The 144179-nt window shown below is 45.8% G+C and overlaps 3 protein-coding genes, 1 long non-coding RNA gene, 1 other non-coding gene and 1 pseudogene across 9 annotated transcripts in view; 2 read left to right on the top strand and 4 right to left on the bottom strand.

The window, feature by feature from the left end:
• Positions 1-2503: 2503 nt before the first annotated feature.
• Positions 2504-52160, bottom strand: AP3B2 (adaptor related protein complex 3 subunit beta 2). Of its 2 annotated transcripts, XM_033190958.1 has the most exons (26): positions 51708-52102; positions 32643-32718; positions 32423-32497; positions 32003-32098; positions 24650-24810; positions 24357-24423; positions 24083-24265; positions 23718-24001; positions 23391-23445; positions 22938-23009; positions 21337-21399; positions 20905-21037; positions 20513-20622; positions 19714-19890; positions 9902-10088; positions 8619-8737; positions 8040-8148; positions 7577-7700; positions 7011-7182; positions 6770-6830; positions 6335-6441; positions 5901-6129; positions 5375-5459; positions 5033-5130; positions 3066-3204; positions 2504-2931 (listed from the first exon to the last, which is right to left on the bottom strand). In XM_033190958.1, exons 1-26 carry the CDS (start codon positions 51818-51820, stop codon positions 2781-2783), a joined length of 3246 nt encoding a protein of 1081 aa, XP_033046849.1. In that variant the 5' UTR covers positions 51821-52102; the 3' UTR covers positions 2504-2780. The 2 variants fall into 2 exon arrangements, with proteins under 2 accessions (XP_033046849.1, XP_033046848.1); XM_033190957.1 differs by having other exon boundaries at positions 23718-24265; positions 51708-52160.
• On the bottom strand, positions 32820-34516 carry LOC117069546 (annotated as a pseudogene).
• A 10210-nt stretch (positions 52161-62370) lies between the features above and the next one.
• LOC117070264 (actin, cytoplasmic 2-like) lies at positions 62371-86657 on the bottom strand. The gene is made up of 3 exons (XM_033189139.1): positions 86641-86657; positions 79024-79124; positions 62371-63897 (listed from the first exon to the last, which is right to left on the bottom strand). Exon 3 carries the CDS (start codon positions 63478-63480, stop codon positions 62965-62967), a length of 516 nt encoding a protein of 171 aa, XP_033045030.1. The 5' UTR covers positions 63481-63897; positions 79024-79124; positions 86641-86657; the 3' UTR covers positions 62371-62964.
• Positions 86658-98670: 12013 nt separating this feature from the next.
• Positions 98671-106588, top strand: LOC117070266. Of its 3 annotated transcripts, XR_004431850.1 has the most exons (5): positions 98671-98978; positions 103685-103840; positions 106094-106150; positions 106268-106303; positions 106412-106588. It is a non-coding gene; the product is annotated as an uncharacterized LOC117070266 (long non-coding RNA). The 3 variants fall into 3 exon arrangements; XR_004431848.1 differs by having other exon boundaries at positions 106268-106588; XR_004431849.1 differs by lacking the exon at positions 106094-106150 and having other exon boundaries at positions 106268-106588.
• LOC117071891 lies at positions 105309-105435 on the top strand. Its single transcript, XR_004432617.1, has one exon.
• A 1125-nt stretch (positions 106589-107713) lies between the features above and the next one.
• The window catches only part of FSD2 (fibronectin type III and SPRY domain containing 2), a 63794-nt gene continuing 27328 nt past the window's right edge, over positions 107714-144179 (bottom strand). For both annotated transcript variants that reach the window (XM_033189141.1, XM_033189140.1), the window contains exons 4-13: positions 140272-140502; positions 138415-138437; positions 136896-137017; positions 129997-130152; positions 127703-127837; positions 125669-125819; positions 116581-116714; positions 115500-115632; positions 111027-111203; positions 107714-108662 (exon numbers count right to left, since the gene is read on the bottom strand). In XM_033189141.1, the coding sequence (XP_033045032.1) occupies positions 108410-108662; positions 111027-111203; positions 115500-115632; positions 116581-116714; positions 125669-125819; positions 127703-127837; positions 129997-130152; positions 136896-137017; positions 138415-138437; positions 140272-140502 (1515 nt within the window). In that variant the 3' untranslated portion in view covers positions 107714-108409. The remainder of the gene's footprint in view (positions 108663-111026; positions 111204-115499; positions 115633-116580; positions 116715-125668; positions 125820-127702; positions 127838-129996; positions 130153-136895; positions 137018-138414; positions 138438-140271; positions 140503-144179) is intronic.

Genomic DNA, 144179 nt, shown 5'->3' on the forward strand with positions numbered 1-144179 from the left:
CAGCCCCCATCTTATCCCTGCACACCCGCTCAGGGATGCTCATGTGGTAGGGTTGTGGGAGGTATGGCCTTGGAAGAGATGGGCTGGGCTGGGATGAGAGCTGGGGCAGCCGCTCCCCCTTCCTCTGTGACTAAGATTCTCTCACTTCAGACCATTCCCTCAGCACAGAACAGACCCTGTGCTCCCCTTGGGTGGGAAATTGCCGCCCCACCAATCTCCCAGCCCAGCCTCCACCAGCAGCACAGCACTCCCCGCTGGGCTCTTTCTGCAGTCATACTCGCCCCTGCCCACACCTTGCTCTCCTGCTTCCTGCCTCTCTCTTCCATCAAGCACCAGAACCATTTCCTTATGAAGAGTTGCTACTGCTAACGCCAAAGCCTGGGACACATTCCAGAGACACCAACACAGAGCCGTGAAGGTTCCAACTATCTGGACTCTCAGAGTTGGAAATCCCAGTGCCCTTTACAAGAGGTTCTGGGAACCTGGGCTGTACTTGAGGAATGTTAAAGGACTTGCCTTTTACACTTCTGGTTCCTACAGAATCCCATTTTTTTTAAAAGGGGACTTTTTTTTTTTTAAGGGATGGGGTCTTGCTAGGTTGTCCAGGATGGAGTGCTATTCACAGGTGTAATAATAGTGCAATACAACCCTGAACTCCTGGCCTCAAGCAGTTCTCCAGTCTCAGCCTTCTGAGTAGCTGGGACTACAGACACATGCCCAGCTCTACTCTGGGGCTTTTGATATAGAATAAAGGTGGATAAGAGATTCTCTGATGGTTCTTGTTCAAATTTCTTAGAAAATCACCCTCACCCTCTCTCAGGGCTGTGGGTAGTGCTGATTCAGAGGCAAAAGTAAGACTGAATCTTAATTTTGACTGGAGGATCATCTCAGAATCTGCAGTGACAAAAACAGTGATCCCAGGGAGACTTTGGGGCCCCAGGCTCTCAGGGGAGCAGCAGTTCCAGCAGCTCTCCAGTGTCACAGTGCCCAGCAAGTCGGGCTGTCCCCTGGCACTGCCTTTGTTCTCCTTCCGTGAGAGGACAGCCACACCTGCTTCACCCCGTCTTACCCGTGAACAGATGTGCTCAGGGATGTCTAAGTGGCAGGGCTGTGGGACAGTATGGCCAAGGGCCTAAAGTCTTGGTCACAGAGGATCAGAGGCTGAGGTACAACACCTCAAACTATCACTGGAGTGTGTTCCTTGTAACCCAGTCAATCAAGATGATGTGAGCAAAGTGTTCCAAGATCAAAACCAAGTTTGAGTAACACTGCAGGCTGAGAGGTGGTCACAGTGTACATTAGCATAGTAAAGGTTCTGAGAAGACCTGTGGGAAATGAACTTATTTCACTTAAATCTAAGATTCCTAAACTTATTTGATCATAGACTTTGCAGGGGAAGGGAAGGTACAGAACACATCCTAATAGAACACCTTTTATACCTTTTAGAACCACTGCTCACTCAGCCTCTTTCTTCACCAGAAAAGGTGTCAGGGAGAGCCCTGACCCCCACTGCACCCACCAGGTTTGTTCCAGGTGTGACCAGATGCTGGTGTCTTGTCACAAGTACAGAATCTGCTGCTCTGCCTATGGAGTCGCCATTCTTCTGTTTCTTTACTTCCTTAATAAACTTGCTTTCACATTATTATTATTATTATTATTTGAGACGGAGTTTCACCTTATTGCCCAGGCTGGAGTGCAATGGCACGATCTCAGCTCACTGCAACCTCTGCCTCCTGGGTTCAAGCGATTCTCCTGCCTCAGTCTCCCAGGTAGCTGGAATTACAGGCACATGCCACCGTGCCAGCTAATTTTTTGTATCTTTAGTAGAGACGGGATTTCACCATGTTGGCCAGGCTGGTCTTGACCTCGTGATTCGCCCACCTCAGCCTCCCAAAGTGCTGGCATTACAGGCGTGAACCACCATGCCTGGCTGCTTTCACTTAAAAAAAAAAAAAAGCAATTTGAGGCCTCATCCTAGACCTATTAATAGAATCTGCGTGTGACAGGATCACCAGGTGACTTGCCACAAACTGACTTGAGAAGTACAGTTATACATCGTCTATTATTCCACTAAGATGACTAGTGGGTCAGTACCCCAGTCAGGTGGGGCCTCCAGGCTGCCTAACTGGAAGTAGTTGACATATGTTGAACTGAGCGCCTGTGTTTGGGGAAATCCCCATGTTATGAGTCCTTCCTTCCCAAGGGACCATAAGAAGAACTAAGGGGGTCTGCCAGCCATTGAAGAGGACTTGTTTTTGCAGAGGCTATAAAAAAGAACCGAGGTGCTCTTCCAGCTTTGCTTTCCCAGCCCAGCCCAGATGTCTCTTCCAGAGATGCCTGCAGACTCCCAGGCATCCTGATCCAGAGATGGTCACCTTGGGGATTCAACCAGAGTTGTTCCTGAGAAGCAGTCATAGCCTCCCCTACAAGGTCACAAGGGCGAAACACAGTCACCCTTAGCAGCTCTCCCCCAAACCCCCAGAAGGAAAAGCAAGCCAGCAGCTAGAGAGAAGACATTTTATTGAGAGTGTTACATAAATAGCTACAGAAAGCTGGGAGGACTGAAGGGAGTGACTGCCATCTCCCTCTGCACAGATCACTAGGGAACACATGGAGAGGGGATTAGGGGAAGGCCTGGTCCTCCCAAGGGAGAGAGGACACCCTGAATGCTATCTGGCATGAGGATGATGATGAGAGAGAGAGAAAGGTGAGAGGGACTGACAGCACAGATGTCACGGGGAGGTATAGATAGGAGCCAAAGAGGTCATAGCATTTGGAAGTCACTGGGTCAGAGCCTGTATCACATCCTTTACCAGCATGGTGCCAATCACCATTTTCTCACTGTTGACAGTCAGCTGGGCAGCTCCAGCTGGCCGGGCATCCAGGGTCAGCAGAATGAGGCTTCCACTGGTTAGTGTCCTCCCTGCAAACCTGAGGTGGGAGTAGAAGGGGTGGGGAAGAGCTGCTAAGGGTGACTGTGTTTGGAAGGGGATCAGCGCTTGGGGCTCCTCCTTCAAACCAGGGCCCCCATGCTCATCCTTTCCCCTCTACTGGTGGCCTAGTACCTGTATTCATCAGATGTCCCACAAGGAACACGACCCAGGTTGGCAGTGGCAGTCACTTTCTGCACCACAGTGTGGTCACTCCGACAGGTGTCTGGCAGCATGAGCTTCTCTGTGATCTCATTCATGCCCATCAGCTTTCCTGGGGGCAGAGGTCGTGATGAGGGCAGAGGCTGTGGTGGGTACAGAGGCCAGCACCTGGGTCTGCTTACTAAGCATCAAGTTCTCCCAGGCTGGGAAGGTATCATGCAAAGGGCAGGTCAGAATCTAAATCATCAGTCGTGGGGAGAGGGTACTTCGCTCTCAGACTGGGCCCTCCATCAGGAAGCCTTCGTTAGCCTCTGTACCCCTCCCACCCAGGCCTTTATCCACGTTGTTACCAAAGACTGATTTGGCGCTTCCTCCATCAGACATCTGGGCTACCAGCCCCTTGAGAGTGGCCAGTCAGTTCTTAAGAGGTTCCCCAATCCTGAACCTCATACCCTTTGATCTTTCCTGGGGGGCCCTCCAACCCACATTCAACTCCCACTCAGCTCCTGGAGGCTAAGCCCTCACAAAAAGATGACAGGTGGCTGCTGTGATCTCTCAGCCAGAATCCAGTAGTCACATGCAGCATTCACAGGTACATTTTTAATTGTACCTCTGCAGCAGCAGCTCCAGACCTAGCCAGGGCTCCTGAAGCCCCCAAACCTTCCCAGCATCACCAGAACTCCTCATTCTGCAGGGCTGACTTCTCTCCACTCACATGCTCTAGGTCCCTAGTGGGAGCCCCTCCATCTGCCCTCCTGCACACCAACAGGAGGCCTCTTTCCTCCTTCCGCTGCTTCCCCCATTCTTCACCTCCTTTTAGAAACCAACATCCCTCTCCTGTTTCTTCCATCCCCTTCATTCCTGACTAATAACATTTTCTTATATTTGTTCCTTTAATCTGTTCATGTTCAAGTGTTCCCGTCTCCAAAAAATCCTTTCCAGAAGCGAGATCCTTCATCGTGCCAATGCCCTGTCTCCCTCCTCATTCATGGCTAAAGTCCTCCAAAGAGGACTCCATTTACTTGAGCCCTGGTCTCCCTCAACCCACTGCAATTGGCCTCTGTCCCTCCTTTAGCAATGACCCTTTCTCCCTCAGGTTGGCAGTAGCCTTTTATATGCTGACTCTGAAGGTGTTCGGTAACTGTGGTTTGCAGACACCTTCTGCCTTGTTGTCTCTCCTGGTTCTCCTCCCACCTCTCTCTGTGCTCCTTCTCTTATCCCTCTCCTCCTCTTTCTTCTGCAGAATTCAGGTTTTCCCCCAAGGTTCTGTCCTTGGCATTCCTATTTTCTCCCACCTCCCAGAGTGATCTCATTCATATTCACAGCTTCCATTACAACCTCTATGCTCATGACTCCAGCTTCAAAGTGTTTCCTGGGCATAGACCCATATTTTCAATTGCATACTAAATAGCTCCTCCTGAATTTCCCAAATGCATTTCAAAATCAGCTTATCCAAAACTAACCATGATCTTCCCTCCTCCCTTGCCCAAGCCACTCTTCTTTCTTGTAGGCCAGAGGTTTTGCAAATTACAGCCTCCAGGCCAAATCCAGCCCACCACCTGTATGGCCCACAATGTTTTAAATTATTTTTAAGTGTTGGGGGAGCAATCAAAAGAAGATTAATATTTCATGACACATGAAAATTATATGAAATTTAAACTTCAGTATCTATAAATATAAATGGAAATTTCTTGGAACATAGCCATGCTCATTCAGTCTGTGGATGTTTATATGTTTCAACAGCCACAGTCGTGTTGTAACTGCAACAGATACCACATGATTCTCAAAGCCTAAAACATTTATCTTTGGCCCGTTATAGAAAAAGTTTGCTGACCCCTGGTCTAGATGAAGGACACCACCATTCTCCCTACCATTCAAGCTAGATATTCTGGAGTCAGCTTCTATACTCCACTCTTTGCCCACTCCCAGGGAGCACTCACCCTGTTCCTTCTTAAACTCATTTTCACTCATGAACACAGGGGCCATCAGCTCCCCAACAGGTGGCTGAATGGAGACATAGAACTGTCGGGTCTGGGTGCTGGAAGGGTGGGAGAAAACGGAGAAGAATTAAGGCCGTCATCTCTCCCCTCACCTCCCACCCTGTGTAGAGGCACAGCCTGGAGGCAGTGAGAGAGTGAGGTGAGGAATGAGGGCCTAAGATGGCTTCCAAACCCACCCAATCATGATGTATCCCCACTAAGCACCACCTCCATTTCTGGTTCATTGTTACCCTGACCCTTTCCAGCCCATCCTCTCACCCCCACCTTGAGTTGGGCACATACCACAGCTGGAAGTTGGCTGCCTGGGTTGAGTCACAGAAATTAATGCCCATTATAGCAGTGGCAGATTCTCCAGGGGCCAGGGACTCTGAAGTGGTATAAGGCAGTGAAGGGGAGAGGGAGGACCACTATCACCTGATAGGTCTAGAACCCAGCCTAGCCCTACTCTCCCCTCCACTGTTACAGCTGACCAGCCCTCTACAGAATCTTGGCTTTTTTGGCCCCTGGAGACTGTTTCTGGTTTCCTTCTGAACTCTAAGGGTGCTTTCTCCCACTCACCCTCACCACATTTAAGTTAGTCCTGAAACAACCAAGGCTCAAATCTGCTGCTGCAAGCACCTCTTGCCCTGATGTGAACTTGCTTATTTCATAATCTGTCTTGTTCACCAGAGTGTTGATGACGTTAGATGCTATCTCTGTGTCCCTATAGCTTGGCCCCTGGCCTGGCACAAAAAGGGTATCAACAACCACAGAAAGACTGACTCTGCCCAGGAGCCTCCTCCTCCACCCCATCCAAAGCCCTTCGCACCAATTTCGGGAAATTCTTGGATGCTGATGCCAGCAGGCAGTTTGGGAGTGCCCACATGCAGGCCCTTGATGGGGGTATCAGAGCTGTTGGAGAAGTGGATGTGCACAGACACCATGTGGGGGTCCCCGGAGAAAGGTTGGCGGCTGAAGGTGTAGTCCACAACCAGCCCCTCGCCAGCTACCCGGTGCAGCAGCTCCTGCCGCCCAACACGCGACACTGGACTCAGAAGCTAGAGTGGAGGGGTAAGGAAGGACAGAACTGAGCAAGACGGAGAGAGCCTGTCCCAGCATTATCCCCTAGGGCCATCCAGCAACTGGGACTCAAAGCTATCACATCCTCCATCACACCCACCCCCCCACACACAACCACACCATAGGATGCAGCACAGGGATGTGTCCCTGCCCCAGCCCAGTCCCCTCCTCCATCCCACTCACCGACGGTACCAGGGTGGAATCTGTGAGTGTCAGGCCCTCCAGGTCAGCAGCCAGACTGGTAGACACAATTGCTGGGGGAGACACAGGCTGGACACTGGGAGGGGTGACTGTGGGAGTAGATAAAGACTATGATGAGGCAAAGTGAAGGTGACTTGGTTTAAGCAGGGAGCCCAGGGATCAAGGAGTACGCGTTTCAGCACCATGGACAGCGGGAGCACATGCCTGCCTGGAGGCTCTTGCAAAATACCCATCCCTAGACCTCAACCCCAGACCTGGAGAGGTCAGCCCTGCTGCCCTCTCAGGCCTGAAGATATGTTCTGTCTGCTCCCCTGCTCCCGCAAGACCTGAGGAACCTGATCCAGAATCCCTGTGGGCCGTTCTAATTCATGCTCCCCAGGCCTCCTTTCCCCTGTGACTTTTACCACCCAAACTCACAGTCCTCTAGATCAAGCAGGGAGATCTCCTTGGTTGCAGGGGCCCTTTTGCTGCTGGGAGGCTGAAAGAGAAAAATGGGATATGGGTGTGGGTAAGGGGAGCACCTTGGCATGTTCTGGGTTGGGTAGAAGATGTCATGGTCTGTTCTGGATGGTAGGGAGATAGATGTCTGAGTCTGGCCCAGAGGGTGGGGAGGGCCCCGGCCCATGAGCACACCCTGACTCTGCCCTAAGGCTCTCACTGTTTTCCTCCTCCAGGAGGCAGGTTCCAACTGCTCCTCCTCGGACTCCGATGTCATCTCGGACTCTGATGTGCTACTGCTGGAATCGCTGTCCTCATCAGAGGATGACGCTTCTTTTCCCTCTGGCACCTTCTTCTTCGTCTTCCTCTTACCATCCTCCTCACTCTGTTCACTGAAGGAGAGTGGGAAAGGTGGGCTCAGGCCTGGCCTGGACACCCCCTCCTTGCTTCACAGAAGCAGGAGACATGCTGAAAAGCTGGAGTGGAGTGGGGAGCCTGTGCCAGGAAGGTTCACACCTGAAGTCCTATAGTAGGGACCTCATGAGAGCTTGAAGCCAGCTTGTGCCAGCTCAGGCTCCAGGCTCCTGGTTGCTTCTCCACACCTCCCCACGAGGCCTCAGAGATCTCCTGCAGCCAGCGAAAGCAGTTGTCATGTGAGCTGACAACCCCAGCCAGCTCATGAGGGACTCAGGGGCTCTTAGGAGACTGGCTAAAGCTCAGTGCTAGCCCTTCTTTCCAAGAAAGCCCCCGGAACCCCACCCGCCATCTGGCTAGCTCCCTTCTCACCTCTCACTGCCTCTGCCTTTCTCCTCATCCTCATCCTGGTCTTCATTGTCGGACTCACTGCTGGACTCCCCAGAGCCGCTCTCGCTGCTGCTCTTACTGTCCGATTCACTCTCAGACTCAGGGTCTGTGGAGGAATAATATGAGGCCTCCTCCCTCATATGCAGGCCTCCTTGGGTCTGGAGCAGGCACCTGGGTTCCACCTTCAGATTCAGTACTGAACCCTCTCTGACCTGCCCCAGCCCTACATGCCAGCTGGAACTGACAGAAACACAGATGGACTCCATGGATAGAAACCTGCACAAGCACACACACCTGGAACATGAATCCCTCAGGTGCACAAACAGAACTCACAAGCAGGTGCACACCCCTAGACACATGACCATATACATACACCCCTCATAGGGCCAGTCACGCAGACACATGGGCGGGAGCACAGAGGACCCCAGCTCTGCCATCTGCTCACCACTGTCTGCGGACTCCGTGGGGCCTGACTCCCCCTCAGAGTCCGAGTAGAAGGGTTTTTCCTTCTCCTTTCTCTTCTCCCGATTTGAGCACTTGGTCCATTCAGGTACCTGGAGATGGGAGTAGGGTGCAGGGTCATTTCATAATGGTTGGGGAGAAGGAAGGCAGGCACAAGCCCTTACCCTTTATTCCACCTTTTCATGAGGCCCTACCTGGTCTGTCCTACAAAGGGAAGAACAGAGGAGGAAGAAAGGGGCACTGTCCATGGAGGGGAGGGGATGCTGCTCACAGAGGGGCACTGCCAAACCAAGGTGGAAACAGAACATGGGAAGGCCCAGGAGCACAGCACACAGGGGAAGCAGAGGGACACGGCATGGGAGAGAGCACACGGCACACGGAGGTGGGACCTCAGTGTATTCGCCCAACAGGCCCACGTGAGTCTCAATAAGGGAGAGATCTTCTTCCTGTGTGTGTGGGGAAGGTGTTAGGAGGGCTGGGCCGGCACTGCCAGAGCTCCCTACTGTCTGCCCCCACCAACACACACACACACACACACACTTCAACCCTCCACCCCGCTGACCTCCACGTTGCGCACAGATGGGTCTGGGGCTTCCTCCGGCCAATCTGGGAGCTCCTGGTAGCCTGTGGCCTTGGCATTGAGCAGGTGGGACAGTGAGCCCAGCTGGAAGTGGTCCCGGTCTAGGGATAGGTTTAGAGGTCAGGCAGGTAGCAGCAGTAAGGGAGAGCTCTGGGAGCTGTTTCCCAGGTGGGGCTGGGTCGTGATTCTGGTCGGGACTTCCCAGGTGGGTAGGAGGAGATGGATGTGTGCCCTAATGGCTCTTCCACCCTGACTGCACCTTTAGGCCCACATGCTGGAAGAAAAGGCTGTTTGGCCAGGCCAGAGCAGGGACTGAGGGCCAGGGAGAGGCGGCCTACAGAGGTGGGCAGGAGGAGACTCTGGGCCCACAGATGCTGCCAGCCCATCTGCTTGGGAAGCATGTCTAGTCAGGCTCTGGACTCAGCCGGGAGAGATGAGCATCAGAGCATGAGTGTGTGGGAGTCCAGGTCAGAGGTGAGGCACCGCTGGAGGAGGGCAGCACAGGCCTGTGAATAGGGATGGTGCCGGGGAGAAAGGGACTGTTGCCTTCTTCCTGGGAGAATTTCAAAGCTACACCCACCCTCAGAATCTCCCCATTCCTGAGGTCCAGGGAAGAGAAAAAGAACGAAAAGATACCCAGAAGAACTGAGCTTTGTGAAGGAGGATCTCTTCTGTGTAGGTTCCTGGCTTCCGCTCCTGGGGTCCAGAGAGCCAGCGGGAGAACCCTTCCCTCCCAGCCCCCTCTCAGGGCCCTTGTCTTCGGAAAAGAGGCCTTAAGGGCCAAGCCCAAGAACAGAGCAAGGCTGAAGCCCTGGAGCCTGGGATTTGGACTGACTGTAGTGACTAATCCCACAGAGTACAGGCAACTACTTTCTCAGGACCTTTATAAAAATATACACCTCTCCTCTGTGTGTTGTTTTGCTTTCTGTCTTCCTGGGTCCTTGGTATTTAAGATCTTGGTATGTATTCCAAAGCCTACTGTCTGCTCAGGGAGGGAGATTAAAAAGGGAGCCTGAGAGGAGAGGAGGCAGGAGCCCATCCTGGCTGGGAAGGCAGACCCTCAAGTGAGATGATGCTGGCAATGGTTGTGGGCAGGTGAAAGAGTAATTCCTGGTGCCACAGCAGGGGCAAAAGGAGTGAGCCAGGGAGTAGGACTGCCCACAGAAGCATGGTGCCTGGCTAGGGGCTTCAGGAAGGTCTGGGGCAGAGACTGGCCAGTTCCCTCCCATTCCCCTAGGAATGTTACCCTTGATTTCATCTCCCACCTTTGAAGGATGACTCCAAGACTGGAGCTGGTTTGGGTGCCAGGAAGAGCTTCTTGGCATGGCGGCTAAGGGCCCCACCCTGCTCGGAAGGGACGATGAGCTGCCGGGTGAAGCGTGCCCGGTCGCGAATATCATAGTTCTGGTCATATTTGGCCAGACTCAGCACATACTGGGTCAGCAGCTTGGTCTGGAGGAACAGGAAGAGGTGGGTCAGCTGACAGAGGGGGTGGGGACACAGGAGGCTCAGAACCAGATTCTTTAAGCCGACACTTACTTGCAGACAGAACATCTCCTCTCCCTGCTTAGGACCGGCTGCTTCCACCCAGCTCTCCCTCCTCACCTGCCCTTGTTCTGGGCTCAGAATTTTCTCTCATCTCTCTGACCATGCCTCCTGATGACCCCAACTTTGACAACTGCCTTGGGCCAGCAAAAGAGGTTTTCCTTTTGGACTTTCCCCACTCCTGGCTCTGGACTCCATTCTTCCCCAGGTTTCTGGTTCCTACCTCTCCAGGCCTGTCCAGCCTCTTTACTCCAGGGTGGCAGGGTATGTGGAAGTCTCTAGGAATGCTCTACTGGACCTCACAGTTTCCAGGCTCCACCACCCAGGAGGGAATTAGACAACAAAAAGACAGGGCAGATAAACAGGGGTCCCTTTGGCAGGGGCCACCCTCATGTCCTATCTACCCACTTAGTAGATTCTGAGCAGCCCAGGGGTCTCAGAGGTCTTGATCCTTCCCTGGAAGGTTCTAATGAGACATTAAGGCAAACTGCAGCTACCGATGCATTTGCCAAGGTCATGTAGGGTTCACAGTCTGCAGTCAGGGAAGCTACAACTGCAGACCTGAAATCTCTCCATTTCTGCCATGATCTTGGCCTAATCTAACCTGCCTTAACATGGCAACAGTGGTAGCAGCCATCACTTATCAAGTGCCTTCTGGCACCAAGGACTGCTAGGTGCTCCACACTAGCTCATCTAATCTCCCCAAGCCTTCTGAGAGGTAGGCATTATTGCCCCCATTTTACAGAAAAGAAGCAGAATCATTAAGGGGCTTTTCCCAGGCCAAGGAGCCCATCAGTACTGCACCGAGGCCTGCATCTGCTGGAGCTGCACCCCATCTGCTTCCCTTCACTGCCTACCTGCTGACATAAGGAGCCTGCCCTGGTCCAGGTCTCCATGTTTCCATCACTTGTGACCAAGATCAAAACCACCAAGTAATCAACAACCAGAATGCCCAGGGGCATCAGGGGCCAGCAGGAGGGAGCCTGGAACTGACTCTGTTCTTCCTGAGGTTTATGGTGACATACTGTTACATGCAGCCTTGGACATGGTTAATCCAGCTAATCTGGCAGGAACATCAGGCAGATGTCCATGAGGGGCAAAGCCCCTCAGATGCTGACCCAGAGTCGGAGCAGCTGCTGTGGCAGAATTGCCCCACACCACTCTAGAGAGCCACTATGATTCCACATTCCTACCTCCAGTCTGGCCCACAGGACCTCTTCAGCTCAGTCCCTTCCAGCAAAGCAGCACCTCTGATACTGTTCTAGTCACAGATAAGCAATCCCAACCGCATGCACCCCTAATAGAATAGACTTAAAAATATGAAAATAAGATGCCATCACAACAGATTTCATCACCAACCTGCCCCTCTCTTGGCCAGACACCATCTAAATGGCCAGGGCTAGTGGATGCCCTTACCAACGTGGTCCATTATCAAGAGGCTGCTGATCCCTCTTTTGATTTGAACAATGTCTTCCTCCACAGATTTCCCAGCTGGCTGATCACAGCCTCCCTCCTTTAAGACCTTGCCTAGTTCTAGACCGAACTGTTTGGTATTTGGATCCATCTGTCCACAGCCTTACCTGCATGTTAACAACCAACACAAGAAGGGCTGGCCCACTACCTCGACACTGCAGGATTTGCCTATAATAATTCATTACCCTTCTCCACCCCAAGGAGCCACTCCCTGTAGATTGTGGCATACTGTGTGTACCACCAAGACCCCCACCTCATCTAGCCAGGATATGCAGGAATTACAGGCTACTCAAGAAGGCCTATGAGATACACTCCCGTATGCCAAGAACAGAACAAGGCTCCCCCTCACCAACAGGCTCCAGTAGTCAGGGAGGAATTTTAAGTGGGAAACACTATCTTTCCATAACCTATGCCAATGTACATGCTACCTTGCAGCTGCCTGCTAATCATGCTTAGAAAACTGGCTATAAAAAAAAAATTGAAATACATCCTCAATTCACACATTACACATGAGTAAGTTTAAGCTCTAGATGGATGTGGCAGACAGATTTTAAGGTCTTCCCCACTAGTAGCTGCCTCCTGGTGTTCATGTCTTTGTGCAATCCCTCACCTTGGGTATGGGCAAAACCTGAGACTTGCTTCTAACCAACAGGATATAGCAAAGTTGGTATGTGATTATATATGATCCTATGATTATGTTTGATTAAGAAGACTCTGTATTGGAAGTCCTAGCTAGAGCAATCAGACAGGAGAAAGAAATAAAGCATATCCAAATTGGAAAAGAATTCAAATTATCCTTGTTTGCAGATGATATGATCTTATAGTTAAAAAAATCTAAGAACTCCACCAAAAAACTATTAGAACTGATAAACAAATTCAGTAAAGTTGCAGGATACAAAATCCACATAAATGTCAGTAGCATTGGCCGGGTGCAGTGGCTGACGCCTGTAATCCCAGCACTTTGGGAGTCCGAGGCAGGCGGATCACAAGATCAAGAGATTGAGACCATCCTGGCCAACATAGTGAAATCCTGTCTCTACTAAAAATACAAAAATTAGCTGGATGTGGTGGTGCACACCTGTAGTCCCAGCTACTCAGGAGGCTGAGGCAGGAGAATCGCTTGAACCCAGGAGGTAAAGGTTGCAGTGAGCCAAGATGGTGCCACTGCACTCCAGCGTGGCGACAGAGTGAGAGTCCGTCTCAAAAAAAAAAAAAAAAATCAGTAGCATTGGCCAGGCATGGTGGCTCACACCTGTAATCACTTTGGGAGGCTGAGGCAGGCAGAATACCTGAGGTCAGGAGTTCGAGACCAGTCTGACCAACATAGAGAAACCCTTCTCTACTAAAAATACAAAATTAGCTGGGCATGGTGGCACATACCTGTAATCCCAGCTACTTGGGAGTCTGAGGCAGGAGAATGCTTGAACCCAGGAGACGGAGGTTGCAGTGAGCTGAGATCGTGCCACTGCACTCCAGAGCCTGGGCAACGGAGCGAGAACTCCATCTCAAAGAAAAAAAAAATTAGCCATTGCCCTCCAGCCTGGGCAACAAGAGCAAAACTCTGTCTCCAAAAAAACAAACAAACAAAAAATCAGTAGCGTTTACTTTTTTTTTTGAGATGAAGACAAAGTCTTGCTCTTGTACCCCAGGCTGGAGTGCAATGACGCGATCTTGACTCACTGCAACCTCCGCCTCCCGGGTTCAAGCAATTATCCTGCCTCAGCCTCCTGAGTAGCTGGGATTACAGGCACCCGCCACCACAACCAGCTAATTTTTGTGTTTTTAGTAGAGACAGGGTTTCACCATGTTAGCCAGGCTGGTCTTGAACTCCTGACCTCAGGTGATCCACCAGCCTTGGCCTCCCAAAGTGCTGGGATTACAAGCGTGAGCCACCACGCCTGGCCGTGAATTCATTTTTGACAAAGGTATCAAGAACATACATTAGGGAAAGGAGAGTCTCTTCAATAAACGGTGCTGGGAAAACGGGATATCCATATGCAGAAGAATTAAACCAGACTCCTATCTCTGACCATATGCAAAAATCAAATCATAATGTATTAAAAACTTAAATCTAACACTTCAAACTATGAAACTACTAAAAGAAAACATTAGAGAAATTCTCCAGGACATTGTACTGGGCAAAGATTTCTTGTGTAATACCCCACATGCACAGGCAACCAAAGCAAAAGTAGAAAAATGGGATCACGGCCGGGCGCGGTGGCTCAAGCCTGTAATCCCAGCACTTTGGGAGGCCGAGACGGGCGGATCACAAGGTCAGGAGATCGAGACCATCCTGGCTAACACGGTGAAACCCCGTCTCTACTAAAAATACAAAAAAAAAACCTAGCCGGGCGAGGTGGCGGGCCCCTGTAGTCCCAGCTACTCCGGAGGCTGAGGCAGGAGAATGGCGTAAAACCCGGGAGGCAGAGCTTGCAGTGAGCTGAGATCCGGCCACTGCACTCCAGCCCAGGCGACAGAGCAAGACTCCGTCTCAAAAAAAAAAAAAAAAGAAAGAAAGAAAAATGGGATCACATCAAGTTACAAAGCTTCTGCACACTAAAGGAATCAACAAAGAGACAAGCCACAGAATAGGAGAAAAAAAATTGCAAACTAAAGGAATCAACAAACAAGCCACAGGAGAAAAAATATTGCAAACTACCCATCTGACAAGGGATTAATAACCAGCATATGTAAGGAGATCAAACAACTCAATAAGAAAAAAAAATTCAATCCAATTTAAAAATGGGCAAAAGATCTGAATAGACATTTCTCAAAAGAAGACATACAGATAGCAAACAGGTATATGAAAAGGTGATCAACATCATTGAGCATCAGAGAAAGCAAATCAAAACTACAATGAAAGGCCAGGCATGGTGGCTTATGCCTGTAATCCCAGCACTTTGGGAGGCTGAGGCAGGCGGATCACCTGAGGTCAGGAGTTGAGACCAGCCTGTCCAACATGGCGAAACCCCATCTATACTAAAAGTACAGAAATTAACTGGGCGTGGTGGCATACGCCTCTAGTCCCAGCTACTCATGAGGCTGAGGCAGGAGAATCACTTGAACCACAGAGGCAGAGGTTGCAGTGAGCCGAGATCGCACCACTGCACACTCCATCCTGGGTGACAGCAAGACTCCGTCTCAAAAAACAAAACAAAACAAAAAAATGATATATCATCTCGCCCCAAGTAGGCTTATATCCAAAAGATAGGCAATAACAAATGCTGACAAGAACATGGAGAAAAGGCAACCCTTGTACACTGTTAGTTGGAATGTCTATGGAGAACAGTTTGGAGGTTCCTTAAAACACTAAAAATAGGCTGGGTGCGGTGGCTCACACCTGTAATCCCAGCACTTTGGAGGCCGAGGTGGGTGGATCACGAGGTCAAGAGATGGAGACCATCCTGGCCAACATGGTGAAACCCCATCTCTACTAAAAACACAAAAAATTAGCCAGGAGTGGTGGTAGGCACCTGTAATCCCAGTTACTTGGAAGGCTGAAGCAGGAGAATCACTTGAACCCGGGAGGTTGCAGTGAGCTGAGATCACGCCATTGCACTCCAGCCTGGGCGACAGGGCAAGACTCCATCTCAAAAAAAAAAAACAAAACTAAAAATTTCGCTACCGTATGATCCAGCAATCCCAATGCTATGTATATACCCAAAAGTAAGGAAATCAACATATTGAAGTGATAGCTGCACTCCTACGTTTAGTGCAGCACTGTTCACCATAGCCAAGATTTGAAAGCAACTTAAGTGTCCATCAACAGACAAATGGATAAAGAAAATATGGTACATATACACAATGCGAGACTATAAAAAAAGAATTAAAAAAAAGAATGAGATTCTGTCATTTGCAACAACATGGATAGAACTAGAGGTCATTATTTTAAGTGAAATAAGCCAAGCACAGAAAAACAAACTTCACATATTCTCATTTATTTATGGGGGCTAAAAATTAAAAGAACTGAGCTCATGGAGTTGGAGAGTAGAATAATGGTTACCAGAGGCTGAGAAGGGTAGTGGGTAGGGGGAAGTAGGGATGGTTAATGGGTACAAAATTATAGTTATATAGAATGCTAAGATCTAGTATTTGATAGCACAACAGGGTGACTACAGTCAACAATAATTTATTATACATTTAAAAATAACTAAAAGAGTATAATTTGATTGTAACACAAAAGATAAATGCTTGAGAGGATGGATACCCCATTCCCTGATGTGATTGTTATGCATTGTATGCCTGTATCAAAATATATCACGTATACCATAAATGTATACACCTACTATGTACCCATAAAAATTAAAAAATAAAAAGAAGACTGTCTTGCTAGCAGACTGACTCTAGAGACTTTCTCCCTTGTTGCTTTGGAGAAATAAGCATCCGTGTTGGGAGGCCCATATGGCAATGAGCTAAGGACAGCCTCTAGAAGGCAAGGGCAGTCCCCAGCTGACAGCCAGCAAGATGCCAGGGCCACAATCCTACAACTGCAAGGAAGTGGATCCTGGCACCATGTGACTTGGAAGTGGACCTTTCCCCAGTACAGCCTCCAGATAAAAACTCAGCCTTGGCTGACACCTCAATTGTATTGCATAAGATCCAACTAAGCCATACCTGAATTCTCGACCCATAGACGTTGAAAAAATATACGTGTGTTGTTTGAAGCCCCTAAATTTACAGTAATTTATTATGTAGCAGAAAATTAATGCAATTGATTTTAAAATGTGAAAGTAGAAAAAAATCTGGAGAAAATTTTTTTATTTTTATTTTATTTATTTATTTATTTATTTTTGAGACGGAGTCTTGCTGTGTCGCCCAGGCTGGAGTGCGGTGGCCGGATCTCAGCTCACTGCAAGCTCCGCCTCCCAGGTTCACGTCATTCTCCTGCCTCAGCCTCCCGAGTAGCTGGGACTATAGGCGCCTGCCACCTCGCCTGGCTAGTTTTTTGTATTTTTAGTAGAGACGGGGTTTCACTGTGTTAGCCAGGATGGTCTCGATCTCCTGACCTCGTGATCCGCCCGTCTCGGCCTCCCAAAGTGCTGGGATTACAGGCTTGAGCCACCGCGCCCAGCCATTTTTATTTATTTTTGAGATGGATCTTGCTCTGTGGCCCAGGCTGAAGTGCAGTGGTGCCATCTCAGCTCACTAAAACCTCCAGCTCCCAGGTTCAAGCAATTCTCCTGCCTTAGCCTCCCAAGTAGCTGAGATTTAAGTGCACCACCACACCCAGCTAATTTTTTTGTACTTTTAGTAGGGACAGGGTTTCGCCATGTTGGTCAGGCTGGTCTTGAATTCATGACCTCAAATGGTCCACCCACCTTGGGCTCCCAAAGTGGGATTGCAGGTGTGAGCCACTGAACCCAGTCTGGCGAAAATTCTAAGTGAAAATTTTAATTGAAATGTGACTGGGAAAAAAAGTATTAAATATGAAAGCATTGAAAAGAAGCAGAAAAGTTTAAAATATTGGACAACAGACAAATGTACAACTTCTGAATGACTACATATAGGAATAAAAAATAAGGAAATATAAAGTTAATGGTGGTCTTCTAAGTGGTGGACTTATTAATAGTTTAAACTATTAACTTTCTGAGTTTTCCAGATGTTCTACAATGAGCATGTATTACCTTTAGAATATTTAAAGAGTTTTAAGTTTTTAAAAGCAATTCTGCAAAATTTGTCACAATCCTCCATTCACTGTAAAGACGGTCACATGGGAGGGTTGCAGATCTCACTGTGCCCCTGGCAGACCCTCCTGCCACACATCTTACCTGACATATAAAAGCAAACTCACCTGCTAGGCAGTTTCCCCAGGTTCTATATCCATGTGGATGTAATAACCACTTTCACTACCAACCCCCCCTCCCCCGCTGCCTGCTTAAGCCTGCAAATTATGTGTTTGTGGTCTCTGGTCTAGAATCTGATTATCTGATGATCAATAGCAGGGCAGAGGCCTCATCTTGGTCATTCCCTTGGCCTCAGCCTATGCCAGGATCTGGCATGCAGTGGGGCCATATCCAAATTGGAGAGAATGACTGAGATTACTGTGACCTTTTAGCTGGGCAGATTGCCACCCATGGTCCCAGGATGGGAAGCATCACTACGTTTTGCAATCATGGTCATGTGCGCATCCAAACCACCTCCCTCCTAGTACGCCAAGGACTCCCCCTTCTTTACCACTCCCAGAAGAGGCTGGGAAGAAAGGAGAAAGAAAGAGAGGACAAAAATCTTTATTGAATCAAATAACCATTCTAGGGGTCTGCAAAAACTCACTTTCAGGTGAAGGGCACCCTGGAGGTGTATCCATTTGCCTGAACAGCCTACTCTGGGTGCCCTGACAGGGGTCCTTCCTAGGGGAGGGTTAAGCTGTATATACCCAGCTCTCTGTGCCAACCCTGATGACAGCTCTTCCTGCTATGTTTAAAGTGTTTATTTTTCTCCTATTTCTCCTACTTGGCTGTGAGTATCTGGAGACCTGTAAATGCGTCTCACTTATTGTCATATCCCCAGGACGTAGCACATTACCAGGTAAATAGTAGGCCTATATGTTAAATAAATGAAAAAATGCACATGTAGCTCACAGTGACAAGTTGGAGAAATGCCATGTGGACAGGCCCAAGCTTATGAAAACATGCCAACCTCACCATCCTGGGGTTTAGGACCCTGGCTCAGTGCTGAGCATGTCAGACTCCCACCTACCTGGGTGGGTCCCCACCCAGGCTGCTTCATCTTTTCAAACATTCCTCCCACTTGCTCCTTCCTCCCGCCTGAACAAAGAAAGTATACAAATATTCGTTCAATGATTGAACGCTTCTCCATGGTGCTCCCTCTCCCTCTAACTTCTCTCTCTCCAATCTGCTTTGCCCACAACACTGATACCCACAGACTCAGTTGCCTCCACATGTAGCTGCTGTCCTTTCTGACTCCTGATTAGAGTCCCAGCACTTGGTGGCCCTGCCTACCTCAGCTTGAGCCTCTGGGGCTCACTCTGGCCACCATGGATCAAAGAAGCCACTGAAAAAGACAAATGCCACCATCCAAAGACTCCCATGCAGAGTGGGCATGGCAGGGAGGCTACAGTCTCCAGGGGATATCCCTGCTATAAATCTGTAGACCCCAGCCACCTACCCAGATGTTTTGCTTCAAGTATTGGCAGAGTCTTTCTATAAAAGGGCCAGAGAATAACTATTCTAGGCTTTGTGGGCAATACAGTCTGTTGCAACTGGTCAACCCTGCTGTTGTAGCACAAAAGCAGCCACAGGTAATTCATAAATGAACGAGCAGGGCTGTGTTCCAACAAAACTTTATTTACAAGAACAGGCATAGGCCAGATTCAGCCTATGGGCAGTAGTTTGCCAATCCCTGTCCTGCTTAACTGAGTAGGAGAGTGTGGAAATTGTCATGGTGTTTGATGTCCCTGACACCTTGAAAAGCTCAGCACATTATGCTTTATTTTAGAAGAATCTCCTGGAACCATCTCAGGAGATGCCAGACAGCTAGGAGGCTCTGAATGCCCTGATACTACAACTTAGTTGAGCCTCATCCTTGGCTATGTATCTCTTATAACCTTTCACCTTGGGAATGACAGTGGCCACCAGCACTACCCAAGTCCAAGCAGAGACTCACTCCCTTATCTTTGGCACAGACTGGCCAAGCATTGTCAAGCTTTGGGAAGAAGCACAGACCACATCTGGGATGCATGTTCTCCCATCAGTACCTGCCACTGTTGGCCCCTTCCCTTATTTCAATCAACTGTGGTTCTTCGCAGCCCCAGAGTTCCAAGGTGGCAGACAGGACTCCTGTACTAGCCAACTGGAGGTCACAGCTTCATAGGAGAGTCTCTTCAACAGTGACTACCAGCACTACAAGGTCTTTGAGTCCCCAGAATAGCTGTGGGCACTGGGGTAGCATTGGTTACATGGGCAGACCAGCCACCTTCCCTGATTCTTCTTTTCCAAAATAGGAGCTAGAGTTCAGCCCTGCCTAGGGAGGGCCAAAAGAATACTGTCTAGGGAGTTTCTGGGAACCAGAGTATTTGGGGGGGTCATCTCTCAATCTTTACCTGTTTAGAGTTGGTCAGGTAGAGCTTGGCTGCTAAGTTGATGACCTGCAGCTTGACAATATCCTCCTCTGCTGTGAATGACTTGGCCATTTTTCTTAAGACATCAGGTGCAATCCTGGGGACATGCTCACAGTACTCTCCGATGAGCCACAGGATGCTGGCTCTGGCCATGGGCACCTGTGGTTGTGGGAGAGGAGTGAAGATGGGTAAATATGGGAAAGTGGGTGGGTAGGAATGTGGACTTCCAGGGAAACAGCACTCTTCATCTGTGCTGGCCTATTATGGGTTCTCTGGAAATGGGAGTTGGGGGAAGAGAGAGGTTAAAAGGTAGACATTTCCTGGACAGCATTTCCCCTCTTCCCCAGGGCTTCATTAGCATAGAGCTTTCAAGACCCTAAGTCAATCATGATGTAAAAGACTGACTTTCTGGATTCATTGTACCCTCAGTGCTTTATTTCCATGTTACTCTCCTGAATCTTTGGGAATGCCTTGTTTAGATGTTTCAGCTTAGCAGTGCAACAGAAAAATACAAGATTTGTCACTTAACCATGGTTGGCTAGAGCTTTAGAGAGAAAGCAAGAGTAGCAGTAAAGTCCATGGCGCTCAGTGAAGGTCTCCAAAGGGAAGGCAAATCTTGGGTAACAAGGTCAGGATCACATGGTCCAGTGTCTCTCTCCTCCCACCTGAAGACCTAAGGTGTGGAAGCTACTTTTGATAAGGCTAGCATATTTAATTATACAGTCTTGAAATCATGGGGAAGACCTTGAAGTGGAGAGTGAAAATGTGGCTACTCCCTCACCTGGATGTTGTCTGTAAGCTTTGCCAAGTGTTTGATGATCTCTCCATGTTGTGCTGGCTGCATCTGTAGCAATTTCTTAATGACGACCACTGACTCTGCAACCACAAGCTCTACAGAAGAAAAATGAGTGTATGGACCCCAAGACAGTCAGATAGCCATGCTCAGGTGGACAGACACACCTGCAGTGCCCCAGGCCCTTGGTTCTTTCAACCCCTTCACTTCTCTAGCAGCCCTCAGAGGTGTAGGAACACTTGGGCCCTGATCAAGACAGACAGACCAATGGACACACATCATATCTAGGCAGACTGGTGGATATCCACTGGCCAGCAGAGTCAGACCTGCAGGCAGGCATCTTCTGATCATCACGATTAGACATTCAGGCAAACACTGACCATCACGGTTGGACAGCAGCTGCACCAGGCCATTAAGGCAGGTGTCACGGACTCGGCCAATGTTAGTTGCACAGCGTCCAATGGCCTGGATTGTGGCTGCCACAAAGTCCTTGTCCATGCTGCGAATATAGGTCTGTGAGATATGACAAAGAAATCCCTCAGTGACTCTGCAGGCTTAAGGGTGACCTTCAAGAAGGCTGTGGCCCTTCATTTTATGGCTCATCATGCCAGTGACTAAGACTTGGGAAAGGGGGCGACACCTCCACCCCCAATCCAGTGATTCCTTCGCCCAAAGCTAGCCAAACGCATTGGAAGGGGAATGTAAGATAATAGCTTCTCCAGCTTTGGGCTCATAAGAGGTTTGACCCACCAGGGCACAAGGATCTGATGGGTACCTCTCCCAGGCCCTTCTGGCTGGGAGCTGGCCTGTACCTGGAATTCCCGTAGGACAGTAGGAATGTTGGTCTCATTGGCCAGGTTGGTCAGCACTTCCAGCTGCAGGGAGGGGTGGAGAGGCAGAGAGGGGTGGCCAGTGGGCTTTCTGTACTTCCGTTCCAAGTACACTTCACAGACCAGAAAACAATCCTCATGACAGACCTGCATCATCCTCAGACTGATGAGGGAATTGACAGGTTATGAAACTTGTCTAAAAATCAAGAGGACCAGTTTGCCTCTGAAAGGGATTCCCTACAGAGTATGCTTACAGTATGACCATGTCACCTCCCTACTCCATTGAAAACGTAAAGGTTCCTATTGCTTTCAGGATGGAGACCATTGTATTCACCATGGTCTGTAAGTCCCTGAATGATCTGCTTGCTGTCTACCTCCCATCTCCTATCACTCTCCATCTCAATCCCACTCCACTTCCTAACCCAGGGTCTTCGCAGATGCTGTTTCCTCTGTGTGGAGCAGTTCTTCCCATTTCTGTCCCCACATAATTCATGTTCATCTTTCTGTCTTCAGCTCAAGTCTCATATCCTCCAGAAAACTTTCCCTGGCACCAGACTAGATTAGTTCTCCCTATTTTATGCCCTTATAGCTCTCCACACTTTCTTCCATATTTTGTAAATGGGCTTTTACATTTGCCTTGTGATTAGCTGCTTAATGTATCCTCCTCCCTGCATCTGTAAGCTCCACAAAGGCAAGGTCCCTGATTAGTTTGCTCCATCATGTACCCCTAGAACATAGTGGATGTTCACAAGGGTTAGGAGAATTAACTGTTGCTGAAGGAAATCACTCAATAATGAGGCAGCAGAGCAGGAATCAAATGGAGGTATGGGCTCCTGCCACTTTCCTTGTCTGTGAACGTTTGCAGGAAAGCATGAGGGGGCAGGTGTGTGGGGGCCATAACACTGTGGGTGGAGAGAAAAGCATGAACCTTGGAGTCAGCAGAATTGTGTGACCTGGGGCAGTTACCTCCCAGAGTCTATTTTTTTTTTCTTTTGAGATGGCGTTTCACTCATCACCCAGGTTGGACTGCAATGGCGCGATCTCAGCTCACTGCAACCTCTGCCTTCCAAGTTCAAGCAATTCTCCAGCCTCAGCCTCCCGAGTAGCTGGGATTACAGGCGCCTGCCACCACGCCTGGCTAATTTTTGTATTTTTAGTAGAGACGAGGTTTTGCCATGTTGGCCAGGCTGGTCTTGAACTCCCGACCTCAGGCAATCTGCCTGCCTCAGCCTCCCAAAGTGCAGGGATTAGGCGTGAGCCATTGTGCCCGGCCAGAGTCTATATTTTTAAAAAAGGAATGTAATGTACACATCCTGGGATTATTAAGAGGTGGTATCAGGTTACTTCATTTATGAAGAGTAGCAGATGTATACCAGATATGAGGCAAAAAGCAGTTAGTTCCCTTCTCCCCCGACCCTCCTTAGCCCAGCTCCCTGAACAAACAGCTCTAGCTGGGGCAGTCATGGGCTCCTGGGCTCAGCCTTAGAAATAGGCAGGCACCAGGGGGGCCACTGTGAGTTATTTGAGTGGGTACATGGGGTGGGGAGGGCTGGGAGCCACATGCACTTCTGTCCCTCACTCACCTTCAGGATCTTGATCTGGGTGGGGTCGGTGGACCTGATGTAGAAGCTCTTCAGGTAGGGCTCAAACATACCCTGGCACAAGAGAGGCAGCCAGGGAGCTCCACCGAAGCCCCAGGCCTGCCTCACTGCCCAGAGGCACCCCTCCTATCCTGACCTAGTACCCAGGATCCTTCCCTCCTCACCACTGCCCTCCACTCCTCAAGTCTTCCCTCGTCCACCTCAGATTTGACCAGCTCTTTCTCCAAGGTGCATCCCCTCTCAGCGGCCCCTCAGGATTCAGGCCCTGCTCCCCATCTGTGTTTGGAGCCTCCCCTGCCCCATCCTCTGCACAGCCAGGGTATTCCTCCATCTTCCCGTTCCCCAGCCCCGGTCCCAGTCCCAGCCCCGAAAGCGCCTCCGTGCCTGCAGAAGCGGCCCTCGGACAGCGAGGACAGGCTGCGGTCGCAGGCTCACCCGGCGCTTGATGGACATGGTGGCCACGTTCTGGAGCACAACGTACTGCACCTCACTGCGGAGAGGATGGGTCAGAGCACCCCGGGCCCCTCGGCTGGGGCAAGGGGCAGCGGATGAGGGGAAAAGGTGGGGCAAGTCGTTGCGGGGAGAGGACCAGTGCGGAGGGCAGGCCTGCGGTCAGTGTGGAGCGGCTGGGCAGAGGGGGAAGCGGTTGGTGGGCATGAGGGGGCGGAGCCGGGCAGCCCGTGGGGCGGGGCGTGGGACAGGGCGTGAGGCGAGGGCGGGGGCGGGGGCGGGGGCGGGGCCGGGGCCGGGGCCGCAGCGCACCTGTGGCTGCGCAGCAGGCGCACTAGCGCCTTGGCGATGACGCCCACTTCCGCCTTGGGCGCCAGGTGGAAGTAGAGCTGCGCCACCGCCATGACCACCGCGGCGCTGCGGCTCTGCAGCAGGGGTTTGGTGTTGCGCAGCAGCAGCCGGTGGTCGGGGTCCATGATATAGGGCTTTCGAGCGGGGAGCGACGCGGCGGCCGTCTCCTCAGATCCCGCGCCCTTGGCCTCGTCCTCCTCTGAGCCGTAGAAGGCTTTCTCCGCGTTCTCCTCTAGCAGGGATTCCTGGACAGGGAGACCGACGGGCCTGTGGGCGCCTCCCTGGGACACCCTTCCGCCCGCTCTGCCGGGGCGGGGCCCACTCACGTTTTGGGTGGGGCTCAGGAACTGCGTGCGGGCGTAGCGGGTGAGCATGCTGATGATGACCACCTGGCCCCACTCCTCCACGTCGATCAGCAGGTTACAGAGTTTCCGGTAGTTTTTGTGAATCAGGTCGATGCGCTCCGGGCAGACCTCCTCAAAGGCCATCACCACGCTGCCCGCCACCAGCTGGGGAAAGAACAAAGGCGAGGGGGTGAGCGCGAAGGGTGGAAGGCCGGCTGTCAGTCACCACCCCTCCCGGAGTGCCCCGATACCGCACCGTGGTCTTGTCAGCCAGAAGCTTCTCAATGACTTCTATCAGCTGATCCTTCTGGTCAGAGTCCAAACTGAGGGAGAAATCGGTAGGGGAATTTGCCACTCTCAGCCCCAGCCTTCCCAATATCCAAGCCATGCTCACCTCAGGCACCCCAACATTATTGTTCTCTTCAGTCCCCCAAACTGCCCTCCTCAAGCCCTCTGAGAAGCAGCGGGCAAGACTTAGGAAAGGCCAGGGGTCCGTTGGGAACTTAGGAGCCAGCCTTCTGGGGAGCGTGGGACAGGGCTGGGGCATACCTGTAAAGTTTAGGGATGGCGTGGGCAGCTGTTTTCCGCACATAGGGTGACATGTCCGAGGCGGCTTCCTTGATAGCTAGCATCATGATGGGCACTATGATGGGCACACGGATGCTAGAGAGGACACGGAGGGCACTGGCACGAATCAGTTGGTTGGGGTCCTAAAGGCAGAGGTGGAGGCAGAGCTATAAAAGAGCACCGGGTGGCCGGGCACGGTGGCTCAAGCCTGTAATCCCAGCAATTTGGGAGGCCGAGACGGGCGGATCATGAGGTCAGGAGATCAAAACCATCCTGGCTAACAAGGTGAAACCCCGTCTCTACTAAAAAATACAAAAAAACTAGCTGGGCGAGGTGGTGGGCGCCTGTAGTCCCAGCTACTCAGGAGGCTGAGGCAGGAGAATGGCATAAACCCGGGAGGCGGAGCTTGCAGTGAGCTGAGATCCGGCCACTGCACTCCAGCCTGGGCGACAGAGGGAGACTCCGTCTCAAAAAAAAAAAAAAAGAAAGAAAGAGCACCACGTGACCTGATGGAGGGGTACCACACCTTTGGAAATCACTGTCCCCAGCGACCACCAGTTCTTGCTTCCCTGCCCCCTGACTGGAGCCTGGATGGTGTGCCATTGCTGGGTACCTGGGGGACACTTAATTCTGGCTCTGGTTGCAGAAATCTGACACCTGAACAGGTGTTGCAATGGGTAGCTTCACTTCCAGAAAGATTGAAAAACGTTCAGAACGCCTAAAGTTGCTGAAACACCTGAAACATTTTCTGTTCCTTGTAAGGGTTTTTCGGGGGGGTATCTGTTTTAATGCCTGAGGTGACTGCCCAGCAGATGCAGGCTGGTATCCCTTCTGGAGTTCAACCTTACACTCCTTTCTCCCAGAAATCATTGCAAAAGCTGCTGTTCTTCCACAGTGTTTAAAACAGAATAGGGGTGTAAGTCCTTCCTTTTTTTTTTTTTTTTTTTTTTTGAGATGGAGTCTCACTCTGTGGCCAGGCTGGAGTGCAGTGGCACAATCTTGGCTCACTGCAACCTCCGCCTCCTGGTTTCAAGCGATTCTCCTGCCTCAGCCTCCCAAGTAGTTGGGACTACAGGCATGCACCACCACACCCAGCTAATTTTTTGTATTTTTAGTAGAGATGGGGTTTCGCCATGTTGGCCAGGCTGGTCTCGAACGCCTGGCCACAAGTGATCCGCCCACCTCGGCCTCCCAAAGTACTGGGATTACAGACGTGAGCCACCACGCCTGGCCCCAAGCCCTTCCTCTTTATTCCTATTGCATCCTATACAGAATGTATAAAAGCGTTAGTTACACTGTATTGTGATCATGGGGCTTAGGACTTCTTCCCACTATCAGCAGCAGCAGCCATATATTACAGGCATACCTCGGAGATATTGTGGGTTTGATTCTAGACCTCAACAATAAAGCAAATATCGCACTAAAATGAGTTACATAAATTTTTTGTTCCCTGGTGCATACAAGTTATGCTTATAGTTACAGCTGCTTGGGAAGCTGAGGTCGGAGAATCACTTGAGCTCAGGAAGTTGGAAGCTGAAGTGAGCTATGTATGTTCACACCACTGCACTCCAGACTGAGCAACAGAGTGAGATCCTATCTCCAAAAAAAAAAAAAGAAAAAAAAAAGTTACATTTACAATATACTGTAGTCTACTAAGCATGCAATAGCATTATGTCTTAAAAACCAATGTAGGCTGCGTGTGATGGCTTGTGCCTGTAATCCCAACTTTTGGTAGGAGGATTGCTTGAGCCTAGGAGTTCAAGACCAGCCCAGGCAACATAGGGAGACCCCAGTCTCTACAAAAAAAAAAAAAAAAAATTTGAAGTCAATCCTCTTAAACTCTGCCTCTGCTTTATCAACTAGGTTTATGTAGTATTCTAAATCCTTTGTTGTCATTTCAACAATGTTCACAGCATCTGCACCAGGAGTAGATTCCATTTTAAGAAAGGACTTTCTGTGTTCATTCATAAGAAACAAGTCCTCATCCATTCAAGTTTTATCATGAGATTGCAGCAATTCAGTCACATCTTCAGGCTCCACTTTTAATTCTACTTCTCTTGTTATTTCCATCACATATGTAGTTACTTCCTCCACTGAAGTAGTGAACCCCTCAAAGTCATCCATGGAGTTTAGAATCAACTTCTTCCAAACTCCTGTTCATGTTAATATTTTGACCTCCTCCCATGAATCATGAATGTTCCTAATGGCACCTAGAATGGTGAATCCTTTCCAGAAGGTTTTCAATTTACTTTGTCCAGATCCATGAGAGGAATCACTATCTATGGCAGCTCTAGCTTTATGAGATGTATTTCTTAAATAATAAGACTTGAAAGTCAAAATTACTCATTGATCCATAGGCTGCAGAACTGATCTTGTGTTAGCAGGCACGAAATCATTAATCTCCTTGTACCTCCATCAGAGCTCTTGAGTGAACAAATGCGTTGTCATAGAGCAGTAATACTATGAAAGGAACCTTTAAGCGGTAGGTATCAACAATGGGCTTAAAAAATTCAGTAAACCGTAACTGCAAACAGATATGTTGTCATGGCATTGTTGTTCCGTTTATAGAGCACAGGCAGAGGAGATCTGCCATAATTCTTAAGGACCCCAGGATATTCAGAATGGTCAGTGAGCACTGGCCTCAACTTAAAGTCACTAGCTGCATTAGCCCCTAACAAGAGCCAGCCTGTTTTTTTAAAGCCAGGCATTGACTTCTCCTCTCTAGGTAGGAAAGTGCTAGATGGTATCTTCTTCCAGTAAGAGGCTATTTCATTTACACTGAGCATCTCTTGTTGAACATAGTCACTTTCATCAGTGATCTTAGCTAGACCTTCTGGACAACTTGCTGCAGCTTCTCCATCAGCACTTTTGCTTCACCTTGCATTTTTTTGTTATGGAGATGGCTTCTGTACTTAAACTTCATGAACCAACCTCCACTAGCTTCCGTCTTTTCTTCTGTAGCTTCCTCACCTCTCTTAGCCATCACAGAATTGGAGAGATTTAAGACCTGCCTATGAATTAGGCTTTGGCTTAAGGGAATGTGGTAGCTGGTTTGATCTTCTATCCAGGCCACTTAAATTTTCCTATATCAGCAATAAGCCTGTCTTGCTTTCTTTATCATGTGTTTTCTGGAGTAGCACCTCAAACTTCTGGGTTCAAGTGATCCTCCCACCTCAGCCTTCCAAGTAGCTAAGACTACAGGTGCGTACCACCACACCAGGCTAATTTTTTTAACATTTTTGTAGGAAAAAAAAAAATTTTTTTTGTAGAGATGCTCTTGCTCTGTTGCCCAGGATGGTCTTGAACCCCTGGTCTCAAGTGATCCTCCTGCCTCGGCCTCCCAAAGTGCTGGGATTACAGGTGTGAGCCACCACGCCCAGCCTGGAGTAGCAATTTTAATTTCCTTCAAGGACTTTTACTTCGCATTCACAACTTGGCTAAATGTTTGAAGAAAGAGGCATAGCTTTCAGCCTATCACGGCTTTCAACATGCCTTCCTCAGTAAGCCTAACCATTTCTAGCTTTTGATTTAAAGTGAGAGATGTGTGGTTCTTCCTTTCACTTGAACACTTAGAGGCCATTGTAGGGTTATTAATTGGTCTAATTTCAATATTGTTGTGTCTCAGGGAATAAAGAGGCCCACGGTGAAGGAGATGGGGGAACAGTCAGAACACACACAACATTTATTGGTTACTTTCACTTTCATCTCTGGGCATGGTTTGTGGCACCCCAAAACAATTACAATAGTAACATCAAAGATCACTGATCACCATAACATATAATAATCATTTAAAAGTTTGGAATATTGTGAGAATATTGTGAGAATTACCAGAATGTGACAGAGGCACAATGTGAGGACATACTGTTGGAAAAATGGCACTAATAGACTTGATTGAGGTAGGGTCGCCAGAAACCTTCAATTTGTAAAACGTGCAATATCTGCAAAGTGCAATATCTGCAAAGTGCAATAAAATGAGATGTGCCTGTACTATTAATCTTAGAGAATGATGGGAATAGGAACACTAAAGAAGGATAGATGTTACCGTGACTTTCTGAAATGGAGAAAGAAAAGATCCTCACAATTGCGGGCAAAATTGATGCTAATTCCTGACACAATTCTGGAATTGACTTTTAAACAGATGGGTTAGAAGCATTTATTAAAAAGGAAGGAGTCTCTGTTTTCTTAGAGACAAATAGTCACATCAACTGCTAAAACCCGTTTTCCTTTTTTGTGTGTGAATATTTTATTTGGGAAATGATTATAGATTCACAGAAAGTTATCAAAAAAAATCTGTGTTCCTTTTTGATGGGGTAACTAGGCCAGTGGATATTAGTACTTTGTATCTTGATTTCAGTGATATGTTTGTGGAAGTCTCACAGCATTTCCTGCATTGCCATTTTTTAGGTAGGCCTTTTGTTTCACCTAATAGGCATTTTTAAGAAAAGAATTCACATCTGTTTTACCTCTGTGTCACCCACAACCCTTTGCACATGAAAGGTGTAATTTATTTATTTATTTATTGCTATTGAATAAGATCTTTCCTAACAAGATAGAAAAATGCCAGCTGTCTGTACAGTCAGATGGGTCTACAACTTGGTGAAATGTATTTGGGGAAGGTTTATTAACAGATCAATGTCAACCTGGAAACACGCTATGTCTCAGTCTTTTGCCCTGGTCCAAATAGCTTATCAGTATCTTGAAAGAAGACACAAAATCAGGAGGAACATAATTAAGATTCAGAATTACCCTGGCTTGGACCCTGTGCTAAACCGATAAAATGAAATAGAGTAGGGTTTCACAGGGGGTTCAAGGGACCAACTGCACAAAGACAGGATGTAGGGAGACCTAGATTATCTGCTTGCCAGTCAGAGGTTTGATTCCATGAGGGATCTCCTAAGAAAGTGAACACGGCCCTAGCCTGGGCTGATAAAAAGAAGGGAGAAGGCTGGATTAAAATGATTGGTTCCAACATGCAGGAGAGACCAAAAGCCAGTGACAACAACAACAAAAAAATAAGTTTTAAAGGAATACATATATAGTATGATGACACCATTTACAAAACATTTTATATTGCTTAACAGTATGCAAATTACTAGCTCAGGAATAAATACATATGTATGAATGATAAACAAGAGAAGATATACAGGAGGCTTTGAGAAATGTGTCATTTCTTATGCTGGATATATGGATATTCATTATATTATTCTTTATGCCTTTTGTGAACCTGTAGTAAATTTTATTTTATTTTTTAGATACAGGGTCTCCCTGTGTTGCCCAGGCTGGAGTACAGTGACTATTCACAGGCGCAGTCATAATGCAGTACAGCCTGAAATCAATTTCTTTTTCTTTTTTTTTTTTTTGAGATGGAGTCTCACACTGTCACCTGGGCTGGATGGCAGTGGCACGATCTCAGCTCACTGCAACCTCTGCCTCCCAGGTTCAAGCAATTCTCCTGCCTCAGCCTCCTGAGTAGCTAGGATTATGGACACCTGCCACCATGCCCAGCTAATTTTTTGTATTTTTAGTAGAGATGGGGTTTCACCATGTTGGCCAGGCTGGTCTCAAACTCCTGGACCTCATGATTCGCCCACCTTGGCCTCCCAAAGTGCTGGAATTACAGGCATGAGCCACCGTGCCCGGCCTAAAATCAATTTTTAAAAATTATAGTTGTGGAGGTTTCAACAAAATATAATGGTTTAAAAAACACCCCAAATAGTAGTAGTTGTCTTTGAGATGGAGCAAGTTGCCCTATGAAGGAGTGAGGTCCCTAACAGAAAAGATACCTGTTAGAGATGTTCTAGAGCAAAGGTTGGCATGCTACAGCCCTTGGATAAAATCTATCTATTGCCTGTTTTTATATAGATTTATTGGAACACGGCCACACCCACTTGTTAATGGCTGCATTTGCACCATAAGGGCAAAATTAAGTAGTTGCATAGTTGAGACTATAAGGCCTACAAAACCTAAAATACTATTTGGCACTTTGCAGAAAGAAATTATCACATTCAGTTGGACTAAATGAGCTCTGATTTTCTAAAAGGGGGAAAGGGGCAGTTGGTAGAGACTACAGGTGAAAATCTGTGCAACGATTTCAGATTAGTTTTTATACTTAACCCTTAACTGAAACCGAAAGATTACTTGCCAATCTAAGATGGATTCCATGGTTTTGACTTATAAAAAGAACCCTAGCACAATGTGTGGCATAGAGACCCCCAAGCATTTGCTAAATGAATGAACTGTATATGCAAGTGACCATGCTTTCTACCGTCACCCCAAAGAAGCCGACTGTCAACCCCTCTTGCTGGCCATAGCAGATTGGACAAGGGGTGGGCCCTGAATTTGAGCAGTCAATCCTATGTACCCAGTAACCTACAGAACTTCTGGATATGAAAAGATGAGCTGGACCTCTCACAATCTCTCTCACAGAAATTTGAACTAAAAGTATCCAGGCCAGGAGTAGTGGCCATGCCTGTAATCCCAGCATTTTGGGAAGCTGAGGCCACTTGAGCCCAGGAGTCCGAGACCAGCCTGGGCAACATGGTAAAACCCGGTCTCTACAAAAACTACAAAAAAATTAGGTGGGCATGGGTGGTGCATGCCTGTGGTCGCCGCTACTCGGGAGACAGAGGTGGGAGAATCACCTGAGCTCAGGAAGGTCCAGGCTCCAGTGAGCCATGATTGCACCACTGCACTCCAGCCTGGGCAACAGAGTGAGAATCTGTCTCACAAATAAATAAATAAAGGTATGCAAAAAATAGGGGAGTTAATGGTTGTAATCAGAGCGAAAAATCTGATATGGAGAGAAAGAATGGCTTTGAAATGGCTGTCTTTACCCTCAAGATATCTTAGACTAACCAGAAAAGCCCTCAGGGGAAACTTATGCATGCACCTAACATATGTAAATTCAACTAGAAGCCTTGGGCAAAATGAAAGAAACAGTGAGAATGGTGTGGGGGATTCCGGCCACTGCTAAAGGTTGAATTCTACCTGGCTGTGGACCACAATTCACACCTTTACACAAAGAGGGTTGAGGGGTTCTCCATTGCCAGAGACTCTCCACTCTCCAGGGGCTCAAGTGGTTCATACTAGAAGCAGCCATTACCACAGGCTCCTGGGAAGAGAGACAGGGGCCCTAGGTACCCACTTCATCTCTTATGCCCTTCTGAACCTGGCTTCCACTCTCTGAGGGTCTGGCTGGCCTTTCCTGACTGTGACCCTCCCAACTTTAGGCAGGTAGAAAGGGCCCGTTCCCATGCTCATGGCCTCTCCCTGGGCCTGTTTCTCCGATAGCGCCAATGAGACCCAGGCCCTGGGAGGCAAACTGAGACCCCTGACCTTTAGGCCACGTTGGAAGGTGGAGATGGACAGCAGGGCCAGGTCTTGCTGCTCCTCAGCGTAGCGTACCAGGTACACGTAGACAAGCTTCTTCACCTTGGGGAGAGCAGGTTTCTCAGCAGAAGGCTTCTCAGCAGGGACCTGTGCCCGCCCCCCTACCCCTGGGATGTCATCTCCCCAGGCAGCTGTGGTCCATGGGGACAAATTCTTCCAGTTGGGGAGAGCACCCGAGTGTATCCAGGTCCTTTACCTTGATCCACATCCAGTTCAAGGACATGGAGAGAGTGTCTTCTCCTGGCTCAGGGACATTTCTGAGCAAGTTGGGCCTCCAGGGGCTAAATCATTTCCTTCCTTACCCCAAGCTTGAGTTTGTTCCTGGGGGAGGTGGGAACAAGTGATCCCTCACCAGGTAGTGCTCACCTCTATGTTCTTACAGGCCACATTCTTCACCACCGCTGGAAACAGGTCTGAAGCATTCTTTCCTCGGGCAATCATCTGGGTGGTGGGGTCAAGGTAAGGGAAGAGGGACAAATCGGGAGGCACAGCACTAATTAGAGGGAAGGTCTACAAGGAGCTGAAGAGAGCTGCTCTTGGCCACCCAGGCCCCGCCCCAAGGGAGGCCCCTTCCTTCCCCTCTTACCGCCACAATCCTCTTCATGGCCTCCAGCTTTAGAGAATCCTTGTTGGTGTCCAGCATCTCCTTCAGGTCATCATGCCTGGTGGGAGGTACAAGAGGTCAACTGAGGGCACAAGGGTGGGGACGGGGTATTAATCAGGAGGGTCCAGGCACAAAGAAGGAACATGGCCCAGGGGAGGCTCAGGCAGGACCTGACCCGAAGAGGGACCAGAGCCAGGGGGAGCAAGTAAAGTACAGATCAGTGGAAACATGTGGCCAGCTAATATTAGGGGTTGAACTGTATCCTTCCTAAAAAGGATATGTTTAAGTCTTAACCCCTAGTACCTCAGAATGTAACCTTATTTGGGAACAGAGTTGTTGCAGATGTAATTAGTTAAATGCAATCCTACTTTAGCAGCGTGGGTCTCTAATCCTATATGTCTGGTTTCCTATAAGAAAACAGCCATGTGGGCTGGGCGCAGTGGCTCACGCCTGTAATCCCAGCACTTTGGGAAGCTGAGGCGGGAGAATCACTTGAGCCCGGGAGTTCCAGACCAGCTTGGCAACATGGTGAAACAATGAACTTATCCTTTTTTATGGCTGCATAGTATTCCATGATGTATATGTGCCACATTTTCTTTTTTTTTTTTTGGTGAGACGGAGTCTCACTCTGTTGCCCAGGCTGGAGCGCAGTGGCACGATCTCAGCCCACTGCAAGCTCCACCTTCCAGGTTCACGCCATTCTCCTGCTTCAGCCTCCCAAGTAGCTGGGGCTACAGGTGCCCGCCACCAACACGCCTGGCTAATTTTTTGTATTTTTAGTAGAGACAGGATTTCACCGTGTTAGCTGGGATGGTCTCGATCTCCTGACCTCATGATCCACCTGCCTCAGCCTCCCAAAGTGCTGGGATTATAGGCATAAGCCACCGCACCCGGCCATGCCACATTTTCTGAATCCAGTCTATCACTGATGGACATTTGGGTTGGTTCCAAGTCTTTGCTATTGTGAATAGTGCCGCAATAAACATACGTGTGCATGTGTCTTTATAGTAGCATGATTTATAATCCTTTGGGTATATACCCGGTAATGGGATCATTGGGTCAAATGGTATTTCTAGTTCTAGATCCTTGAGGACTCGCCACACTGTCTTCCACAATGGTTTTAACTAGTTTACACTCCCATCAACAGTGTAAAAGTGTTCCTATTTCTCCACATCCTCTCCAGCACCAGTTGTTTCCTGACTTTTTAATGATCACCCTTCAAACTGGTGTGAGATAGTGTATCATTGTGGTTTTCATTTGCATTTCTCTGATGGCCAGTGATGAAGAGCATTTTTCTCTCAGGATAAACTCGGATGTAGGAAGTTTCACTATCATGAGAGCAGAATTTGATGTCATCCAGTTTACGCAAGGCATATTCCATGTCTTCTTTTCTGAGATACTCAACCATCCCCACACCATCCTTCTGCACGTCGGCATAACAGACATCCCAAACTGCTCGCATGTGACCCTTCAGGTCCTGCCAGCTGCCTGATGAAGGAAGTCCTGAAACCAGAACTAGGAAATCAGATCTTCTTGCAGAAGGTCAATTCCTCCCACCACGGGGCCACCCACCCCGACCTCCATAAGTCCTGGGGAACTCCACACGAAGCCAACACTGGCCATAATCATAACCATTTCTTCCATAAATAGCATCCTCTGCATCTCGGGGGTCCTCCTCAAAGCGCACGAAGGCAAAGGGCACAGGCCGTGCCTGTTCTTGAGTTCGATTTCGTGGATGCAGTCGTACTTGTAGAAAAAGTCTTTCAGGTCCTTCTCGCGCACGTCGGTCGGAAGGTCAACCACGTAGATGCGCCCGTCACCGTCACTCATTCTCGCTCATCCGCCCAGCCCAACATCCGCACCTCCGCACCGCCTGACGCCGCGGGCCCGCGGGCCGCTGCCTCAGCATGCCCCCGCCTCAGCACGCCCCCACCCCTTGCCCGCGGCAGCGTCCCCGCGGGCTCTGAGGCGCTCAGTCGCACTGCATTGTGGGAACGAGGGGCAACTGTGGTACTTCTGATACGACAGTGTAGGAAATGAATGTAGCCAGGAACGAGAGAAAAGAGACAAGAGGAAGGGTTTGGGGTGGGGAAGTATGGACCCGGCTCAGGGAAAAGGACCAGTTGGATGGATGAGAAGGACCAGTGGAAAAGAGGTAGATGCCAAAACAAGAGCAGGGTGCCCTTGCCCTGCCTCCAGTATGTTTCCAAGGCCTAACCTCTCAGACCAAACTGATTCCAGGGACTGGAAGGGTACCAGAGACTCCATAGATTGCCTCACAACAAAAGACAGACCTGTCACTGAACCACTGAACAGCCATTCAAGGAAGTTATTAAACTCTAGTGGGATGAATAAAGATTTGAATAAGTAATCCCTTGCACTTGGCTGAGAGGAATAAGGGTAGTGCTGAGCCAATACACAGGTTTCTTTCTCTTTTTAGATCTCATACTTCATTTCAAAAAATTGAAATTTCAAAGGGAACATTTTGTCAAACTTTTTGAAGTGACAGCAAAATTCATCTGGAAAAAAAAATCAGTGGGTAAGAACTCCAAAGAATGTTTTTGGGAAAAGAAGGGAGTAATGATAGACAACTCACCCTATTGGACTTCAAAACATAAAACCACGAGACAATGATAAAAGCTGTTTGGTACCAAGTTAAAACCAGAAGGTCAAAGGTCATGGAGGGAATTTCATAAAAGGTCTAACTTGATAAATTAGGAACCAATAACTTATCTAAGGAAGAAAGAACCTCCCCCCCATCCCCACTTAAATAAATGCTATTGAGACAACTGCTTTGCAGCACTTTTTTTGTTTTTTTGAGATGGAATTTTGCTCTCGTTGCCCAGGCTGGGGTAAAATGGCTCAATCTCGGGTCACTGGAACCTCTGCCTCCCGGGTTCAAGTGATTCTCCTGCCTCAGCCTCCCAAGTAGTTGGGATTACAGGCATGCGCCACTACGCTCGGGTAATTTTTGTATTTTTAGTAGAGACAGGGTTTCACCATGTGTTGTTCAGGCTAGTCTCAAACTCCTGACCTCAAGTGATCTACCCACTTCAGCCTCCCAAAGCGCTGAGATTACAGGCGTGAACCACCGCATCTGGCCAGCAGCAAATAATTTAACTTGTATACATATTTCACCCCAAAATAAATCCCACATTTGATTAACAGTTAAATTATTTTTAAATACAAAAGAAGGGAAGATTTTATTAAGGTCATAAAATTATTAGCAACAATATGGCTAGGTTTAATTTGTATTTGTTTTTGTTTTTTTGAGACAGAGTTTCGTTCTTGTTGCCTAGGCTGGAGTGCAATGACGCAATCTCGGCTCACGGCAACCTCCGCCTCCCAGGTTCGAGCGATTCTCCTGCCTCAGCCTCCCGAATAGCTGGGATTACAGGCGTGCGCCACCATTCCCAGCTAATTTTTGTATTTTTAGTAGAGACGAGGTTTCTCCATGTTGGTCAGGCTGGTCTCGAACTCCCGACCTCAGGTGATCTGCCCACCCCAGCCTCCCAAAGTGCTGGGATTACAGGCGTGAGCCACTGCGCCCAGCCCTTTTTTTTTTTGAGACAAAGTCTCACTCTGCTGCCCAGGCTGGAGTGCAGTGGTGCAATCTTGGCTCACTGCAGCCTTGGCCTCCTGGGTTCAAGTGATTCTCATGCCACAACCTCCTAAATAGCTGAGATTACAGGCGTACACCACCATGCCTGGCAAATTTTTTGTATTTTAGTAGAGATGGTATTTCTCCATGTTGACCAGGCTGGTCTCAAACTCCTGAACTCTAGTGATTTGCCTGCTTCGGCCTCCCAAAGTGCGGGGATTACGAGTGTGAGCCACTGTCCCAGGCCTACGTTTAATTTTTAAACTTTGGAATCTAAAAACTAAATTTATGAGAAGAATAAGGCAACTATACTAGCTTCCTAGAACCACCATAACAAAGAACCACAGGCCAGGGCTCACACTTGTAATCCCAGCACTTTGGGAGACTGAAGCAGAAGGATTGATTGCTTGAGTGCAGGAGTTGGGACCAGCCTGGGCAACATAGTCAGATCCTGTTTCTACAAAACTAAAAAAAAATTAGCCAGGCATGGTGGCACGTGCCTGTAGTCCCAGCTACTCAGGAGGCTGAGGTGGGAGGAACACTTGCACCAAGATGTTGGAGGCTACAGTGAGCTATGATCATTCTACTGCACTCCAGCCTAAGCAACAGAGCAAGAACCTATCTCTAAAAAAAAAACCAGAAAGTACTACAGATGATGGCTTGAACAACATAAATTTATTTGCTCACAGTTCTGGAGGCTGGAAGGCTGAGATTAAAATGTCAACAGGATTAGTTTCTTCTACAGCCTCTCTCTTTGGCTTGTACATGGCTCTTGTGATATCGTAAATAAATATATATATTTGGTCTCTATACCCCATTTCTGAGACAGAGCTCCTAAAACACTTGACGACAGTGATGCTAGGATAACTTTTGTCCTAATATTTGGTCTTCCACCCAGTTCCTCACGCAGCAATCCTAAGACCTTTATAACTTCCTGAGTGATAGGAACATCTGACATGGAAATCCCTTGGAATTTCCTGGGTGACAGAAGCGTCTTTCGTTATTAGATGGTTGGAACTTTTTTCTTTTTTTTTTTCTTTTTTTTTTTTGACACTGAGTCTTGCTCTGTTGCCAAGGCTGGAGTGGTGCAGTGGTGCAGTGGTGCAATCTCGGCTCACTGCAACCTCCGCCTTCTGGGTTGAAGCAATTCTCCTGCCTCAGCCTCCCAAGTAGCTGGGGTAGCTACAGGCACCTACCGCCACTCCTGGCAAATTTTTGTATTTTTAATAGAGATAGGGTTTCATCATGTTGGCCAGGCTGGTCCTGAACTCCTGACCTCAAGTGATCCACCCGCCTTGGCCTCTCAACGTGCTAGGATTATAGGCATGAGCCGCTGCACCCAGCTGAGGGTTGAAACTTTCAATCCCACTATTTGACCTCTGGGGAATGGGGAGTGGGGCTGATCGCTGAATTGATCACATGGCCAAAGATGCAATCAATCATGAAGCCTTCATGAAAACCCAAGAGGACAGGGTTTGGAGAGCTTCCAGATTGTGGAACATGTGAAGGTGCCTGGAGGGCGCCCCCCCTTCCATACCTCTCCCTATGCATCTCTTCATCTGGTTTTTGTCTGTATCCTTTATAATAAATGGGTAAATATAAATAAAGTTTCCCTGAGTTCTGTGAGCCACTCACAGAGTTGAACCCAAGGAGGAGGGCATGGGAACCCCTGATTTATAGCCAGTTGGTCAGAAGTATAGGTGACAACTTATCACTTGCAATTGGCATCTGAAGCAGAAGGCAGTCTTGTGGCACTGAGCCCTTAACCTAAAAAATCTAAAACTAGATTGACTTGAATTAGAGAACACTCAGTGTCTGCTGGAGAATAGGTTGTTGGTGGGGAGAAATCTCCACCCATTTTTGTGGCCAGAGGTGAAGCACTCTCTGGTGAGTGGTGTGTGTGAGAGTAGGAGAAACACACTTTGGGTTTTTCTGTCTCTTACAACTATCTTCTCTGTCTTCACATGGTCTTCCTTCTGCATGCCTATATCCAAATTTCCTCTTCTTATAAAGAAGTCAGTCATACTGGATTAGGGCCCCCCTTAATAACCTCATTTTAACTTAATCATCTCAAAGGTAACATTCTGAGGTACTGGGGGCTAGGACTTCAACATACGCATTTTGGAGGGACACAAATCAGCCCATAATAGCAACAAAAGGAAAAATATTTGGGATATGGTAAATAAAAGTTTAATATTCAAAATAGAGGCCAGGCGTGGTGGCTCATGCTTGTAATTCCAGCATTTTTGGAGGCCAAGGTGGGCAGATCACTTAAGGTCAGGAGTTTGAGATTAGCCTGGCCAAGATGGTGAAACCCCATCTCTACTAAAAATACAAAAATTAGCCGGGCATGGTGGTACACACCTGTAATCCCAGCTACTCAGGAGGCTGAAGCACAAGAATCACTTGAACCCAGGAGGCGGAGGTTGCAGTGAGCCGAGATCGTGCCACTACACTCCAGCCTGGGCGACAGAGTGATACTCCATCTCAAAAAAAGAAAAAAAAGGAACTGATATACATGTATAAGGTCTCTCTCCAGCATTCACTGTTAGGGCTGCTACAAGCCCATCTGCCATCTGCATGCCCCTCCAGGTAGACACAGCCCTGAGCTGTTGCTCCCCGTTCCATGTGTGGATCATGGGCTGGTATTCCTTGGCCAGATGCCGTTGTGGATGTGAACAATGTGCCTAACCATACTCAGAGGATGCAGAACTGGTGATCAAGAAGTGATCAGAGAATTGTGAATAAACCCATGAAAAAAGAATGTGTCTATATACAGCTGATAGAGTTGTGTGAAACTGATGCACTCATATGTTGCCAAGACAATTCCAAAATGTGGTGAGCAGCTGTGTGTGGGGACTCGCACACACTAATTTCGCAGATGACACTCTGGTAACCCACAGCTTTGACCCAGGCACGAGAATTCAGCTTGAGAAATATCACCAGTGATAAAAATTAAAAATCAGGCCGGGCACAGTGACTAACGCCTGTAATCCCAGCACTTTGGGAGGCCAAGGCGGGCGGATCACAAGGCCAGGAGATCAAGACCATCCTGGCTAACATGGTGAAACCCCGTCTCTACTAAAAATACAAAAAAAATTAGCCGGGCGTGGTAGTGGGTACGTGTAGTCCTAGCTACTCGGTAGGCTGAGGCAGGAGAAAGGCATGAACCCAGGAGGTGGAGCTTGCAGTGAGCCAACATCGCACCACTGCACTCCTGCCCGGGCAACAGATTGAGACTCCGTCTAAAAAAAAAAAAAAAAAAATTCATTGTGTGCCAAGTTAGTCACAGACATGCAACATTTAGAAGTGACAGAAAATCAGAAATGTTTTCTGTTAGGAGAGGAAAGAACATGATAACAGCCATAAAGAGGCAAATGACTGCTGCTAATGCTGAGAAATGAGTGACAAATGCTGAGAGGAAGAGAACCCGATACAACATGCGCCTTAGTCACAGGGCTGCAGAAATGCGTGAGTACCTAATATCAAATGAGAAGAGGGGCACTAAGAAGTCACTATCCCAAGAATTTTAGAAACTGTCTTTCCTAAAGAGATTTTTTATGGAAAACAAAATAGAAAGATGATGCCTTCCAGCATTATCTGAGGCCCTCACTATCTGTCATGTGAGGACAGAAGAAAATATCCAGCCCCATCATGTTATCTGAAACTCCCCCACCTGGAGGGATGCCCCCCAAATCAGAGGACATCTTCTACTCTGCCAGGGTCAGGCCAGGGCCCAAAGATAATCACCCTCTTACCCTCCCAAACACAGATGAGACTGTGAGTTTCTTAGTGGGTAGGAGGCTGAGCTCAGGACACCTGGGGCATGGGCATAGGTACAGACCATTGAGCTGGGTAGGCCTGGGCAGCACCGAGGGCCTAGGAACAGTGACAGAGCTGGGCACCAGCTTCCCTGAGATACAAATGCACAACACTGCACCCCGGGTCCTCCATACGCACACCCCACAGACAACTACACATTGATACCACCCACATATACCACAGACACTCCCATGTCCCCTGACAGACATACCTACACCTCACGGACAGCTCATACAAACATACCTACAGGCCCCACAGACACTCGTAGAATCCATACATAAACCCATGCACACCCACAAAATCCTGCCTACGCAACACCCAGAGAAACACACTCCCCCACATATAGACACCTACCATAGAAAAACTCTACACACACAAACCCCCACACTTGGACACCCACACAACTCACCTACACACCTACAAACCCCCCAGACATATACCACCACAAGACCTCTCCCCGCTCTCCCACACCCTCATAGAGACACACATATCCCATACATGTACCCCACAGACACATATCACAAGATCTCTCCCTGCTGCCCCACATCCTCATAGAGACACACACACCCCACACATGCCCCCCACAGACATAAACCACCACGAGACCTCTCCCTGCTCCCCTACACCCTCATAGAGACACACACACCACACGTTTCCCCCCAACACACAAGCCACAGTCACATCTAATACACAGACAACTTGGACCAAACTTGGTCTCTCCAGTCTCATTCACCAAAATGGTCCAGTGGACTCCTAGTTGAGATTTTTGATGATAAATGTTGGCTTCTAAGATCAAATATATCCAGCCCCAGGAGTCCCCTGATCCCCTTCTGAGGGGTCACCCTGGGACAGCTTTTCCCTGGGCTTCCGTGGAAGGAGGGCCAAGTTTGCCCAATCTCCTTTAACTCTGGGTATTCCCTTCCTCACCACACCCAAAAATGCCACATGTGCCTGTCAAATGCACACACCCCAAGGCATCCTCCCCACCCAGCCTAGTGAGTACATTCCAGGCCCCTGAAGGAGAAGGGGAATGAGAGAGGGCAGGACCACTGGGCCTAAAGCAGCCAGCACAGGCAAGATTGACTGTGGAATATGCACTGACACAGACCACAGCAACCACCTACGGTGAGACCGCCCTGGGCCTCTCATCCTCACTCCCACCAGCTTCCATTCCCAAGAGGCAGACACAGGGACTAAGGCACAACAACACCCTAAGGCCATGAAACATTATCTCCCATAGTCAGATCCCCTTACACTGGGCTCACTCTGACCTGACCCCTAGTCTGACCTAGCCTGAGGGACTCTTCTGGGGGTGGCTGGAGCCAGCCAGGGGGTCCAGCATGGCACTGGAGGTCAGTCATGCTCACCTCCCTTGATATGCCACCTCCCTGCCACCTCTTACCACCTAAGTTCCAGTCTACTGGCAGGCAGTGGCTGGCCAAACCCTGTCTGTGCTTTTTTCTGTCCCCAAACCTCATCCAGAGCCCACTCCAGTAGGGGCCTGTGGGGAGAAAAAGGTCAAGGTGGGACCTCAACCCTCAAATATTTTACTATCCTCCTCTCCTCACTCATACCCTCAGCCCCCATACTGTGCCCCTGACCACCTTCTCTGCCCAGCCTGGACCCTAAATGTCAGCCTAAGCCTCTGTCTGAGGAGGTGGGTCCTGAAGGTGTCTGGGCTGAATGCAGCTGCCCATCCCTGGCCTTCCTGGCTGCGTAAGTAGGGGGTTCCTGTGGGTTCCTCTATACCGTAGTGGCTGGCTCTGGCTCTGGCCAGCCTCTGGGCAAGGTCCTTCCAGAGATGCTTCTGGGGTCGTGTCTTCCTCCTGGGCCTGCAGCCATCGAAGCTCCTCAGGCTCCAAGGCCTGGTACCAGGGCGGTGGCCCACCTTCGGGAGCCAGCACACAGCTAGTAGCCTCTCGATCAGCTCCGCAGGCCCCTCTGACCCTGGGCCTCACCACCACCCCCGGGAGCTGCAGGAATCGCTGCATCAGGTCCTTCTCCAGGATAGGACTGAGCTGGCCAGGGCACTGGGGCTCCTGTCATAGTCTCCAGACGGCCCGCCCCCAAAACTTGGTAACCAGACACTGGCAGGGAGGGAGGCTCCGGTTTCCTTTTCACTGCTCAGAGACAAGGCCTCCAGAGGGACAGAAGGGCAGGGACAGGGGACCAAGCCTACCCCCAGTCTCTGGGCAAGGGACTAGAGGGTCAGTGGAGTTGACAGAGAGGTGAGAGATGCCCTCTTCAGCTCCAATCCCACCACCACAATTAGACTGCAGCCTTCTGAGAAATCTTATATACCCTCTTCTCACTGACCCTAGGCATCTTATTCCTCGCCTGCCTTTCCAGAACCAATATTTGATTTATTCCTTCCCATCAACCTTCTTTTATCTCTACTTCCTCCTAGCACCCTCCCCCACAACCCCTGTGTCCATCCCTCCAACTGGCTCACATCCTTGGCCCTCTTGTCCCACTAGTCTCTAATGCCACTGGCCTGCCAGTGGTGGGTAGCTTTTTTTTTTTTTGAGATCAAGTTTCACTCTTGTTGCCCAGGCTGGAGTACAATGGATGATCTCGGCTCACTGCAACCTCCATCTCCTGGGTTCAAGCGATTCTCCTGCCTCAGCCTCCCAAATAGCTGGGATTACAGGCATACGCCACCATGCCTTGCTAACTCTCGTATTTTTAGTAGAGACGGGGTTTCTCCATGTGGGTCAGGCTGGTCCGAAACTCCCAACCTTAGGTGATCTGCCCGCCTCAGCCTCCCAAAGTGCTGGGATTACAGGTGTGAGTCACCGCACCTGGCCTGGTTGGCTTTATTCACTGTATTTGAAACCCCTTTGACCCTCAAGTCCCCATTCCCAGCCTTGCCCTTATGGCTTCACTACCTGGTTCCCAAAAAAGGGAAAGGCTTTGGATGAAATCCCCTGCATCTCCCTGCCCCAGACTCCCATCCATCTGCATTTATTTACTTATTTATTTATTTAGAGATGGAGTCTCACTCTGTTGCCCAGGCTGGAGTGCAGTGGTGCCATCTCAGCTCACTGTAATCTCCACCTCCCGGGTTCAAGTGATTCTCCTGCTTCAGCCTCCTGAGTAGCTGGGACTACAGGCATTCGTTACCACAACTGGCTAATTTTTGTATTTTTAGTAGCCAGGGAGTTTCGACATGTTGGCCAGGCTAGTCTCGAACTTTTGATCTCAAGTGCTCTGCCCGCCTCGGCTTCCCAAAGTGCTGGGATTACAGGCATGAGCCACTGTACCCAGTCTCCATTTGCATCATACTCTCCTCTCCTCCTGCCCTCTTCCCTCTAGGCAGAGCTGGTCCTCCCTGCTCCCAGGCTAGACCTCCCACCCAGCTCAGTAAGCCTCCCCTCCCATCACTCAGCGTTCTGTACTTCCTTTCTTCCCTTCAGCCTCTTTCTCACCAATTGCTCCTTCCCATCAGCAGTTAAACTTGCTCTAGGCTCTCCCAGTCTAATATTAATAATAAACAAAAATATGGAGTCATACATTTTAGGAAACAAAAAAAAAAACCCCAGAATAACAAAATAGACAAACTTCCTTGAACTGAGGTTCTCCTCCAGCAGCTTTCTCTTTTACAGTCAAATTTCTTGAAAGCAAAATTCCCATTCACTGTTTTATCTATTCACCTCCTATGTGATCCTTTATTCATTTTAATCTGGCTTTAGATGCCGATTTAGAATTTGGAGTTGAAGGGTCATGATCTCTGCAACTTAAAATGGTTCAACCAAAAAAAGTATACGAATAGATGGTTAGATAAAGCAAATATGGCATGATGTCAATGACGGTTGAATCTAGATGTATGATATACGTGTGTTCATTGTACTATTAATTTCATTTTTCTATATATTTTAAATCATGTACAACAGAATGTTGAGAAATAAATAATCTAGCTCCTGTTCTCCACATTTTGACAGAATTTGTCTCCCAGGGCAGAAGGTGGGGAATAGAATAGAAAGGAATTGAGCTCTTCTTTGTCAACCAATGGTCATAATTTTTTTCCTTGTTTGATTTAACCTTAATGGGCATTGAAACTACTGACCACTCCCTCCTTGAAATTACATTGTTTTCTTTCAACCTTTAGTTCACTTCTTGGGTACCTTGAAACACTTTCCACTGTTCTCTGGTCACCTCTAATGTTGGTGTCTTCAGGGTTCTGACTTATGCAGTGTCTGAACTCATTTTATACCTTCTCCCTGAGTTATCTTCACTTCTGTGGCTTTAATCAACATATATATGTTAATAATTCCCTAATCTCTCTCCTGGAACCAAAATCGTAATAATCCAGCTACCTAATAGGGTAATATGTCCCTCAGAGTTTACAATCTCAGTATGTCCAAAGCTGGGCTCAACATTAATTTTCCACAAATTTACTTGTAACATCTTTATTTCCAATTACACTGAATAACACCATCATCCATCCATTTGCAGGAACTAGTAACCTGAGTAACATCCTTGTCAGCCCTCTGAGCCCAAGCTAAGCCATCATATCCCCTGTGACCTGCACTATACATCCAGAGGGCCTGAAGTAACTGAAGATCCACAAAAGAAGTGAAAATAGCTTGTTCCTGCCTTAACTGATGACATTACCTTGTGAAATTCCTTCTCCTGGCTCATTCTGGCTCAAAAGCTCCCCCACTGAGCACCTTGTGTCTCCCGCCCCTGCCAGCCAGAGAACAACCCCCTTTGACTATAATTTGACTACCCAAATTCTATAAAACGCCCCCCCCCATCTCCCTTTGCTGACTCTTTTTTCAGACTCAGCCAGCCTGCAGCCAGGTGATTAAAAAGCTTTATTGCTCACACAAAGCCTGTTTGGTGGTCTCTTCACATGGACGTACATGAAATTTGGTGCCATGACTTGGATCGGGGGACCTCCCCTGGGAGATCAATCTCCTCTCCTCCTGCTCTTTGCTCCGAAAAGAAAGACCAACCTACAACCTCGGGTCCTCAGACAAACCAGCCCAAGGAATATCTCACCAATTTTAAATCGGTTAAGCGGCCTCTTTTTACTCTCTTCTCCAGCCTCTCTCACTATCCCTCAACTTCTTTCTCCTTTCAATCTTGGTGCCATCTTTCAGTCTCTCCCTTCTCTTAATTTCAGTTCCTCTCCTTTTCTGGTAGAGACAGAGGAGATGCGTTTTATCCGTGAACCCAAAACTCCGGCACTGGTCACGGACTCAGGAAGAGTCTTCCCGTGGTGTTTAATCACTGTAGGGACGCCTGCTTGATTATTCACCGACGTTTTGGAGGTGTCTGATCACCACGGGGATGCCTGCCTTGATCCTTCACCCTTTGTGGCAAACACCACTTTTTGGGGGGCAAGCACCCCTCACCCCTTCTCCACTTTCCTGGGGGGCAAGCACCCCCAACCCCTTCTCTCTGTGTCTCTACCCTCTCTTTTCTCTCCACTTTCCTGGGGGGCAAGCACCCCCTACCCCTTCTCTCCATGTCTCTACCCTCTGTTTTCTCTGGGCTTGCCTCCATCACTATGGGCAACATTCCACCCTCCATTCCTCCTTCTTCTCCCTTAGCCTGTGTTCTCAAGAACTTAAAACCTCTTCAGTTCACACCTGACCTAAAACCTAAATGCCTTATTTTCTTCTGCAATGCCACTTAACCCCAGTAGAAACTCGACAATGATTCCAAATAGCCAGAAAACAGCATTTTCGATTTTTCCATCCTACAAGATCTAGGTAATTCTTGTAGTAAATGGGCAAACGGTCTGTGGTGCCTGATGTCCAGGCATTCTTTTACACATCTGTCCCTCCCTAGTCTCTGTTCCCAATGCGACTCGTCCCAAATCCTCCTTCTTTCCCTCCCGCCTGTCCCCGCAGTCCCAACCCCAAGCATTGCTGAGTCTTTTCAATCTTCCTTTTCTACCAACCCATCTGATCTCTCACCTCATCCCCAGAATACTCCTCAGGTGGCTCCCCACCAGGCTGAATCAGACTCCAATTCTTCCTCAGCTTCTGCTCCTCCGCCCTATAATCCTTCTATCACCTCCTCTCCCCACACCCAGTCCGGCTTACAGTTTTGTTCCATGACTAGCCCTCCCCCACCTGCCCAACAATTTCCTCTTAAAGAGGTGGCTGCAGCTAAAGGCATAGTCAAGGTTACTGCTCCTTTTTCTTTATCCGACCTCTCCCAAATCAGTTAGCATTTAGGTTCTTTTTCATCAAATATAAAAACCCAGCCCAGTTCATGGCTCGTTTGGCAGCAACCCTGAGACGCTTCACAGCCCTAAATCCTAAAAGGTCAAAAGGTTGTCTTATTCTCAATATACATTTTATTACCCAATCTGCTCCCAACATTACATAAAACTCCAAAATTTAAATTCCAGCCCTCAAACCCCACAACAGGACTTCATTAACCTCACCTTCAAGGTGTACAATAATAGAATAGAGGCAGCCAAGTAACAATGTATTTCTGAGTTGCAATTCCTGGCCTCCACTGTGAGAGAAACCCCAGCCACATCTCCAGCACACAAGAACTTCAAAATGCCTAAGCTGCAGCAGTCAAGCATTCCTACAGGACCTTCTCCATCAGGATCTTGCTTCAAGTGCCAGAAATCTGGCCACTGGGCCAAGGAATGCCCACAGCCTGGGATTCCTCCTAAGCCTTGTCCCATCTGTGCGGGACCCCACTGGAAATCGGACTGTCCAACTCACCTGGCAGCCACTCCCAGAACCCCTGGAGCTCTGGCCCAAGGCTCTCTGATTCCTTCCCAAATCTTCTTGGCTTAGCGGCTGAAGACTGATGGTGCCCAATCACCTCAGAATCTTCCTGGACCATCACAGACGCTTTGGGTAACTCTTACAGTGGAGGGTAAGTCTGTCCCCTTCTTAATCAATGGAGGCTACCAACTCCACATTACCTTCTTTTCAAAGGCCTATTTCCTTTGCCTCCATAACTATTGTGGGTATTGATGGCCAGGCTTCTAAACCTCTTAAAACTCCCCAACTCTGGTGCCAACTTGGACAATATTCTTTTATGCACTCCTTTTCAGTTATCCCCACCTGCCCAGTTCCCTTATTAGGTCGAGACATTTTAACTAAATTATATGCTTCCCTGACTATTCCTAGGCTACAGCCACACCTCATTGCTGCCCTTTTCCCCAGTTCAAAGCCTCCTTCGCATCCTCCCCTTGTATCTCCCCACCTTAATCCTCAAGCATAGGACACCTCTATTCCCTCTTTGGCAACCGATCATGCACCCCTCACCATCCCATTAAAACCTAATCACCCTGACCCTGCTCAACACCAATATCCCATCCCACAGCAGGCTTTAAAAGGATTAAAGCCTGTTATCACTCGCCTGTTGCAGCATGGCCTTTTAAAGCCTACAAACTCTCCTTACAATTTCCCCATTTTACCTGTCCAAAAGTCGGACAAGTCTTACAAGTTAGTTCAGGATCTGCATCTTATCAACCAAATTGTTTTGCCTATCCACCCCGTGATGCCAAACCCATATACTCTCTTATCCTCAAAACTTCCCTCTACAACCCATTATTCTGTTCTGGATCTCAAACATGCTTTCTTTACTATTCATTTGCACCCTTCATCCCAGCCTTTCTTCGCTTTCACTTGGACTGACCCTGACACCCATCATGCTCAGCAAACTACCTGGGCTGTACTGCCGCAAGGCTTCACAGACAGCCCCCATTACTTCAGTCAAGCCCAAATTTCTTCCTCATCTGCTACCTATCTCAGCATAATTCTCATGAAAACACACGTGCTCTCCCTGTCGATCATGTCCAGCTAATCTCCCAAACCCCAATCCCTTCTACAAAATAACAGCTCCTTTCCTTCCTAGGCATGGATAGATACTTCTGCCTTTGGATACCTAGTTTTACCATCCTGACTAAACCATCATATAAACTCACAAAAGCAAACCTAGCTGATTCCACAGATCCTAAATCCTTTCACCACTCCTTTCCATTCCTTAAAAACAGCCCTAGAAGCTGCTCCCACACTACCTGTCCCTAACTCATCCCAACCTTTTTTCATCACACACAGCCAAAGTGCAGGGCTGTGCAGTCAGAATTCTTACACAAGAGCCAGGACCACACCCTGTAGCCTTTCTGTCCAAACAACTTGATCTTACTGTTCTAGCCTAGTCCTCATGTCTGCGTGTGGCAGCTGCCACTGCTTTAATACTTTTAGAGGCCCTCAAAATCACAAACTATGCTCAACTCACTCTCGACAGTTCTCATAACTTCCAAAATCTATTTTCTTCCTCACACCTGATGCATATACTTTCTGCTCCCCTCCACTACCTCTCAGAAAGCCGAACTCATTGCCTTAACTCGGGCCCTCACTCTTGCAAAGGGACTAGCATCAATGTTTATACTGACTCTAAATATGCCTTCCATATCCTGCACCACCATGCTGTTATATGGGCGAAAAGAGGTTTCCTCACTATGCAAGGGTCCTCCATCATTAATTCCCCTTTAACAAAAACTCTCCTCAAGGCAGCTTTACTTCCAAAGGAAGCTGGAGTCATTCACCGCAAGGGCCATCAAAAGATCCCATCACTCAGGGCAATGTTTATGCTGATAATGTAGCTAAAAAAGCAGGTAGCTTTCCAACTTCTGTCCCTCATGGCCAGTTTTTCTCCTCTTCAGTCACTCCCACCTACTGCCCCACTGAAACTTCCACTTATGAGTCTCTTCCCACACAAGGCAAATGGTTCTTAGCCCAAGGAAAATATCTCCTTCTAGGCTCACAGGCCCATTCTATTCTGTCATCATTTCATAACCTCTTCCATGTAGGTTGCAAGCCACTAGCCTGCCTCTTAGAACCTCACATTTCCTTTCCATTGTGGAAATCTATTCTGAAAGAAATCACTTCTCAGTGTTCCATCTGCTATTCTACTACTCCTCAGGGATTGTTCAAGCCCCCTCCCTCCCCTACACCTCAAGTTCAAAGATTTACCCCTGCCCAGGACTGGCAAATTGACTTTACTCACATGCCCCAAGTCAGGAAACTAAAATACCTCTTGGTCTGGGTAGACACTTTCACTGGATGGGTAGAGGCCTTTCCCACAGGGTCTGAGGCCACTGCAGTCATTTCTTCCTTTCCGTCAGACATAATTCCTCAGTTTGGCCTTCCCACCTCTATACAGTCCAATAACACACCGGCCTTTACTAGTCAAATCACCCAAGCAGTTTCTCAGGCTCTTGATATTCAGTGAAACCTTCATACCCCTTACTGTCCTCAATCTTCAGAAAAGGTAGAACAGACTAATGGTCTTTTAAAAACACATGTCACCAAGCTCAGCCCCCAACTTAAAAACGACTGGACAATACTTTTACCACTTGCCCTTCTCAGAATTCGGGCCTGTCTCAGAATGCTACAGGGTACAGCCCATTTGAGCTCCTGTATGGACACCCCTTTTTATTAGGCCCTAGTCTCATTCCAGACACCAGACCAACTTGGCTGTGCCCCAAAAAACTTGTCATCCCTACTATCTTCTGACTAGTCATACTCCTATTCACCATTCTCAACTACTCATAAATGCCCTGCTCTTGTTTACACTGCCGGTTTACATTGCTTCTCCAAGCTATCACAGCTGATATCTCCTGGTGCTATCCTCAAACCGCCACTCTTAACTCCCTCTTAAAGTAAATAAATAATCTTTGCTGGCAGGACTATGCTGAATCTCCTTGGGCACTCTAATTGGATGTCCTGGGTCCTCCCAATTCTTAGTCCTTTAATACCTGTTTTTCTCCTTCTCTAAATTCCATTTAGTTTTTCAATTCATACAAAACTGTATCCAGGCCATCACCAATAATTCTATAAGACAAATGTTTTTTCTAACAACCTCACAATATCACCCCTTACCACAAAATCTTCCTTCAGCTTAATCTCTCCCACTCTAGGTTCCCACGCTGCCCCTAATCCCGCTCGAAGCAGTCCTTTGAGGCTATGGAGAAGCAGTATCTCTCCATACCACCCCCCTCAAAATTTTTGCTGCCAACACGTCAACACTATTTTATGTTATTTTTCTTATGAATAAAAAGACAGGAATGTCTGGCCTCTGAGCCCAAGCTAAGCCATCATATCCCCTGTGACCTGCACATATACATCCAGATGGCCTGAAGGAACTGAAGAATCACAAAAGAAGTGAAAATGGCTTATTCCTGCCTTAACTGATGACACTACCTTGTGAAATTTCTTCTCCTGGCTCATCCTGGCTCAAAAGCTCCCCCACTGAGCACCTTGTGTCTCCCGCCTCTGCCAGCCAGAGAACAACCCCCTTTGACTATAATTTGACTACCCAAATCCTACAAAACGGTATCCCTGTCTCCCTTTGCTGACTCTTTTTTCGGACGCAGCCTGCCAGCACCCAGGTGATTAGGCACCCAGGTGATTAAAAAGTTTTATTGCTCACACAAAACCTGTTTGGTGGTCTCTTCACACAGATGTGCATGAAAAGCCTCATCTTCTCCCCCCGTCCCTCAAACCCCCACCCAATATCCAATTAATCATCAGGTCTGAGGCTTCCGCCTTTTCCACAGCCTCAAATCTTCTGCCTCTCCCCTGGTCTAGGCCACCATCATGCCCGGCCTGTGAACTTCAAGACCCATCTCGCTTGTCTCTTGCTCAATCTGGCCCACCTCCAATCTCTTCTCCACAATGCAACAGCCTGAGGTCCTTCTAAAATATAAATCTGATTATGTCGCCTGCTTAAAACCCTTCAGGAGTCCTCCCCACCCTCTTTTCTGGTCAGTCCAATGCCTCTCAACCTTCCTGAACGCCCTTTCCTCTGCCTGGAACATACCTCAGGCTCCTGTCTCCCTTCTCTCTGGCACCAGAGACCAGGTCCTCTCCCTGCTTCCACTAGCCCCCATTACACTCAACTGTCCCCGACTGCTTTTTTATCTGTGCTCCCCTCTAGAGCAACCTAAGGACAAGAAGGGTCTCATGTTCACAGTTGTATTCCGTGACTAGTTCAGTACTCGACACAGCTGGCTTTTCATAACTGCTTGTTGCAGAATTTACGAATAAACAAGTGAAGAAACAAACGAAAGAATCAAAGGTGGGGGAGGGTGTGAAGGTGGAGTTGAACTATAGGGGCAATGCCGGCAGCAGGAATGTGACGATCGGATGGAGATGGGGACCAGCGGGAGGGGAAATGAATTTGCAACAGGAGCCAGGCTGTGAGGCTGTGCAAGCACATCCAGGGCCTGCCTTCCTGGAAAGGCCCCAGGCTCAAACTCGTTCACTGACTCAGACTCCTCCCCCACATTTTTGGGAAGCCAACCCGCCTAGCACGAAAAAGGAAGGGAACCCGTAACGCAACGCTGCAAACCAGAGAAACACCTGGAACCGGAGGGTTTCTCCTCCCGAAACCGAGCTGGCCCATCCCCCACCAGCCCCTATCCGCCCCGCGCCGCGTCCTAGGGGCCGGGGTGCCAGCGCTACCCGCGCTGGGCCAGGGCTCCAGGCCGCAAGAGGGGGCCGGCGGACTTCCGGTCTGCGCGGCCGGGGCGGGGCGGCGCTGGGTCCGGGCGCTGTCCATGGTGCCCGCGCGCATTGCCCCGGCCCCGGCTCCAGCCCCAGCCCTCCCGCGAGCTTCCTCGCGGGCTCCCTCACCGCTTGTAATCGGAGGAGAAGATGCCGCCGCTCGCGGGGTCGTGGCCGTACTCGGGCTCCCCGGGGCCAGCGGAGCCGCCCTTGTCTTCGCTGTAGGCGGGGGCGGCAGACATGGGGCGGCCAGGGAGAAGACTTCGCCGAGGAGGAGGTTGCCGGGCCGGAGGCCGGCTGGAGCCGAGGAAGGGAACGCGGGCCGGTCTGGGTCGGGCTGGTGAGGCCGGCGGCGCGGCAGGGGTTCAGCAGAGACCACAGTGTGCGGCGGGGGAGGCTGCGCGCGGATTTCTCAATCAGGGCCGCGCGCTGAGGTCTTAAAGGCACCGGCGCCAGCCGAGCGGAGGGCGAGTCCGCAAGGAGGCTACAGGGGCGGTGCAGCAGGGCCTGGCCCCGCCCATCCCTCGGAAATGCCCTCCCTTTAGGGCGTCTTCTGCCCTTTAAAGCGACTTGGCTCATCTCCAGGTCTGAAAGTGGGCGAAGAAGCTGGACGGACGCTGGGACCGTCTTCCAGGGGATGCGGAACACCTGCCCCCACCCCCGACCACCTGGCCTCGGCGGAACGGGCTTCTGGGGCTCCGTTCTCCCCAGACGCGCGAGCGGATGCTCCCCCACGCCATGGGGGGAAAGCGGAGATCTGGAGAGAAGGCTGTGCCCACAGGCTGGGATTTCTAGAGCGGGAAGGGGTCACCACACCCGAGGACCGGCTTCAGATACCTAAGGACACTCTCTTTCCTGCCTCACCTTTCCTACAAAATCTGGCTTGGCCGCAGGAAGCCGAAGAGCTTCCTGGAGGTGTCGGAATTTAAGGAATTAAGGTCAGGGGGCTCCGAGGAGCCCTTGGGGGCTTAGAGAGATGGGGAACAGGATACGGACGGTGAACATCTAATTAAGCTTCGGAAAGTAGTTTAATGAATCCTTCTGAAGCCTCCACGTCCACCCAGGAGGGCCCAAGGTCATGCTTAATCCGGGGACACGTCCACATCCACTGAAAAGGAAGAGAGAGGGTCTGGTGTGACCACCAGGACTCCTGAGTCATGTGAGACCTCCAGTGAGTACCTCCCTAGACCGAGGTACCCTAGGCCCAAGGAAGGAGGGCTTGGATCAGATGGAAAGTAGTGAACTGGGCTGGGGGAAGAGGTAGGATCCAGTTGGGCCCGAGTTTGGGGCATCAGTTTAAGTGGCTGGAGTCTCTTAGCTGGGCATGGGGACTGGAGGAGTTCCTAAGGCCTGAGTCTTGGTCTGTTGACTAGCATCCCGAAGTATCCATGGCCAGAATTGGCGGGCCTGCCTGGGAAGGAGTGGGGCCCAAAAACGTGGAGCTTGACTCTGTAAAAAAGTTCTATTGGAGATCTTTCTATTGGGGTAAGGTTCTGTTGGAGTAATGGGAAGGTTCTACTGGGATAACCTAGACAAGTGGGTGGGTCTGCTTGGTTCTGGTGGCTTTGTGTCTGCCAGAGAAAAGTGGATCTTGAGTTTGGAGAAAACTGATGTGGGTAGGGAGTGGGGACGGAAGGGCCTGAATTTTGCAGTTGCGCGTTTGTAAGGCTCTTTGGCTAGTCTGCTCAGGAGGTGGGATGAGTCATGTGTAGGTAGCTGGGCCACGCTCACCGAGCTGCTGGAGCTCCCGTCTATTTGCCAGGGGTCCAGGCTGGGACCTGGGGCGAGCAGACGCAGTGCAAAGTGCACACAGTTGCTGCGTGTGGGGTGATGTCCATGGCTTCGCGCACTCTGCGCTCCAGCACCGCTCGCTCAACGCCGCTGCGTCTACGCAGCAGCACGTACAGCAGCGGGCGCTGCCCCTGTTTGGATAGGATGCCTTCCCAGGAGCCCAGAAACGGCCCACAGGCTCCTGAGTTCTTGCCTGCGGGGATCGCCAGAGGGATGCGGATCAGAGCCAGGCTTAGGTCCTATGCCCTGTGATCCCGCACCCCCATTTCCCGAGACCCCAGGGACCCTGAGTGCCCAAACCCTATTTTCAGAGACACGTACCCCTCGCCTGGGACTTCAGTCTTTATCCCCGAGTAGCCAGTTCACTAGTGGGGCGTGGCTTGGCTAGGCAGCATCTCTGCAGACTTGGGACTGTGTTTCTGCTGAAGGCACTCACCCTCAAAGTGGATGATCTCTCCATGGCCACAGTACATGCCCACCTGGGCCCCGCGCCAGCGTCCAGTGGGGGACATCAGCCTGAACAGGAAGAGGTCTCCTGGCTCAGGCTCTCTGCCCTCTAACTTCACAGCCTCGAAGTGTTAACTCAGGAAAGCCTCAGAGAGGAAGAACTTAATGGTGCTGACTGCCCCAGTCAGGGCCTGCATGTATCCTGTCGTTTACACGGGCCCGGGATAGGGAGGAGGTGGGTCCTTCCACTGACCATAGGTCGAATGGTCTGCCCAGGGCTCAGGGAGACCTGTCTTGGGCTTGGGCCCAAGGCAGAATGTCTTCACTGCCACACACTTGTCTCCTTGTGCTTAAGGGACTCCAGAGGTCCAGATATCACAGATACATCCTGCCTCTAGCCCCTACTGAGAACCCTTCAGTTCCAGCAAATGGTACCTCCTCCCCATCCAACTGTCTTCTCATCTCAAAGTCCAACCATTCCATTCTCTCCTCCTCTCCACTGCTCTAGGATCCCCTTCCCCAACCAGCTCCCATCTTGCCACTGCTCCTGAAGGCAACAGCAAGGACTGGGTGGGTGTCAACTGGTACCTGGGTTGAGCAGAAGACCTGAAAAAATCTGGAAACCTGGATGAGATGTGGCCCTAGGACAAGCATCTCCTCCCAAGTCTGTGTGGAGAAGGACCTCTCCAACAACCTCTGTTGAGCAGCTGCTCATTTGATCCGTAATACAATCACAAGATAGGAACAACATCCCCATTTTCAGGATAAGGAAACAGGTTTACAGAGGCTATACATCACAAGTGCACGCAGCTAATGTATTCCTGCATAACTCTGCCCTGTGCCCTTTGTACTAAAAGCAGTCACCTCTCTTAGTTCTTCTTCCTCCATAAGGAAGTGAGAAACCTGCTTAGTTCAGGCTTCTCCCATCTCTACTGGAAACAGAAGGCTTTTGGGACTTGGGAGGATGGCCCCATTGCCTGCACTGTGCCTGAGGTTTCATCTCAGAGCCTGGGAAAGTGGGTGAAGTTAAGACCTGTGGGCATGGAACTCTCCAGGGGTGTTAGAGGAGCTGGGAGCAGGAAGTGACACACTACCGCCAGGTATCTGGACATCTTTCTTGGAAGGGAGCAGAATTGGCTCCAGCAGATTTGACTGGGGTGGGAAAGACCCATATGCAATTGAAGAGCCAGGCTGCCCAGGCCCACCATGCAGAATGCCAGCTATTGTGTGGCTCACTGTGTCTCTTCCATCCCTGATCCTTCCTTTTTCTCCTGGCCCATTCCATAGTATCTTCTGCTTTTTTTTTTTTTTTTTTCTTTTTGGATGGAGTATTGCTCTGTCTTCAGGCTGGAGTGCAGTGGCATGATCTCGGCTCACTGCAGCCTACGCCTCCCGGGTTCAAGTGATTCTCCTGCCTCAGCCTCCTGAGTAGCTGGGACTACAGGCACCCACGACCATGCCCAGCTATCTTTAGCAGAGATGGGGTTTCACCATCTTGGCCAGGCTGGTCTCGAACTCCTGACCTTGTGATCTGCCTGCCTTGGCCTCCCAAAGTGCTGGGATTACAGGCATGAGCCCCCTCACCCAGCCAAATCTTCTGCTTATTACTGGTTGAGTCTCATTTTCTCAGACTGGGAGCTGTGGAAGACTCAGGTGACCAACTCATCCCAGTCTGCCTGCAACTTCCCATGTGTTAAAATTGAAACCTTGCATCCCAGGAGCCCAGGAAAACCTGAATATTGGGTTCCCCTAGGATCCGGTCTCCCCCTTTCCATCTCCCGTAATTTCAGAAGGCCACAGGGAGAACCCAGTCATGTAAACGGCTCTTTGGCTTTTGGTCATGCTCTCCTACCATCTACCAGGTAGTGAGGGAACCTTGAACCCTACTCCCCTCTACCCTCACTCCTGCTGACCCAAGCAGATGTTTACAGCTATGGAAGAGGGCACACTGTTCTGGCCCCTGTTGAGGCAGTGGGCACCCCACCTGTGGAGAAGACAAAAAGAGCTGAAGGCTTCTCCAGTTACCTGAGATGTGAAGCTTATCTAGGGAGAAAAAAAAAAAAAAAACAGCTGTCACCACGGGGCCACTGAGGAGGTGAGGACAGAGGCTGTCCAGCCTCTCTCCTCTCCCCTTCTGGTTGTACACTCCACCTGTGGAGCTCTTTGTCCGTCAGTGCATGGTTGTGCTTTTGATGTGCATGTGAGTCTGCACTAAAATGCTGGACACGGGACTGGGATACCCATCCCTGGCTGTGCCACCTGTCTATATGGGACATCAAACCAGCCCTTCCTCTCTCTGGGCCTCAACTTCCTGTGAACTAGGGACAATAAGCTCGAAGGGCTGGACATCACAGGGCCATTCTGAGGCAGTAAGAGCTCTCTGTGAGCTGGGCAAGGCTAGCCGGCAAGGTTTGTTTATCTAAAGTCTGCCCTAAGCATGCAGATGTGGGCATGGAGAGGAAGGGTGGGGACAATACATCTTTCCTAGCTCAGAGGAGAAGAACAATGGGCACCTCAGAGGCTGGTGGCCTCCCTGCGACTCCTGCCCGAGAGCTCTCAGGGAATCACCCAGATGGAAAGGCCCTGGGGAGCAGGGCCCCACCCTGACTCTCCCTCTGAAAGTTTCCCAGTGCTGGTGGGGGTGGGGAGGCACTTCGGCCACTATCAGCTGGGCACTAGACTTTGAGTCAAGCTCTGATGAGGACATGCTCCTTCAGATAGGGGATATAGGTCCCCACATGGTGCTCCATCCATAATGATTTGTTGCCAAAAGCTGTGCTAAAGCATCATTTAGCCCTAACAATAATGACTTCAAGTAGATGATGTTATACTTCCCATTTTACAGATGGGGAAACTGAGGCTTGGAGAGGTTACAAGTTAGTAAGTGGCACAACCAGTATTCAGGCTAAGTGGTCTGGCTCTAGTGCCCGTGTACTTCACCACTGTACAGTATCATCTTTCTCATGCTGCTGGCGTGTGAGGTCCCCCTTCTCCAGACCCAACTGCCAGGAAGTGCTGATCCCCTGACCTGGAGAAACAGCTACCCTTCTCCTTAGTTTTCGCTGAGTCAAGCCACCATTTTCTTTGTAAGAAAGAAAAGGGGGCAAGGCCCTGGAGCTGTAAGAACCCAGGGAACAGAGACTCCCACTCCTGGAGCACCTGGCCTGATCATGCCACCCACCTCATGGGGACTCCTTGCTGGGGGCCTGAGCTCTTCCTCCCCTCACCCTGACTGAGGCTTTCAACAGAGCAAAGTAATGAGGGTGGTCCTGCAGCTGGGTGTGGGGGTGACAGGCAGTCTTTCTGAAGCCCAGGGCTCTGCCTTTCCCCAGAACCGGGCGTCAACCCAATTTAGTGATAACCCTACATTGTCAGCTTCTCTCTTCACCCTTCAGTTTAAACTTGGACAAAGTGTGCCTCTGTGGAAGGCAGGGCTTTGGGATGGCTGGTCCTAGCCGGCCACCTTCAGCAGGAACAAGCATCGGAGTAGGCAGTTCCCTAGCACACCTTGCTTCAGTCCGTCTTCCTTCCCATACAGAGCCTTTGGTTATCCCTTTCCTCTTGGCACAGAGCAATCCCACTTGAATCTGAGCCCCCAGCCCAATTAGCTCACCTTGCAGTGGCCACGCTCACACCTTGCTAGATGTTCTTCTGTGACTAGACTGTGATAGAGAAGGAAGGACAAGCTGTCCATCCTTCAGGCAGATAAAGGGACCAAGAGGGAAGCCCTGGGGCCCTGTTTGTCATCACTGCCCAGGCCAGTCTGACAGCAGCACTCCTTCCTCCTAGCATCTCTGAGGCTGGGGTCCAGGTGTGTAATTGGTGCCCCCACCACCCCGCCTTAAGTCCTCCTGGTATTCAGTCCTACCCAGACCTGCTTGTGCCTCCTCTCTGAACTGGCTCTTCTCCGTCCGCTGACCTCCAGTGTGCTCAGATGCCTGCCACATCCCCAGATTGTGGTCAAAGAACAAACAGTGAATGATTTCAATCCCTTTAATTTTATTGAGGCTTACTTCATGGAGTAACATATGGTCTGCTCTCGTGAACATACCATTTGTACTTGAAAATGTTGATTTTGCAAATTAGGGTATAGTTTTCTATAAATATCAATTAGGTCACGGTGGTTGATAATGTTCAGATGAACTATGACTTCACTGATTTTTTTGTATGGTTTCTCTGTCAGTTGTTAAGAGAGGGATGTTGGCGGGGTGCCAACATCTTTGGAAGGCCAAGCTGGGTGGATCATGAGGTCAGGAGATCCAGACCATCCAGGCTAACACGGCGAAATCCTGTCTCTACTAAAAATACAAAAAATTAGCCGGGCATGGTTGCACGCGCCTGTAGTCCCAGCTACTTGGGAGGCTGAGGCAGGAGAATCGCTTGAACCCAGGAGGCAGAGCTTGTAGTGAGCTGAGATGGTGCCACTGCACTCCAGCCTGGGTGACAGAGCGAGACTCTGTCTCAGTAAATAAAAAAAAAAAAAAGAAGAAAGAAGAAAGAAGAAGAAGAAGAAGAAGAAGAAGAAGACGACTTCGGAAATATGGATCTCATTAAGTGCACTTCTTTTTTTTCTGGGGTCAAATCTCCAGGTTCTATGGGCTCTTGAATGCTCTCTAGTTCCTCCATGTCTTTTTTTAAATTTTATTTTTTTAAAATTGACATTCAGTAAATGTCAGTTACTGAATTGTTGTACATTTCTATGAATTTTAACATATGTGTAGATGCATCACAAGATACAGAATCGTTCTACCAGTCCCCCAAACTAACTTTTTCAACATCTTATACTAGTATGAGTCCACATGTCACAATTAGTGAACCACTGAAAATACATTACTATTAACTAAGTTCCATACATTATTCAGCTTCCCCTAAATTTTTGGCTATAGTCCTTTTCTTGTTCCAGGATTCCATCACAGCACCATATTACATTTAGTCATCATGTCTCTTTGGGTTCCTCTTGTCACCATGGTTTTAATGTGCATTTCCCTAATAAATGTTAAACATATTTTTTTTTTTTTTTTTTTTTTTTTTTTGAGGAGGAGTCTCGCTCTGTTGCCCGGACTGGAGTGCAGTGGCCGGATCTCAGCTCACTGCAAGCTCCGCCTCCCGGGTTTACGCCATTCTCCTGCCTCAGCCTCCCGAGTAGCTGGGACTACAGGCGCCCGCCACCTCGCCCGGCTAGTTTTTGTATTTTTAGTAGAGACGGGGTTTCACCGTGTTAGCCAGGATGGTCTCGATCTCCTGACCTCGTGATCCGCCCGTCTCGGCCTCCCAAAGTGCTGGGATTACAGGCTTGAGCCACCGCGCCCGGCCTAAACATATTTTTATGTGCTTGTCTGCTATCTGTGTAATCTCTTCAGTGAAGTATCTGTTCAAGTCTTTTGCTATTTGTATTGAAATACAGTTTACATAGCATAAAATTCATCATTTTATTTATTTATTTATTTATTTATTTATTTTGAGACAGAGTCTCACTCTGTAGCCCAGGCTAGAGTGCAGTGGCGCAATCTTGGCTCACTGCCAACATCCGCCTTCCAGATTCAAGCGATTCTCTTGCCTCAGCCTCCCAAGTAGCTGGGACTACAGGCATGCACCACCACCGGTTAATTTTTGTATTTTTAGTAGACAGGGTTTCACCATGTTGGCCAGGCTGATCTCAAACTCCTGACTTCACGTGATCCACCAAACTTGGAGAGCCACTGCGCCTGGCCAAATTCACCATTTTAAAATGTACAATTCATTTGGGGTTTTAAAAAGTTTGTTTACAAGGTTATATAACCATCACTACTATCTTTTTTTTGTTTGTTTATTTGCTTGAGACAAAGTCTTGCTTTGTCGCCTAGGCTGGAGTGCAGTGGCACAATCTTGGCTCACTTCAACCTCTACCTCTTGGGTTCAAGTGATTCTCTTGCCTCAGTCTCCCAAGTAGCTGGGATTACAGGTGTGCACCACCACACTCAACTAATTTTTATATTTTTAATAGAGACTGGGTTTCACCATGTTGGCCAGGCTGGACTTGAACTCCTGACCTCAGGTGGTCCATCCACCTTGGCCTCCTAAAGTGCTGGGATTACAGGCATGAGCCACCTCACCTGGCCCCATTACTACTATCTAATTCCACAACATTTTCATCACTCTCCAAAAATATCTCATATTCATTAGGTAGTCATTCCCCTATTCTTTCCTCCCCTAGTAACCACAAATCTATTTTTTGTCTCTATGAATTTATCTATTCTGGACACTTTGTATAAATGGAATTACATAATATGTGGCCTTTTGTGACTGGCTTCTTTCATTGAGCATGTTTTCAAGATTCATCCATGTTGTACCATGTACCAGTACTTCATTCCTTTTTTTTTCTTTTGTGAGACAGGGTCTTGCTGTTGCCCAGGCTGGAGTGCAGTGGCATGATCACATCTCACTGCAGCCTTGACATCCCTGGCTCACACAATCCTCCCACCTCAGCCTCCCAAGTAGCTAGGATCACAGGCACATACCACCATACCCAGCTTTTTTTTTTTTTTTTTAATAGAGACAGGGTCTCATTATGTTACCCAGGCTGGTCTCAAACTCCTGGCTCACAGTCCTCTTGCCTCACCCTCCCAAAATACTGGGATTACAGGCATGAACCACTGCGCCTTGCTTTCATTCCTTTTAATGAACATATAATATTCCATTTTATGTATATACATTTTATGTATTATCCATTCATCAGTTGATAGACATTTGGATTGTTTCCACTGTTTGAATATTATAAATAATAGTACTATGACCATTCATATACAAGTTTTTGTTTGAACATATGTTTTCAATTCTCTTGAGTGTATACCTAGGAGTGCAGTTGCTGGGTCATATGAAAATTCTGCTTAACTTTTTTTCTTTCTTTCTTTTTTTTTTTTTTTTGAGACTGAGTCTCGCTCTGTCGCCCAGGCTGGAGTGCAGTGGCGCTATCTCGGCTCACTGCAAACTCCGCCTCCCGGGTTCACACCATTCTCCTGCCTCAGCTTCCCAAGTAGCTGGGACTACAGGCACCCACCACCATGCCAGGCTAATTTTTTGTATTTTTAGTAGAGATGGGGTTTCACCATGTTAGCCAGGATGGTTTCGATCTCCTCACCTCGTGATCTGCCCATCTTGGCCTCCCAAAGTGCTAGGATTACAGGTGTGAGCCACTGCGCCCGGCCAAAAATTTTGCTTAACTTTTTAAAGAAACACGCAACTGCTTGCCAAAGCAACTGCACCATTTTACATTTCCATGAACAATGTTTCAGTTTCTCTACATCTTCACCAATTCTTGCTTTTATCTGTATTTTTTATTATGGCCATTCTAGCAACTGTGAAGTAATATTTCATTATGGTTTAGGTTTGCATTTCCCTGATAAGTAATGATGTCGAGCATCTTTTCATGTGCCTATTGGCCATTTGTAGATCTTTCTTTTTTTTCTTTAGATGGAGTCTTGCTCTGTCGCCCAGGCTGGAGTGCAGTGGCACAATCTTGGCTCACTGCAACCTCCACTTCCCAGTTCAAGCGATACTCGCGCCTCAGCCTCCTGAGTAGCTGGGACTACAGCCACCACACCCAACTAATATTTGTATTTTTAATAGAGATGGGGTTTCACCATGTTGGCCAGGCTGGTCTTGAACTCCTGACCTGAAGTGATTCACCTGCCTTGGCCTCCCAAAATGCTGGGATTACAGGGGTGAGCCACCACGCCCGGCTGATGCTTTGCTTTTGATGTTATATTTGAGAAACTTGCCTACTTTAAAGTCATAAAGATGTATACCTATGTTTTCTTCTAAGAGTTTCTAGTTTAGTTCTTACCTTTAGGCCTTTGATGTATTTTGAGTTAATTTTTTATGTGGTGTGAGGTAGGCATCCAACTTCATTATTTTGCATGTAGATATCCAGTTGTCCAAGCATCATTTATAGAAATGGTCTTTTCCCCCACTGAATGATCTTGGGATTGTTGTTAAAAATAGATTGGTCACAGAAAAAAGAGAAAACCAAAATTTGTTGTCATCTCTTAAAGAATTAAGAATTGTGCATTACATCAATTAAAACACTGAATACATTTACAATGTAAATGCAAACTTATTCCAGCTCAAGGCAAGTAACAGCCTACTGGTGTCCTGGCAGGAAAACATCAGGAAAGAAAGGAAACTGGGTCCTAAGGTTTGGGCTTCTCCAACCCTGACAGACAGGCAAGACAGAAATGACAACTGGTGGAGGGGCTCCTGCTGGTCTCTAGACAAATTCTGGAACACTGAGCTCTGACACATTAGTACCCTGCACAGATGGAGAGACTGCAGGTCAGGCAGAATCACCAAGTCACGGACTTCTCTTCCACAAGCATGTTCTCACCTCTGCCATGAAGTGACTGAGCCACATGTACTAAGGGTTTAAATAAAAGATAAGTACAAGGTATTAAATACCAAGGAAACAGTTAACTTCAATACAAGGTCAAAATCAGCAACAAATCCTACAATCCAGTGCTGACATCAGACACAAGCTTCAAGGACAAATTTCTTTTCTTTTTATTTTTATTTATTATGGTTTTTTTTGAGATGGAGTTTCACTCTTGTTGCCCAGGCTGGAGTGCGATGATGCGATCTCAGCTCACTGCAACCTCTGCCTCCCAGGTTTAAGCGATTCTCCTGCCTCAGCCTCCCGAGTAGCTAGGATTACAGGCATGCACCACCACGCCCAGCTCATTTTGTAATTTTAGTAGAGACAGGCTTTCTCCATGTTGGTCAGGCTGGTCTCAAACTCCCAACCTCAGTTGGAGCCCGCCTGGGCCTCCAAAACTGCTGGGATTACAGGCATAAGCCACCGCAACCAGCCTGACAAATTTCTTTTCAAAGGGTTGTTTCAGGCTAGCATGAGATGTATAATTTGCCAGGGACAAATTTATACTTCTGAATTGACTCAGGCATCACAGGCTACATATCTCCTCACAGTCCATTTAGAAGCATTTGCATTGAACAGTGGAGGGCCTGACTGGTGACACTCCTGCTTGCTGATCCACATTGGCTGGAAGGTGGACAGTGAGGCCAGGATGGAGCTGCTGATCCACATGGAATACTTGTGCTCAGAGACAGCCATGATCTTGATCTTCATGGCCCTGGGTGCCGGGGCAGTGATCTCCTTCTATATCCTGTGTGTGATGCTTGGGTGCATGGCAATGCTGCCAGACAGCACCACATTGGTGTACAGGTCCTTGCAGATATCCACATCCCACTTCATGATGGAGTTCAAGGTGGTCTCCTGGATGCAGCAAGATTCCATGCCCAGGAAGGAGGGCTGGGACAGTGCCTCTGGACACCAGAACCACTCATTGCTGATGGTGACCACCTGGCTGTGGAACAGCTCGTAGCTCTTCTCCAGGGAGGAAGAGGACACGGCAGTGGCCATCTCCTGCTGCAAGTCCAAGGCAACATAGCACAAATTTTCCTGGATGTCACGCACAAATCCCCCACTCCACTGTGGTGATGAAGCTGTAGCAGGCCCCATGAGGATCTTCACCAGGTAGTCGGCAAGGTCCTGGCCAGCCAGGGCCAAACACAGTCTGACTGGGGGCGGGTGGTTGTATCCCTGAAGATGGGCAAGTGTGGGTGACCCCATCGCCTGAGTCCACGATGGTGCCAATGGCGCTGACAGAGGCATGCAGGGACAGGGTGACCTGAATGGCCCTGTACCTAATTGGGGTGTTGAAGGCCCCAAACATGATCTGAATCATCTTCTTTCTGTTGGCCTTGGGGCCCTCGATCAGCAGCACCAGGTGCTCCTTGTGGGCCACGTGCAGCCCGTTGTGGAAGGTATGGTGCCAGATCTTCCCCATTTGGTCCCAGTTGGTGACGAGGCCTGCCCCATGGGGTGCTTCGGGGTCAGGATGCTGCTCGCTCTGGGCCTCACTGCCCACATAAGAGTTCTAGCCCCTGCCCACCATCATGCCCTGGTGCCGGGGGTGCCTGACATTGGAGAGGAACATGGCTTGAGGGCATTGTCCCCAGCAAAGGCAGACTTGCACATGGCAAAGCTATTGCCAACAATGAGCAAGGTGATTTCTGCTTCCATTGTGAACTGTTGGGGGAATGATGGGACAATGTCGAGTGTGGTCTGGCAGCAGCCAGGGAGAACTTTAAATAATCTTTACCTAAAATTGTAATACATTATTCTATTTTGGTATAAATAGTTAAATAACATTGTGAGTTTTAATACACTTTTCAGTTTTTCAATATTTTTCAACCACTTTAGCGTTCTGAAAAAAATTAACCATTTAAGAATATATTACAAAGTGTATGGGGCACACATTTTTTTATTTGCCTCAGGAACCAGTATGTTGAGACATGGCATTATTGATTCAGCTGTGTGGGGCTTAACTATTGGAAAACAGATTTTTATTTTTACTCTATGAGTTTGAGTGTAGTGTGGAAAATCATCTGCTAAAAGTATCCCCATATTACAGATGAAGACTCTATTAAGAAAGGCTAAGCAACTGCCCAAGGTCCCCAACTCTGCTAGGTAGTTACCCTACAGCTTGTGTTATTGGCCTCCACTCATGGTACTTATAGAGTTGATTAGCTAATAATCAGGTATGGTTTCTTGTATGTGGCTTTGTCTCTATTGATTACATCCATTATATGTTAATATTTGATTCTTTTTTTTTTTTTTTTTTTTTTTTTGAGACGGAGTCTCGCTCTGTCGCCCAGACTGGAGTGCAGTGGCCAGATCTCAGCTCACTGCAAGCTCCGCCTCCCGGGTTTACGCCATTCTCCTGCCTCAGCCTCCCGAGTAGCTGGGACTACAGGCGCCCGCCACCTCGCCCGGCTAGTTTTTTTTGTATTTTTAGTAGAGACGGGGTTTCACCGTGTTAGCCAGGATGGTCTCGATCTCCTGACCTCGTGATCCGCCCGTCTCGGCCTCCCAAAGTGCTGGGATTACAGGCTTGAGCCATCGCGCCCGGCCTAATATTTGATTCTTACAGAACATTTAATAAGGTTGAAATCTGAGTGAAAGGGACTTTATATACCATGGAGATAATCCATCCTGCAGTTCCCTAAGGAGCCAATAAAAGGTGTCTAAGCTAGGCCGGGCGCGGTGGCTCAAGCCTGTAATCTCAGCACTTTGGGAGGCTGAGACGGGCGGATCACGAGGTCAGGAGATTGAGACCATCCTGGTTAACACGGTGAAACCCCGTCTCTACTAGCCGGGCGAGGTGGCGGGCGCCTGTAGTCCCAGCTACTTGGGAGGTTGAGGCAGGAGAACGGCGTAAACCCGGGAGGCGGAGCTTGCAGTGAGCTGAGATCCAGCCACTGCACTCCAGCCTGGGCAACAGAGCGAGACTCCATCTCAAAAAAAAAAATTTTAAAAAGGTGTCTAAGCCATAGAAATTGTGTAATTAGATATATTTTATTTATTTATTTGAGATGGAGTCTCAACTCTGTTGCCCAGGCTGGAGTGCAATGGCACAATCTCGGCTCACTGCAACCTCCACCTCCCAGGTTCAAATGATCCTCCTGCCTCAGCCTCCCGAGTAGCTGGGATTACAGGCACTCACCATCATGGCCAGCTAATTTTTTTTGTATTTTTGTAGAGACAGGGTTTCACCATGTTGGCCAGGCTGGTCTCGAACTCTTAACCTCAGGTGATCTGCCCGCCTCAGCCTCCCAAAGTGCTGGGATTACAGGCGTGAGCCACTGAGCCTGGCATACATATGTCTGAAAGAATAATGAGTGGCCAGTATAAAAGATACTGGAAACAGGCAGGGAGCGGCGGCTCACACCTGTAATCCCAGCACTTTGGGAGGCCAAGGCATGAGGATCACACGGTCAGGAGATCGAAACCATCCTGGCTAAAACAGTGAAACCCTGTCTCTACTAAAAATACAAAAAAATTGGCCAGGCATGGTGGCAGGCACATGTAGTCCCAGCTACTCGGGAGGCTGAGGCAGGAGAATGGCGTCAACCCGGGAGGCGGAGATTGCAGTGAGCTGAGATCGCACCACTGCACTCCAGCCTGGGCCACAAAGCAAGACTCTGTCTCAAAAAAAAAAAAAAAAGATACTGGAGACAGAGAAAGCAAGTTTTTTAGGGTGGCTGGACGAGGGCAAATGTATAATTAAATGATGAATGTGTTCATTAAGGCAGTGGTAGGAAGAACAAAAAGAAGACGACATAAAAGAGTGATTGAGGTGACTGACAAAAGAAGGAACATAAAAGAGTGATTGACACCTGAGAATCCTTTGACTTGGGTTGTTCCTAGCCATCCTTTCCGATCTCCCTTCATAACTTAAGTAGGTTAAGGATTAAGGTTCTTCCACTCTTGTTCTTGATTCATGTTCACTGGTAAATAACACCACTTTAGACTCTTTCAAAGTGCTATAATATTGATTTATTTGATACTCTCAAAAGAAGCGTACAGACAACCATTTTAGAATGACTGTAAAGGGTCTTAATTTTAAGGTTCAAAGGGCACACAACTTAGCTGTTCTGCGGTTGAACACAGAGGAACTTCAGTCTGTTTGACTGATGGGGCTGTGGAGAGAGCAGGACACACATCTTCATGAAGTTTCAGTCCTGACCAGTTCTCATAAAACCTCATTTCTTACCTCTCTTTAGGACCATTCTGAGAGAATACACGTAGAGGTCTTCAAATCAGGAAAGTCATCACCACTATCTTTCTTGCCATTATCATATCAATCTTCCCCAATAGTAACACAGGACTTCTCTTATAGCATCCAGACAAAACTGTGGTTTTTCACTTACTGAGGCTTCCTAGAGCCTAGAAAAAGCATAGAGGACCTACCTGTTTATCCCTCTGCTTTTTTTTTTTTTTTTTTTTTTGAAACAGAGTCTTGCTCAGTCACCCAGGCTGGAGTGCAGTGGCGCTATCTCGGCTCACTGCAAGCTCCGCCTCAGGGGTTCACACCATCCTCCTGCCTCGGCCTCCCGAGTAGCTGGGACTACAGGCACCCACCACTACTCCCGGCTAATTTTTTTGTATTTTCAGTAGAGACAGGGTTTCACCATGTTAGCTAGGATGGTCTCGATCTCCTGACCTCGTGATCCGCCCATCTCAGCCTCCCAAAGTGCTGGGATTACAGGCGTGAGCCACCGTGCCTGGCCTCTCTGCTCTTGACTGTTGATTCCATAGTTGATTCCTGCCTCCAGGGGAATGCTACAGATGCCTCTCTTCCCAACCAAGCAATGGGGACTAAACAAGAACACATTTTCCTTTAAAATTGTGTCATATCACAGATTATTACCATCATCTGGCCTCTTCAAAAGAGAATGCATTTTCCTCTGTATGTAACCATGAATGTATATATGTCCAAATGGATTGGTTCATCTGTGTTGAACTTGGGAAAAACTTTAGTGATCTTCTATGGAATTCCCACATGTGCTTTTATTTGTGGGTTTGAGGTCCCAACAGGAAAAATAGAGAACTGATCACTATCCTGGATCTTCTCACACAAGTATCGGAGCATCTGAACACTCACATTTAGAATGTTTGGGGATTTGATTGGAAAAGGTATTGTTACTGGATAGAGTTGTTGAGGTTCTTGGTATGTTGAACAAAGAATTGAACAAGGCCGGGCACAGTGGCTCACACCTATAATCCCAACACTTTGGGAGGCCGAGGCAGGTGGATCATTCGAGATCAGGAGTTTGAGACCAGCCTGGCCAACATGGCAAAACCCCATCTCTACTGAAAATACAAAAATTAGCTAGGCATGGTGGCGTGCGCCTGTAATCCCAGCTACCCAGGAGGTTGAGGCAGGAGAATCACTGGAACCTGGGGGGAAGAGGTTGCAGTGAGCCAACATCATGCCACTGCACTCCAACCTGGGTAACAGAGCAAGACTCCATCTCAAAAAAAAGAATTGAACAAAGTAATAAAAGAACAGAGCAAGGAAAGAGTGAAAGCACAAGTTTATTAAAGACAATTAGCAGAGTGGGAGTGGGCTTCAGCAAGCGTCTCAAGAGCCTCCTCAATTAGGGTTTTTATTAAGCTAAAGGAACCTAGCAACACCCCTTGGTGTCCTGTAGAGGCCTCCAATTGGCTACACGGTGAAGGATTGGCTGAAACGGAGACCCGACCAGAGTCAATCAGGGGATGAAGTGGCTTGTTATCATGGGAGTGAGGATGTGGCCTATATGCTGCACCTGCTGCTCTCCTGCCAAATAATAAAAACCCTATGTTTAAAAACAGCTGGCCAGGTGCGGTGGCTCACACCTGTAATCCCAACACTTTGGGAGGCCAAGGCAGGTAGATCACGAGGTCAGGAGTTTGAGACTAGCCTGGCCAACATAGTGAAACCCTGTCTCTACCAAAAATACAAAAAATTAGCCAGGTGTGGTGGTGGGCACCTGTAAAGCTACTAGTGAGGCTGAGGCAGGAGAATTGCTTGAACCCAGGAGGTGTCAGCCACCATGCCTGGCCAGGAACTTGATAGACTCTAACATGCAAATAAAAGAGCAAAGGGCCAAGAGTGGCCAAGACACTCTTGAAGAGTAAGGTGGGAAGATTTATTCTATCAACTATCTAGTCTTACTGAAACAACCTCGTTGTCTGGAGTAACACCCAAGGTTCGTTGTCCCACAGCCACGGAGAACAAGAACAAGGACACACGAAGAGTGAGGCTAAGAATGGAAGTTTAATAAGTGAAAGAAGGAGAAGAGCTCTCTGCTTCAGAGATGGGTCCTGGAAAAATAGGTTCCAGATCTGCAGTGAAATGCAGGGAGTTTTATAGATGAGCTGGTGAATAGGTGGTGTCTGATTTACGTAGGGTGCAAAAAACTGGTTACACCAGGTGTGCCATTTGCATAGGGCATGAATTTCTCGTAGCTCCCACCCTAATCTTCTATTATGCTGGTGGGTTCTCTGCCTGAGCTGTGCCATGTTGCCCATGTATCTATTACTGTACACATGGTAACAAAAAAAAGGGAAGATGGAACCTCCATGGTGGACATGTCTGGCCCCCAGGTAGCCCTTTCCTGTTGTCACAGCTGCCGGCATTCCCCCATGCAACCTTCTAGCTTCCTTACTTATGTTTGCAGCTTGATTTGTCAGGCTGATCTTTGTTAGGAAAAAAATGATTCTTGGCCCGGCGTGGTGGCTCGTGCCTGTAATACCAGCACTTTGGGAGGCTGAGGCGGGTGGATCACGAGGTCAGGAGATTGAGACCATGCTGGCTAACAAGGTGAAACCCTGTCTCTACTAAAAATACAAAAATTAGCCAGGCTTGGTGGCAGGCGTCTGTAGTCCCAGCTACTCGGGAGGCTGAGGTAAGAGAATGATGTGAACCCGGGAGGTGGAGCTTGCAGTGAGCCGAGATTGCAACCCTGCACTCCAGCCTGGGCAACAGAGTGAGACTCCGTCTAAAAAAAATAAAAAGATTCTTGGGCTACTTTTTGTTAGACAGGAAGCTCTGCTGAAGACTCTGCTGACCTCACTATCTGCCTAAATAATTTCTTTCTACCTCCTGTATCATTATGACAAAGCTATAGTAATTATAATACTCTGGTATTGGTTCAAAATAAAATAAAATGATTGATAGAACAAATTAGAGGTCCTAGAAACAGACCCACACATATGGATGCTTGATATGACAGAGGGGGCATTGAAGATCGGGGGGGAAAGGAATAGTCATTTAATGACTAGACCTGGGACTACTGATTATCAAATCAAGATGAAAAATAAAACGGGGTCCCTATCTCACACCACATAAAGGTCCCTATCTCACATCACATAAAATTCTATAGATAATTAAAGCTAAATTAAAACTTTCAGAAAAAAAAGAGAAAATATCACCTAGAGAAGATTTTTTTTTTTTTTTTTTTTAGAGGTACCTGCCACCACGCCCCGCTAATTTTTGTGTATTTAGTAGAGACGGGGTTTCACCATCTTGCCCAGGCTGATCTCGAACTCCTGTCCTTAAGTGATCCACCTACCTTGGCCTCCCAAAGTGCTGGGATTATAGGCGTGAGCCACTGTGCCTGGCCTAATTTTTGTATGTGGACTATCATGTTCTTATAAAACTGTTTTCCTTGGTGTTTTCATTAACCTCTTTATTTGAGAAAATGAAACATACACTGTTACCTTTTTTGGTGATGATCATCTAGCCTTTTAATCTTAACTATTTGTTAACTGGAATCTACTTTTTGCTTCAATACATTCTGCTGACCCTCTGGAATCCTGTTCAAATGAGGATTCATTATTTTTTAGGCTTTCTGCAAAGATAACATCCTGGAATTTCTTTTCATTGCATTCCTAGGTTGGGTCCTTTTTACTAGCTCACAAGTTTCATTCTCTCCAGTGTATATCCTTAAATTTTTTTTTCAGAAAAATGTAGAAGTGAAATAAATGTGAGTTCTTGCATCTCTGAAATATCTTTTTTACTCTTTCATGTATTTGTCTGGTATAGAATTATAGATTCAACAACTTTCTGTTCCGACTTTGAAGGTACTGCTTCAATATCTTCTTGTATTCCTCTTTGCTGATGACAAAACAGATGCCAATCCAATTCTCATTCTTGTTTGGGTAACCTCTGTTTTCCTTCTCTGGAAACTTTTAGGCTCTTCCTGTAATTTTTATTATTCCAAAATCTTGAAGGATTTGTCATAGGCATTTGAACCACAACAACTCCATCTTGAATAGGTGCTGAGACCTACTGGACTGCACTTCCAGGAGGTTAGGCTTTCTAAGTCACAGGATGAGACAGGAGGTCAGCAAAGATACTGGTCATAAAGACCTTGCTGATAAAACAGGTTGCATTAAAGAAGCTGACTGAAACCCACCAAAACCAAGATGGTGACAAGAGTGACCTCTGGTCGTCCTCAAGGTTCATTATACACTCATTACAATATATTAGCATGCTCGGAGACACTCCCACCAGCACCATGACAGTTTACAAATACCATGCCAATGTCAGGGTGTTACCCTATATGGTCCAAAGGGGGGAGGAAAGCTTAGTTTTGGGAAACTAACTTTCTAAAGTTAGTTTTAGTAACTTCTAAAGTACTAAACTCCTTTCCTGGAAAACTTGTGAATAATCTACCCCTTGTTTAGCATATAAAGAAGAAGTAACTATAAGTATCCTTAGTGGGGCAGCCCAAGCTGCTGCTCTGCCTCTGGAGTAGCCAACCATTATTCCTTTGTTTCTTAATAAACTCGCTTTCACTTTACTCTATGGACTGATCCCAAATTCTTTCTTGTACAAGATCCAAGAACCCACTCTTGGGGTCTGGAGTGGGACTCCTTTCCGGTAACAGGTTTCTGTGTGCGTGTGTGTTTAAATTTGCTGTGTGTACAGATATGTGTGTGTGTGTGTGTGTATATATATACACACACACACACACACATATATACGTGTTTAAAAGTTCCTATGCTTGGTACATTTTCAGTACAAAGACATGCATCTCTAAGTTACCTGAACTATTTGTTCTCCTAGTATTTCTTTTCTTCCATTTTTTTCCTGATTTTTTTTCTTAACTTCTATTAGGTAGTTAGTAGATATCCTAGACTAACATTTTTCTTCCAATTATCTTTTGGGGAAGGATGTTTTTGTTTGTTATCCCAACACTATTAAATTTTTATTTTGACAATCATTTTTAATTTCTAGGAGTTCTCTTATTTGCGTTGTTCCTTTTCCATAGCAGCCTATTTTTGACTTACAATGCAATATCCTCAAATCTCTTCATAGATACTAATTTTTTTAGTATACATAGACACATACATTTTTTTCCAATGTTTTCTCTGTTTCTTGTATAAGTTGTACTCCCTGGGAATAGCTCTGTTTTTTCAATAAGGCCCTTTTCTTACTTGCTGTTAGTTTTCTTTAAATATCTAGTAAATGCAGGTTGAACATTTAAGATTTGCACAAAAACAAAGGACTAGGGCCAGGCGCAATGGCTCATGCCTGTAATCTTAACACTTCAAGAGGCCCAGTCAGGAGAACTGCTTGAGGCCAGGAGTTTGAGACCAGCCTGGCCAACATAGTGAGACCTTGTCTCAACAAAAAAATTAGCTGGGGCCAGGCGCAGTGGCTCACACCTGTAATCCTAACACTTTCAGAGGCTGAGGTGTGTAGATGACCTGAGGTCAGGAGTTTGAGACCAGCCTGGCCAACATGGTGAAACCCTGTCTCTACTAAAAATATAAAATTTAGCTGGGTGTGATGGCACGTGCCTATAATCCCAGCTACTCAGGAGGCTGAGACAGGAGAATCACTTGAACCCGGGAGGCAGAGGTTGCAGTGAGCCGAGACTGTACCATTGCACTCCAGCCTGGGCGACACAGGGAGTCTCTGTCTTAAAAAAAAAAGAAAGAAAGAAATTAGTTGGGCATGGTGGTACGCACCTGTAATCCTAGTTACTCAACAGGCTGAGGCAGGAGGATTGCTCGAGCCCAGGAGTTTGAGGCTGCAGTGAGCTATGATCATGCCACTGCGTTTTAGGCTGGGTGACAGAACGAAACCCTGTCTCTAAAAATAAATAAATAAATGACTAGGTAGCTGCTGGAGTTTCATCTGCTGCTGTAGGTTCAATTTTCATAGCTGATTTCTCTCTGTAATAGGAGGGGTAATGTCAACTTTATATGGTGGATGTGTCAACTGGGAGGCTTCTTTTTAGGGTACACAGACAGAAGGAGGGCCCTTCTAACTGCCAAAATGAGAAAAGCTTACCTACCTGGATTGTTCCCAAGGCAGAGCATTTTCTTTAGGGAAGAATGACTCCTTCAATTTTGGTTTTTAGTTTAGTTTTCCGTTAGTGACTGTTGCAGCTAGCCACTTTATATATAAGATTGGAGTAGGGAGAGTCACAGCATCAACTGGCACAAAGTGGTTTGATAGACTGTCTTTCAATTACCCCTTTGATATCAGTCCTGTTTCCACTCTGCTTCTGCTCTTAGTCTAGAGCCTCTTAGAGGCATTCTTGGGAAAGAAGATTTCACATTTGCTAAATTCTCATTTGCACAGGTTCCAGGTGATAGTTTTCTTTAGTCTATCTGCTAATGAGTTCCCACCCCATTGCTACTGTGGGAAAAACAATTAGCCCAGGATCCAGTTAAGAATCCCAGTGCAGGCCGGATGCGGTGACTTATGCCTGTAATCCCAGCACTTTGGGAGGCCAAGGCGGGCAGATTACCTGAGGCCAGGAGTTCAAGACCAGCCTGGCCAACATGGCGAAACCCCGTCTCTGCTCAAAATACAAAAAATTAGCCAGGGATGGTGGTGCACACCTGTAGTTCCAGACACTCAGGAGGTTGAGGCAGGAGAATCACTTGAACCCACGAGGCAGAGGTTGCAGTGAGGTGAGATCGCACCACTGCACTCCAGCCTAGATGAGAAAGCAAGACTCCTATCTCAAAAACAAACAACAACAACAAAAAAACAAACAACAACAACAAAAAAATAATGTAGGCCAGGTGTGGTGGCTCATGCCTGTAATCCCAGTACTCTGGGAGGCTGAGGTAGGAGGATTGCTTGAGCCCAGGAGTTTGAGACCAGCCTCGACAAAATAGTGAGACTCACCCCCTCATCTCCACAAAAAACATAAAAAATGAAATTAGCCTGGTGTGGTGGTGCAAATCTGTGGTCCTAGCTGCTCAGGAGGCTTAGGTGGGAGGGTCACTTGAACCAGAGAGGTTGAGGCTGCAGTGTACTATGGTCATGCCACTGCACTCCAGCCTGGGTGTCAGAGACTCTGTCTCAATACAAAAGAATCCCAGGGCACATCTTAGACAGCAGAGGGACAGGGTACCTCCAGAAATAACTGATTAATAGTCTTTATAACAGGTTAATTTGTATGTTAAAGTTACTGATGGTCTGTGTTAAAAATGATTTAACTCCTTCCCTGTGTTATAAGTGAATGGTCATCTAGTTACCCAAAGTTCCAAGTAGATTTTCCTTCCAGAGGAGGCAGAGCTTGCAGTGAGCCGAGATCATGCTACTGCACTCCAGCCTGGGCGAAAGAGCGAGACCCTGTCTCAAAAAAAAAAAAAAAAAAAAAAAAAAAAAAAAAAAAAAAAAAAAAAAACGATGTTCAAATACTAATATTTGTCAACTAAAAATTAAATTTAAAAAAGATGTTCATATATTCCAAATCTCCTCTCCCTTCTAGTTATATTTATTGATAACTTATTTCATTTATATTCTAGAAGTTTCATGCCTTTCTTGTCAAATTGGTTAATTTAAATCAATGTATCAAAGTAAAATCTCTAATACTACAAATCTTGAGCTTCTTAACCTAAAAATGCTGAAGGCTGGACCTCATCTTTTGATAGATAAACTACCTGCTCTGTTAGGCACTGGTTTGAAAGGTCTGCCTGGCTTTCACTGGCCACATGTTATGTCAGATATATGACATGTGCGCTTATTATGTGCCTGTCAGAGATAGTAGGGTTCTATGGAATATTATATGAATATTACAAGTGAGTAGCAATATTAAAATAAGTTTTAAAAATAAAGTTGAATGAATAAACAAGTGAATAAAATTGTTCACATATAAAATGAACAGATAAACCTTAAAGTAGTTGGTATTAACTTAATGGTGTTGTGGGTAGAAATTTTACAATACTTTAATTCTGATTTAGTAACAAAGGAGTATTTTTACACAAAAGGAAAACCCTACAAACCAGCAAGTCTTCTTGGAAAGACAAGAAAAATTTATGCAGGGTATGGTGGCTCATGCCTGTAATCGTAACACTTTGGGAGGCCAAGGCGGGCAGATCACTTGACATCGGGAGTTCAAGACCAGCCTGACCAACATGGAGAAACCCCGTCTCTACTAAAAAACCAAAATTAGCCAGGTGTAGTGAGGCACGCCTGTAATCTCAGGACTCGGGGAGGCAGAGGCAGGAGAATCACTTGAACTTGGGAGGCCGAGGTTGTGGTGAGCCGAGATCCTGCCATGGACTCCAGCCTGGGCAACAAGAGCGAAACTCTGTCTCAAAAAAAAAAAAAGAAAAGAAAAGAAAAGAAAACTTATAATGATTATAATGAAGACAAAAAATTTCCTTAGAATTCCAATAGAAAAAATGAGTCATTTAGAATTCAACTTTTTACTAAATACATACAGATTCCAGCTTTCTCATCCATTAAGTGAATCCCTACAATAAATAACATCTAGAAGGAAAGCCGTAGAATACATAGTTCAGGACCAGCCAGGTGCGGTGGCTCACGCCTGTAATCCCAGTACTTTGGGAGGCTGAGGTGGGCGGATCAGTTGAGGTCAGGAGTTTGAGACCAGCCTGGCCAACATGGCGAGGCCTTGCCTCTACTAAAAATACAAAAATTAGCCGGGCATGGCAACAGGTGCCTGTAGTCCCAGCTACTTGGGAGGCTGAGGCAAGAGAATCGCTTGAACCTGGGAGGTTGCAGTGAGCCGAGATCACGCCATTGCACTTTAGCCTGAACAACAGAGCGAGACTTAGTCTCTAAATAAAAAATTAATAAATAAAACATGGTGGGTAAGACTTGAATGTGCCATCATAGACTGTCAGAGACAACATTCTGGGCAAAAGAAACATCACAGACAAGGAAGCACGGGTTGAACTGTAAAATAAATTAGGTTAAAGCGGGAAAGACCTTCATTGCATGCTGAAGAGTTTGGAGCCTTTTCTTTATATAAAATTAGGAGCAAATCAACGTGTTTCAGCAACTTAGTTGTGCTTTGAAGATTCATTTACCAGTTTGGGCCAAGCCTGCTTTGCATTTCTTACTCCAGTTTAAGAAGTCTTAAATCCTATGATCTGAGCATAACGTGCTGTTTTCACCGTAGTGTCTCTGCCCATCCTGTCTCCTCTGCCTGGAATGCTGCCCTGGGGCTACATCATATTCACTTCTCCTTTTTTTTTTTTTTTTTTCCTTGTCCTGGAAATTGTATTATAGCATGGCAAGGAGTTGAGTGGGGAGAGAAGGTTCTTCAACTCATTTGATGGCATTAGTATCCCCGTAATACCAAGACTGATAAAAAGCACGAGAAGAGAAAACTACATGCCAAACTCAACGTAGATACAAAGCTCTAAAATAAAGTTCTATCGGGAACAAGAAAAGGCGTATCTCAGAAATGATTTAACATTAGGAAACCTGTTACTATAAATCATTGTATTAATAGTTGAGAGGTTTAAAGCCACATGATTATCTCAATAACATTATTTTTTGAAAAATTCAATAGCTACTTTGACTTAAGAGAAAAATCTTTAAGCAAATGGGGAATGAATAGCAACTTGATAAAGGACACTTATCAGAAATCTATGGTAACCATCATACTAAATAATACAACAGAAGCATTCCCATTACTGTTAGGGAAAATGAGAATACTCACTTTTACTGCTAATGTTCAACATGGTGCTGGATTTTCTAGCCAATACAGTAAAACAAGCAAAAGGCAAAAACATTAGGAAAGGAAGAAATGAAAATAGTATTTTCAGAAAATGTAATTTTCTTTCTAGAAAATAGGATGTAAGGACAACCTACTAGATGGTGCAGCAAGGTGGCTAAATAGATTAAAGTCATAACTTACATTTTTTGTATATACCAGTAATAAAATAGAAAAAAGGGAACCCACCCAAGGGGCCAAATGAAGTACCTATGAGTACACTGAACAAAAGATGTATGAGACTTATGGGAAAATATGAAATATCATTGAAAAATATTAAAGACTTAAGTAAATGGGTATTCATGTTTCAGGATGGGAAATTTTAGTATTCTAAAGATATTAGTCTATTGCAAATTAATAAAAATTTGATGTAGTGCCTACAAAATATTAATATTATACTAATAGGATCTTTCCAAATAACTCTATTTGGTCAAAGTGTATTATTATTTTGACACACTATTAGGTTTCATTATTTATTTAGAATGTTTATTTAGAATGAGTAATATTGGTATGTAGGAGGTTTTTGTACTATATTAATCAGCTGTTGAGGCTTAAAGTTATACTAGATTTCTTAAATTTATTTTTATTTCGTATTTGCCTATGGTCTGAAATAATTTAAGTAACTTTAGAATGATCTGCTCTTTGAAGGATGCAGAACTCAGTTATGAAATTATTATATAGTATTATATGGTGTGTTTTAAACAATGTAATCTACTCTCTATGATAATTGGACTATTCAACTTTTCTACTTTTTGTGGGATCAATTACGATTATTTATATAGTGTTTTAAAGTCATTAATCACAAGTGGGTTTTGGATTTTGTGAAATACTTTTTCTGCATCTATAGTTATGATTATGGGATTTTTCTTCTTTAGCTTGTTGATGGGTTACATTTTTTTTTGTTGTTTGTTTGTTTTTTGAGACGGAGTCTCGCTCTGTCTCCCAGGCTGGAGTGCAGTGGCCAGATCTCAGCTCACTGCAAGCTCCGCCTCCCGGGTTTAGGCCATTCTCCTGCCTCAGCCTCCCAAGTAGCTGGGACTACAGGCGCCCGCCACCTTGCCCTGCTAGTTTTTTTTATTTTTTAGTAGAGACGGGGTTTCACCGTGTTAGCCAGGATGGTCTCGATCTCCTGACCTCGTGATCCGCCCGTCTCGGCCTCCCAAAGTGCTGGGATTACAGGCTTGAGCCACCACACCCGGCCGTGATGGGTTACCTTAATTGATTTTTGAATGTTGAACTAGCCTTCCATTCCTGGGGTAAATCCCACTTGGTGATTGATATGGTTTGGCTCTGTGTCCTCACCCAAATCTCTTCTTGAATTGTACTCCCATAATTTCCACGTGTTGTGGGAGGGACCCGGTGGGAGATAATTTGAATCATGGTGGTTCCCCCATACTGTTCTCCTGGTAGTGAATAACTCTCATGAGATCTGATGGCTTTATCAGGGGTTTCTGCTTTTGCATCTTCCTCATTTTTCTCTTGCTGCTGCCATGTAAGCAGTGCCTTTTGCCTCCCGCCATGGTTCTGAGGCCTCCCCAGCCATATGGAACTGTAAGTCCAATTAACCCTCTTTTCCTTCCCAGTCTCAAATATGTCTTTATCAGCAGTGTGAAAACAGACTAATATAGTAAAAGTGTATAATTCTTTTTCTTCATTGTTGGACTAAATTTGCTAATGTTTTACTGAAGATTTCGCATCTATGTTTATGAGAGATATTGGTCTGTCATTTTCTTTTCTTTGTCTGATTTTGGTATGAGGGTGATGTTGTCCACATAGAATTAGTTAGGAAAGCCAGGCACGGTGGGTCACGCCTGGAATCCCAGCAGTTTTGGAGGCTAAGGCGGGTGAATCACTTGAAGTCAGGAGTTTGAGACCAGCCTGACTGACATGGTGAAACCCTATCTCTACTAAAAATACAAAAATATTAGCTGGGCGTGGTGGTGCATGCCTGTAATCCCAGCTACTTGGGAGGCTGAGGCAGGAGAATTGCTTGATCCCAGGAGATGGAGGTTGCAGTGAGCTGAGATGGCGCCATTGCACTCCAACCTGGGTGACAAGAGCGAACATCCATCTCAAAAAAAAGAAAAGAAAAAAAAAGCTGGGCGCAGTGGCTCACGCCTGTAATCCCAGCACTTTGGGAGGCCGAGGCAGGCGGATCACAAGGTCGGGAGATCAAGACCATCCTGGCTAACGTGGTGAAACCCCGTTTCTATGAAAAATGCAAAAAAAATTAGCCGGGTGTGGTGGTGGATGCCTGTAGTCCCAGCTACTCAGGAGGCTGAGGCGGTAGAATGGCGTGAACCCGGGAGGCAGAGTTTGCAGTGATCTGAGATCACGCCACTGCACTCCAGCCTGGGCCACAGAGCAAGACTCCATCTCAAAAGATAAAATAAAATAAAATAAAATAAAATAAAATAAAATAAAATAAAAAGAATACGTACTCCAGGACCTCCATTTTATAGTCAGGATGACTCAGCCTCATATAGACACCTCACTCCATAGTCTTCTGCAAAATTAGCACCAAATTCAGACAGACCAGGTTTTTGTTGCTAGGGAGAATAGTTGCCAGAGAAATACGCTAGAGGGTAAACACCGATAGATATATAAAAAGCATCAACATCAATCACTCCGTATTTATTACTTTCACCTGCATTTCTAACCCATCTCTCATGGTCTATTATTATTATTCCCTTTTTATTTCTCATAAGACTCTCAGGCCCCATGAAGAATGCTAATAACAAAATTGTACGTCTTAATTAGATTACACTGCTATAACAAAGTACCATGTACTGGATGTCTTAAACGACAGACATGTATTTCTCACAGTTCTGGAGGCTGAGAAGTTCAAGATCAAGGTGCTGGCAGATGTGGTTCCTGATGAGGATCCTCTTCCTGGTTTGCTGATGGCCTCCTGCTTGCTGTGTGCTTGCATGGCAGGGAGAGAGAGAAGCAAGTTCTCTGGTGTCTCTTAAGGGCACTAAAACTATTATGAGACCCCACCTTTATGATTCCTTTGAGAGTTATGTCCCAGCACTGTGTCATGTTTTTATATGCAGATGTTGACTTATTCCTCATTATAGAGCTGAGGGAACTGGGTCTAGTTCATTAACTACACTAAGGTTATAATCAGTAAGTTGTCACAGAGCTAGGAATTGAGCCCAGGCAGTCTGAGTGTAAATCCCCAAATCCTAATTCCCTCCCTATATTGCCTCAACAGAGGAAAAATCATTTTGAAACCTGATTAACTGAGTTCAAGAGTTGTCACACTTTTATGGACTGGGTATAGAAGTACTTCAAATATTAATTAAACTGATTCTTTTGATAACTGCCTATAAGAAAATAAACCAGAGGGGGTGGGGCAAGATGGCCAAATAGGAACAGCTCCAGTCTCCAACTCCCAGCGTAAGCGACACAGAAGACCGGTGATTTCTGCATTTTCAACTGAGGTACTGGGGTCATCTCACTAGGGAGTGCTGGACAATCGGTGCTGGTCAGCTGCTGCAGCCTGACCAGCGAGAGCTGAAGCAGGGCGAGGCATCGCCTCACCTGGAAGCGCAAGGGGGAAGGGAATCCCTTTTCCTAGCCAGGGGACTGAGACACACAACACCTGGAAAATCGGGTAACTCCCACCCCAATACTGTGCTTTAAGCAAACAGGCACACCAGGAGAATATATCCCACACCTGGCCGGGAGGGTCCCACGCCCACGGAGCCTCCCTCATTGCTAACACAGCAGTCTGCAGGGATCTATCCGCAAGGCAGCAGCGAGGCTGGGGCAGGGGCACCCGCCATTGCTGAGGCTTAAGTAGGTAAACAAAGCCGCTGGGAAGCTGGAACAGGGTGGAGCTCACAGCAGCTCAAGGAAGCCTGCCTGTCTCTGTAGACTCCACCTCTGGGGACAGCGCACAGCTGAAGACCAACAGGGGAAGCAGCGGGGGCCTGTGCAGATGCGAATGACTCTGACAGCTTTGGGGAGAGCTGTGGATCTCCCATCGCGGAGGTTGAGATCTAAGAATGGACAGACTGCCTGCTCAGGTGGGTCCCTGACCCCTGAGTAGCCTAACTGGGAGACATCCCCCACTAGGGGCAGTCTGACACCCCACACCTCACAGGGTGGAGTACACCCCTGAGAGGAAGCTTCCAAAGGAAGAATCAGACAGGTACACTCGCTGTTCAGCAATATTCTATCTTCTGCAACCTCTGCTGCTGATACCCAGGCAAACAGGGTTGGGAGTGGACCTCAAGCAATCACCAACAGACCTATAGCTGAGGGTCCTGACTGTCAGAAGGAAAACTATCAAACAGGAAGGACACCTATACCAAAACCCCATCAGTACGTCACCATCATCAAAGACCAGAGACAGATAATACCACAAAGATGGGGAAAAAGCAGGGCAGAAAAGCTGGAAATTCAAAAAATAAGAGCGCATCTCCCCCTGCAAAGGAGCGCAGCCCATCGCCAGCAACGGATCAAAGCTGGTCAGAGAATGACTTTGACGAGATGAGAGAAGAAGGCTTCAGTCCATCAAACTTCTGAGAGCTAAAGGAGGAATTACGTACCCAGCGCAAAGAAACTAAAAATCTTGAAAAAAGAGTGGAAGAATTGACAGCTAGACTAATTAATGCAGAGAAGGTCATAAACGAAATGACAGAGATGAAAACCATGACACGAGAAATACGTGACAAATGCACAAGCTTCAGTAACCAACTCGATCAACTGGAAGAAAAAGTATCAGCGATTGAAGATCAAATGAATGAAATGAAGCAAGAAGAGAAACCAAAAGAAAAAAGAAGAAAAAGAAATGAACAAAGCCTGCAAGAAGTATGGGATTATGTAAAAAGACCAAATCTACGTCTGATTGGGGTGTCTGAAAGTGAGGGGGAAAATGGAACCAAGTTGGAAAACACTCTTCAGGATATCATCCAGGAGAACTTCCCCAACCTAGTAGGGCAGGCCAACATTCAAATTCAGGAAATACAGAGAACGCCACAAAGATACTCCTCCAGAAGAGCAACTCCAAGACACATAATTGCCAGATTCACCAAAGTTGAAATGAAGGAAAAAATCTTAAGGGCAGCCAGAGAGAAAGGTCGGGTTACCCACAAAGGGAAGCCCATCAGACTAACAGCAGATCTCTTGGCAGAAACTCTACAAGCCAGAAGAGAGTGGGGGCCAATATTCAACGTTCTTAAAGAAAAGAATTTTCAACCCAGAATTTCATATCCAGCCAAACTAAGTTTCATCAGTGAAGGAGAAATAAAATCCTTTACAGATAAGCAAATGCTTAGAGATTTTGTCACCACGAAGCCTGCCTTACAAGAGACCCTGAAGGAAGCCCTAAACATGGAAAGGGACAACCGGTACCAGCCATTGCAAAAACATGCCAAAATGTAAAGACCATCGTGGCTAGGAAGAAACTGCATCAACTAACGAGCAAAATAACCAGTTAATATCATAATGACAGGATCAAGTTCACACATAACAATATTAACCTTAAATGTAAATGGACTAAATGCTCCAATTAAAAGACACAGACTGGCAAACTGGATCAAGAGTCAAGACCCATCAGTCTGCTGTATTCAGGAGACCCATCTCACATGCAGAGACATACATAGGCTCAAAATAAAGGGATGGAGGAAGATCTACCAAGCAAATGGAGAACAAAAAAAAGCAGGGGTTGCAATCCTAGTCTCTGATAAAACAGACTTTAAACCATCAAAGATCAAAAGAGACAAAGAAGGCCATTACATAATGGTAAAGGGATCAATTCAACAGGAAGAGCTAACTATCCTAAATATATATGCACCCAATACAGGAGCACCCAGATTCATAAAGCAAGTCCTTAGAGACTTACAAAGAGACTTAGACTCCCATACAATAATAATGGGAGACTTCAACACTCCACTGTCAACATTAGACAGATCAACGAGACAGAAAGTTAACAAGGATATCCAGGAATTGAACTCATCTCTGCACCAAGCGGATCTAATAGACATCTATAGAACTCTCCACCCCAAATCAACAGAATAGACATTCTTCTCAGCACCACATCGCACTTATTCCAAAATTGACCACATAATTGGAAGTAAAGCACTCCTCAGCAAATGTACAAGAACAGAAATTATAACAAACTGTCTCTCAGACCACAGTGCAATCAAACTAGAACTCAGGACTAAGAAACTCAATCAAAACCGCTCAACTACATGGAAACTGAACAACCTGCTCCTGAATGACTACTGGGTACATAACGAAGTGAAAGCAGAAATAAAGATGTTCTTTGAAACCAATGAGAACAAAGATACAACATACCAGAATCTCTGGGACACATTTAAAGCAGTGTGTAGAGGGAATTTATAGCACTAAATGCCCACAAGAGAAAGCTGGAAAGATCTAAAATTGACACTCTAACATCACAATTAAAAGAACTAGAGAGGCAAGAGCAAACACATTCAAAAGCTAGCAGAAGGCAAGAAATAACGAAGATCAGAGCAGAACTGAAGGAGATAGAGACACAAAAAACCCTCCAAAAAATCAATGAATCCAGGAGTTGGTTTTTTGAAAAGATCAACAAAATTGACAGACCGCTAGCAAGACTACTAAAGAAGAAAAGAGAGAGGAATCAAATAGACGCAATAAAAAATGATAAAGGGGATATCACCACCGACCCCACAGAAATACAGACAACCATCAGAGAATACTATAAACGCCTCTACGCAAATCAACTAGAAAATTTAGAAGAAATGGATAATTTCCTGGACACTTACACTCTCCCAAGACGAAACCAGGAAGAAGTTGAATCCCTGAATAGACCAATAGCAGGCTCTGAAATTGAGGCAACAATTAATAGCCTACCAACCAAAAAAAGTCCAGGACCAGATGGATTCACAGCTGAATTCTACCAGAGGTACAAGGAGGAGCTGGTACCATTCCTTCTGAAACTATTCCAATCAATAGAAAAAGAGGGAATCCTCCCTAACTCATTTTATGAGGCCAACATCATCCTGATACCAAAGCCTGGCAGAGACACAACAAAAAAAGAGAATTTTAGACCAATATCCCTGATGAACATCGATGCAAAAATTCTCAATAAAATACTGGCAAACCGGATTCAGCAGCACATCAAAAAGCTTATCCACCATGATCAAGTGGGCTTCATCCCTGGGATGCAAGGCTGGTTCAACATTCGCAAATCAATAAACGTAATCCAGCATATAAACAGAACCAAAGACAAGAACCACATGATTATCTCAATAGATGCAGAAAAGGCTTTTGACAAAATTCAACAGCCCTTCATGCTAAAAACGCTCAATAAATTCAGCATTGATGGAATGTACCTCAAAATAATCAGAGCTATTTATGACAAACCCACAGCCAATATCATACTGAATGGGCAAAAACTGGAAAAATTCCCTTTGAAAACTGGCACAAGACAGGGATGCCCTCTCTCACCACTCCTATTCAACATAGTGTTGGAAGTTCTGGCTAGGGCAATCAGGCAAGAGAAAGAAATCAAGGGTATCCAGTTAGGAAAAAAAGAAGTCAAATTGTCCCTGTTTGCAGATGACATGATTGTATATTTAGAAAACCCCATTGTCTCAGCCCAAAATCTCCTTAAGCTGATAAGCAACTTCAGCAAAGTCTCAGGATACAAAATTAATGTGCAAAAATCACAAGCATTCTTATACACCAGTAACAGACAAGCAGAGAGCCAAATCAGGAATCAACTTCCATTCACAATTGCTTCAAAGAGAATAAAATACCTAGGAATCCAACTTACAAGGGATGTAAAGGACCTCTTCAAGGAGAACTACAAACCACTGCTCAGTGAAATCAAAGAGGACACAAACAAATGGAAGAACATACCATGCTCATGGATAGGAAGAATCAATATTGTGAAAATGGCCATACTGCCCAAGGTTATTTATAGATTCAATGCCATCCCCATCAAGCTACCAATGAGTTTCTTCACAGAATTGGAAGAAAACTGCTTTGAAGTTCATATGGAACCAAAAAAGAGCCCGCATTGCCAAGACAATCCTAAGTCAAAAGGACAAAGCTGGAGGCGTCATGCTACCTGACTTCAAACTATACTACAAGGCTACAGTAACCAAAACAGCATGGTACTGGTACCAAAACAGAGATATAGACCAATGGAACAGAACAGAGTCCTCAGAAATAATACCACACATCTACAGCCATCTGATCTTTGACAAACCTGAGAGAAACAAGAAATGGGGAAAGGATTCCCTATTCAATAAATGGTGCTGGGAAAATTGGCTAGCCATAAGTAGAAAGCTGAAACTGGATCTTTTCCTTACCCCTTATACGAAGATTAATTCAAGATGGATTAGAGACTTAAATGTTAGACCTAATACCATAAAAACCCTAGAAGAAAATCTAGGTAGGACCATTCAGGACATAGGTATGGGCAAGGACTTCATGTCTAAAACACCAAAAGCAACGGCAGCAAAAGCCAAAATTGACAAATGGGATCTGATTAAACCAAAGAGCTTCTGCACAGCAAAAGAAACTACCATCAGAATGAACAGGCAACCTACAGAATGGGAGAAAATTTTTGCAACCTACTCATCTGACAAAGGGCTAATATCCAGAATCTACAAAGAACTCAAACAAATATACAAGAAAAAAACAAACAACCCCATCAAAAAGTGGGCAAAGGATATGAACAGACATTTCTCAAAAGAAGACATCCATACAGCCAACAGACACATGAAAAAATGTTCATCATCACTCGCCATCAGAGAAATGCAAATCAAAACCACAATGAGATACCATCTCACACCAGTTAGAATGGCAATCATTAAAAAGTCAGGAAACAACAGGTGTTGGAGAGGATGTGGAGAAATAGGAACACTTTTACACTGTTGGTGGGATTGTAAACTAGTTCAACCATTATGGAAAACAGTATGGCAATTCCTCAAGGATCTAGAACTAAATGTACCATATGACCCAGCCATCCCACTACTGGGTATATACCCAAAGGATTATAAATTATTCTACTACAAAGACACATGCACACGTATGTTTATTGCGGCGGCACTATTCACAATAGCAAAGACTTGGAATCAACCCAAATGTCCATCTGTGACAGACTGGATTAAGAAAATGTGGCACATATACACCGTGGAATACTATGCAGTCATAAAAAAGGATGAGTTTGTGTCCTTTGTAGGGACATGGATGCAGCTGGAAACCATCATTCTTAGCAAACTATCACAAGAACAGAAAACCAAACACCGCATGTTCTCACTCATAGGTGGGAACTGAACAATGGGATCACTTGGACTCGGGACGGGGAACATCACACACTGGGGCCTATCATGGGGAGCGGGGAGGAGGGAGGGATTGCATTGGGGAGTTATACATGTTATAAATGATGAATTGATGGGTGCTGACGAGTTGATGTGTGCAGCACACCAACATGGCATAAGTATACATATGTAACAAACCTGCACGTTATGCACATGTACCCTAGAACTTAAAGTATAATAAAATAAAATAAAATAAAATAAAGAAAATAAACCAGACAGACAATAAATGTTTACAATAGAAAGAACTAAAAACAAAACTTTGGAGAATATGGACAGCCAGTTTGAAAGGAGTAATTTCTTGAATGCTGATCACATGAGACATGACTTGTCAGAAGCAACCGCAAGTGTTAACTGATCAAACTGGCTAAGGATTTAGAAAGTTCCTGGCCAGGCAGGGTGGCTCACGCTTGTAATCCCAGTACTTTGGGAGGCCGAGGTGGGTGGATCACGAGGTCAGGAGATTGAGACCATCCTGGTTAACATGGTGAAACCCCGTCTCTACTAAAAATACAAAATAGTAGCTAGGCGTGGTGGCAGGCACCTGTAGTCCCAGCTACTCAGGAGGCTGAGGTAGGAGAATGGCGTCAACCCGGGAGGCGGAGCTTGCAGTGAGCCGAGATGGCGCCACTGCACTCCAGCCTGGACAACAGAGCAAGACTCCGTCTCAAAAAAAAAAAAAAGTTCCAGTGAGGGCCTGGGGAAGTGGCATTGTTCAACACTGCTGGTGAATATGTATTTGCACTTCTTCTGAAGAGGAAATTTGAAAATATGTATGTATAACTTCAAAAAAATTATTCTTTTGACTAAATAGGTTAAACCTGGGTACGAATTCTAAGGAAGTCAAGATGTATGCAAAATGTTATGTACAAGGCTAGTCATTATATTACTTCAAAAATAAATTTATATATATTCTGATTATTAAAAACATGCTAGTTACAAAAAAGTCAAGAAGATACAGAGATGTCCACAGAAATAAAAACAAAGAACTTGGGATTTTATCTCTTAGAACTTGCCATTGTTACAACTGGACACCCCTACCCCTCAGTCATGTATATATGTCTAATTTGTATTTTCATAACTCATTGCTTTTAAAAATACACTTCTCTTACCTAGTTATTCATGCTCAAAATACAAATACATGCTTGAATCTTTTTTGTGTGTGTGATGGAGTTTCGCTCTTGTTGCCCAGGCTGGAGTGCAATGGCACGATCTCAGCTCACTGCAACCTCCACCTCCTGGGTTCAAGCAATTTTCCTGCCTCAGCCTCCCAAGTAGCTGGGATTACCAGCGCACGCATGATGCCTGGCTAATTTTTTGTATTTTTAGTAGGGATGAGGTTTCTACATGTTGGCCAGGCTGGTTTCAAACTCCCGACCTCAAGTGATCCGCCCACCTTGGCCTCCCAAAGTGCTGGGATTACAGGTGTGAGCCACCCCGCCTGGCCCCCCCCCTTTTTTTTTTTTTTGAGATGGAGTCTTGCTCTGCCACCCAGGCTGGAGTGCAATAGTGTGATCTCGGCTCACTGCAACCTCTGCCTCTCGGGTTCAAGCGAGTCTCCTGTCTCAGCCTTCCGATTAGCTAGGATTACAGGCACATACCACCAAGCCCGGCTAATTTTTTGTATTTTTAGTAGAGATGGGGTTTCACCATGTTCCCTAGGCTGGTCTCGAACTCCTGAGCTCAGACAATCCACCTGCCTTGGCCTCCCAAAGTGCTAGGATTACAGGTGTGAGCCACTGTGCCTGGCTGCTCACATCATTTTATTTATTTATTTATTTTTGAGACAAAGTTTCACTTGTGTTGCCCAGGCTGGAGTGCAATGGCACTATCTCGGCTCACTGCAACCTCTACCTCCCGGGTTCAAGTGATTCTCCTGCCTCAGCCTCCCGAGTAGCTGGGATTACAGGCATGTGCCACCACGCCCAGCTACAATTTTGTATTTTTAGTAGGGATGGCATTTCTCCATGTTGGTCAGGCTGGTCTTGAATTCCCGACCTCTGGGTGATCCACCTGCCTTGGCCTCTCAAAGTGCTGGGATTACAGGCGTGAGCTACCGTGCCCAGCCTGCTCGCATCATTTTAAATGAATGCCTAATATTCGACTGTATGAATAGACCATAATTTAATCAGTGAGTTTTTTTGTTGTTGTTGTTTTGGTTTTTTTTTTTTTTTGAGACAGTCTCACTCTGACATCCAGGCTGGAATGCTTTTGTTGTTTTTTTGTTTTTTGTTTTGTTTTGTTGGAGACAGTCTCACTCTGACACCCAGGCTGGAGTGCAATGGCGCGATCTCAGCTCACTGAAACCTCCATCTCCTGGGTTCAAGCATTCTCCCTGCCTCAGCCTCCCAAGTAGCTGGGATTACAGGCGTCCAACACCACACCTGGCTAATTTTTGTATTTTTAGTAGAGACAGGGTTTCACCATCTTGGCCAGGCTGGTCTTGAACTCCTGAGCTCAGGCAATCTGCCCTACCTCGGCCTCCCAAAGTGCTGGGATTTTAGGCATGAGCCACCATGCCTGGCTAATTTTTGTATTCTTAGTAGAGATGGGGTTTCACCATGTTGGCCAGGCTGGTCTCGAACTCCTGAGCTCAGGCAATCTGCCCTACCTTGGCCTACCAAAGTGCTGAGATTACAGGCATGAGCCATAGTGCCCAACTAGGGAACTCCTGATGAGCTTGTTTTTGCCTTGTTAGAATTGAGAACTTGATTTATCATCTCACCCTCCTAAGATTTCATTAAAATCATACTTAAGAAATAAAAAGAGACATAAAGATATAACTAAGAGAATGGGAAAAGAAACATAAGGATCTAAACAGGAGAATGGGGAAAAGATCATTAGTAGATGGCAGATTTCAAAGCAATTTTGGAAGACAGCTGATGAATTATAACTGATGGTGGGGGAAGCAGAAGAAACTGTGGAGGGTGAGAGATATAACCCAGGAAAAAACAATTCACACTACGGAGTTCTAGAAGTTTCCAGAACCAGGAGCTATCAGAGACAACTGAGTACAGGAATGAGATATAAGGCCAAGATTCCACATATGAAACAGTTTTCCTTCCTTTCCACCTCTGCATGCAGAATACCTTATAGCCAAGAATCTACCCCCAGGGTGAGGGTATGATAGGAGGAACAGAGACCATCCAGAACTTCCCATACATTCGCACATCACACTAAAACGTTATTCTGTAAATAAATCCAAGGGCTCCATGGAAAATCCCCTGCATTCTGCCCATTAAAGTACAATGTCAGCATTCCTGTCCCATCATCTTGGCCAGCAGACAAGTTCCACACAAGACAGCTCATAATCCACTTATTACTTCATTAAAAAATATAAACAGTCAAGACCCCCTGACTCCAGACATTTGAGGAATACTTCCAATGTGAAATAAAGATGGGTGAGATCACTGCACTCCACCCTGGGTGACAGAGCAAGACTTTGTCTCAAAAAAAAAAAAAAGAAAAGCTTAACAAACTGAAATAATTTTTCTTAAATCCAGAAGAAAAGTGAGGTCACAGGGCAAACCACTATCCCCAAAATTGGAGAGGCAGACAGGTATGTAGAAAAGTCACAAGCTACCCAGACCAGAAATCTCCAAAGGAACCAATGCCAGGGCAGAAAAATATGAACTATAATTGCATCGCCAGCGGCTAGGTGTAGACAAGTCTGAGAGTCAAAAATTTCAGAAGAAACCAGACATAGGGGAGGCAGAACCCAAGCTTCTGTGAGTTTTATCTCCAAGAGTTTGACCAGATTCTCACAATAAATACCAGAGAAAAATCTTGTCAGGCTTCTAGCAGGAGAAGAAGAAAAAGAACCATTTTGAAACATGCCAGAGCATGCTATTCTTAACAAAGTCTGCCCTCGGGAGAATTATTTAATCAGAGCCTAAACTGCTGGAGTTTTATCAGGGCTAACTGCCCTGGGAGAAGGGAAAAATGCCCAACTCCAGCCCACTCTGGCCATTTTGTCTCACCTAAGGGGGAAGAAAAAACTGAGAAGCACTTGTAAAGTTCACATTCCAGAAGCATATGCTCACTAAAAGACTGAGACCTAATCATAGGATTCATAGAGGAATACTTTCTTTCTCCCCACACCTTACTCCCACATTACTAAAGGCTTATTTGCAGCAGTTCCTTTTACCCGGTACATCCTGTCCAGTATGAAAAAAACTTACAAGGCAAACTAAAAGCCAAAACACACATTTTGAAGAGACAGAGCAAGCATCAGAACCAGACATAGCAGGAATGTTGGAATTATTAGACAAGAAATTTTAAACAACTTTGATTAATATACTAACAGCTTTAATGGGTAAAGTAGACAGCATGCAAGAACAGATGGTCAGTGTAAACAGAGATGGAAATCCTAAGAAAGAACCAAAAAGACGCTGGGAGCGGTGGCTTACGCCTACGCCTATAATCCTAACACTTTGGGAGGCCTAAGTGGGACAGATTGCCTGAGCTCAGGAGTTTGAGACCAGCCTGGGCAACATGGCAAAACCCTGTCCCTACTAAAAATACAAAAAAAAATTGCTGGGGGTGGTGGTGCGTGCCTGTAGTCCCAGCTTCTTGTGAGGCTGAGCACGAGAATCTCTTGAACCCAGACCCGGGAAACAGAGGTTGCAGTGAGTTGAGATCATGCCACTGCATTCCAGCCTGGGTAACAGAGCGAGGCTCTATCTCCAAAAAAAAAAAAAAAAAAATTACATCACATAAAAACAAAAAAGAACCAAAAAAAAAAAAAAAAAAAGGCAAGAGATAAAAAACACTATGAATAGAAAATGAAGAATGTCTTTGATAGGCTACTAGACTGGACATGGCTGAGGAAAGAATCTCTGATTCTATAATACATCAATAGAAACATTTTTTTTGAGATGGAGTCTCACTTCATCGCCTGGGCTGGAGTGCAGTGGGGCGTGATCTCAGCTCACTGCAACCTCCACCTCCCAGGTTCAAGCAATTCTCCTGCCTCAGCTTCCCGAGTAGCTGGGACTACAGGTGCATGACGCCATGCCCGGCTAATTTTTTGTATTTTTAGTAGAGATGGGGTTTCACCATGTTGCCCAGGCTGGGACTACAGGCATACACCACCACGCCAGGTTAATTTTTTGTATTTTAGTACAGACGGGATTTCACCATGTTGCCCAGACTGGTCTTGAACTCCTGAGCTCAGGCAATCCACCTGCCTTGGCCTCTCAAAGTGCTGGGATTACAGGCGTAAGCCACCACGTCCAGCCAATAGGAACCTTTCAAACTGGCAATAAAAGAGAACAAAGACAAAACAAACAAACAAACAAACAAAACAAAACAAAACAAAACAAACCTAAGAGACTATCCAAAACTTATGGAACAACTACAGAAGATATAACATCTACATATTATGAATACCAGAAGGAGAAAAAAGAAAGGAATAGAAGAAATTATTAATATTGTTTGAAAGAATAACGACTTGAGAGTTTCCTCAAATTAATGTCAGACACCAAACTACAGATCCAGGAAGCTCAGAGAACACTAAGCAGATAAATATAAAAAACAAAAACAGAAAACTGCAACCAGGCCTATAATTTTCAAACTACCAAAAATCAAAGATAAAGAAAAAATCCTGAAAGAAACTAGAGGGGTCCGGGCACAGTGGCTCATGTCTGTAATCCCAGCACTTTGGGAGGCCAAGACGGGTGGATCATCTGAGGTCAGGAGCTCGAGACTAGCCTGGCCAACATGGTAAAACCCCATCTCTACTAAAAATGCAAAAAATTAGCCAGGCATGGTGGCATGCACCGCAATCCAAAATACTTGGGAGGCTGAAGCAGGAGAATCACTTGAACCTGGGAGGTGGAGGTTGCAGTGAGCCAAGACCGCACCACTGCCCTCTAGCCTGGGCAACAGAGTGAGATTCCGTCTCAAAAAAAAAAAAAAAAAAAAAAAAGAAACCAGAGAAACATCTTAACTACAGAAGAGGAGCAAAGTTAAGAATTACAACCGACTTCTCCTCAGAAACCATGTAAGCAAGAAGAAAGCAGAGTAAAATATTTAAAGTATTTAGAGAAAAAAACTCCATCAATCTAAAATTCTGTAGGCTGTGAAACTATCCTTTAAAAGTCAAGGAGAAATATAGATTTTCTCAGAAAAACAAATATTGAGGGAATTTGTTGCCAGTAGAATCCCAAAAAATATTAAAAGAATTCTTTAGAAGTCGGGTGTGGTGGCTCACGCCTGTAATCCCAACATTTTGGGAGGCCAAATGGGGCACATTACCATAGGTCAAGAATTCAAGACCGGCCTGGCCAACATGGTGAAACCCCGTCTCTACTAGAAATACAAAAAAATTAGCCAGGTGTGGTGGTGCATGCCTGTAATCCCAGGTACTCGGGAGGCTGAGGCAGGAGAATTGCTTGAACCTAGGAGACAGAGGTTCCAGTAAGCTGAAATCGCACCGTACCACTGCACTCCAGCCTGGGTGACAGAGAGAGACTCCATCTCAAAAAAAGAAAAGAAAAGAATTATTTAGAGAGAAGGAAAATAACACAGGTCAGAATCTCGGATCCACATAAAGAAAGAGCACCAAAGAAGTAGTAAGTGAAAGTAAAATAGAAACTTTTTCTTATTTTTAATTGATCTAACAGATTTGTGCAAAATAATATTAACAAATATATTTGCTTATGTGTGCTTATACGTGTATGGTTATGTATGCTTACATATTGTAAGTGATACAAATGACAGCAATGATACAAAGATGGGAAGGAAGAACTAGGATTATTTAATTATTATAAGGAACACTGTTCAAGAAATGGTGTAGTGTTATTTGAAATTGGGCTTGGATTAGCTGTAAATGTACATTGCAAACTCTAGGGTGACATCTTAAAAAAAAAGTATAAGTGATATGGTCACAAATGAATAAAAATGGAATTACATACAAGGCTCAATTAAAGCCACAAAAGGGGCCAGACATGGTGGTTCACACTCATAATCCCAGTACTTTGGGAGGCCAAGGCAGGTGGATCATCCGAGCTCAGGAGTTTGAGACCAGCCTGGCCAACATGATGAAACCCTGTCTCCACTAAACATACAAAAATTAGCCGGGCATCATGACGTGTGCCTGTAGTCCCAACTAGTTGGGAGGCTGAGGCAGGAGAATCGCTTGAACACAGGAGGTGGAGACTGCAGTGAGCCGAGATTGGGCCACTGCACTCCAGCCTGGGAGACAGAGCAAGACTGTGTATCAAAAATAAAATAAAATAAAATAAAAATTTATCAGGGATAAAGAGAAGTATTATGTAATGATTAAGAAGTTATTTCTCCAAAAAGACGTAACAATCCTTAAAGTGTGTGTGCCTAGCCTAGCAACACAATATCAAAATATGCGAGGTAAAAACCGATAGAACTACAAAGAAAAACAGATGACTCCATTGTCATAGTTGGAGATTTCAACATATCGCTATCAGAAATAGACAGATCCAGCACGAAGAAAATCAGTAAAGACACAGTTGAACTCAACAACACCATCAGTCAACTGAATAATATTGACATCTGTAAACAACTTCATTTAACAACAGCAAAATACACATTTTTCTTAAGCTCATAGGGAACATTCACCAGGAGAGACTACATTTTGGGCCATAAAATACACTTTAACCCACTTGGGAGAATAGAAATTATACAATGTCTCCTCTCAGACAACAATGGAATTTAACTAGAAATCAATAATAGAAAAATAACTTAGAAATCCCAAAATATTTGGAGATTAAATATACTTCTAATTTACATGTGAGCCAAAGAAGAAATTTCAAGAGAAATTTTGAAATACTTTGAATTAAATGAAAGTGAAAATACAATCAAAATTTGTGGGAAGCAGTTAAAACAGTGATTAGAGGGAAATTAACACCATTGAATGCACATATTAGAAAAAATGAAAGATCTAAAATCAATTTTAGCTTCCACTTTAGGAAAACAGAAAAAGAAGAGTTAATTAAATACAAAGTAAGTAGAAGAAAATAAATAATAAAAATTAGAGCAGAAATCAATTAAATTTAAAATAGAAAATAGAGAAAACTCATTGAAATCAAAAAGCTTGTTCTTGAAAAAGAGCAATAAAAGCAAAACACTTCTAGTAATCTAACTACAAAAAAATTGAGAAGGCATAAATTACTAATATTAAAAATGAAAGAGGGGAACATCACTACAGATCCCATGAAGATTAAAAGGGTGATAAAAACTCTGTCCAAAAACAAAAACAAGAAAAAAAACTCTACGCTCATAAATTTGATAACCTAAATGAAATGGACCAATTTCTTAAAGACACAATCTGGCAAAACTTACACAAGAAGAAACAATCTGAATAGGCCTATACCTATTTTTAAAATGGGATCAATAATTGGTAACTTTCTGAAACAGAAAGTACTAGATCCAGATGGTCTAACTGATGAATTCCATGAAACATTTAAGGAAGAAAGTATGCAAATTATCTACACTCTCTTTCAAAAGATAGAAGTAGAGAGAATCTTTCCTAACTTTTTTTTTTGAGACGGGGTCTCGCCTTGTCACCCAGGCTGGAGTGCAGTGGCGTGATCTCTGCTCACTGCAAGCTCCGCCTCCCAAGTTCACGCCATTCTCCTGCCTCTGCCTCCTGAGTAGCTGGGACTACAGGCGTCCACCACCACGCCCGGCTAATTTTTTTTGTATTTTTCATAGACATGGGGTTTCACCGTGTCAGCCAGGATGGTCTCGATCTCCTGACCTTGTGATCCGCCTGCCTCGGCCTCCCAAAGTGCTGGGATTACAGGCGTGAGCCACTGCGCCCGGCTTTTTTTTTTTTTTCTTTTTTTTTTTTTTGAGATGGATGTTCGCTCTTGTCACCCAGGTTGGAGTGCAATGGCGCCGTCTCAGCTCACTGCGACCTCCATCTCCTGGGATCAAGCAATTCTCCTGCCTCAGCCTCCCAAGTAGCTGGGATGACAGGCATGCACCATTGTGCCTGGCTTTCCTAACTAATTCTATGTAGACAACATCACCCTCATACCAATATCAGACAAAGAAAAGAAAATGACAGACCAATATCTCTCATAAACATAGATGCGAAATCTTCAGTAAAACATTAGCAAATTTAGTCCAACAATGAAGAAAAAGAATTATACACTTTTACTATATTAGTCTGTTTTCACACTGCTGATAAAGACATATTTGAGACTGGGAAGGAAAAGAGGGTTAATTGGACTTACAGTTCCATATGGCTGGGGAGGCCTCAGAACCATGGCGGGAGGCAAAAGGCACTGCTTACATGGCAGCAGCAAGAGAAAAATGAGGAAGATGCAAAAGCAGAAACCCCTGATAAAGCCATCAGATCTCATGAGAGTTATTCACTACCAGGAGAACAGTATGGGGGAACCACCATGATTCAAATTATCTCCCACCGGGTCCCTCCCACAACACGTGGAAATTATGGGAGTACAATTCAAGAAGAGATTTGGGTGAGGACACAGAGCCAAACCACATCAATCACCAAGTGGGATTTACCCCAGGTATGGAAGGCTAGTTCAACACTCAAAAATCAATTAAGGTAACCCATCACGGCCGGGTGTGGTGGCTCAAGCCTGTAATCCCAGCACTTTGGGAGGCCGAGACGGGCGGATCACGAGGTCAGGAGATCGAGACCATCCTGGCTAACACGGTGAAACCCCGTCTCTACTAAAAAATACAAAAAAACTAGCCGGGCGAGGTGGCGGGCGCCTGTAGTCCCAGCTACTTGGGAGGCTGAGGCAGGAGAATGGCCTAAACCCGGGAGGCGGAGCTTGCAGTGAGCTGAGATCTGGCCACTGCACTCCAGCCTGGGAGACAGAGCGAGACTCCGTCTCAAAAAACAAACAAACAAACAAAAAAAATGTAACCCATCAACAAGCTAAAGAAGAAAAATCCCATAATCATAACTATAGATGCAGAAAAAGTATTTCACAAAATCCAAAACCCACTTGTGATTAATGACTTTAAAACACTATATAAATAATCGTAATTGATCCCACAAAATGTAGAAAAGTTGAATAGTCCAATTATCATAGAGAGTAGATTACATTGTTTAAAACACACCATATAATACTATATAATAATTTCATAACTGAGTTCTGCATCCTTCAAAGAGCAGTTCATTCTAAAGTTACTTAAATTATTTCAGACCATAGACAAATACGAAATAAAAATAAATTTAAGAAATCTAGTATAACTTTAAGCCTCAACAGCTGATTAATATAGTACAAAAACCTCCTACATACCAATATTACTCATTCTAAATAAACATTCCAAATAAATAATGAAACCTAATAGTGTGTCAAAATAATAATACACTTTGACCAAATAGAGTTATTTGGAAAGATCCTATTAGTATAATATTAATATTTTGTAGGCACTACATCAAATTTTTATTAATTTGCAATAGACTAATATCTTTAGAATACTAAAATTTCCCATCCTGAAACATGAAATACCCATTTACTTAAGTCTTTAATATTTTTCAATGATATTTCATATTTTCCCATAAGTCTCATACATCTTTTGTTCAGTGTACTCATAGGTACTTCATTTGGCCCCTTTGGGTGGGTTCCCTTTTTTCTATTTTATTACTGGTATATACAAAAAATGTAAGTTATGACTTTAATCTATTTAGCCACCTTGCTGCACCATCTAGTAGGTTGTCCTTACATCCTATTTTCTAGAAAGAAAATTACATTTTCTGAAAATACTATTTTCATTTCTTCCTTTCCTAATGTTTTTGCCTTTTGCTTGTTTTACTGTATTGGCTAGAAAATCCAGCACCATGTTGAACATTAGCAGTAAAAGTGAGTATTCTCATTTTCCCTAACAGTAATGGGAATGCTTCTGTTGTATTATTTAGTATGATGGTTACCATAGATTTCTGATAAGTGTCCTTTATCAAGTTGCTATTCATTCCCCATTTGCTTAAAGATTTTTCTCTTAAGTCAAAGTAGCTATTGAATTTTTCAAAAAATAATGTTATTGAGATAATCATGTGGCTTTAAACCTCTCAACTATTAATACAATGATTATAGTAACAGATTTCCTAATGTTAAATCATTTCTGAGATACGCCTTTTCTTGTTCCCGATAGAACTTTATTTTAGAGCTTTGTATCTACGTTGAGTTTGGCATGTAGTTTTCTCTTCTCGTGTTTTTTATCAGTCTTGGTATTACGGGGATACTAATGCCATCAAATGAGTTGAAGAACCTTCTCTCCCCACTCAACTCCTTGCCATGCTATAATACAATTTCCAGGACAAGGAAAAAAAAAAAAAAAAAAAGGAGAAGTGAATATGATGTAGCCCCAGGGCAGCATTCCAGGCAGAGGAGACAGGATGGGCAGAGACACTACGGTGAAAACAGCACGTTACGCTCAGATCATAGGATTTAAGACTTCTTAAACTGGAGTAAGAAATGCAAAGCAGGCTTGGCCCAAACTGGTAAATGAATCTTCAAAGCACAACTAAGTTGCTGAAACACGTTGATTTGCTCCTAATTTTATATAAAGAAAAGGCTCCAAACTCTTCAGCATGCAATGAAGGTCTTTCCCGCTTTAACCTAATTTATTTTACAGTTCAACCCGTGCTTCCTTGTCTGTGATGTTTCTTTCGCCCAGAATGTTGTCTCTGACAGTCTATGATGGCACATTCAAGTCTTACCCACCATGTTTTATTTATTTATTTATTTATTTAGAGACGAAGTCTCGCTCTGTTGTTCAGGCTAAAGTGCAATGGCGTGATCTCGGCTCACTGCAGCCTCCCAGGTTCAAGCGATTCTCTTGCCTCAGCCTCCCAAGTAGCTGGGACTACAGGCACCTGTTGCCATGCCCGGCTAATTTTTGTATTTTTAGTAGAGGCAAGGCCTCGCCATGTTGGCCAGGCTGGTCTCAAACTCCTGACCTCAACTGATCCGCCCACCTCAGCCTCCCAAAGTACTGGGACTACAGGCGTGAGCCACCACGCCCGGCCCCTACCCATCTTTTAAAAGGATACCCCGAATGTCTATGAACACTCAGATAAAACTGAACTAAGTTTGAATCCACTTGTACTACATTTATTTATCAACTCTTCGTTTGTTTACTTCTTAAGAACTTTGATAGCTGTACTGGGTTGGTTAGTGTCACCCCCAAAATTCATGTCCTTCCTGGAACCTCGAAATGTGATCTTATTTGGAAAGGGTGTCATTGCAGATGTGATAAATCATGATCAGGTCATACTGGAGTAAGGTGAGCCTTTTACCTAATAGGACTGGTTTCCTTATAAAAGACACAGAGACAGAGACACACAGGGAGTACACCATTTGATAAAAGAGGAAGAGAATGGATTAATGCAGCTACAAGCCAAAGAACACCAATGATTGCTGGCTCCCACCAGAAGCTAGGAATAGGCAGGAAGGATTCTATCCAGAGCCTCAGAAGAAGCAAGGCCCCACTGACATCTTGATTTCTGACTTCCAGACTCCAGAAAACGAGAAAATATATCTGTTGTTTTAAGCTATCCAGTGTGTGGTACTTTGTTATGGCGGCTTCAGAAAACTAATATAACGGCAATTTCATCTTCCTAGCCCCAAGAGTACCATGTGGATATTAGAGTACAGGATTGTTATGTAGGCTGTCAAATTCCTTCCAAAGAATGGTTGGGCTTCCAGCAGTGGCCAAGAATCGCCAGATGCTTATGAGCGCCTGCTGCGAGATGCTTGTACAGTGAATGCTCAAGAAAGTGGTGGCCATCATAACCGCAAGCAATGATGCTACATAAATAGTAGGAAACCAAATACAACAAGGGGCAGCGGGAGCAAAGAGAGAAACAACGGCCGCTGAGGAAGGAAGCCTCAATTCCCCGGAGGACATCCGCGGGCGGAGGACATGTGAATCTGCAAGCCGTTCTCCCAGACCCCGCTGAGCGACTCCCGGCGCTCTCTCCACTCCCTGCCGCCCTCGGACCCAGCAACAACCGGATCCTGTGCATGCCTTCCCCTGGTCTAAAGCGACTCTCCTCCTGGTTAACGTCAACCAGCCGAGCGATCGATTCTGAGCCTGCGCGAAGCTCCTCGGGCGCATTCAGTTATAGCCCGCTGGTGCGTGGGGCGGGACTTCCTCTCACGCCCAGGAAACTAGAAGGGCTTTTCCGCCGGAAGGAGAGTGGATTTACTAGGAAGGTGGGACATTGGAGGAGTAGTACCGTGGAGTTAAGTCCGGTTTCTGGCCACCCAGCGGAGCTGGTGACAACAGCGTCCTGGTAGGCAGGCAGGCGTATCAGGTTTCAGAGGATGCAGCAGGGAATGGGGGTAGAGGTGAGGGGTCGTTGCATCTGTCGCGGTGTGTATCTTTTGGGGGTTCAGCGCCACCAGCAATCTGGGCCTCATTCATTGCGCTTACGTTTCTCCACCTCATTTGAAGAACGAGCTTGGTAGCCGACGGAGCTGAGGTAAGTATAAATGCGGAAAGGAGAAATATGCACTCACCAGACAAAGTTTGCAGTTTTCACATAGGTGGTGCTATCCTGTGTCCCATAAGGGCCTGCGCGAACCCAAACCTTCTGAATCGGTGACGCCTGTTGGAGGCAGCAGCACCTGTTGCATTAATTTTAGAACACACACACAGAGTTGGTAATTCTTAAGCTTCCTGAATCTGCTGGCAGTCGTTTGGTGTCAGAAGTGAGTAAAGCCATCTTGGTCATCTCCCTCCTTTTAGCTTATACTGAAGCGTGATGAGGGGAGATAGGCCGAAAGTTATACAACTTGTTAATAACAGAGCCGAGAGTGAAAGCGCGATTTCTTCATTTTCAGCCCGGAATTATTTGTTCTACACCATACTTTTTCTTTGCATTGCTAGACAATTGGTCTTTTTTTACGAAGTGGATGGGGAGTTGCAAGGAGGAGTGAAGAGGGTGAATGTACGTCTACATACAGTATAAATCCATGAAAGGCTAAATCAGCGTTAGAACTGTGTCAGTCATCTACATCTTTCATACTTTATAGATGGAGATGAGTCTGTCACGTCGCTTCTGTCATTTCACTTTTAGCAATAGATGTATAGTAACAATATGTGAAGAAGGAACTTTCATTACCTGTTACACACATTTACACAGAGCGGCCTAGGGTTCACTGAACACGCTATGTGCTCACCCTAGAAAACTGATTCTGTAGCGTGCACTGCAGTCAACCCTCAGCTATTTTAAGTAATCTTACATTTGGTGCTTGTGTGGCTTAAGTGTCTTGTGCATTATTGCACTCATCTCTCTCATGTTATTGAAATGGAAATGTGTTGTAGGAAAGTGGCAAGCCTGTGAAGAAAATAAGTGAGCCTGAGGCCCAGAAAACCATACATTAGCAAATAGTGAAAAACTGTTCACTTCACATAGGGGGTGTCTTAAGTACTGGGGAACTCATTCAACCAGATGTTCATTGTGGGGAAGCCATGAATAGCCTCTCTCTCCTGGGTTCAAGCGATTTTCCTGCCTCACTCTCCTGAGTAGCTGGGATTACAGGTGTGTGCCACCATGCCCGGCTGATTTTTGCATTTTTGGTAGATACGGGGGTCCCTCCATATTGGCCAGGCTGGTCTCGAACTCCTGACCTCAGGTGATCTTCCCACCTTGGCCTCCTAAAGTGCTGGGATTACAGGTGTGAGCCACCGTGCCCGGCTCCTATATAAACAGTTTTCAAACTTGTTGGTCTCAAGAGCCACTAAACAGTTATTGAGGACTCCAAAGAGCTTTTGTTCATATGAAAATAGTTTTGACTTCACTAACCCCGAGAAGGGTTTTCAGAAACCCCCACAGAGACCGACTTTTAAGATATTTCAGGCCGGGCGCGGTGGCTCAAACCTGTAATCCCAGCACTTTGGGAGGCCGAGACGGGCGGATCACGAGGCAGGAGATCGAGACCATCCTGGCTAACACTGTGAAACCCCGTCTCTACTAAAAAATACAAAAAAAAAAAAAAACTAGCCGGGCGAGGTGGCGGGCGCCTGTAGTCCCAGCTACTCGGGAGGCTGAGGCAGGAGAATGGCGTAAACCCGGGAGGCGGAGCTTGCAGTGAGCTGAGATCCGGCCACTGCTCTCCAGCCCGGCGACAGAGCGAGACTCCGTCTCAAAAAAAAAAAAAAAAAAAGGCGGGCGCGGTGGCTCAAGCCTGTAATCCCAGCACTTTGGGAGGCCGAGACGGGCGGATCACGAGGTCAGGAGATCGAGACCATCCTGGCTAACACAGTGAAACCCCGTCTCTACTGAAAAATACAAAAAATTAGCCGGGCGAGGTGGCGGGCGTCTGTAGTCCCAGCTACTCGGGAGGCTGAGGCAGGAGAATGGCGTAAACCCGGGAGGCGGAGCTTGCAGTGAGCTGAGATCCGGCCACTGCACTCCAGCCCGGGCGACAGAGCAAGACTCCGTCTCAAAAAAAAAAAAAAAAAAAAAAAAAAAAAAAAAAAAAAAAAAAGATATTTCAAAGAAATTTTAGATTATGTAGAGGAATGATTGCTGTTGTGATTGTGACATGAGCAGAAGTATCACCTTAAAAATGCAACAACAAGCACAGTAGCTTGTATTTCCAGTAGCTGTATAATTCCAGGCACAGAGAACACAAACAGTTGTCCATTTTTAATTCTTTTGTTGTTTTTTTGAGACAAGACCTCACTGTCATCCAGGCTGGAGTGCAGTGATGCGATCACAGCTCACTGGCAGCCTTGACCTCCTGAGCTCAAGAGCTCCTCCACCTCAGCCTCCTGAGTAGCTAGGGCCACAAGTGTGTGCTACCACCCTGGCTAATTAAAAAATATATATATTTTGTAGAGACAGGGTCTCTGTGTGTTGCTCAGACTGGTCTCAAACTCCTGAGCTCAAGCCATCCTCCCACCTTGACCTCCTGAAGTGTTGGAATTACAGGCATCAGCCACTGCGCCTGGCCTGTAATATTTTTCTATGCTTGGAAAGTTTATTATTAATCAGCTAGGATACTTCTCTACAAAAATACACATATATAACTTGAGATTTAAAATTTTCTCAGCCAGATGTGGTGGTTCACACCTGTAATCTCATCACTTTGGGAGGACGAGGTGGATGGATCGCTTGCGCTCAGGAGTTTGAGACCAGCCTGGGCAACAGGGCAAAACCCCGTCTCTACAAAACCGCACTCAGCCATTTTGTATTCTTTTTATCCCATTACTTTTTTTTTTTTTTTTTTTAATGGTTTCAGACAGTGGTTCAGACCAGCTGCTAGAGAATCAAGGGCTAAGAAGAAAAGACTACCAATTTAGTAGATTTGGACATGGACAAGCCACAGGCAGTTTTTCTTCTCACTCTCTTGGCCAGTTATCTCTTGCTTAACTTCCCCTGCCAGTAGCCAGTAGCATGTGACAGCCTCTATATTCCATCTCCCTTTTCTCCCTCTTCCAGAACTTAGATGAGTTTTCGATGGATAACTGTACAGAAACATACCCACTACTGAGTTTATAATAAATAGGTAGCCGGGCACGGTGGCTCAAGCCTGTAATCCCAGCACTTTGGGAGGCTGAGACGGGCGGATCACGAGGTCAGGAGATCAAGACCATCCTGGCTAACACGGTGAAACCCTGTCTCTACTAAAAAATACAAAAAACTAGCTGGGCGAGGTGGCGGGTGCCTGTAGTTCCAGCTACTCGGGAGGCTGAGTCAGGAGAATGGCGTAAACCCGGGAGGCGGAGCTTGCAGTGAGCTGAGATCCGGCCATTGCACTCCAGCCTGGGCCACAGAGCAAGACTCCGTCTCAAAAAAAAAAAAAAAAAAATAGGTAAATGCTGTTTAAAATACCTTATGTAGAAATCCTTGGTAGTTAGTTATATGTGGTTATTTTTGGGAAGCTGGCTTGAGGTTCTTTGAAGGGCTAGGAACATGTATTTCTTTCTTTTGCATGTACCTATATGTGTGTGCGTCAAAGTTATTTGTTCACTGGTGCTCTACACATTCAGAGAAACATTTCCAATAATGAACTATAGAATGATCCCTTTATTTCTGATTTAAAATAATGGAGCATAGGATCCCACTGTTTGAAAATTCTAGCCATCGATCACTTTATAAGAAAAGGATGAAATTTCAGTAACAAGGGGTTTGTTTATCTGATTTCCACCCTACAGATTAATATATAAATTTGGCCAAAGTTGTTTGGGGGAGAGGGGCTGTTGTTAGGTACTAACTATAATACTTTGTTGCTTTGTATCACTTTTAAAATTGACTTTTAAAGATACTTGACATTTGAAAAGGAATCACCTTTGATCTTTCTAAATCCCTAATTTGACATTAATTTTATAGCATATGATTTATTCCATAAAGTCTTAGATCCTGAAACTAGCAGAAAGCCAAATACTCATGTTGTGCTATAAATATAGGATTGACAGTTAAGCTTCCTCAGTAGTCACGGGGGCAGCTTTCACTCACCAGCCTCCAGGGCATATGAACCAAATTTATGATTCAGTACATTTAAAATATACATGTTGAAGATCTTTGGGCTCTCATAAGGATAGTCTAACTATAATAAATATTAAATGTGTCAAAGGTCTCTTGCAATGATGGGAAGAGCATTCTAAACCACATACATCTTTCCCATCCCCAGATCATTCTGTGCCCCCTCCCACTCTTCCTAGATTAGAAGTCACCATGGAGCACTGTTAGTAATGGGACTGTGTATCAGATCTTTAAGATGTACTGGGACAGAAGAAAGGTTGATATTTTGGGGTTTTTTTTTTTTTTAGACGGAGTTTTCACACTTGTTGCCCAGGCTGGAATGCAATGGCGGCCATCTCGGCTCACTACAATCTCCGCCTCCCTGGTTCAAGCGATTCTCCTGCCTCAGCTTCCTGAGTAGCTGGGATCATATGCGCCCACCACCATGCCCGGCTAATTACTGTATTTTTAGTAGAGACGAGATTTCATCATGTTGGCTAGGCTGGTCTTGAACTCTTGACCTCAGGTGATCTGCCCGTCTTGGCCCCCCAAAGTGTTGGGATTACAGGCATGAGCCACTGTGCCTGGCAGGTTCGTATTTTAATGTTTCCTTCTACTCCCCAAGCACATACAAATTTGAAAGCTGCTTTGCTTTCTAATAAAGAGACTTTTCCTTTGATTTGGAAGATAATTTGATGTCTCTTTTCTCTTTGCAGGTATATGAGCTCCCTGAAAGCGCAAAGCAGTTATTTCCATCTTCAGATCATTCAGAGATTATGAAGGCACAAACCCTGCCTTCAATTTGCTTATAGTCAAGTGGAGCAGACACAAGTCAATGATTGCAGTATAGCTACTTAAGTAATCTAAAAGAGGTGAGTATGGCACTTAACCTCTCCTGGGATGGGGAGGAATAAGGCAGTGTTTTCAAGAGGCTATACAGGCATTAGGTAGACAAGGAAGGGGAGGTCCATTCTGGGTGCCTAGGACTCTGTGGCTGGTTTATAAATTGTAAATGGTACAAAAAACAGTGTTGAGTATCTTTTACCTTTCTCCAGAGTACTGTTCTTACTTTTGGATAGTGCTTCTTGTTTTTTCCTTCCCTCTCCCTGGCCCTATCACCTTTAAATTAAATGAATGTTTAATTTTTTTTTTTTTTTTTTGAGACGGAGTCTCGCTCTGTCGCCCAGGCTGGAGTGCAGTGGCCGGATCTCAGCTCACTGCAAGCTCCGCCTCCCGGGTTCCCGCCGTTCTCCTGCCTCAGCCTCCCGAGTAGCTGGGACCACAGGCGCCGCCACCACGCCCGGCTAATTTTTTGTATTTTTAGTAGAGACGGGGTTTCACCGTGTTAGCCAAGATGGTCTCGATCTCCTGACCTCTTGATCCTCCCGCCTCGGCCTCCCAAAGTGCTGGGATTACAGGCTTGAGCCACTGCGCCCGGCCATGAATGTTTAATTTAAACATTCATTTAGTAGGAAGGAAGTAGGAGGGTAAGAATCTTTCTGGGTGGCAGAATAATAGATGAGTCTACAAAGAGCAATGTATATACTCAGTAAAGCCATCTCTAAAACTGTGTTTCTGCATTGTTATAGTGCACAGTTGGGAAATCTCAGTTTTGTTGGTTGTGTATTTTCCCAGTGAATGGATTATATTCCTTTCTGCAATCCAGTCTGTTTGAATTTAAGGGCATCTCTTAAATTCCTTTCAAGCAAGAGACCTAACATTTAGACTTAGGAATGAGAGTAGGAGAGACAGCAAGATTAGAATCCAAGTTCATACTACCAAAACATTTTTATTGGCTATGTCTGAGTGACTACATGTTGTTTGAATCAGCTGGAGGCTAATTTGTAATGTTTCAAATAAATGATAGTTTAATTCCTCCAGGATTTGAGTAAGGTGAAAATAGAGCTAAAAACCATGATTCTGTCACATTCTGGCAAAATGAAAAAGCAATCAATTTGGGCTTTTTTTTTTTTTTCTGGAACTGGTGATAGCAGAAAACAAACAATGAAATAGTCAGACATGATATACTTGACAAGAACTACCACCTGTTCAGTAGCAACTGTAAAATAAGTACTAACTTAGGGGCAGTTGTTGTGCCCAGGTCATAGTCCTACTCCTTCCAGGGGACTTCCGGATGACAGAAAAGATGCTGACCCGCTGGGGTCTTCTTTCCAAATAACAAACACTTCTCTTGCATTTAGATTAATTAACCATTGGTTACAGTGAAACAAGCATATGTACAGTTAATCTCCTATAGCTGGAAGTTATAAATGATCTTTATTTGAGTATCTTGACATGGTAAAGGAGAGTGTTTTAAAAGCTGGATTTGGTTCTGTTCTTCTGGAGACTAAGAAAATAGAGTCCTTGAAATCAAGCTGACTCTGCTTTTAGCCTCCTAAATGAAAAGGTAGATAGAACAGGTCTTGTTTGCAAAATAAACTCAAGGCCTACTTATCTACCAACAGCAAGTATACGCTTTCCATTGTCTTTCTATAGAAAATAGGAATAGTACATTTATAGATGAGAAAACTGGAGAAAGACATAGTGAACATGTGAGAATCTTGTTCTACTAATTCATAGGAGGGTGACTAGAAATTGGAGAAGTTGTCTTGGTAAGTTGAGGAGAGGACTTTTCTTATAGTGCAGTGTGGTAGCTGAACCTGCTTGCATCAAGACCAATATAGTCTTATTTACAGAATGCCACATCACAGTGAATTGTGCTGTGGACAGCTTCCAGTGTATGAGTTGTGGAAGATGATGATTTTAACAGATTTTGGAGGATGAGAAGTATTAAGAAAAAGGCCCCACTGCCCATGCATTTGCTCTGCTTTTTACTTTTGACCAAGTATACACTTCAGAAATATCTTAGTGGATTGTATACAAATGATTGTGTGTCATTTGAACCAGCAGGAAGTAATTTATTAAACACACTTTTCTAAATAAAAGTCGTTTAATTTTATCAGAAACCAGTGTCATTTTAGTTTGCAAGTCTCAAACCAACTTTCCAATTCTGACTTATAAGCGTGCCTTAAATTCTTAATACTGCACTCTGTGTTACTAAACCCATGTTAGTTTACACCAAGATTCTGTGATGGTTTTACATATTCTTTTTCCCCTTTGTTAAGGTGGGGAGGCCACAGCTTATGTGAATTGACTTTCTCAGGAGTTATAAAGTGATACAGGTAAAGCTAAGAAAAGGACAGATTTTGATATCTTTTGTTTTAACTGTCCAATGTTAGGGATTGTGGCTACAGTGGTCTAATTTTTAAAAACTCTTTTTTTGCTTTGTTTTTTAACAGACTTATCAGCATGTTGCAGGTGAACATGGCCTTGAGGTAAATCCTGTCCCTTGTTGAATACAGTTTCAGTAGATTGTTTATAGTAGTTTAAGGAATTGGAATTTTTTTACAAAAACACAAAAGTTTTGTTTGGTTCTGTTCTAGATGTTTTTCTTCTAAATAAATGAGAAAGATGTTTCAACAAAGGCTCTTTATGCTGAATAATTGTGATGCTTGAAGTTGCTAATCTGCTTTAAGTGGATTTGTCTGACATTTGGTGTAAATGTCAGACAATTCTAGACAGTTTTTTCTTGGTCAAATAAAAATTTAATTAAAACTTTACAGGTGTCGAGTTTTTAATCCATTTATCCGTGTTCATATTAACATGTGTAGTATTCCATAAAGCCTATTAGAACCCTGAATTCAAACTTGCCTTCTCTGTGATATCCTGTTTCTTACTTGGTAGTTTCTATTTCAGTAGCTGAGAACATTTTTTAATATACATATATGTATCTTTTGTTTGTTTATAACTGGAACCATTTCTGTGCTTACATCTGCTGTCCCTTGTTTCAGAGTAGACAGTCCAGCTTGGCAGGCTAGGTATGTGTGTGTATAATGAGTTATTAAATTGTCAGTGTGAATTGTTAATTCAGGAATCTGAGCTGCCATTTATACCAGTAGCCAGAGTTTAGTAGAAGATGAGAGTCTTTCAGTTTGTCAGGCTTTGCATGTGCTGGAAAACATCAGAGGTTTTTTTGTTTGTTTTTGAGACAGAGTTGCGCTCTTGTTGCCAAGGCTGGAGTGCAATGGCACAATCTCGGCTCACTGCAGCCTCTACCCCCCGGGTTCAAGCAATTATCTTACCTCAGCCTCCTGAGTAGCTGGGATTACAGGCACCCACCACCACGCCTGGCTAATTTTTTGTATTTTTAGTAGAGACAGGGTTTCACCAGAAAACATCAAAGTGGCCTTTTTTTTAAACACAAAACCTTAAATGATGAGATTAGGGCATATCTGGGTTTAGAGGCATCCGTGGGATGTGATACTGAATTGTAATTGCTTCACGAATGGAATTATTATGCAGCTTCACTCACAAGCTTTGAAAATGCTATGTGTGCAGAGCTTAAGTGGCAACTGGAAACTTGAACGGGAGAACCAGGAATGTAGCTGATGGAGTTGGGCATTGAGCTCACAGAATGGCCTGGGGGCAGTGAGGCAGGATGCCTGAAAGCTGCCTAGCTAGAGATCAGTCTTCCTTCCCGTGCTCAGCTTTGCCCTCTGGTGGGCTGTTAATTTCTTTTAAAAAATTGTTGTGCATTTGCTAATATGCCACAGATGCCCTTCTGTTCTTTCACGCTGCCTCCATTCTAGGTTTTTTCCCATTTCTTGGCCATAGGTCCTTTGCTATAGTTTTGAAAGAGCCTTGCCATCCTTCACATGGAGAGCAGTGAGAGGCCAAAGAGCAGCGGCTGAAGAAGATACTCATTTATTCAACAAATACTTGGTAACAGCTGTTATGTGTTAGCCCTTGGGACTCTAGCAATTAACAAAACAGGCACTGTCCCTGCCTTCGTGGAACTGGGCATTATAGAGCTAATTTCAAAATTAGAGAGTGGTGCATACTGTGTAGGAGTGGAACAGGGTGTTATAAAGAGTACATAGTGGAAGGGACCTCACCATAATGCTGCTCACTATTGGGAAAATGAGGGTAGAAGACGTTGAGAAGGGCACACAGCTTCCCTAGTTTTCTACAGACAGCCTCTTGCCTTCTCAAGTGTATTCTTGGCTGACTCATGAAATGCATGAGTGTACTGGGGTTGCTGGAGCCATTAAGACTACCCTCCTTGTCTTCCAAGCTCTCTAGGTCTTGGAAACTCATATTTTGCATATACACAACTACAGTTTGACAACTTTAAAGGCTTTTGAGTTCATTTAGTCTGAGCCTTTATTTTACAGCTGGGCCTGGTAATGACTATCTTAGCAGCACACAGGACTAGATCCAGGTTGGGTGAAATGAGCGCCAGCACACCATTCCGCCAGATAATAACATCAGCCATAAATTGTGCTGGGCACATGGTGCTTAAATGCCAGGTTCAGCCAGCTAAGGCGTGAGTGGCTGCGAGAGGGGTAGGCATGGAAGACAGGAAACGACATCAGAATGTTCTAATAGAAAGTGACATGTTTTGGCATTGAAATGCCATTATGTACCTTTAGACACCCAGGGTTTTCCAAAGAAAAACAGGGATGCACAAATTCGTGAAGCTGACAACTAAATGTGTATAGATGCTGAGAAAGGTCCACATTGAAAAATGACAACTTTGAATTTTCATAGTCTAATAGAATGCCGATCTTCTTTGGAGGAACTGTTATTCTTATATCTGGAGTTGTTCTGTTGTGCAGAAATTCATACTTATGCCTGAAAATTAAATTTGACATAAAGTTTCAGTAATTCTATAGATTTACTATTTATAGAACATTTCATATTAATTTTATTGATAGTCCTATGATTTTGCTATTTTCTAGTATTAAATGACTAGCAAAGTGACAAGCTATTTCTAAAACTATATTCTCTAAACTATCTCTTTTCTAAAATTTGTCCTAAGAAATATTTTCTTTTTTTTTTTAGACGGAGTCTTACTCTGTCACCCAGGCTGGAGTGCAGTGGCGCTATCTCGGCTCACTGCAACCTCCACCTCCTGGGTTCAAGCAATTCTCCTGCCTTAGCCCCCTGAGTAACTGGTATTACAGGCATGTACCACCAAGCCCAGCTAATTTTTGTATTTTTAGTAGAGACCAGGGTTTCACTGTTGCCCAGGCTGGTCTCGAACTTCTGAGCTCAGGCAGTCGCTCACCTTGGCCTCCCAAAGTGCTGGGATTACAGGTGTGAGCGTCTGCTCCTGGCCAAAACATTTTTCAAACATCATTTTTTCTCTAGTAACCTCTTAACCTAAGAAATTTACCTATAGCATCCTGAACTCTCTTGCATCTAAACTAGCATAGGAATAGAACATGTTTTTAAAATTTGGATTAGACATTTGAAACAGGGAACCTTGTGATTTTCCATGTGATAAAATGGGCCTCTTGGCATAATCTCTTCTCTGCACAGTTACTCCAATTCTTAAACTTTCAAATTGAGGGGGGAGCCAGTGGGCTTGTTACCAATCAATATTATATCACTATCCGTGCTCTGCATCCTGTGTACTTTGAAAAATGGCAGAAGCCAAAACCTGTCACAGGAATTTCCTAACCCTGCTACCTACAGATACTTGAAAAGCTCTTTGTGTCAACAGGCTAGTCTAGGCTGCTGGGATGAACACTTGGAATACAATCTAAATGTGTCAGAGGAAGCCAGCCTGTCTCTAGCCCATTTCACCTTATTTTAACTAAGCAGCTGCTAGAAGCTATATGAGTCCTTTCCTGTACTTTCTCTCACACCACCAATGGAGTCTAATACTATGAGCCAAAAATGCAAGTCTGCTAGGAGACCTTATCCTAGGATACCTTACCTTCATTCTCCATTTGTGACGTGGGTGCGTGCACACACACACCTACACATCCCTATATCTGTAAGAAACTGGCTTGGCTCTAGCACTTGGCCTGTAGCTTTTGCCCTTCCTTTGTCTTCCATCCCTCTTCTATTCTGTCTTCTTACTCCCCTTATTCCTCCCCCTACACACAGACTTCTAAGCTTTCTTTATGCTCCCTTAGTTTTACTCTGCCCCTTGTTCTTGCCTTTCTAAAGAAGAGACTTTGATCTTTAGCCTTACTTCAGGCAGAATCCCCAAATAAAGTATCTGCCTTAGTGTATAGTAATTCTTGCATTCCCCAAACTGGGTCTGAAGTTTAGTAGATTTCATTAGTGTCCTCATCTATTATCGGGGGAAGTTGGTCTTCCCACTTATGCTTGGGCATGACACATAATGTGTAAATAACCATGATAGAGGATCATGGGCAGAGAACATTGGATGAACATTAATAGGATTCATCAAACCAAGGAGGGTCAGAGGCCCCATTTTACAAGGTGTGATGGGAAAGCAGTGTGGGGTCTTGTTTTTCAGTTTTTGAGGTGAAGGAAGGTTGTAACCATGGCCTTCTAAGTCTGAAAGTTTATTCATTGACCTGGGCTGCATGAGACTTTTTTCCTTACTATATGGAACTTATCCATGTGTAAAGACAGAGTGCCCAGCAGCAGGAGCAAACCAGAATTAGCCATAACTACTAAGCCTCTTGCCCACATTCACTTAAAAAGATGGAACTGGGGCTTCAAAGCAAACTGTATTGGCTTAATACTAAAGGTGAACAGAAATGAAAAAATCAATCACTTAAGTGGTTAGGAATGAACTCTTTGGAGCCAGACTGCTTGAGTTTGAATCCAAGTTCCAAATCCATGTCTTTTGCATTATCTAATTGCTGTGAGGTGTGGTCTTTTTATTTTTATTCTTTTATTTTTGTTTTTGTTTTTGTTTTAGAGAAGGGGTCTTGCTATGTTGCCCAAGCTGGCCTTGAAGTCCAGGGCTCAAACGATCCTCCCACCTCACTCTCCTGAGTAACTGAGTACTTGGCACACAATTCTCCATAAATTTTAGCTATTTTTAGCTCAGAGAAAAGCTGCTCTTTCTCCTCTTACTTGGACTTTAGGGAAAGTGACTGGCAGCAACTCCTGAAATGTCTTAGAATATTTGTAAAACATAACGTATGTCTTAATTATTGCTAGTAAAAAGGTCTTGCTGTAATCTTTCAAAAACAAATTTTAATTAGGAGTATCCAGATTTTACTTTACCTTAATGATGCAAATGTGTGCCTCATGCACCAGGAGAGGCAGTTTGCTCCCAGATCCTCCTGTTTAGTGACATCTTCAAAGGCCACACCAACTGTATAGTCCAAATGCTCATCCACCTCCACCTCCCAGTAATGGTGCCCTCGGACTGGAATTAGATTTCCCATGACAGCAACACACCTGGTTTCAGAAAGTGGAAGCATGTGTGATCTGGGGTGCCCCAAACCTGGCTGTGCAGGTCAGTGAAGCCAGCTGCTGGGATCAGTCGGTGGTCTACGAATGTGATGGTAGGTGCTTCTGGACACTTAACTTGTAAAGCACCCTTAGCTCTCAAAGCTCAGTGGGCTGATCCTGAAGATTAAAGAAGATTATGATACTGCTTGGTAATGGGAGAGGAGGAGGCACTAAACCAACAGAACAAGTTTTGTTTGCTCTTTAAAATTGTTGGGACTTTTATAGAAAAAGGTTTGGTTCACTTGTTCATAAAAAAAGAAAAGGGTTGGAAATATACAACACAGCACAGTTAAGTGAACCATAAGCTTCAGGTTCACCACCATTGCTTACTGTACTAAATGAACATGGAAGGCCTTTGAGGTAGCTATCATGTTAGGGATGACTCCTGGAGGAAGACAATAATTCAGAGGCCAACCCAAGAAGAACAAGATAGCAGATTCCTCACAGATCATTAAAATCTACCTCCAAGGTTGCACTGGGAACAATTATACTGACAAAGGTTAGAGTAATGTTTTGTTCTACGTCAGCAAAGTATCAACACAGGAAGGTTTTCAGTGAAAATCAAATTATATTGGTATCTCCAAAGTGAATGTTCTACCTTCTTCAGGAGACTCCTACATTAACCAAAATATATATAGCCCTCAACATCCCGAGAAAGATTTGTTCAGTTTAAAATTTTCTCTCTACTCTCAAAACCCCAAGTTCTTACTGCCCAAGCAAAGCTTTGGGAAGGAGGTTGCATGTTGGTTAACTTCTGCCTCGGTTACCTCACCTATAAAATGAGGCCATCTCTGCTTCAAGCTCCGGACTCACATTTCCACCTGTTGCTTCAAATTCAGAATGTCCCAAATGGAAAGTCATATTCCCACCCCTCTTATCTACCAAAGTTTGGGGTGTAGTGGGGAGGGGTACATACTTCTCACATCTCCATTTTGGTTAATATAGTCATTATCTACCTGATAACCCCTTGGCAGAAAACTAAGATGGGAATAATGTAGTGGCTACAAGCTTACCTTCTAGTTTGATTCCTGCTTCAACCCTTAATGGCATTATACTCTTGGGCAAGTTAGTTCTCTGTGTTTTAATTAGTTTTCTCATCCATCAACTGGGACTGATAATAGTACAGACCTCACAGGGCTGTTGGGATGATTGCATGAGATGAAGTACATTTAGCACTTGGTAAGCACTTTATAAATATGGCAATATGATAGTCCCCGACTTATCTCCCTGTCGCCCTTTAAACAGGTGACCAGCTAGCCTTGTTGATTTTATGTGCTCAACAGCTGTTGACTCCACTGGCTCCTCTCACGTACCCTACTGCATAGTTAAGCCCTCCATAGTCTCCTCTCTGGTCTCTTTGTTTCCCATCTGCCTTTGCCTTTCCCTTTCCCTCTCCCTCCCCAGCTCATGTTCTACCATGCACTGTAATCTTTCTGAAATGTAATCTGATCTTGTTCCCCTGCTTTAACTCATCCAATAATTCTCACCACATAGAGGATAAAATCCAAACTTTTATTGTGTATGGACTGGACTTTCTCTGACTTTCCTGCCTCATCTTCCACCTCTTCCCATCGTGGACCCTATATTGCAGACATACCAAATTCCTCATATTTCTCCAAACATGATCTTTTTGGCTTCTTTCATATGTACATGTACAAAGCAACTATCTGCCTTGTTGGCCTAGAGAACTCCTATTTATCCTTCATGCTTTTGTCCTTCCAAGTCTTTGTCCTTGGGGGTCCTACAATGCTTTGTCTATAAATCTACCTTACCTTTAATGTGTGTGCCTTTTGCATGCACGTCTCCTCCACTTGAGATCTGAGTCTTAGGTGGGCGAGGACTGTATCTTCATCTCTTTATCCCCCAGGACAGCACAATGTTTCACAGGGCAACAGCTACATTGGCAACTGGATATTAAAATGGGACTGTCTAACTCAGCTTGGCTGGATCCCCAAAAGCCAAGAACCAAACGATGAGTGTAAAGAACTCCTGTATTTCATGGTGAGATGTTAGAAATAGACCCCCTAGGCAGAAGTTTAGAAGGAGAGAGCCAAAAACTGGGTTCATAGCTTTTCAGTGTAATAACAAAGGGTTGAATTTGAAGATGCTTGAGGCTTTACCCAGAGAGCTTTCTTATTCACACAAAGGAAGAGTGAAGTAGCAGTGGCCTCATCCAAGGTATGTGTTTTCCCAGGACCAGGTGTGACTGGCAGCCGCCACAGAGATGCTGTCTTAGTGCTGTTTTTGAGGGGGTCCTGTCCAAGAGGGCTTTCTGTGGGGGTCAAGGAGACCTCAGCAGAAAGATGCTAGAGTTGTGTGGATGCAAAGGTTGAAGGGTAGCAAAGGGCCCCTGGAGGGAGGGGGACTGCCTGGGGCCCACAGCTGCGGTCAGAGGGGCTTATGACAGTGCCCATGAGAGTAGCTTTAAACGTTGCTCTGGTGCCAGTCAGGCAAGACCTTTATTGCTGCTTACTCCTCTCTACACCCTACAAACCTGGGTTGAAAGGGCAGAGGAGGAAAGGACAAAATTTTTTCCTTTGCAGCTGCTCTTTCACACTGACACTTGCATACAGTAGGTGCTTAACTCATGTGCAGTAAAAAGGCCAGCAGGAAGCCAGGGTCAGAGGAAGAGCTAGCTGAGGGGACTATCCAGGACCCAGGTAGGGAGGCTGGATAGTTTTCCGTCAGTGGACATTCCAGCCCTAATAGGAGAGCCCCTTTGCTTCCCTAGAAGATCCTCTTGACTCTAAAAATCAACCTACCAAGAACTATTTTTGCCCTGGATATCAGGAAGCTGAGAAGCCGTATTTATGTTTAATCCTAGAAACTGAATTAGCCCTTGAAGTTAACCTGTGTCCTTTCTTTTCTCCCATTGCTTTGATTTTTCTATTTCAGTATTTTTATTTGCCCCTTATTTTGTCTGTTAAGTTTGGAAAGAAGTAAGGAATATGTAAGTAATTTCAACATGTGTTGTGTACCAAGCTTTAGAAATAGCTGGACCAGCCAACCAGCTTCTTTGGTGGGCCACCCTGCCCACAGGTCATGCACCAGCACAATGATGGTTTTCCCCTCACTTTGGAACAGTCTCACTCCATGGCCAGTTTTCCATCAGGAGTTTTGCTATAAGGTACCACAGTGCAGGAGAAAGAGCACTGGGCTAACCGGTGGGAGATCTAGGTCCTTGTTTCTGTTCTCCCACTAGCCACAGCATGAGCCCTGTGAAGCAGAACAGAGTCTGGGGGCAGGGAACATAAGGACTTCCTAGAACTAAATTAAGCGGAAAAACCCCAACCTTCTAAGTCCAAGTAAATAACTTTGTATTTCAGCTGTGGCAGGAAACATCCTCTTCATTTGCATAGGGTGTACACCGAGTAAATGACTTTGTAACTTCACTTTAGCCTCTTCATATGCATAGGGTGTACACCAAGTAACCAGTGGGAACCTCTAGAGGATATTTAAACCCCAGAAAATTCTGTAACCCAGCCCTTGAGCCGCTTACTTGGTCCGCTCCCACACTGTGGAGTGTGCTTTCGTTTTCAATAAATCTCTGCTCTTGTTGCTTCATTCTTTATTTGCTTTTTTTTTTTTTTGAGAAGGAGTCTCACTCTGTTGCCCAGGCTGGAGTACAGTGGTGCCATCTCTGCCCTGCGGGTTCAAGCGATTCTTCTGCCTCAGCCTCCTGAGTAGCTGGGATTACAGACACCCGCAACCACGCCTGGCTAATTTTTGTATTTTTAGTAGAGGTGGGGTTTCGGCATGTTGGCCAAGCTGGTCTCGAACTCCTGACCTCAAGTGATCCGTCTGCCTCGACCTCCCAAAGTGCTATGATTACAGGCGTGAGCCACCGTGCTTGGCCTCTTTCCTTGCTTTGTTTGTGCGTTTTGTCCAATTCTTTGTTGAGAACTCTAAGAACTTGGACACCCTCCACTAGTAATACCTGTCCCACCCTCATGACCTCTGGCTGCTCCAGCTCTGGCAGCCTAAGACCCGGGGACCATGCCCTCCCAGGGAACCGCGCTCTCCCCTGACCTCGCCCTCCCAGGGAGCTCTTCTGCCGGCACCTGCCCGACCCCTCTCACCCACACTCCTCTGGGTCCCCTCCCCACTAGGCTCCCCTCTCCACTCATTTCCGGGATTCCTTTTCCCTCAAGGCTGCCTCCATGCCATATTCGGATTTGACCTGAATAGCAGTGCACCTTCGGAAAGTTCACAGAACGCCCTTGTGAGAGGTTGACAAAGTACCTGGTGAAGCGGGTGTCGCTGGATGACAGCTCCCTGGCGGGGATTCTCCTTTCACTTCGTACGACCGTAAGTCCATCTTCAGAAATGATCAGCCAGGGATGGCAGGTGTCCTTGTTTAGGCGAAAGTAGCTTCCTGTGGGAGGAGGAGCACACAGAAGACCCGCAGCCAGTCACTTGCTTTCTCCACGTGGGCGGTGGTGGCCGGCTTAGCTTCGTGTGGGATACACCTAAGCCTGGACCTGGCCTAGTAATAGGCGTCCCGTTAACAAGGATGGCAGTTAACACTCATTGGGCAGTCTTGTGTGCCTAGTATGCCGTTCAATCCTCACTACCACCCTTAGAAACAGGTGTTACTATTTCCATTTTGAAGTTGAGGAAATGGAGGCACAGGGTGGTTAAGAAATCAGCTGGCAAATGATAAAACTTAAACTTGAACCCTAATCCCCTCTGATTCCAGAGGCTGTGCTCTTCACCTCTAGCTGTAATGCCTATATATGGATAAGAATGTCTAACCTATTTGCCAAGGGAAATAGGAATTGAGGGACTTCTTTTTTCGTTTTTTTTTTTTTTTTGAGACGGAGTCTCGCTCTGTCACCCAGGCTGGAGTGCAGTGGCACCATCTCGGCTCACTGCAAGCTCCGCCTCCCGGGTCACGCCATTCTCCTGCCTCAGCCTCCCAAGTAGCTGGGACTACAGGCGCCCGCCACCACGCCCGGCTAATTTTCTGTATGTTTTAGTGGAGACGGGGTTGCACTGTATGTTTTCTGTATGTTTTAGTGGAGACGGGGTTGTTAGCCAGGATAGTCTTGATCTTCTGACCTTGTGATCCGCCCGCCTCGGCCTCCCAAAGTGCTGGGATTACAGGCGTGAACCACCGCGCCCGGCCTGAGGGACTTCTTAATGATCCATTTGACTTGCAATTAGGGCAGTGGGGGACACCCCTGAACTCCTTCTGGGCTGACTTGCCACATGTCCATATCTGTGCATATTCATCAATTTCCCAGTGAAGTCATAGCATCACTGGGTCTGCCACAGAGTGGCCACTTTGGGTCCCAGAGACTATGTGGGCTGGGGCACAGACCTATGGTGTGGACTGCAGCTGGCTCACTCCTCACGCTGGGGCCCCCCGTGTTGAGGGCTCGCACATAGATAATGTAGCTCTGCCCCGGCTGCAGCTGCACCAGGGACTCGCAGGTCGGGATGCCTACAACAGACCTGTACAAGGAAGCAGAGCTGCAGTCAGGATGGGGCCAGGACACCCGCGCCCAAGCACCAGGCATCCCTTTCAAAGCTGGAAGGTTTAACTCACTCTTGCGCCCCTGTCCTCTGACCCACACTTACAGCAGCACAGCCAGGAGTGTTGGCTGCCCCTTGGCATTCCCTCCCACAGTCTCTAGTCTGCTCTTCTCACTTCCTTGCTACTTCTTGTGTTTGTGGTTGTCTCCTCTCCAAGTCCCTCATTCTGGTTTCCCAGGCACCCAGCACCGCGCTTGGCATATGGCTAACACTGCATCATGGAGTGTGCATGCAGTGGAATCCAGTGTGTCTCTGTCTGTTAGGATCATAATGTCTCTGAGGTCATTATGAGTACCGCTATTCTTAGTACAGTGCTGGGCCCATAGAAGGCCCTCACTTCAGCCGGGTGCGATGGCTCACGTCTGTAATTCCAGCACTTTGGGAGGCTGAGGCTGGTGGGTCACTTGAGGTCAGGAGTTCGAGACCAGCCTGGCCAACATGGTGAAACCCTGTCTCTACTAAAACTACAAAAAGTAGCCGAGTGTGGTGGCAGATGCCTGTAATCCCAGCTACTCAGGAGGCTGAGGCAGGAGAATTACGTGAACCTGGGAGTTGGAGGTTGCAGTGAGCAGAGATCATCACTCTACTGTGCTCCAGCCTGGGCGACAGAGTGAGACTCTGTCTCAAAAAAAAAAAAAAAAAAAAAAGAAGGGCCTTGATTCATGTTTATGAACAAATAATTCTGACTAGAGCTGAAAGGGTTAACTGCTATTAACCCACTGAGAACAGCTGCCTATTAGAAATAATCCAATGTATTTAAATTGGACTATACAGAAATATAAGCCCATAATTGCCACTGTCTATATTGCTGCGGTTGCCAACCCCATGTCAGTCCAGTGGGCAAGAAAAGTCTTTAGGATAAGGCCCGTTTACCAATACAACATCTTCACCCAGATGAGGTCAGGTTGTGTAGGTTATCTTCAGGCTGCAGCTCTGGGCCAGAGGGGCACATTTATGCGTTCAATAAATATTAACTAAACTCCTTAGGTTCCAGGCACTGTATAGGGAGGCCCTCAGAAAAACCAAATGTAGTTCCTGCCCTCATAGAGCTTACAGTCTAGATGGGAAGAGCAGCATTCTTCAGGCAATCACTGGAAGGAATGTAAGATGGCAACCATGACAAGTTGACAGTGTGCTGTAGCATATAATGGTAGGGGGAGGATGGCTTTTGAGCAGAGCTCTGAAGAATGCTGAAGAGGTAACTGGATGAAAAAGGGTTTTTCGGGCGGAGCAAGATGGCCAAATAGGAACAGCTCCAGTCTCCAACTCCCAGCGCAAGCGACACAGAAGACCGGTGATTTCTGCATTTTCAACTGAGGTACTGGGGTCATCTCTCTAGGGAGTGCCGGACAATCGGTGCTGGTCAGCTGCTGCAGCCTGACCAGCGTGAGCTGAAGCAGGGCGAGGCATCGCCTCACCTGGAAGCGCAAGGGGGAAGGAAATCCCTTTTCCTAGCCAGGGGAACTGAGACACACAACACCTGGAAAATCGGGTAACTCCCACCCCAATACTGCGCTTTAAGGAAACAGGCACACCAGGAGAATATATCCCACACCTGGCCGGGAGGGTCCCACGCCCACGGAGCCTCCCTCACTGCTAACACAGCAGTCTGCAGCGATCTATCCGCAAGGCAGCAGCAAGGCTGGGGGAGGGGCGCCTGCCATTGCTGAGGCTTAAGTAGGTAAACAAAGCCGCTGGGAAGCTGGAACTGGGTGGAGCTCACAGCAGCTCAAGGAAGCCTGCCTGTCTCTGTAGACTCCACCTCTGGGGACAGCCCACAGCTGAGGTCCAATAGGGGAAGCAGCGGGGGCGGTGCAGACGCGAACGACTCTGTCTGACAGCTTTGGGGAGAGCCGTGGATCTCCCAACGTGGAGGTTGAGATCTGAGAACGGACAGACTGCCTGCTCAGGTGGGTCCCTGACCCCTGAGTAGCCTAGCTGGGAGACATCCCCCACTAGGGGCAGTCTGACACCCCACACCTCACAGGGTGGAGTCATCCCTGAGAGGAAACTTCCAAAGGAAGAATCAGACAGGTACACTCGCTGTTCAGCAATATTCTATCTTCGGCAACCTCTGCTGCTGATACCCAGGCAAACAGGGTCTGGAGTGGACCTCAAGCAATCTCCAACAGACCAACAGACAGTCCTTCTGACTGTCAGATTGAAAACTATCAAACAGGAAGGACACCTATACCAAAACCCCATCAGTACGTCACCATCATCAAAGACCAGAGACAGATAAAACCACAAAGATGGGGAAGAAGCAGGGCAGAAAAGCTGGAAATTCAAAAAATAAGAGCGCATCTCCCCCTGCAAAGGAGTGCAGCCCATCGCCAGCAACGGATCAAAGCTGGTCAGAGAATGACTTTGACGAGATGAGAGAAGAAGGCTTCAGTCCATCAAACTTCTGAGAGCTAAAGGAGGAATTACGTACCCAGCGCAAAGTAACCAAAAATCTTGAAAAAAAAGTGGAAGAATTGACAGCTAGACTAATTAATGCAGAGAAGATCATAAACGAAATGACAGAGATAAAAACCATGACACGAGAAATACGTGACAAATGCACAAGCTTCAGTAACTGACTCGATCAACTGGAAGAAAGAGTATCAGCGATTGAGGATCAAATGAATGAAATGAAGCGAGAAGAGAAACCAAAAGAAAAAAGAAGAAAAAGAAATGAACAAAGCCTGCAAGAAGTATGGGATTATGTAAAAAGACCAAATCTGCGTCTGATTGGGGTGCCTGAAAGTGAGGGGGAAAATGGAACCAAGTTGGAAAACACTCTTCAGGATATCATCCAGGAGAACTTCCCCAACCTAGTAGGGCAGGCCAACATTCAAATTCAGGAAATACAGAGAACGCCACAAAGATACTCCTCCAGAAGAGCAACTCCAAGACACATAATTGCCAGATTCACCAAAGTTGAAATGAAGGAAAAAATCTTAAGGGCAGCCAGAGAGAAAGGTCGGGTTACCCACAAAGGGAAGCCCATCAGACTAACAGCAGACCTCTCAGCAGAAACTCTACAAGCCAGAAGAGAGTGGAGGCCAATATTCAATGTTCTTAAAGAAAAGAATTTTAAACCCAGAATTTCATATCCAGCCAAACTAAGTTTCATCAGTGAAGGAGAAATAAAATCCTTTACAGATAAGCAAATGCTTAGAGATTTTGTCACCACCAGGCCTGCCTTACAAGAGACCCTGAAGGAAGCCCTAAACATGGAAAGGGACAACGGTACCAGCCATTGCAAAAACATGCCAAAATGTAAAGACCATTGAGGCTAGGAAGAAACTGCATCAACTAATGAGCAAAATAACCAGTTAATATCATAATGACAGGATCAAGTTCACACATAACAATATTAACCTTAAATGTAAATGGACTAAATGCTCCAATTAAAAGACACAGACTGGCAAACTGGATCAAGAGTCAAGACCCATCAGTCTGCTGTATTCAGGAGACCCATCTCACATGCAGAGACATACATAGGCTCAAAATAAAGGGATGGAGGAAGATCTACCAAGCAAATGGAGAACAAAAAAAAGCAGGGGTTGCAATCCTAGTCTCTGATAAAACAGACTTTAAACCATCAAAGATCAAAAGAGACAAAGAAGGCCATTACATAATGGTAAAGGGATCAATTCAACAGGGAGAGCTAACTATCCTAAATATATATGCACCCAATACAGGAGCACCCAGATTCATAAAGCAAGTCCTTAGAGACCTACAAAGAGACTTAGACTCCCATACAATAATAATGGGAGACTTCAACACTCCACTGTCAACATTAGACAGATCAACAAGACAGAAAGTTAACAAGGATATCCAGGAATTGAACTCATCTCTGCACCAAGCGGACCTAATAGACATCTATAGAACTCTCCACCCCAAATCAACAGAATAGACATTCTTCTCAGCACCACATCGCACTTATTCCAAAATTGACCACATAATTGGAAGTAAAGCACTCCTCAGCAAATGTACAAGAACAGAAATTATAACAAACTGTCTCTCAGACCACAGTGCAATCAAACTAGAAGTCAGGACTAAGAAACTCAATCAAAACCGCTCAACTACATGGAAACTGAACAACCTGCTCCTGAATGACTACTGGGTACATAACGAAATGAAGGCAGAAATAAAGATGTTCTTTGAAACCAATGAGAACAAAGATACAACATACCAGAATCTCTGGGACACATTTAAAGCAGTGTGTAGAGGGAAATTTATAGCACTAAATGCCCACAAGAGAAAGCAGGAAAGATCTAAAATTGACACTCTAACATCACAATTAAAAGAACTAGAGAGGCAAGAGCAAACACATTCAAAAGCTAGCAGAAGGCAAGAAATAACTAAGATCAGAGCAGAACTGAAGGAGATAGAGACACAAAAAACCCTCCAAAAAATCAGTGAATCCAGGAGTTGGTTTTTTGAAAAGATCAACAAAATTGACAGACCGCTAGCAAGACTACTAAAGAAGAAAAGAGAGAGGAATCAAATAGTCGCAATAAAAAATGATAAAGGGCATATCACCACCGACCCCACAGAAATACAAACAACCATCAGAGAATACTATAAATGCCTCTACGCAAATCAACTAGAAAATCTAGAAGAAATGGATAATTTCCTGGACACTTACACTCTCCCAAGACTGAACCAGGAAGAAGTTGAATCCCTGAATAGACCAATAGCAGGCTCTGAAATTGAGGCAACAATTAATAGCCTACCAACCAAAAAAAGTCCAGGACCAGATGGATTCACAGCTGAATTCTACCAGAGGTACAAGGAGGAGCTGGTACCATTCCTTCTGAAACTATTCCAATCAATAGAAAAAGAGGGAATCCTCCCTAACTCATTTTATGAGGCCAACATCATCCTGATACCAAAGCCTGGCAGAGACACACAAAAAAAGAGAATTTTAGACCAATATCCCTGATGAACATCGATGCAAAAATTCTCAATAAAATACTGGCAAACCGGATTCAGCAGCACATCAAAAAGCTTATCCACCATGATCAAGTGGGCTTCATCCCTGGGATGCAAGGCTGGTTCAACATTCGCAAATCAATAAACGTAATCCAGCATATAAACAGAACCAAAGACAAGAACCACATGATTATCTCAATAGATGCAGAAAAGGCTTTTGACAAAATTCAACAGCCCTTCATGCTAAAAACGCTCAATAAATTCGGCATTGATGGAACGTACCTCAAAATAATCAGAGCTATTTATGACAAACCCACAGCCAATATCATACTGAATGGGCAAAAACTGGAAAAATTCCCTTTGAAAACTGGCACAAGACAGGGATGCCCTCTCTCACCACTCCTATTCAACATAGTGTTGGAAGTTCTGGCTAGGGCAATCAGGCAAGAGAAAGAAATCAAGGGTATCCAGTTAGGAAAAGAAGAAGTCAATTGTCCCTGTTTGCAGATGACATGATTGTATATTTAGAAAACCCCATCGTCTCAGCCCAAAATCTCCTTAAGCTGATAAGCAACTTCAGCAAAGTCTCAGGATACAAAATTAATGTGCAAGAATCCCAAGCATTCCTATACACCGGTAACAGAAAAGCAGAGAGCCAAATCAGGAATGAACTTCCATTCACAATTGCTTCAAAGAGAATAAAATACCTAGGAATCCAGCTTACAAGGGATGTAAAGGACCTCTTCAAGGAGAACTACAAACCACTGCTCAGTGAAATCAAAGAGGACACAAACAAATGGAAGAACATACCATGCTCATGGATAGGAAGAATCAATATCGTGAAAATGGCCATACTGCCCAAGGTTATTTATAGATTCAATGCCGTCCCCATCAAGCTACCAATGAGTTTCTTCACAGAATTGGAAAAAACGGCTTTAAAGTTCATATGGAACCAAAAAAGAGCCCGCAATGCCAAGACAATCCTAGGTCAAAAGGACAAAGCTGGAGGCGTCACGCTACCTGACTTCAAACTATACTACAAGGCTACAGTAACCAAAACAGCATGGTACTGGTACCAAAACAGAGAAATAGACCAATGGAACAGAACAGAGTCCTCAGAAATAATACCACACATCTACAGCCATCTGATCTTTGACAAACCTGAGAGAAACAAGAAATGGGGAAAGGATTCCCTATTTAATAAATGGTGCTGGGAAAATTGGCTAGCCATAAGTAGAAAGCTGAAACTGGATCCTTTCCTTACCCCTTATACGAAAATTAATTCAAGATGGATTAGAGACTTAAATGTTAGACCTAATACCATAAAAACCCTAGAAGAAAATCTAGGTAGTACCATACAGGACATAGGCATGGGCAAGGACTTCATGTCTAAAACACCAAAAGCAATGGCAGCAAAAGCCAAAATTGACAAATGGGATCTAATTAAACTAAAGAGCTTTTGCACAGCAAAAGAAACTACCATCAGAGTGAACAGGCAACCTACAGAATGGGAGAAAATTTTTGCAACCTACTCATCTGACAAAGGGCTAATATCCAGAATCTACAAAGAACTCAAACAAATTTACAAGAAAAAAACAAACAACCCCATCAAAAAGTGGGGAAAGGATATGAACAGACATTTCTCAAAAGAAGACATCCATACAGCCAACAGACACATGAAAAAATGCTCATCATCACTCGCCATCAGAGAAATGCAAATCAAAACCACAATGAGATACCATCTCACACCAGTTAGAATGGCAATCATTAAGAAGTCAGGAAACAACAGATGTTGGAGAGGATGTGGAGAAATAGGAACACTTTTACACTGTTGGTGGGATTGTAAACTAGTTCAACCATTATGGAAAACAGTATGGCGATTCCTCAAGGATCTAGAACTAGATGTACCATATGACCCAGCCATCCCACTACTGGGTATATACCCAAAGGATTATAAATTACTCTACTACAAAGACACATGCACACGTATGTTTATTGCGGCACTATTCACAATAGCAAAGACCTGGAATCAACCCAAATGTCTATCTGTGACAGACTGGATTAAGAAAATGTGGCACATATACACCGTGGAATACTATGCAGCCATCAAAAAGGATGAGTTTGCGTCCTTTGTAGGGACATGGATGCAGCTGGAAACCATCATTCTTAGCAAACTATCACAAGAAGAGAAAACCAAACACCGCATGTTCTCACTTATAGGTGGGAACTGATCAATGAGATCACTTGGACTCGGGAAGGGGAACATCACGCACTGGGGCCTATCAGGGGGAGGGGGGAGGAGGGAGGGATTGCATTGGGGAGTTATACATGATATAAACATTATGCACATGTACCCTAGAACTTAAAGTATAATAAAAAAAAAAATTTAGGGTTTTATAATAAAAAAAAAAAAAAAGAAAAAGGGACAGAGGAGTCTCCTTCACAGGAGAAGCATGTGCCAAGGCCCTGTGGCAGGAAGGAGTGTGAAAAGTAGGAGGAACTGAAATGTGACCAATGTGGTGGGAGCTTTAGAGGGAGGGGAGCTGGTGTGGGAGGAGTTGGAGAGGCAGGAAGGGGCCAGAGCTTATGAACGAGTTTTGCCTTTTCTTCAGCAATGGGCCGCCATGATTGGATTTGTACTGGAAGAATATGCAACAGCTCTCAGGTCATCTCTCAGGTTACTGAACAGCCCTCTGGTGACCTCATCATTGTGAGTTGGTCCCGAGTGTCAAGTGCTCCTAAAGTATCAGCATAAATTGCAGAGGAAACCTGAACCACTAGGATGGCCAGAACCACTGGACACCCTGCCCCACTCCTGAGTATCCCCAGAGTGGATTACCAAGGTCAGCCTCCATGTGGCCATGGACATGCAGATTCCACCTGGAACAGATGGATGGGTGGCATATGGCCATGTTTCAAACCTGGCATTTAGCATAGAAAAATCTGCTTCCGTAACAGTTGACACCAATCCCTCTTCATTTCTCCAGCTCCAGGTCAGTGCAACCCTGTGCTCCACAGCAGGGGAGCCCCTGGTCCTGGTGACTGGTGCTGGCCTGCCTGGCTGGTTCATCCCCTTTCACAAGCTTCTGTAAACCAGAGGTAAACCTATGCTTCCTCCATCATATGCTGCTGTAAACTCAGGTTCTTTGAGCCCTTGTGGTCACTGAGTCCAACCCTTATCAATTTGTGAACCCCTCCAGCTCTCAGAGAATGAGGGGTGAACATGAGCTTCCAGACAGTCTTCTATGATAGATGAAACATTCTTTGTACATTGAGTTGTGATGTCTTTTGTTTCCGCCTATGAGTTTCTCCCTCTCCTCTGAATTCCAGCTAAGTGGGTCTTTCAGTTCCTCCAGCTGCTCACTCCTGCCCCCAGGGTGTGTGTCCATGCAGCCCCCTCCCGCTGGAGCACCCCTGCATTCACTGTTCTTTCCCATCTGTTCAGGTCTCAGTTTAAACATCTTCTTTATCCAAAGTGGATCCTCACCTCCACCACCATTCTCTGTTTTATTACATTTCTTTTTCCCTCCTAGCACTGCATATTTTGCACATTGGTTTGTTTTCTTGCCTTTTGTTTATTTCCCCACCAGACTATCAGCCCCATTAGGGCAGGAAATTTATCCATCTAGTTCCCAGTGCCTTGCACAGGACCTGACACCACCCAGCACTCAATGCTTGTTGAATGAATGAATGAATGAATGGGAAACCTTACTTCAGCTAAAACAACAACAACAAAACCGGAGGTTCAACCAACTTATTCATTCACTCATCTTTCACCTTCAGTAATAGCATTGCAGCTACTTCTCATGAACACTGAGCAACCAAAATTTGAGATTCCTGTGTATCAAAAATGCCAACCTTCTCTTCAGACTCCATATACTTCCTAAGCCATGTCACTGTATCAGGTGTCAGGGCTCTCGTGCCTAGCAAATGCCCTTATGACTCACTCAGTTACACCTGAGGCCTCTGGACTTTCAGCCTGGGTCAGCTCCACAGTGTACGAGTCCACAGGATTCAGGTTCCCAGACTCCCAGCAAATCAGCACAGCCTCTTCACAGCTCCTTATCTCTTTTGTTTTTATAATGGGGGGAGAAGGTGCTAAATGTGGGAGAAAGGGAGAGATGAACAACTGTTGGGTTCATTTCCAGCCATTTTGTTCAGAGCTACAGACAAACATCACAGCCACCTTCTTCCTCCCACAAAAGAGATTCAGTGCAATAAAAAGCAAACCAGGGAATCCCTTCCAGATGTTTCTGGAGTAGAAGATGGTTGCAAGGTTTAAATGTCAGTGTGACAGAGAGTGGCAGTTTTTTATATTTTGAGACCAACCATCAGAAAATGTCACTGTCGGCTGAGCACAGTGGCTCACGCCTGTAATCCCAGCACTTCAGGAGACCGAGGCAGGTGGATCACTTGAGTTCAGGAGTTCGAGACCAGCCTGGCCAACATAGTGAAACACCATCTCTGCTAAAAATAAAAAAATTAAAAAAAAAAAATCAGCCAGACGTGGCAGACACCTGTAATCCCAGCTACTCAGGAGGGTGAGACAGGAGAATCTCTTGAACCTGGGAGACAGAGGTTGTAGTGAGCAAAGAGAGCAGAGATCATGCCACTGCACTCCAGCCTGGGTGGGACTCCATCTCCAAAAAAAAAAAAGAAAAGAAAAGAAAAGAAAAAAATGTCATTGTCAAACTAGGCATGTAGATTTGGTGTATTAAATAGAAGAAACAAAATGTATACAGCTCTTCCTACCCTTCCAAATGAAATCAAGGGCTCTGCCTTGTCTAGAAACCCATGAGTCCTGTGTCCCCTTGACTGAAAGCCCTGCTATAGGAAAGGAGTAGCCCATTACCTGTCATGTACACTGCATGCTCGCTAGAGGGACTGGGGCCAGCCCTGTTGTGAGCTGTGACCCAAAATTCATACTGGGTATTGGCACAAGGTTTGTCACTGAGCAATATGTTTCTTTGACGGTCACTGTAAATGCTGGGGGGAAAAAAAAGATAAGAATTCAACGCTAAAAACTGGCCAAGTGGCTCCAAATTCATTATGCTGAATCCCACAGTAGTAGATTACAAAACTGGCTGTAAATTCCTCCCATCTCTGTATGCACTCCCTCTGCAGCATGACTTTGCTGCTCCTTCCATTCAGAGCTTCCTTCCTTCTCTCTATTCCTTGAAACTGGGCTTAGCTATGTGACTAGCTTTGGTCAATGGGGCAATAGCAAACGATGAAGCAGAGGTGTGGGAAGTGCTGGTGCACAGGGGCTTGCCCTCTTGCTGCTGGGGATGCTTCCATTACCATGTGAGCAAGCCCAAGCCAGCCTCCTGGAGGATGCGAGACTGCAGGGAGAGAGACCCCAGCTGCCCAAGTCCTCCTGGCTATCCTATCTGAGACGACAGTAAATGAGGCCATCCTAGACCAACCAGCCCTACCCAAGGTGGTTCAGAATAGAACTGTTTGGCCAGCCCACAGAATTAAATAATAGGGCCAGGCGCAGTAGCTCACGCCTATAGTCCCAGCACTTTGGGAGGCTGAGGCAGGCGGATCACAAGGTCAGGAGACCGAGACTATCCTGGCTAACACAGTGAAACCTCATCTCTACTAAAAATACAAAAAATTAGCTGGGTGTGGTGGTATTTGCCTATAGTCCCAGCTACTCAGGAGGCTGAGGCAGGAGAATCACTTTAACCCGGGAAGCGGAGGTTGCAGTGAGCCGAGATGGTGCCACTGCACTCCAGTCTGGGCAACAGAGCAAGACTCCATCTCAAAAAAAAAAAGAAAAGAAAAGAAAAGAAAAGAAAAAAATGTCATTGTCAAACTAGGCATGTAGATTTGGTGTATTAAATAGAAGAAACAAAATGTATACAGCTCTTCCTACCCTTCCAAATGAAATCAAGGGCTCTGCCTTGTCTAGAAACCCATGAGTCCTGTGTCCCCTTGACTGAAAGCCCTGCTATAGGAAAGGAGTAGCCCATTACCTGTCATGTACACTGCATGCTCGCTAGAGGGACTGGGGCCAGCCCTGTTGTGAGCTGTGACCCAAAATTCATACTGGGTATTTGGCACAAGGTTTGTCACTGAGCAATATGTTTCTTTGACGGTCACTGTAAATGCTGGGGGGAAAAAAAAGATAAGAATTCAACGCTAAAAACTGGCCAAGTGGCTCCAAATTCATTATGCTGAATCCCACAGTAGTAGATTACAAAACTGGCTGTAAATTCCTCCCATCTCTGTATGCACTCCCTCTGCAGCATGACTTTGCTGCTCCTTCCATTCAGAGCTTCCTTCCTTCTCTCTATTCCTTGAAACTGGGCTTAGCTATGTGACTAGCTTTGGTCAATGGGGCAATAGCAAACGATGAAGCAGAGGTGTGGGAAGTGCTGGTGCACAGGGGCTTGCCCTCTTGCTGCTGGGGATGCTTCCATTACCATGTGAGCAAGCCCAAGCCAGCCTCCTGGAGGATGCGAGACTGCAGGGAGAGAGACCCCAGCTGCCCAAGTCCTCCTGGCTATCCTATCTGAGACGACAGTAAATGAGGCCATCCTAGACCAACCAGCCCTACCCAAGGTGGTTCAGAATAGAACTGTTTGGCCAGCCCACAGAATTAAATAATAGGGCCAGGCGCAGTAGCTCACGCCTATAGTCCCAGCACTTTGGGAGGCTGAGGCAGGCGGATCACAAGGTCAGGAGACCGAGACTATCCTGGCTAACACAGTGAAACTCATCTCTACTAAAAATACAAAAAATTAGCTGGGTGTGGTGGTATTTGCCTATAGTCCCAGCTACTCAGGAGGCTGAGGCAGGAGAATCACTTTAACCCGGGAAGCGGAGGTTGCAGTGAGCCGAGATGGTGCCACTGCACTCCAGTCTGGGCAACAGAGCAAGACTCCATCTCAAAAAAAAAAAAAAGAAGAAGAAGAATTGTTTGTTATTTTAAGCCACTAAGTTGTAGGGGGTGGGGAGGGGGTTTGGTTATGCAGCAAAAACTGACACAACTCCAGACTTCCCCAGAATCTTGAAAGGCAGTGATAACTCCCTAATTTACCTTCAGATATCAGTTCCTTTATAGCAAAATGGTCAGTTTGAAAGATCTTTATAGATTGCCACAACACAGCCCCAATACAATGGCTTCTGTGTATCTGCAGGGGTGCTGGCAGGGTTGATTTGTGGCAAAAGCTGGGGTTAATCACGTCTGACTTCCTAGTCCCCAACCTCCCTTTTCAAAGTTCCTCGCCCCCTCCATGTCCTCTTTAGTCTTTCTTCTGACCACTCTTACCCTCCCTCATCATCGCTTAAATTTACTCTTACTTTTCTCAAGAATTCCCCTTCTTTCCTGGGCAGAAACACCATCCTTAGCTTCTGGAACTCAGACCTCCATCTGCATGGTCTGGTACAATGAGTGGACCTTGGGGCAGGATGCCTACACGCCTGATTCACATCCTCATTCTGCCATAACTCACTGTGTCCTCACGGACAGCTTCTTTCTCTCTGAGTCTCAGTTTCCTCGTCTATAAAATGGAGATCTCTAAGTCTCTTTCTAGCAATCCCACTCCAACCCCACATGCCCAGGACGGGCACTGTCAGGCTGGCCCTGATCCCTTGAAATCTTCAGATGCTCAGCTGGGGCTCTTCTGTTGTTTGACCCTCACTCCTTAAGAGAGAATGGCTTATTGATTATTGTGGTGTGGGGGGCCCTACCCCAGCTATAACCCCACACCAGCCAGTCCCATTTCCGGGGAAAAGGATGTTGGCCAAGAGCTGCCCAGAGTGGAGGCTGGGGGCCATCTCAGGAGTTGTCTCCACCTGGGATCAGCAGCAGCCCTTCCAGGCTGCAGAGACCCCCTCACCCCTCATGGGGTCTGCAGATGAATCCTCCAGTTTCTCCTGCAACACAAGGCTGCTGTGAGAGGAGCACCAGCCTGACCCTCAGATGCCAGGACAAGCTAGAATCCAGCTAGCCCAACCTCCTTGACAAGGGGCGCCCCGGTCCCTCCTGCACACAGTGCAGCCAGAGACTGGTCCCAGGGACAGCTCTGACCCAATGGCTGTAGATACGCTCCAGACCCCTTCACCTGGCCTTACCGTCCTCCCCAGTCAGGCCCCATCATGCCTTGCTACCCTTTCTGCCTTGCTCACCTGCCTGCATCCAATCCTCTGCACGTGTAGACCCATCCTGTCTCCACTATCCCAACTGCCAGGAAGACAGGGCCCAGGCCCCTGGGGGGCCTGAACCGTTCCCATGAACATGAGCATGTTCCTGGCAGAGCCTCACCTGCTTGGTCCTTCCCAGGTGAGCTGTCCTGCACTGGCCGGTAGGACAGCTGATAGCTCTCCACGGTGTCATCCGAGTATAAGCTCCAGCACACTCGGACTGAGGAACCTGTGGCTGAGTTAGGAGCCTGCGGATTTATGACTGGAGCAGAAGGAGCTAGGAAAAGAAAAGAAAAAAAAAAGAGGAACCTCTAATAGAGGTGTGGGGTGAGAGTGGCCCCTTTCCCATGACCATTGATCCCCCAATGAAGCCACAGCCTTTGAGAATGGAAGAGAAAGTCCAGAGTAGACAAGGATGGGGACACACAGCCTCTCAAACATGAGTCTGCAAAACACAACCAGTATATTTATTCTTGCTTTGACAAGTGCAGATGAGCTTAGGGAGCAGGGGTTGGTGGCAGGGACTCAGACCAAGGCATAGACTGGGAGTCCTGCTCTAGGTTGTGGGTCCTCTGGCCCTTCTCTGGCACTTAAAGAGGCAGGACAACGAGGATCACAGCACTGCTGCCTCAGCAGAGAGAAAGAAGCCTTCAACAAGGAGGCTCTGCTTTCACTGATGGTGTGGGGAAAGGGGGCATCCAGGGACCATCTCCCACATTAGTGAGAGAACATTGGGGTGGCCCAGTTGTGCTTTTCAGAACCAACTTCTTTAGAGTCCATCTACTAAGCTAATTATTTTCTTCTCTGTAGGTGAGTACTTCTATCTTCCCCACCCCCATACAATCTCACCCACACAACCGAGAATAAGAACAAGTGGTGTTTTTCCTCCATAATTCTTTCTTTTTTCTCTCTTTGAGACAAAGTCTCGCTCTGTCACCCAGGCTGGAGTGCAGTGGCGTAATCTTGGCTCACTGCAGCCTCCACATCCCGATTCAAGCGATTCTTGTGCCTCAACCTCCTGAATAGCTGGGACTGCAGGTGCACACCACCATGCCCAGCTAGTTTTTTGTATTTTTAGTAGAGACAGGTTTTCACCATGTTGGCCAGGCTGGTCTTGAACTCCTGACCTCAAGTGAACTCCTGCCTCTGCCTCCCAAAGTGCTGAGATTACAGGTGTGAGCCACTTGTACTCGGCCCTTTCTTCTATAATTCTTCTCCCGTGGCAGCATCTCCCTCCATCCCAGACTTTTAATATCCTTAGTTTCAAAAGTTGAAATTGATCAACCCATGTAAGAGCACAGCTGAACTTAAAGGAGTTTGAATTCGTTTTGGCTCATCCTTTGCTTTCTGGTCCGGAGCTGAAAGATCATAACGTGACAGAGGCGAGGAGGAAGACAAAGAACTTATATCCCCAATGACAAAGTTCAGGGTGCTCAACAGATGCCCTGCTAGACACTGTCAAATACAGCTTCACCTGGAGATGCAGTGTAAGAAAATGGATGTTCTGGGAGCTTTTAACCCCTCAGGAAGCACTAGATGCAAGCAGGAAGGTGATGGTTTATGTGAGATCCGGACACAGGGAAGTGAAGAAAAATGTCTCTGCTTCTCAAGCACGAATTTGGGCAATAGTGCCTTTCCTTCCCGATGACTAAGCCTGATTATTTGGGCAGCACCATTCCTAGATGGGGAAAAGAACCATCCAGTGGACATCATAGCTCCATGAAATCTCTCCTTGACCCAGTGATTCTAAGAATGGTCCCCAAGATCTATGATTAAAGATTTGCATTACAGTATGGTTTACAATGGTAAAAAAAAAAAAAAAAGTTAGAAACACACCAGTATCTAACAATTGAGGATTAAATAAACAAATTAAAGTATGTAGCCACTAAAGTGATATTATAAAAGAATTTATCAGGGTGAGAAAATATCTATCAAAATTGTTTTGCTAAAAAAAGAGCATATTACAAACAGCAGATTACAAAACAGAATGACTCAAGTTTTATAACAAAAATACTGTGCAAGGAAAAACATAAAATGGTATACACAACATTGTTCACAATCATGTTGTTCAGTGTTGGTGAGAAAGGGAAAGCAAGCAATTGAAAAAAGAGGAATTACAGACTATCCTTATAAATAAGTAATCATAATAATATTTTATTGTCTTTCATGTTTTTGAGATAGGTTCTCACTCTATCACCCAGGCTGGAGTGCAGTTGGGCAATCATAGCTCACTGCAGCCTTACTCTTGGGCTCAAGCAATCTTCCCACCTCAGTCTCCCAAGTAGCTGGGGCTATAGGTTGCCACCCCGATCTAATTTTTAAGATTTTTTTTTGTAGAGATGGGGTCTTGCTATATTGCCTAGGCTGGCCTCAAACTCCTGGGCTCAAGCAATCTGCCCACCTCAGCCTCCCACAGTGCTGGAATTACAGGCGTGAGCCAGCATACCTGGCCCACAATAATACTTTAAAGAGCTACTTGGCACCATGTAATATGTTGTACATAAGTTACCTCATTTAATTCTTGACATATTCCTATGAGGTATTATGATGTCCATTTTTACAGATGAAGAAACCAAGACTCAGAGAGGTTAGGTGAATTGTCCAGAGTCACACTGCTAGGAAGTGGCAGAGTTGGGATTCTCACGAGTTCTATAGAATTCCAAAGCCCATCTCTTAGCCACAATGCTAATCACAGATACCCAGGAGGAACCTCAGAGAGGTCAGCCTCTGTTCTCACTTATGAGCCATAAAGACAAAAATAGGAAATTTGAGGGAAAAAATACTTTTTTAGATGGAGTTTCGCTCTGTCACCAGTTTGGAGTGCAGTAGCGTGATCTCGGCTCATTGCAATCTCTGCCTCCTGGGTTCAAGCCATTCTCCTGCCTCAGCCTCCCAAGTAGCTGGGATTACAGGTGCATGCCACCACAGCCAGCTAATTTTTGTATTTTTGGTAGAGATGGGGTTTCACCATGTTGGCCAGGATGGTCTCAATCTCCTGACCTCATGATCCACTCACCTTGGCCACCCAAAGTGCTGGGATTACAAGCGTGAGCCACCACGCCTGGCCTTCTTTCTAAATCTTTATGATTTTTTTCAGACATCGACATTTCCTACTCAAAGTTCAGGGGTTCTGCGGGGTTTTCTACAATAAAATCATATAATCTGGCTGGCCATGGTGGCTAATGCCTGTAATCCCAGCACTTTGGGAGGTCGAGGCAGGTGGATCACGAGGTCAGGAGTTTGAGACCAGCCTGGCCAACATGGTGAAACCCCGTGTCTACTAAAAATATAAAAAATTAGCCAGGCGTGGTGGCAGGTGCCTGTAATCCCAGCTACTTAGGAGGCTGAGGCAGGAGAATCGCTTGAACCCGGGAGGCTGAGGTTGCAGTGAGCTGAAATCGCACCATTGCACTCCAACCCAGGCAACAGTGTGAGACTCTGTCTCAAAAATATATATATATATATGTGTGTGTGCGTATATATATATGTATATATATATTATATATATATAATTTACAAACAGAGGCAATTTCTCTTTTTCCTTTTCAATTTGGATGCCTTTCTGTCTTTCTCTTGCTTAATTGCTCTGGCAAGGTCTTCTAGCACTATGTTGAATTGGAGTGTTGAGAGTGGGCATCTTTGTCTTGTTCCTGATCTTAGAGGAAAATATTTCAACTTTTCACCATTGAGTATGATGTTAGCTGTGGGATGTCATATATGACATTTCTTATAATGTTTGCTCTAATCTTTATTATTTCCTTTCTTCTGCAAAATTTGGGCTTAGCTTGTTCTTTTTCTAGTTCCTAGAGGTGTAAAGTTAGGTTGTTTATTTGAGATCTTTCTTAATGTAGGTGCTTATTGCTATAAATTTCCTTTGTAGTATTTCTTTTGCTGCGTCACATAAGTTTTGGTATGTTGTGTTTCATTTTCATTTATCTCAAGATTTTTAAAATTCCCTTTTGATTTCTTCTTTGGCCCATTGATTGCTCAGGAATGTGTTGTGTAATTTCCACATATCTGTGAATTTTCCAATTTTTTCTTGTTATTGATTTCTAGTTTCATACCATGTGGTCATAAAAGATACTTAAGGCCAGGCAGAGTGACTCAGGCCTGTAATCCCAGCACATTGGGAGGCTGAGGTTGGAGGATTACTTGACACCAGGAGTTCAAGAACAGCCTGGGCAACATAGTGAGAACTCATCTCTACAAAAAAATTGAACACATTGGCTGGGTATGGTGGCATGGACCTATAGTCCTAGCTACTTGGGAGGCTGAGGCGGGAGGATTTCTTGAGCCCAGGAGTTGGAGTTTGCAGTGAGCCACAATCACACCACTGTACCCCAGGCTGGGCAATAGAGCAAAACCCTATCTGAATATAGTAATGATAATAACAATAAAAGATACTTGATACGATTTCATTCTTCTTACATTTGTTAAGGCTTGTTTTGTGGCCTAACATGTGATCTAGCCTGGAGCAGAGTGAGACTCTGTCTAAAAAAAAAAAGACTTGTATACTGAAAACTATAAAACACTGATGAAAGAAATTGAAGCAGACACCCAAAAAAGGGAAAGGTATCCTGCATTCATAGATTGGAAGAATTAAGATTGTTAAAATGTCCATATTATGCCAAATGATATGCAGATTCAAGGCAATCCTTATCAAAATCCCAACAGCAGTTTTTTTTGTTTCTGTTTCTGTTTCTGTTTTTTTTTTGAGACGGAGTCTCGCTCTTGCCCAGGGTGGAGTGCAGTGGCGCGATCTCAGCTCACTGCAAGCTCCACCTCCCAGATTCTCCTGCCTCAGCCTCCTGACTAGCTGGGACTACAGGCACCCGCCACCATGCCCGGCTAATTTTTTCTATTTTTAGTAGAGTCAGGGTTTCACCGTGTTAGCTGGGATGGTCTTGATCTCCTGATGTCGTGATCTGCCCACCTCGGCCTCCCAAAGTGCTGGGATTATAGGCATGAGCCACCACGCCCGGCCCCAACAGCAGTTTTTACAGAAATAAAAAAAAAAAATCCCCAAATTCATATGGAACCACAAAAGAACGCAAGTAGCTAAAGCCATCTTGGTAAAGACAAAGCTAGAGGCATCACAGATTCTGATTTCAAAATATATTACAAAGCTACAGTAATTGAGACAGTATGGTACAGGCATAAGGACAGACACATAGACCAATGAAACAGAATCGAGAGCCCAGTAATAAACCCATCCAAATGATCTTTGCTAAGGGTAACAAGAGCACACAATGGGGAAAGGATAGTGTCTTCAACAAATGGCATTTGGAAAACTATATCCACATGCAAAGAATGAAATTTGATCCCTATCTTACACCAGAACAAAAGTAAACTCAAAATAGATTATTAAAGACTTAAATGTAAAACCCTGAAACTGTAAAACTCCTTAAAGAAAATACAGGTGAATAGCTTCTTGACATTGGTCTTGGCAATGATTTCTTGGATTTGACACCAAAAGCACAAGCAACAAAACAAAAAATAGGTAAATGGCACTACATCATACTAAAATAGCTTTTGCATAGCAAAATAAACCATTAACAGAGTGAAGAAACAACCTACAGAATAGAAGAATATTTGCAAATTATTTATCTGATAAGAGACTAGTATACAAAAAAAAATAAGAATCTTCCACAATTAAATAGCAAAAAAAAAAACCAATTAAAAAATGGGCAAAGGACTTAAATAGATATTTCCCCAAAGAAGACATATAAATAGCCACCTTGTATATGAAAGAGTACTCAATATCTCTAGTCATCAGGGAAATGCATATCAAAACCACAACAAGATATCACCTCATACCTATTAGGATGATATTGTCAAAAAGTAAAAGGAGGCTGAGCGTGGTGGCTCAGGCCTGTAATCCCAGCACTTTGGGAAGCTAAGGTGGTCGGATCATTTGAGGTCAGGAGTTCAAGACCAGCCTGGCCAACATGGTGAAACCCCATCTCTACTAAAAATACAAAAAATTAGCGGGGCATGATGGCAGATGCCTATAATCCCAGCTACTCGGGAGGCTGAGGCTGGAGAATCACCTGAACCCGGGAGGCAGAGGTTTTAGTGAGCCAAGATCATGCCACTGTACTGCAACTTGGGCGACAGAGCAAGACTGTCTCAATTAAAAAAAAAAAGTGAAAGGTAACAAATGGTGAGACCGTGGAGAACTGGAACCCTTATATACTGTTGGTGTGAATATAAAATCATGCAGCCACAATGGAAAACAGTATGGTGGTTCCACAAAAAATTAAAAATAATTTGGTTGTGGTGGTGTGTACCTGTAGTCCTAACTACTCAGGAGGCTGAGGTGGGAAGATCATGTGAGCCCAGGAATTTGAGACCAGCCTGGGCAACATAGCAATACCCTGTCTCTGAAAATATTTATATATATCAGAACTACTATATGATCTAGTAATACCACTTCTGGGTATGTATTCACCAGAACTGAAATAAAGATCTCAAAGATACCTGTGTTCCACGTTCATTGCAGCATTCGTTATTCACAATAACCAAGACATGGAAACAACCTCAATGTCCATCAATAGATGGATAGATTTTAAAAAGTGTGTGTGTGTATACATATGGAATGTTATTCAGGCTTAACAAAGAAGGAACTTTTGCCATTTGTGACAACATGGATGAACCCTGAGGACATTATGCTAAGTGACATCAGCCAGTCACAGAAGGACAGATACTCCATGATTCCACTTGCATGCGGTATATAAAACAGTCAAACTCTTAGAAGCAGAGAACGGAATCATGGTTGCCAGGGGCTTGGGGGAAGGGGAAATGGGGAATTGTTGCTCAATGGATACAAAGATTAGTTATGCAAGATGAGTAAGTTCTAGAGGTGTGCTGTACAACACAGTACCTGTACTTAACAATATTGTATTGTACACTTTAAAATTTGTTAAGAGGATAGATCTTATGTTAAGTGTTCTCATCACAAGAAAGAAAAAAGCTCTGGGTAGTCTGAGCTTGCCATGAAGTACACACACAGGTGAGCACCTGGAATGGTGTTAATGGAGCCCATCAGCTGCTCCACATCAGAGAAATCCAAGGTCTGGTCTTCAAACTCAGGCTGTGCAGAGATTTCCACGTCTGTTTTTGCTTTCAGGAATTTCCCGAGTCTGTTGGTATAAAAAGACACGCTGACTAGAATGGAGGGGCATTCTCCTTAGTGTATATCTATAGTGCTGAGTCACTGTCATAAATGAAGAGGGGCTCTTTGCTGAACTTTCATTTAGTTACAAACAGCTGCTGGCTGCCATCTACCATTTTTTTTGGAGATTGACCTGGGGTCATCACTGGGGATGGGTGGGATTGATTTGTGCCTTTGAGGGAGAGGAGAAAGAGTAAGGCCATGTCAGAGGGTTGGTAGGGGCAATCTGCCAACAAGATCCAGAACCACACCCTCTGGAAGATCTCTTAGGTGCTAACCTGGGAGTTCCCACTCTCAAGTCACTCCAGGCCCAAGATGTACCGAGGGTCCAGACTCCCCGGGCTTCTCCACATGGTCAGGTGCCCTCAAGTTGCTGCTCATGGGACTCTGGGTCTCCTTGTATCTGCTTCCTGGCAGTCACAAGGTTTGTAAATGGCACAGGCAGAATGTGAAACCAGGGCCAGGCACGGTGGCTCACACCTATAATCCCAGCACTTTGGGAGGCCAAGGCAGGCAGAGCACCTGAGGTCAGAAGTTCAAGACCAGCCTGGCCAACATGGTGAAACTCCATCTCTACTAAAAATACAAAAAAATTAGCCAGGATGGTGGGGACACCTGTAATCCCAGCTAGTTGGGAGGCTGAGGCAGGAGAATCACTTGCACCCGGGAGGCAGAGGTTGCAGTGAGCTGAGACCGCGCCATTGCACTCCAGCCTGGGCAACAAGAACAAAACTCTGTCTCAAGAAAAAAAAAAAAAATTGAAACCAGTTCCATCTTTGCAAAAATCACTGCACTTAACCCTTACATTATGAAACTTCTGTGTTCATGTTGCTTTATGGACATTTATTTTATTTGATTCTCACAAAGCTATCCTCATTTGTAGATAAGGTAGCTCCTGGACTGATTGGATTTGCCCAAGGTCATGAAGGTAGCAGGATTTGAACTCCTATCTGTCTGACTCTAAAATGTGCATGCTTTCTGCAACTGGATAGTCTGGGTCCAGGCACAGCAAGGGGATGTTGGGGGTACTCCACAGATCTCAGTTCTTCCTGGTGAAATGAGGGGCTTGTGGAGGAGAGCTGCCCACAGGCTTGTTGACTGAGCCTCACCATACACGCTCCCTGCTAGTCCTGAGATCCTGAGATTCAATACTAGATACTCCTAGCGACCACATACCATCAGTCCAAAGCCAGTGCTAATTGGCAATACTAGATACTCCTAGCGACCACACACCATCAGTCCAAAGCCAGGATTGACACAAAAACTGAAACTGGAACCATATAACCAAATGGAACTGAGTCTATTTGGATATCTAAAGTTGAAAAAAGTAGAAAAAAGAAATACATATTAGAACAAATGTATTACCTGTCAGCCATAGCCACTGCATCCTAAAAAGGAAAAGGAGAAAATATTAAGTTGATTTTGGAAATACATTTCTTTTTTCTTTTTCTTTTTCTTTTTAAAATGGAGTCTCGCTCTGTCGCCTAGGCTGGAGTACAATGGCGCAATCTCGGCTCACTGCATCCTCCACCTCCCAGATTCAAGGGATTCTCCTGCCTCAGCCTCCCAAGTAGCTGAGATTACAGGCACGCACCACCACACTCAGCTAATTTTTGTATTTTAGTAGAGACAGGGTTTTGCCATATTGGCCAGGCTGGTCTCGAACTCCCGACCTTGTGATTTGCCCAACTCGGCCTCCCAAAGTGCTAGGATTACAGGCGTCAGCCACCACGTCTGGCCGGAAATAAGTTTCTTTTACCAACATATTGTTATAAATATGTAGATAGATATAACTATATATTTAATAATACATATTGTTACATCTTACATATATAGGATAGTTATATAACAATTGATATAACTATACATAACATATAATAACATAAACATAGACGAAAACTTGGAAATTAGGAAAAAGTTAAAAAGCCCAGCTGTATCCCATACCCTAACAAAACCACCCTTATTTCTGTGCATTTTCTTCCATACCACAGTACTGCTTTTCCGCATTAACACTGTCATGTGCCTGTGGTCCCAGCTCCTTGGGAGGCTGAGGCAGGAGGATCATCTGAGCCCAGGAGTTCAAGGTTGCATTGAACTATGATCGCACCACTGTCCTCCAGCCCAAGCAGCAGAGCAAGACCCTGTCTCAAAAGAAAAACCAACAACAAACAATCCACACTATGTAAGCACTTTCCATGTTATAAATGGTCTTTTGGGCCATCAACTTGAACACTTGTATAACAGTTAATTGTGAACAGTTAATGAATGGAAATGCCATCATTTCCTTAAGGTTCTTCTATTGTTGAATGTTTTGTTGTTTCCAATTTTTCACCATCATACATAACAGTGAGAAACCCACCTTCATGTTTATCACTTTCTCCACGTTCTGCATATGGTGGGCCCAATGAGCATTGATGTTTCTTGCAGTGCCTGCCAAATTGCTCTCCAGCTTCATTCACTGGTCCCTCACCCCTAGCACAGCGGGAAGGAGGCATGGTTGGGCTTTGAGGAGCAACTGTATGCTTGGACAATGTGGGGGCCATACTTAGCAACCAGGAAGCACTGGAGGCGGAAGGCCCCTCCCCCACACCCTAAACACCAAATCTTCCTCCTACTCCTGTGGCACCTTGTGAAGAAAGGGGACCCCGGCTCTGACTGACATTGAAATTCCCACAGCCCAGCCATGTAGAGGGTTGGGTAAGATTTAATTTGACTTCAAGAAAATTAGGAAATGGATTTTTTTTTTGCATGTCTGAGTTTGTGAAGTAAGATTTTTAATTGCTACACTTGTAACTGGGAAATTTAAGGTGCCTTTTGAGCCTTGACAACTTTCTCCCCAGAACGCCAAGAGGCCATCTGAGGTGGCCAGAAAACTCTTAGAGCATGGTTTTTGCTCAGCTCAGCTCCAGGATGAGGGGACAAGTATCTGGGTGACTAGAAAAGAGGAACAAAGACTGGTGCTGCCTCCGCACTAGGGGAGGGAGAGAGTCCGCTGCTGTGAGTCTGCCTGGCCACTCATGTGGAAGCCATGCAGAGAGACTGGGCCACAGCCTCCCCATCACGATCATCCAATGGAATCAAAATGCTGGCCATAAAAGTCGATTCCAATGCCTCCAGAAGGAAAGAGGACAACCAAGCTTACCTCAGCCATAACTGTCGTTTCCGTTTATCATTCCATCTCTTTCCTTTATGTTCATTATTTCATTTCGTTTCATTACTGACCTTTATGAAATCCACCTTCTCCTCGTGACACATCTCTTCTATTGTTTCCATCAGTTCTTTGCAGGTATCTAGGTTTTCTCCACAGCTGACCAGTTGTCCATATAAGGCTTCCAGCTTCTCTTTCTTTTTCTCCCCTAGAGCTTGTATTTTTTCCTCATATTTTTGAGCAAGTGTTTCCAAGATCTCATTGTAATGTGACTCAAAGTTTTGTTCTTGTTTTCCAAAATTCTCCTGCAAGACAGTTGACCTCAGTCATCATTTCAGCGCATGTAGTGTGTTGATTAATTTTTTTTTTGAAACAGAGTCACGCAGTGGTGCCCAGGCTGGAGTGCAGTAGTGCGATCTTGGCTAATTGCAACCTCCGCCCCCCAGGTTAAAGTGATTCTCCTGCCTCAGGCTCCTGAGTAGGTGGGATTACAGGTGTGCATCACCACACCTGGCTAATTTTTGTATTTTTAGTAGAGATGGGGTTTCACCATATTGGCTAGGTTGGTCTTGAACTCCTGACCTCAAGTGATCCGCCTGCCTCAGCCTCCCAAAGTGTTGGGATTACAGGAGTGAGCCACCCCGCCCAGCCTGATTAGAGTCATTAGAGCAATGAAAATGTGTGCCTATCGGAACTATTTTAGTTCCTCTACTTTGTCCTCTCATCTCTTGTCAGGATGTTGGAATGGAAGCTGAAGGTGCTGGAACACAGTTGTCTAGACCCCAGGAATAGTCTAAACAAAAGCACTGCTTTCTCTCCTGGCAGCATTTTGCAATCCACTTCCAGTTTCAACTACCTTATATCACCATGACAAGTGACCAGGGAGATTATCAGTGATGATTCAGCCTGATATTGGACCTTAATGTGGGAATATTTTCCCTGAGAGATTCCCATCTACCATTCCCTCCTGAGCTCTTAACATCTCATGAGGCTCCTCTTCACTCCCTTGTGCTTGGATCATACAAACACCAAGATTAAATCAACGAGGATTGCCTGTAATCCCAGCACTTTGGGAGGCCGAGACGGGCGGATCACGAGGTCAGGAGATCGAGACCATCCTGGCTAACACGGTGAAACCCCGTCTCTACTAAAAATACAAAAAAAAAAAAAAAAAACTAGCCGGGCGAGGTGGCGGGCGCCTGTAGTCCCAGCTACTCGGGAGGCTGAGGCAGGAGAATGGCGTAAACCCAGGAGGCGGAGCTTGCAGTGAGCTGAGATCCGGCCACTGCACTCCAGTCCGGGCGACAGAGCGAGACTCCGCCTCAAAAAAAAAAAAAAAAAAAAAAATCAACGAGGATCATATCAACTAGGGGAGAGATGAAGGCAAAGGGGGAACAAGGGTTGTGACCCGGCAGCACTGCTTACAGATGAGAAGTTGCAGGAGGGCAAAGGGAGGGTTCTGACAATATGAATCCAGGAGCACAGTAGATGAGAAATATTAATATTAATAGAGTATATATTGCTTATATTGTCCCCAGAGCTCTGCAAGCTCTAATGGATGTCATCCTCATCAGGTGATGGGGACATTTCCAAGGAAGAGGATCTTATCAATCATTCAGGGAGTAATTACTGAACACCCGTTATGTGCATAGGACTTGCTCAGAATGGTGCAAGAGAGAGAAAGGCAACCGATGAACTTCCCAGTGTTGAATATGAAAGGATGGCCATGGGGTCCTCACTGAGGATGAAGGGACTTTGATCTGAGAGTAAGCTGGCAGAGCAGCGTGTAAGAAGTTTTTTGTTTGTTTGTTTGTTTGTTTGTTTGATGGAGCCTTGTTTTGTTGCCCAGGTTGGAGTGCAGTGGAGCGATCTCAGCTCACTGCAACCTCTGCCTCCTTGGTTCAAGTGATTCTCCTGTCTCAGCCTCCCAAGTAGCTGGGATTGCAGGCACCCACCCCCATGCTCAACTAATTTTTTTTTTTTTTTTTGTATCTTTAGTAGAGATGGGGTTTCACCATCTTGGCTAGGCTGGTCTCGAATTCCTGACCTCAAGTGATCCGCCCACTGTGGCCTCCCAAAATGCTGAAATTACAGGTGTGCCCAGCCAATGTAAGAAGTTTTGTCTTGGATGTTGTGCACTTACCCCCTCCTACTACCACCCTATGCTTGGCAGTGGAAGGGTTTGCCCCTTCTCTGTGTCTTCCATGGAGGATTAGTGCAATAGCTCTCCTCCATTGTAAGATTGGAGATGGAAAAGGTCTAGCTTCATGGGAAATGGGCCTGGGGCTTCGTTGATTCATATGAGATCCTCCTGTTGGTACCATCCGAGGCTGCATTAATAGAAGTAGAGCATCCATGTGAAGAGAAGAGAGAGGGCAAGTCCTGAGCTCCTCAGTCCTGGTTGACCTCATCTGGAAGGTTGGGTTGAGCTCTGGCATCACAGTGGTGTACCATGTATCTACTAGGTCACACACAGGGGACTGTGGCATGTTTGGTGACAGGCATTGAAACTTATTAATCTTATGAGAAATAGATAACAGCTGAGGAAAAGAATATTTATCAAAAATGGAATGGGTATCCTGCAATGCCTTGTCAAGGCTGAACCATGAAAAAGGAACTAGTTTTATTCTGTGTCTCTAGGGGCCAATATGAGTAGTGGGCAGAAGTTACAGAGCCACACCTTCTATCTCAGTCGTCTTGACATCTGGATCAAGGCTCACATCCTCACTCACGTCAAGATTGGGAGGGAGAGGGGCTGTCAAAGGATGGAAACTCCTTTTCAATCCTAGAATTCTAAGCTTTTACTGATTTCTCAGGAAAGTCTGGAAATTGCTAACTAGACAAAGGCAATACACAAATTTATTTATTTATTTATTTATTTATTTATTTATTTATTTGAGATGGAGTCTCGCTCTGTTGCCCAGGCTGGAGTGCAGTGGTGTGATCTAGGCTCACTGCAACTTCCACCTACCAGGTTCCAGCAATTCTCCTGCCTCAGCCTCCCAAGTAGCTGGGACTACAGGCACATGCCACCATGCCCAGCTAATTTTTTATTAGTAGTAGAGATGGGGTTTCACCATGTTGGCCAGGCTGGTCGAACTCCTAACCTCAGGTGATCTGCCCACCTTGATCTCCTAAAGCGCTGGGATTACAGGCATGAGCCACTGCGTCCAGCCACAGATTTATTTTTTAAATGCATGCAGAGCTAAAAATATTCATTTGTTTGAGTAGCAATCATTGGCAGAAGTGGGTGTTTTGCCTCTTAGAACAATAAAAAAGGCCGGGCGCGGTGGCTCAAGCCTGTAATCCCAGCACTTTGGGAGGCCGAGACGGGCGGATCACAAGGTCAGGAGATCGAGACCATCCTGGCTAACATGGTGAAACCCCGTCTCCATTAAAAAATACAAAAAACTAGCTGGGCGAGGTGGCGGGCACCTGTAGTCCCAGCTACTCGGGAGGCTGAGGCAGGAGAATGGTGCAAACCTGGGAGGCGGAGCTTGCAGTGAGCTGAGATCCGGTCACTGCACTCCAGTCTGGGTGACAGAGCAAGACTCCGTCTCAAAAAAAAAAAAAAAGAACAATAAAAAAGTGTTTCACAGTCTACACCTGACTTTATATAGTCAACATTATAGGTACCCCCAAAAGCCTAAAATTAACAACTCCCAAAACCAAGGAAGCAACATGGAACTCCACTGTTTCTGGTTTCTCAGCCAATGCACCAGACAGCAACCCAGGGATTCTCAGTAAGACCTTCTACCCCAAAAAAGAGGTCCAAAACAAATAAAAAGAAAAACAACCCAAAACACAAGGGCAAAAATAAAGATGTCCCCTCTTCACCACCTGGGCTCAAATGAGGGACTTCACTGGATGATGCCACCGTGAAGTCATCTTTGTTAGAATAAGGGTCTATCAAGTTGAATAATGAAAACAGTATACATTAAAAAAAGAATTCAAATAAGGGTCTAAATCACATACAATTGGT

Source organism: Trachypithecus francoisi, unplaced genomic scaffold (assembly GCF_009764315.1).
Source record: "Trachypithecus francoisi isolate TF-2019V2 unplaced genomic scaffold, Tfra_2.0 Lachesis_group3, whole genome shotgun sequence".
NCBI lineage: Eukaryota > Metazoa > Chordata > Mammalia > Primates > Cercopithecidae > Trachypithecus > Trachypithecus francoisi.

Coding starts and splice junctions, on each gene's coding strand:
- LOC117070264 (XM_033189139.1), bottom strand. CDS start 63,480: ATGCCTCTGTCAGCGCCATTGGCACCATCGTGGACTCAGGCGATGGGG.
- AP3B2 (XM_033190957.1), bottom strand. CDS start 51,820: ATGTCTGCCGCCCCCGCCTACAGCGAAGACAAGGGCGGCTCCGCTGGC. Junction 32,719..51,707: donor TTCTCCTCCGATTACAAGCG/GTGAGGGAGCCC, acceptor ACCTCCCACCAG/GCATGATGACCTGAAGGAGA. Junction 32,498..32,642: donor CCATGAAGAGGATTGTGGCG/GTAAGAGGGGAA, acceptor CCCACCACCCAG/ATGATTGCCCGAGGAAAGAA.